The 122353-nt window shown below is 46.2% G+C and overlaps 1 protein-coding gene across 1 annotated transcript; it reads right to left on the reverse strand.

The window, feature by feature from the left end:
• Positions 1-3458: 3458 nt before the first annotated feature.
• On the reverse strand, positions 3459-99754 carry LOC144692132 (mitochondrial adenyl nucleotide antiporter SLC25A24-A-like). The gene is made up of 10 exons (XM_078560630.1): positions 99173-99754; positions 93149-93275; positions 91682-91769; positions 52499-52610; positions 50507-50665; positions 48246-48398; positions 47721-47828; positions 36845-37012; positions 6070-6220; positions 3459-4816 (listed from the first exon to the last, which is right to left on the reverse strand). Exons 1-10 carry the CDS (start codon positions 99380-99382, stop codon positions 4632-4634), a joined length of 1461 nt encoding a protein of 486 aa, XP_078416756.1. The 5' UTR covers positions 99383-99754; the 3' UTR covers positions 3459-4631.
• Between the last annotated feature and the right edge of the window lie 22599 nt (positions 99755-122353).

The following is a 122353-nucleotide window of genomic DNA, read 5'->3' on the forward strand; positions in this document are numbered from 1 at the left end:
TCCGGGTGGTCTGGGTGACCATGTGCGCAGGAGGTGCCTCTGACTGAAGCAACTCGAGCTCCAGGGTTTGGAGTTGAGCGACAGTTGGGGGCACCACGGTGCATTCACGAGGCTGAGAGGTTTGCGGATAGCACGTTTCAGGATGTGGTCACCCCGCAGCTTAAGGAAGTGAAAGCAGAGAGGGAATGGGTGACCGCCAGACAGGAGAAGGGGACCAGGCAGGTAGTGAGGGAATCCCCTGAGTGCATCTCACTCGCAAACCATTCTTTGGCCTTGGAAAACAGTGAGTGTGACGGTTCCTCTGTGGAGGCCAATCAGAGCCAAGGCCATGGCACTGTGGGTGGTCCAGCTGCTCAGTGGGGAGGAAGAAGTGTGGAAGGGCAATAGTGGTAGGGGAATTAGTGAGGGGAATAGACAGGTGCTTCTGTGCTGCAGACGCGACTCCTGGATGGTTTGTTGCCTCCTGGGTGCCAGGGTCAAGGGTGTCACAGAACGGCTGCAGGACATTCTGAAGGGGGAGGGTGAACAGTCAGAGGTTGTGGTCCACATTGGGACCAATGACATAGGGAGAGAGAGAAATGAGGTCCTGCAAGCAGACTTTACAGAGTTAGACAGGAAATTGAAAAGCAGGGCTTCAAAGGTAGTAATCTCCGGATTACTCACGGTGCCAAGCAGTAGTGAGTATAGGAACAGAAGGATAGAGCAGATGAATGAGTGGCTGGAGAGATGGTGCAGGAGGGAGGGCTTTAGATTCCTGGGGCATTGGGACCATTTCTGGGGAGGTGGAACCTGTACAAGTTGGACGGGTTAGATCTGAACAGGAACAGGACCAATATCCTTGCGGGGAGGTTTGCTAATGCTGTTGGGGTGGATTTAAACTAAATTGGCAGGTGGATAGGATCCTGTAAAGTAGTTCAGAGGGGAGAGAAGCTGAGATGGAATTAGAAGTTAAAATGCTAGTGAGTGAGTCTGGAAGGCAGAGGAAACATCGGCTAGATAGGAAAGTGAAAAAGGCAAAAAACTGCGGATGCTGGAAATCCAAAACAAAAACAAAAATACCTGGAAAAACTCAGCAGGTCTGACAGTATCTGCAGAGAGGAACACAGTTAACATTTCGAGTCCTTCTGACTCTTCAACAGAACTGTTGAAGAGTCGTACGGACTCGCAACTTTAGCTGTGTTCCTCTCCGCAGATACTGTCAGACCTGCTGAGTTTTTCCAGGTATTTTTGTTTCTGTTTAAGAAAGAAATGAGTTTAGCAAGGCTAAATGGAACATTTTTTAATGCAAGGAGCCTGATGAATAAGACAGACGAGCTGATAGATAGATAGATAGACAGTGGGTGTATGATAGTGTAGCTAAGACTGAGACTTAGCTAAAAGGGCAGGATTGGCAGCTCAACATTGCTGGTTATAGGGTATTGAGACGAGGTAGAGAGGGAGATAGAAGATGAGGGGGGGTCTCAATATTGATCAAGAAATCAATTATAGCAGTGAGGAGGGATGATATCTTAGAAGGATCATCAAATGAGGACATGTGGGTAGATGTAAAAATCACAAAAAGGAGAGAACACGCTGTTGGGTGTGTGCTATAGGCCCCCAAACAGTCAGGGAGAGATAGAGAGTCAAATATATAATCAAATTTCAGAGTGTAAGAATAATAAGGCAGTAATTGTTGGGGATTTTAACTACCCAAAAATTAACTGGGATAGTTTTAGTGTGCAAGGCAGGGAGGGAGAAAAATTCTTAAGTTGCATCCAGGAGAATATTTTAGCCAGTACGTAGAAACTGTGTCAGAGCAGTGGGAGGCAGACATGATGTGGTCTACATAGACTTTTGCAAGGCTTTTGCTCAGGTCCCTCATGGCAGACTGGTCAAGAAAGTAAGAGCACATGGGATCTAAGGCAAAGTGACATGTTGGATCCAAAATTGGCTGAGAGGCAGGAAGCAGAGGGTGATGGTAGAGGGATGTTTCTGTGACTGGAAGTCTGTTTCCAGTGGGGTTCCACAGGGCTCGGTGCTGGGGCCCTTGCTGTTTGTGGTGTACATAAATGATTTGGATTTAAATGTAGGGGGTATGATCAAGAAGTTCACAGATGACATGAAAATTGTTAGGGTGGTAAATAGTGAGGAGGATAGCTGTAAACTGCAGGAGGATATCAATGGACTGGTCAGGTGGGCAGAGCAGTGGCAAATGGAATTCAACCCGGAAAAGTGTGAGGTAATGCACTTGGGGAGGGCTAACAAGGCAAGAGATTACACTATGAATGGTAGGACCCTGGAAAGTATTGAGGATCAGAGGGACCTTGGTGTGCATATCCACAGATCCCTGAGGGTAGCAGGGCAGGTAGATAAGGCGGTTAAGAAGGCATATGGGATACTTGCCTTTATTAACCGAGGCATAGAATACAAGAGCAGGGAGGTTATGCTGGAACTATATAAAATGCTGGTTAGGCCACAACTGGAGTACTGTGTGCAGTTCTGGTCACAACATTATAGGAAGGATGTGATTGCACTGGAGAGGGTGCAGAGGAGATTTACCAGGATGCTGCCTGGGCTGGAGGGTCTGAGCTATGAGGAAAGATTGGATAGGCTGGGGTTGATTTCCTTGGAGCAGCGAAGGTTGAGAGGGGACCTGATGGGGGTGTATAAGATTATGAGGGGCATAGATAGGGTGGATAGGAAGGCACTTTTTCCATTAGTAGAGGGGTCAAAACCAGGGGGCATAAATTTGAGGTAAGAGGTAGAAGGCTAAGAGGGGAGTTGAGAAATTTTTTCACCCAGAGGGTGGTGGGAGTCTGGAACTCACTGCCTGAAAGGGTGGTTGAGTCAGAAACTCTCGTAACATTTAAGAAGTATTTAGATATTCACTTGCGTTGCCGTAGCCTCCAGGGCTATTGGCCAAGTGCTGGAAAATAGGATTAGTGTAGTCAGATCTTGGTTGACCGGTGTAGACACGATGGGCCGAATGGCCTCCTGTGCTGTTGTGGTGGCCTAGGCAACTGTAGGGAACCCATTTAGTGCTAAAAGGGTTAATGGGGAAATTGAATTGTATGCCTAGGCCTGAGAGAAAAATACTGCAACCTTGAGAACAATACCATCTTGTCTGACCACAGTTGTAGGATGAGCCCTGAGACATTCCATTTTGTTCTTTCTCAGGCCGAATGTAATCAGGGTTGTGATAACATCTGTTGTGCTGGGAACGAAAATTTATTACTATACGGATTGGTCAGTTAACTTATGCAAATAAGTGGATAGGTTTGCGCAAAATTTACTGATTAGCTGTAAAAAAGATTTTCACAGGTCTGCGTGTATTCTACTACGAGACTGTACAATAGCTCTTGTTGTGTTATCTCCCTTGTGCACAAGTAATAAATGGGGTTTCTAAATGATGCCTTGGTGTGATTTATCTCCGACACTGTAAACGTCTATGAGACATATTAAGACATTTCCACAAAATGTTACAAATGAATCAATTTATTGATGAAAAATAATCCATGCAACACGTAAAATAAAAGTACAAAAGTACAGGAAGGGAAACCAACTCAATTCAAAGCTGCTCACTACACATGATCACTTAAAAATAATCAGACTCAAAACTTTCCTCAAATTAGACCCATTATTTTTTTAAGACACACTATAGTAGGAGTCATGTTCAAAGCACAACAGAGTGTGGAAAATGATCTCAGGGATACTTCTGTTCAATGTCACTGGTTCAAATTACTTCAAGTAATTTGACCCATTGGAGAGGCACAGGACATTGAGAGGTAGTACAGCCAATGTGAACGATTAGGATTTGGAGTTTGTTTGCCAGAAGAAAAGGACAATTCTAACTTGCAGAACAAAGCAAAGCTGAAAAGTAATGCACTTTATTCACTGAGACTGAATGATTTGGTAACTATTCCATCAGATTGCATGAACATTTGTACTGCTCAAGGAAGGTAAAAAATGTGCAGAGTTCTCAAAATGTTGGTTCTTTATCCAACACCTGATTAGATGATTCTACTCTTGAGGCAGACCCAAAAGCACAGCCAAATTAATTGTGAGCTTGTGCGCAAATTGGAGCAATTCAGCAGAGTCCTATCTTAGAATGCACATTTAAACAGCACTGAGGTCATGCCCAAGGTCACTTTGAGGTCAAGGCCCTAAGTCTGGCTCATTGTGAGGCAGTGGCCGAATCTGAGGGTCACTGAGACTGAAGTGGAAGTTCTGCTCTAAACTTTGGGATTCAGGGATTTGTGTAACCAGTTTCAAGAATCGGGTCCTGCAATCCCCAACCTTTTAGTTAGCCTTGGAATCAAGAATACAGGGACTGGAGACCATTCAAGCTTTCTCGAACAATCAATGAGATCATGGCTAATTTATATTCTAACTCCATTTATCTGCTTAGGCTCCAAATCCCTTGGTTATCAAAAATTTATTAATCACAGATTTAAAATCATTAATTCAGCCCTGCCTCTATTTCTTTTTGTGGGAGAGAGTTTCAAACTTCTAACATCCTTTTGTGTGAAGAAATGTTTCCTAACTTCTCTCCTCAATGGGGTCTGAGCCTGTGGCCTGGGTCTGAAGCTGTGGATGGAATTTGCTGTTGACGTGAAATCTGGTTCCCTGAGTGGATTGGCCTGTGGCCAATTTTAGCTGGACTGGATCCCCAGAGCCGTCTTCATGTGTTCATACACCACGTAGCTGATGCTTACAGCAGGGATAACCTTCATGAAGTTGGGGGCCAGACCCCTGTAGAGGCCAAACAGCCCCTCTTTAGCCACAATCTTTCGGAACAGACCCATCATGTTGAGCTGTTGCGACTGCTCTAGCGAAGCTGCAAGGAAATCAGTTTCTCTGTTAATGTTGCAATTAAATGAAGCAAACAGTCAACCTCAGGTTCTGAAATTATATATGCCAGGCCTGTGATGTGTACACAATTGCCCATCCCTAGTTGCCCTGAGAAGGTGCTGGTGAAGCTGCTGCTTTCTTAACCGCTGGTAGTGGCTTTGGGTTTTGCTAAAGCATGTCAGAGAGCAGTTATTCCCCTATTGACCATTGGTGTGGGACTGGAGTCACATATAGACCCAACCTGGGTAAGGATGACACGATCCATTCCCTAAAGCATACCAGTGAGTTTTTACGACAATCCGATTGTTTCTTTTACCGATACAAGATTTTTATTTTCAGTGTATTTTTTAATTTCATGCTGTCTCGCTTAGTAAGCCAGTAACATGTACACCATCAAATTTCAGTTTTAAAAATTCATTCATGGGATGTGGGCATCGCTGGCTAGACCGGCATTTATTGCCCATCTCTAATCAGAGGGTGTCGAAGGGTGAGCCACGTTGCTGGTGCCGCACATACCTTGCTGTGGGTCTGGAGTCACATGTAGGCCAGGCCAGACCCAGCAGATTTCCTTCCCTAAAAGACATTAGTGAACCAGATGGGTTTTTACGACAATCGGCAATGGTTTCACGGTCGTCATCATCAGACTTTGAATTACAGATTTTTATGGAATTCAAATTCCACCATCTGCCAGGGTGGGGTTCAAATCCAGGTCTCCAGAGCATTACCTGAACTCTGGAATAGTTAGTGACAATACCACTATGCCACTGCCTCCCCCATATAGTGTCGTATATGGTGAGTAATTGTCCTGAGAGTGATATTCAGGCTAACTGAAGCAGGAACAGGTACAGACAGCAGTAATGTTTAGGAGTCTTGGCTGGACAAGGGGCAGTGTTAATTCAACAGAAAAATAGTCCTCCTGTCTCATGTTGGACTGGGATATAGTGACTGGTAGCTGGTACTGAGTGAAATAAATTAAACACCAGTCTAAATTCTGTAAAAGCAAAATACTGTGGATGCTGGAAATCTGAAACAAAAACAGCAAATGCTGGAAAAGCTCAGCAGGTCTAACAGGGTCTGAAGAAGAGTCATACGGACTCGAAACGTTAACTCTGTCTTTCTCTCCACAGAAGCTGTCAGAGCTGCTGAGTTTTTCCAGCATTTTTTGTTTTTGCTACATTCTGTAAGCTTTAATTGAAGGCAAAGACAGGAATAAGAGAGACTTGACAATCAGCACCTTACCCTGCGCTTGCATCCGTGTCCTGACTAGAGCTAGTGGGTAGCTGGCTAGCTGTCCACAGGTACTAGATATGGTGCCACAGGCTAACAGGACCAACACTCCTGGGTCAGCAGATTCCTTGGCATATTTAGTTAACCAGGTTTTCTTCAATGTCTGAAAGGGAAGGAGAAATGTCAGGGTAGTGAGCACAGATGACAAACTCCAGGCAAGAAAGCACTCCTTTACACAATGCCCAGCACAGAAACAGGCCATTCAGCCCAACTAGTCCATGCTGATGTTCCTGCTCCACACATGCCTCCTTCCATCCCTCTTCACCTCACCCTATCAACATGTCCAATTTTCTCCCTCGTGCTCATCCCAGCTTCCTCTATCCCCCCATTGACCTCAACCATTCCCAGTTGTAGCAAGTTCCTCATTCTTAACATTTTCTGTCCCAGATTATCATTTCTAAAAGCTTTCTCATCACTGAAGTTAAACAGATCTAGCAACTCAAAACTGGGCAGCCACAAGGTGGTGTGGGCCATCAGCAGCAGAATTGTATTCAACCACAATCTGTATGGCCCAGCATATCCCCCACTCTACCATTACCGCCAAGCCAGGGGATCAACTCTGAGTCAATGAAGAGTGCAGGGGGGCATGCCAGGAGCAACACTAGGCATACCTAAAAATGAGGTATCAACCTGGTGAAGCTACAACACAGGACTACTTGTGTGTCAAACAGCATAAGCAGCAAGTGATAGACAGAGCTAAACGATTCCACAACCAATGGATTGGATCTAAGCTCTGCAGTTTTTCCACATCCAGTTGTGAATGGTGGTGGACAAAAAAACAACTCACTGGAGGAGGAGGCTCCACAAATATCCCCATCCTCAACGACGGGGGAGACCAGCAGATCAGTACAAAAGATAAGACTGAAGCACTTGCAATCACCTTCAGTCAGAAGTGCCGGGTGGATGATCCATCTTGGCCTTTCTCGGAGGTCCCCAGCATCACAGATGCCAGTCTTCAGCCAATTCAATTCATTCCACGTGATATCAAGAAATGGCTGAAGGCACTGGATACTGCAAAGGCTATGGGCCCTGACAATATTTTGGCAATAGTACTGAAGACTTGTGCTCCAGAACTTGCTGCGCCCCTAGCCAAGCTGTTCCAGTACAGCTACAACACTGGCATCTACCCGGCTATATGGAAAATTGCCCAGGTATGTCCTGTACACAAAAAGCAGGACAAATCCAACCCAGCCAATTACTGCCCCATCAGTCTACTCTCCATCATCAGTAAAGTAATGGAAGGTGACACTGACAGTGTTATCAAGCGGCACTTGCTTAGCAATAACCTGCTCACTGACGCCCAGTTTGGATTCCACCAGGGCCACTCAGCTCCTGACCTCATTACAGCCTTGGTTCAAACGTGGAAAAAGAGCTGAACTCCTGAGGTGAGGTGAGAGTGACTGTCCTTAACATCAAGGCAGCATTTGACCGAGTGTGGCATCAAGGAGCCCTAGCAAAACTGGAGTCAATGGGAATTAGAGGGAAACCTCTCTGCTGGCTGGAGTCATATCTAGCACAAAGGAAGATGGTTGTGGTTGTTGGAGGTCAGTCATCTCAGCTCCAGGATATCAATGCAGGAGTTCCTCAGGGTAGTATCTTAGGCCCAACCATCTTCAGCTGCTTCACCAATGACCTTCCTTCCATCATAAGGTTAGAAGTGGGGATGTTCGCTGATGATTGCACAATATTCAGCACCATTCGCAACTCCTCAGATACTGAAGCAGTTCATGACCAAATGCAGCAAGACCTGGACAATATCCAGGCTTGGGCTGACAAGTAGCAAGTAACATTCGTGCCACACAAGTGCCAGGCAACAACCATCTCCAACAAGAGAGAATCCAACCATCACCCCTTGATGTTCAATGGCATTACCATCACTGAATCCCCCACTATCAACATCCTGGGGGGGTTACCATTGATCAGAAACTGAACTGGACTAGCCACATAAATACTGTGGCTACAAGAACAGGTCAGAGGCTGGGTATCCTGCGGTGAGTAACTCACCTCCTGACTCCCCAAAGCCTGTCCATCATCTACAGGGAAGAAGTCAGGAGTGTGATGGAATACTGTCCACTTGCCTGGATGAGTGCAGCTCCCACAACACTCAAGGAGCTTGACACCATTCAGGACAAAGCAGCCCACTTGATTGGCACCACATCCTCAAACATTCACTCACTCCACCACTGACGCACAGTAGCAGCAGCGTGTACCATCTACAAGATGCACTGCAGGAACTCACCAAGGCTCCTTCGACAGCACCTCCCAAACCCACGACCACTACCATCTAGAAGGACAAGGACAGCAGATGGATGGGAACACCATCACCTGGAAGTTCCCCTCCAAGTCACTCACCATCCTGACTTGGAAATATATCGCCGTTCCTTCACTGTCGCTGGGTCAAAATCCTGGAACTCCCTCCCTAACAGCACTGTGGCTGTACGTACAGCGGTTGGACTGCAGCGGTTCAAGAAGGCAGCTCACCACCACCTTCTCAAGGGCAACTAGGGATGGGCAATAAATGCTGGCCCAGCCAGCGAAGCCCACATCCTATCAATCAATAAAAAAAAATTCAAAGCTATTTTTGAGTTCCAACCCATGTAATTTGCTTTACAGCAAATCCTGTTCCTACGCCCAGTCCCCCCACGGACCTGCTTCATTAAGGCTTCACGGATCCCACCGAAATTCAAGAATCTTTGATCCCCCAAGAGACCCCACATTATTACGAGCCCTGACAAGCCCCCAGATTGTTAGGATCTCAGCTGTTGTCAGATCAAGTCAAATCCTAGAATGAATCATGGCTAGATAGATCCTAACTTTTATTTTTTTAGAAAGCATGGAAGCCGTTACTGAACACATTCACATGAGTCTACTCGTGTTCTTTTAACACAAAGAATAAAATGTTTATTAAACAAGAAAAATGAATCTATTATACTAGACAAAAAGGGTTGGAGAGAGTTCAATACAAACACCAGAAAACGAATCAAATCACACTACTCCTGCACCCCAACTATACCTTTACAGATTCATACAAATTTGCAGGCAACACAATTTACGATATCTACCTTATATTCTAATATTCAGGGTAAGTATGTGGTACATGTGAACTAATAGGCGAACTGTGGTCAGACACATCACACCCCAAAATGATTGACAGATGCCACCAAAGCAGATTCCATGGATTTCTCATCAACCCACCCAAATGCTTGTTACACTGTGAACCAACTGGTCTCATTGAAACTCTGTCTTTCTTATGAGGGTCTCCACTCTGCATTCTCAAAGAACTCGTCTTGGAATTGTATCCCAAAAGTTACTTCCATTCGACATCTTCAACAAGGATCCACCTCCAGGGTTTTAATTTCTCCTTCCGATGCTCCTTTCCCCTGGATCTCCATGTACACTCAAGCTTCACTATCCAAGCACGCCTTCAGATCTTTGACCATGCCAAGCAGAATACCATTGTTCCAAAGGGCCACTGTAAGGAGTCACTTTGGCTGCCTCCTCAGATCTTCTGGCTTCTCCCACGCCCTTCTTTGCTTCAAATATGTTCACCGTAGCTCTGTCTTTAATTTGGAGCCTATTTCTCTGCTCCTTACTTTTAACCTTACTTAACAGGACCTGTTTCCTGGGGATTTGTCACAAAGTAAAGTAAAAGTAAAGTAAGTTCCTTCCAGCCTAGGCAGGGATAAACAAGATCTACTGGAGAGCAGCTGATAAGTTAATTAGTTAACTAGTCCAATCTAGTTCACAGAATTTTAATGGCACAGGAGGCCATTCGGCCCATCATGTCTGCAATGGACCTCTAAATGAGCATTGTGACTTAGTGCCATTGCCCTGCCTTTTCCCTGTACCCCTGCAAATAGTCATCTGATGTCCTCTTGAATGCCTCGATTGAACCTGCCTCCACCACACTTCCAGGCCGTGCATTCCAGACCTGAACCACTTGCTGTGTGAAAAAGTTTTTTCTTATGTCACATTTGCTTCTTTTGCAAATCACTTTAAATCTGTGCCCTCTCGTTCTTGATCCTTTTACAAGTGGGAACAGCTTCTCCCTATCTACTCTGTCCAGCCCCCTCATGATTTTGAACATCTCTATCAAATCTCCTCTTAGCCTTCTTCTCCCCAAGGAGAGCAATCCCAACTTCTCCAATTTATCTTAGTAACTCTTCCCTGGAACCATTCTTTTAAACCTCTTCTGCACTCTCTCCAATGTGTACACAGTCTTCCTATAATGTGGCACCCAGAACAGTACACAATATTCCAGCTGAGGTGTACAAGTGTCTTATATAAATTCATGCTCTTGTACTCTATGCCCCTAGTAATAAAGTCCAGGATACTATATGCTTTACTAACTGCTCTCTCCACCTGTCCTGCCACCTTCAATGATGTACATATTCACCCAGGTCTTTCTGCTCCTTCAAAATTTTACTTTCTGTCCATGTTCTTCCTACCAAAATCCATCACCTCCACACTTCTCCGCATTGAACTTCATCTGCTGCCTATCTGCCCACTCCACCAATGCGTCAATGTCCTTTTGAAGTTCTACACTGTCCTCCTCTCTGTTTACAACTCTCCCAAGCATCGTATCATCCACAAACTTTGAAATTGTCCCCTGCACACCAGTATCTAGATCATTAATATATATCAGGAATAGCAAGGGTCCCAATACCAACCCCTTGGGAACTTTGCTAGAGGCTGGGAATCGTGCAACGAGTAACATACTTCCTGAATCCCCAAAGCCTGTCCACCATCTATAAGGCACAAGTCAGGAGTATGATGGAATACTCCCCACTTGCCTGGATGAGTGCAGCTCCCACAACACTCAAGAAGCTTGACACGGTCCAGGACAAAACAGCCCATTTGATTGGCACAAACATTCACTCCCTCCACCTCCGACGCACAGTAGCAGCAGTGTGTGTACCATCTACAAGATACGCTGCAGGAATTCATCAAGGCTCCAGAGACAGCACCTTCCAAACCCACGACCACTACCATCTAGAAGGACAAGGGCAGCAGATGGAGGGGAACTTCAGCTGATGGTGTTCCCATCTAAGTCACTCACCATCCTGACTTGGAAATATATCACTGTTCTTTCACTGTCACTGGGTCAAAATCCTGGAACAGCACTGTGGGTGTACCTACACCACATGGACTGCAGCGGTTCAAGAAGGCAGCTCACCACCACCTTCTCAAGGGCAATTAGGGATGGGCAATAAATGTTGGCCCAGCCAGAGAAGCCCACATCCCGTGAATGAATAAAAAAACCTTCCTCCAGCCCGAAAAATATCCATTGACCATTACCCTGTACTTCTTGTTTTCCAGCCAATTTTGTATCTTTTGTAACTTTTCTCGCAAGTCTGTTGTGTGGTACTGAGTCAAATACCTTTCCAAAGTCCATGTACACTACATCAACAGCATTACCCTCATCAACCTTTTCTGTTACCTCTTCAAAAAAACTCCAGCAAGTTAGTTAAACACGATTTCCCCTTTAGAAATCCATTTGGCTCTTCCTTATCACCCCATATTTTTCCATGTGATAACTAATTCTATCCTGAATAATTGTTTCTAGAATCTTGCCCACCAATGAAGTTAAACTGACTGGTCTGTAATTGCTGGGTTTATCCTTACAACCTTTTTTGAACAAGGGTGTAATGTTTGCAATTCTCCAGTCCTCTGACACCACCCCTGAGTCTAGGGAAGACTGAAAAATTATGGCCAGTGCCCCTGCAATTTCTACTGTCACTTCCTTCAATATCCTTGGATTCATTTTGTCCTGTCCCCTTGCCTTGTCAACATTAATTACTGATAGTCTATTTAACATGTCTATTCAAGGCAAGTTTCCTTGTCTGTCACCATGGCTTGGGTAGCATCTACGTCAAAAGCAGGACCTCAAAATCAGAAAACTCAGGGTTGCTCCCAGTCCCATGTGATAGCGAGTATAGGAATAGGAGGATTGAGCGATTGAACATGTGGCTGGAGAACTGTTGTAGGAGGGAGAGCACCAGATCTCTGAGGCCCTGGGACCGGTTCTGGGGCAGGTGGGATCTGTACAAGATGGATGGGTTACACCTTAGCAGGACCGAGACTAACATCCTTGCAGGGAGATTCGCTAGTGCTGTTGGGGAGGGTTTAAACTAGATTGGCAGGGTGGGAACCTGAGAGGGAGCTCAGGTTCAAGAGAAGCAAAACTGGTAACAGGAAGTAGAAAAGTAGTAAACAAAATTAGAAGACAGGTGAAGCAGAGGGACACTTCGAATAGGATCAGAATGCAGAATAATGTTGAAAAGGCAGAATTAAAGGCACTATCTGCACACAGCACATACACACAGCATTCGCAACTAGGTTGATAACTTGAAAGCATAAATTGAGGTAAATGGGTATGATTTAATTGCCATTGCAGAGACGTGGCTACAGGTGACCAAGACTGGGAACTGAATATCCAAGGATATTCATCATTTAGATAGGGTAGCCAAAAAGGAAAAGTGGGGTAGCACTGTTAAGGGATAAGATCAGTACATTAGGAAGAGAGGATCTTAAACTGAATGATCAAGATGTAGAATCAGTTTGGGTGGAGCTAAGAAACATCAAGGGGCAGCAAACATTGGTGGGCATTGTTAATAGGCCACCATACAGTAGCGGTAATGTTGGGTATGGTATAAATCAGGGAATTAGAGATGTATGTTACGTGAGCAACCCAGTAATAATGGGCAACTTCAGTTCACATATACGGTAGGATTTTCTGCACCCGCCCACAACCGCGATCTTCTGGTCCCGCTGCAAGTCAATGGACTTCTGGCTGGGGTGCTGCCTGGCCCACGGCGGGTCCCACCCATGACGGGGCCGGAAAGTCCCGGCCCTAGACTGGGTAAACCAAATCAGCACTAATGCTGTGGAGGATGATTTCTTGGAGTGTGTCCCAGATGGGTTTCTGGCACAGCATGTTGAAGAACCAACCAGGGATTGGGCTATTTTAGGTTTAGATTTATGCAATCAGAAAGGGCTAATTAATAACCTTATTGTGAAGGAGCCTTTGGGTAATAATGACCATAATATAGAATTTCACATTAAGTTTGAATATGATATAGTTCATTCTGAAACTAGGGTCTTAAATCTGATCAAGGGAAACTATGAAGGTCTGAAGAGCAAGTTGGCTATGGTGGATTGGGAAAATGCACTAAAGGATTTGATGGTGGACCAGGCAAAGGCTTGTATTTAAAGAAGTATTACATGGTCTACAACAGATATACATTTCTCTAAGACATGAATACCCAATGGGAAAGATGAATCAATTGTGGCTAACAAATGAAGTTAAAGATTGTATTAGATCAAAAGAAGTGGCTTATAAGGATGTTAGAAAAAGTGGTGAGCCTGAGCAATTTAGAAGCCAGCAAAAGACGATGAAGAAACTGATAATGAAAGGGAAAAGAGAGAATGAATGCAAGGTAGCAACAAACATAAATGTGGACTGTAAAAGCTTTTTTAAGTATGTGAAAAGAAAAATATTGTCTAGGACAAATGTGGGCCCATTACAGATGGAAACAGGAGAATTTATAGCAGAGAACAGGGAAATGGCGGAGGAACTAAACAATTACATTGTGTCTGTCTTCACGGAGGAAGATACAGAAAATCTCAGAGAAATACTAGGCAACCAAAGGACTGTGAAGCTGAAGCACTGAAAAAAATTATTAGTAATGAGGCAGTACTTGAAAAGTTAACTGGATCGAAGGTTGATAAATCCCCTGGACCTGATGAGGTACATTCCAGAGTGTTGAAGGTGGCTGCTATAGAAATAGTGGATACATTGGTGGTTATCTTTCAAAACTCTATGGGAAGAATCTTGCCCTTGGACGGCGGGCGGGCCCCACCAGCTTGGCGGTGGATGGGCAGCTGACCCCCGCCACTGAAACGGGCCTGCCGCCATTTTAAGTGGGCGGGCCTTAATTGGCCCGCCCAGTGGCATCTCCGACGAGAGCGCTATGTGCTTCCTGTGCGGGGGTGGGGGAGGGGGAGAGGGATTCCCCATCTGTCAAATTGCGCACTGCTCCCTGAGGCAAAGTGCTGCCTCAGGGAGAATACTGACAGTGGTAAAAACTTTAAAAATAGAAACATTAAAAAATTATTAACATATCCCCCTCATGTGACAATGTTACATGAGATGGGACATGTTAATAAAGAACACATAAACTTTATTATTTTTGTACAAAACGGACATGAAACTTCATCCTGCCGGTGGATGAAGTTTCATGAATAATCAGAAGCCCGCTGGGGCTCCTGGCCTGTCCGCCAGCCTTAAGGTTGGCCGGGCAGGTCTTTAAGTACTTTAACTAGCCTGTCAATGGCCTCAGTTGGCCATTGACAGGTCGGCGGGCGCACAGCTGATTTTGCTGTCCGCCCGCCTTCCTAAAAAGTCAAAGGGACCAGGATGACGTCGGGGATTCCTCCCGACATCATTTTCCCCTCAGCGACCGGACCCTGCCCCCAAATCGCCGAGGGGAAAATCCTGGCCTATAGATTCTGGAAAGGTTCATGCGGACTGGAAAGTAACAAATGTAGCCCCATTATTTAAGAAGGGTGGGAGAGAAAGAATGGAGAATTACAGACCTGTTAGTTTGACGTCAGTAGCAGGGAAAATGTTAGGATCTATTCTAAAGGATGTGATAACTGGCACTTAGAAAGTAATGGTAAGACTGGGCACAGTCAACAGGGATTCATGAAAGAGAAATCAAGTTTGACAAACCTGTTGGAGTTTTTTGAGGATGTTACTTGTCGCATAGATAAAGAAGAACCAGTGGATATGGTGTGTGAATTTTCAGAAGGCTTTTGATGAGATCCCACACAGGTTAGTAAACAAAATTAGAGATTGGGGTAATATACTAGTATAGACTGAGATCTGGTAAATAGACAGAAAGCAGAGATTAGGAATAAATGGGCCAGGAAACTGAATGCAGACTTCACGTTTGGCGAGTAGGGGAGTTTAGAGCGTTAATTTTGTTCTTAAATTTCGCTCTTAAAATCAGCGTTTGTTTCCTTTTTCTATCTGTCTCACCCTGTAGGAATTGGTTCTTGCTCTACCACAGGGAAAGCAGCTAGTTGTTTGGTGAGTATCTGGTAAGTGGGTAAATTCTATTCTATCCCTAAGGTTTAAAATAATACCCAAATTGGTGGTAACATTAATAAAATATAGAAAAGTGCAACATAAATAAGTGATTAATATAATTAAGTTATTATGTAAAACACATTAACGTTGGCAGGGTAGGTGGTGTGTCAAGGCTGCAGCATGTGGGTGATTGAGGAGCTTCGGCTCAGAGTCATCGAGCTGGAGGCTGAGCTGCAGACACTGTGACACATCAGGGAGGGGGCAAGTTACCTGGATGCTTTATACCAGGAGGCAGTCACACCACTTAGGATAGGGTCGTCTGATTTGGTCAGTGGCCAGGGACAGGAGGGTGTGACTGCGAGTGAGGCAGGTAAGAGGACCCAGAGGGCAGGAGTGCAGGAGTGTGAGCCTCTGCAATTGTCCAACAGGTTTGAGGCTCTTTCACCTTGTCTGGATGAGAGTGGGGGCTGCAGGGTGGATGAGCAAACTGACCATGGCCCCGTGGTACAGGAAAACATTCAAGTGGGGGGAGCAAAAAGGAATGTAGAGGACAGTATAGTGAGGGAGACCGACACTGTTCTCTGCAGCAAAGAGTGAGAGTCCAGATGGCTGTGTTGCCTGCCTGGTGCCAGGGTTCGCTACATTTGCTCAGGACTAGACAGGAACTTACAGTGGGACGGGGAGGATCTGGCTGCCTTGGTCCATGGAAGGTACCAATGAGATAGGTATAACTAGGAAAGAGGTTCTGCATAGAGAATGTGAGGAACTAGGCACTAAATTGAAAAGCAGAATCTCAAAGGTTATACTCTCTGGATCATTACCTGATCCGTGTGAAAATTGGCATAGGGTACATAAAACGAAAGAGATGAATGTGTGGCTCAAAGACAAGGGATCAAATGTGGAAAGTGTGGTATATCAAAGAGTAGAGACAAGGTAAGAGAGGAAAATAGTAACATGGGAAATGATGGTCAGAAAGGCAGGAAGGGACAGATAGAAAAAACCTAAAAATGTACAAAGAATCAAGACTTGTCACAAAGACAACAAAAGTACTAAATTAAGGGCTCTGTATCTCAATGCACGTAGCATTCATAACAAAGTAAATAAATTGATAGCGCATGTTGAAGTAAATAAATATGGGGCTGAATTTTCTGTTTGTCGGGTGGGCGGGGCTGACCCAATCGCGGGCGGGTGCAGAGCTGATCGCCGCTAGCAATCGGGGCCGCACCGCCATTTTACGTGGACGGGCCAATTAAGCCCCGCCCAGCGTGAAATCTGCCGGGAAGCGCTATGCGCTCCCTGTGCGGGCGGGGGGAGAGATCCCTAAAATTGAGAGTGCGCTCTTTCGCACATGCGCACGAAAGAGCACATTCATCTCCCTGAGGCTAAGTGCAGCCTCAGGGAGATCACCTCGACTTTTAAAATAAAGAAAAGAAAAATCCCTTACATGTCCCCTCATGTGACAATATCACATGAGATGGGACATGTTCATAATTTCCATAACAACTTTATTACAATTTTTAAAACCCTACATGAAACCTCATCCCGCCGCTGGATGAGGTTTCATGTTTTCTCTACTTGCTGCCAGAACTCCTGGCCGACCCACCAACTTTAAGGTTGGGTGGGCAGGTCCTTTAATTGGTTAATTGATCCTGTCAATGGCCTCAGGTGGCCATTGACAGGTCGGCGGGCCCGCAGCTGATTTTGCTGTGCCCCTGCCTTCCTGAAAATTTTAATGGGGCGGGGTGACGCCGGGGGTTCCGCCCGACATCATCCCGCATCATTTTACGTCTCGGCGAGCAGGCCCCGCCCCCCCGCTCGCCGACGGTAAAATTATGCCCATGATCTGATAGACATTATGGAGATGTGGCTACAGGATGACAAAGATTGGGTTCTGAATATCAAGGGGTGTATGATATTCAGGTAAAGGTAGAGGAGTAGCACTGTTAATCAAGGGTGGCATTGGTTAGAGATGACCTTTGTTACAAAAGTATAATAATCTTCATAATGTTTTGCTGGTTTGTTGTAAAGTCGGTTTATGCGTGTGAATGTAGATGGTTTTGTGTGATTTAACTACATTTTAGAGTCAGGTAGGATTCAAACTTGAAATTATCAAAAGAAGCTAGGTGTAGAAATGTACTTGGAATACTAATGAGTAAACATGGGTACTGTCTTAGCATGTAAGGTGTGGAGGGAATTTGCATTTTTAGATAAGTGAAGGGATTATTTCGATTTCAAAGGGATGTTGGTCTGTTTACAACTAGCCAGATAAGCAAGGCTAAGGAGTGCATTTATTTTTCCCAATTACTGACAATATTTGCACCATGAAAGTTTTTATATTATGGAAAAGATACAGTTCCGAAAATATGAAACAATGGAATTTACATATTAAAGAAAGAGAAACATATATAAAGGAGAGTGAAAGGCTATGTTGGGAGCCATGTAAGATCTAACAGTATGAGTGTGTGAAACAGCCTTAAAGGAGCCTCCAGCCATTTGTGCACAAGTCTGCTGTGTCCAGTAGCTAAAGTTGGAAAAAAAACATTTGGAATTCCACTGTCAAGTGGGTATTGTGTTAACTTGCTGCATTTAAAAAAAAAAATCTAATATCTATTTTGGAGTTTGCCTTAAAGTGGGAGTGTAACTGGGAGTCAGGTTAATTAGGAATTTGAGGAGTTGTAATAGTAATAAGTAATTGTAGTCTTATGTATGTGTTTGAAATCTTTTATTTTGTTAATAAATATTTTAATTTAATTTTTAAAATCTCTAAAGGTCTTAGTGGACTCATTACTTCTCAATTCAGTACACATACCATCTCATAATAAATACAAATTGCAAAACTGTTGTGATAGCATGGCCAAGTTTCCTTTGTGGATTTGGTCTGCCTGGCACACATCATCAGCCACATCATAATGCCTTGGTTCAGGAGATCAAGATGTAGAATCGGTTTGGGTGGAGATGAGGAATAGTAGTGAGAAGAAGTCACTAGTGGGAGTAGGCTACAGATCCCCTAACAATGTAGGACATAGTTTACAAGAAGAAATATTGGGTGCTTGTGATAAAGGGATGGCAATAATCATGGGTGACTTTAATCTACATATAAAACTGGAAAAAACAAATTGGCAGTGGTAGCCCGGATGAGGAGTTCATAGAATGCTTTCGAGATAGTTTCTTAGAGCAGCATGTTCTGGAACCAACCAGAGGGCAGGTTATATTAGGCTTTGTATGGTGTAATGTGACAGGATTAATTAATTACCTCAGAGTAAAGGCACCCCGAGGTACCAGCGACCAGAATATGATTGAATTTTCCATCCAGTTTGAAAGGGAGGAGAGTGGGTCTAAGACTAGTATGTTAAACTTAAATAAAGGCAACTATGTGGGCATGAAAACTGAGCTAGCTGAAGTTAACTGGGAAACTAGGCTAGGGGATAGACAAATAGAGAAGCAGTGGCAGACATTTAAGGGGATATTTCAGAGTATTCAGAATAACTATATTCCTACTACAAAGAAAAATTCTAAGGGGAATTCAATCATCCGTGGTTAACTAAAGAATTTAAGGTAAGCATCAAACTTAAGGAAAGAGCATATAACTGTGTAAAGATGAGTGGCAGGACAGATGATTGGTCAGAATATAAAGAATGGCAGAGAATGATTAAAAGGTGAATGAGGGGAAAGAAATTAGAGTATGAGAGGAAGCTAGCTAGAAATGTAAAAATGGATAGCAAGAGTTTCTACAGGTATTTAAACAGGAAAAGAGTAAGTGAAGTGAGTGTTGGTCCTCTGGAGAGTGAGAATGGGGAGTTAATAATTGATAATAAGGAAATGGCGGATGAAATGAACAAATATTTTGTTTCTGTCTTCACTATAGAGGATACGAAAACATACCAGTAATAGCTGTAAACCAGGGAGAGGAAGAGAGAGGGGAACTTGGCAAAATTATAATCATTAGGAAGCGGTACTGAGCAAACTGATGGAGCTGCGGGCTGACAGGTCTCTGGGTCCAAATAGGCTTCAGCCTAGGGTCTTACAAGAGGTAGCTAATGAGGTAGAAGATGTGCTTGTGATAATTTTCCAAATTTCCCTAGATTCTGGAAAGGTTCCATCAGACTGGAAAGTAGCAAATAAAGTCCCTCTATTCAAGAAGGGAGGGAAGCAGAAAACAGGAAACTACAGGCCAGTTAGGCTGATGTCTGTTGTGGGGAAGATGTCAGAGTCGATTATTAAAGAGGTTATAGCTGGGCACTTAGAAAAGCTCAAAGCAATCGGGAAGTGTCCGCATGGTTTTATGAAAGGGAAATCACGTTTAACGTATTTATTAGAGTTCTTTGAAGGAGTAACATGCGCTGTAGATAGAGGAGAACCTGTAGATGTACTGTACTTGGATTTCCAGAAGGCATTTGATAAGGTGCCACATCAAAGGTTATTACGGAAAATAAAAGCTCATGGTGTAGGAGGTAACATATTAGCCTAGACAGAAGATTAGCTGGCTGGCAGAAAGCAGAGAGTATGCATAAAATGGGTCTTTGATTGGCAGGGAGTCCCACAGAGGTCTGTTCTGGGCCTTCAACTTGTCACAATTTTTATCAATGACTTAGATGAGGGGAACAAAAGCGTGGCGGAGCTGAGTGTACTGTTTCGCTGTTTCAGCTGCTGTGTGGCTACAGTCCGGGAAAAAGCAAAAAAGCAACTGTGTCACAGGAAGCTAGTAAGTTGATTGGCCGGTAAGTGTTCAGTCTATGGGACAGTGTGTGAGAAATCAGCTTAGGACAGGTGAATTAAGGTAGATCTATAAATAAAAAGAACTAAAATTTTAAAATAATAAAACAAAATTCAAAAACTTTATAAAATTAAAATCAAACAATAAAGATAAAAAACAAAAATAAAGTGATTTAAACAAACATCTAAAACACATAGCTTGTAGTTAAGAAGCATATAACCTGTAGTTGCCAGTGGTACTAGCATTCAATAAACACAGTAAATTATATCATACATAGGAAGAAAGTAATTAAAGCAAATTAACTAAATAACATAAGTTAGAATGGTGGGACAGGTGTAATGTTGCAGCTGTGAAATGTGGGAGCTTTTGGATGCCAAGGTGATCCATGACAAACACGTCTGCAGGAAGTGGAAGCAGCTTGAGGAATTCTGGATCAGGATTATTGATCTGGAAACCAAAATGCCGACACTGAGTAACATAGTGGAGGGGGAGAAATACCTGGATACTTTGTTCCAGAAGACAGTCACACCTTTTAGAATAGGGTCATCTGTTTTGGTCAGCAGTGAGGGACACTGTGACTGTCAGTGAGGCAGGTAATGGGACTGAGCAGACAGTAGGGAAGAAGCCTCAGGCTTTGCAATTGTCAAACAGGGTTGAGGTGCTCATAACCTGTGTGGATGAAAGAGAGGTCTGAAGGGTGGATGAGCTGGCTGGACATGGCACTGTGGTACAGAAAGACATTCAAGTGGGGGAAGCAAAAAGGAATGTAGTGGTAGTAGAGGATAGTATAGTGAGGGGGATTGACACTGTTCTCTGCAGCAAAGAGCGAGAGTCCAGGTGGCTGTTTTGCCTGCCCGGTGCCAGGGTTCGGGACGTCTGCTCAGGGCTGGAGAGGAAATTGCAGTGGGAGGGGGAGGATCCAGTTGTCATGGTCCATGTAGGTACCAATGACATAGGTAGAACTAGGAAAGTGGTTCTGCAAAATCAGTGTGAGGAGCTAGGTACCAAATTAAGAAGCAGAACCTCAAAGGTAATAATCTCTGGATTATTACCTAAACCACGTGCAAATTTGCAAAGGGCAAATAAGATTAAAGAGACAAATGCGTGGCTCAAAGACTGGTGTGAGAGAAGTGGGTTCCAGTTTGTGGGGCATTGACATCAGTACTGGGGAAAGTGGGAGCTGTACCGATGGGACGGTTTATACCTGAACCATGCTGGGACGAGTGTCCTTGCAAATCGCATAACTAGGGAAGAGAGGGCTTTAAACTGAACAAGAGGGCTGAGGAATCAAGCTTGGGTAGAGGTAGCAATTCAAGGTGTAGAGTCAAGACAGGAGAGCAAAATAGTAATATGAGAAATGAGGATCAGAGAATGGCAGGAAGGGACAGAGAAAAAAAACTTAATACATCAACAGTCAAGACTAGATGTTACATAGGTAACAGAAAGGCAAAACTGAAGGCTCTCTATTTGAATACATGTAGCATTCATAACAAAGTAAATGAATTGATGGCCCACATTGAAGTAAATAAATATGATCTGATCACAATTACAGAGACGTGGCTGCAGGATGACAAAGATTGGTTCCTGAATATTGAGGGGTACATGACATTCAAGAAGAATAGGAAGCTAGGTAAAGGTGAAGGGGTAGAACCACTAATCAAAGAGGGCATTGGTACAATAGTTAGATATGACCTTGGTTCAGGAGATCAGGATGTAGAATCGTTTTGGGTGGTGATGAGGAATAGTAGGGGGAAATAAGTCATTGGTGGGAGCGGTCTACAGGCCCCTTAACAGTAGCCAGTGTAGGACAAAGTATTCAAGAGAAAATATCGTGTGCTTGTGATAAAGGGACGGCAATAATCACGGGTGATCTTAATTTACACATAAACCGAAAATCAGGTTGGCAGCAGTAGCCTGGATGAGGAGTTCTTGGAATGCTTTGGAGATAGTTTCTTGCAGCAGCATGTTCTGGAACCAACCAGAGAGCAGGTTGTATTAAATTTGGTATTGTGTAACGTGACAGGATTAATTAATGACCTCAGAGTAAAGGCACCCCTAGTTAGCAGCAACCACAATATGATTGAATTTTCCATCCAGTTTGAAAGGGAGAAGAGTGAGTCTAAGACTAGTATCTTAAACTTAAATAAGGGCAACTATATGGAGGTGAAAGCTGAACAAGCTGAATTGAACTGGGAAACTAGGAAACTAGGCTCCAGGATAAATCAATGGAGAAGCAGAGACAGACACTTAGTGGGTATTTCAGTGTATTCTGAATATGTATATGCCTACGATAAAGAAAAATTCTAAGGGGAGGACCCACCATCTGTGGTTAACCAGAGATGTTAAGGAAAGCATCAAACTTAAGGAAAAAGCATTTTTAAAAATTCATTCCTGGGATGTAGGCATCGCTGGCTAGGCCACCATTTATTGCCCATCCATAATTGCCCTTGTCCAGAGGGCATTTAAGTCAACCACATTATTGTAGGTCTGGAGTCACATGTAGCCCAGCAGATTCCCTTCCCTAAAGGACATTAGTGAACCAGATGGTTTTTTATAACTATCGGCAATGGTTTCATGGTTGTCATTCGGCTTTTAATTTTTAAAAAATTGAATTCAAATTCCACCATCTGCTATGGCAGGATTCAAACCCGGGTCCCCAGAGACCTTGGGTCTCTGGATTACCAGTCCAGTAACAATACCACTACGCCATCACCTCCCCTAGAGAGGTTAAGGAAAGCATCAAACTTAAGGAAAAAGCATACAATTCCACTAAGGTGAGCGTCAGGACAGGTGATTGGGCAGAATATAAAGAACAACAGAGAATAGCTAAAAGGTTAATCAGGAGAAAGAAATTAAAGTTCATTTGCTTCATCTTACACTTTATCTCTTTCATTCAGGAAGCTATGGGTTTTTCTTCCTACCTTTCTCCCTTGTGGAAATGTACCTCGGCTTGACCTGAACCCTCCTTTTTAAAGGCAGCCCCAATTGTTCCCTTACTGTCTTGCCTGTCAATCTTTGATTCCAATTTACTGAGGACAGATCTGTTCTCACGCCATTTAAATTTGCCCTCCTCCAATTAATTATTTTTACTCTAGATTGTACCTTGTCCTTTTCCATAGCTATCCTAGACATTGAGAGACAATGATCACTGTTCCTTAAAAGTTCCATCACACTTGACCCACCTCATTCCCCAGAAGCAAATCAAGCAATGCATCCTTCCTCGTTAGGCCAGAAACATGCTGATGTAGAAAATTCTCCTGAACACATTTCAGAAACATACGAACATACAAATTAGACCACTTGGCCCCTTGAGCCTGCTCCGCTATTTAATAAGGTCATGGTTTATTAATCATGACGTGGTCATGATCTGATTGCAACCTTAACCCCACATTCCTGCCCACCCCCGATAACCTTTCACTCCCTTGCTTACCAAGAATCTATCTAACTCCGCCATAAAAACATTCAAAGACTCTGCTTCCACCACCTTTTGAGGAAGAGAGTTCCAAAGACTCACAACCCTCTGAGAGAAAAAAATTCTCCTCATCTGTCTTAAAATGGACGACTCCTTATTTTTAAACTGTGACCCCTTGTTCTAGATTCTCCCACAATAGGAAACATCCTCTCCACATCCACCCTGTCAAGACCCCTCAGGGGCTTATATGTTTCAATCTAATTTCCTCTTACTCTTCTAAACTCCAGTGGATACAAGCCTAACCTGTCCAACCCTTCTTCATAAGACAACCTGTCCATTCCTGCTATTCGTCTAGTGAACCTTCTCTGAACTGCTTCTAACGTCTTTACATCCTTCCTTAAATAAGGAGACCAATGCTGTACACAATACTCCAGATGTGGTCTCATCAGTGTCCTGTACAACTGAAGCATAACTTCCCTACTTTTACATTCAATTCACCTCACATTCTATTAACTTTCCTAATTACCTGCTGTACCTGCAAACTAACCTTGTGATTCATGCACTAGGACACCCAGATCCCTCTGAATTTCAGAGGTCTGCAATCTCTCCCCATTTAGATAACAAGCTCCTTTTTATTCTTCCTGCCAAAATGGACAATTTCACATTTGCCCACATTATACTCCGTTTGCCAGATCTTTTCCCACTCACTGAACCTATCTATGTCACTTTGTAGCCTTACTTTAATACCTATTTTTGTTGTCAGCAACTTTAGCAATCTGTCCCTTCATCCAAGTCATTGATATAAAGTGTAGAAAGTTGAGGCCCCAGCACTGATCCCTGTCCTGCCAACCATAAACATACTTATTTATGGCTAGAATCTGCTTCCTGTTAGCCAGCCAATCTTCTATCCATGCCAATATGTTACCCCCTACACCAGGAGCTTTTATTTTCCTCAGTAACCTTTGATGTGGCACTTTATCAAATGCCTTCTGAAAATCTAAGCACAGTACATGCACTGGTTTCCCCTTATCCACAGCACATGTGACTCCTTCAAAGGACTCCAATAAATTGGTTAAATATGATTTATTTTACTAACTAATGTTATTTCTACATATAAATAAGGAGACAGAAAGTCGTTGGTAGGAAAGATGATGGAATTCTGACTCAAAGATGTAACGGAAAAGCATGTGGAATCTGAAAATATAAGAGCATGGATTCTTGATTAACGAACCATATTGAATTATTTGAAGGAACAGAAAAGGTAGATAAGGGTTTTGCAGTACGTGTAATATATTTGGATTTTGAAAAGGCCTTTGATAAAGTACCACATAATAACCTCAATACTGAGGTCATAACATGTGGTGCTGGGGAATGAAGAACTGCAAGTTTCATATTTTAAACAGCAGTTGGATCGAGCATTTATAGCTGTGGTCACCTTGTATCTTAAGGGTGCACAGGCAGGGAGGGAATGGGTGACTGCCAGGAAGTCGAGAAGGACCAGGCAGATAGTGCAGAAGTCCCCTGAGTGAATCTCGCTCTGCACCTGAGATTCAGTTCTGTATAATGAAGAGAGTGTGGTTCATCTGGGGAGAGTAAGAGACCTGATCCAAACCTTTAAGATCCTGAGGGGTTCTTGACAGGGTGGATGTGAAGAGGATGTTTCCTCTTGTGGGAGAACTTAGAACCAGGGGTCACTGTTTAAAAGTAAGGAGTCTCTCATTTAAGACAGATGAGGGGAAATTTTTTTCTCAGTGTTGAGAGTTTTTAGAACTCTTCCTCAAAAGGCGGTGGAAGCAGAGTCTATGAATATTTTTAAGGCAGAGCTCGATAGATTCTCGATTAACAAGGGGGTGAAAGGTTACAATCAGATCAGCCATGATCTTATTGAATGGTGGAGCAGGCTTGAAGGGCCAAGTGACCACTCCTGCTCCTAATGGATAAAAGAGCGCGAGGAGAGCGGCGGAGACACAGGATAAAAGAGTGCGAGGAGAGCGGAGACACAGGATAAAAGAGTGCGAGGAGAGCGGAGACACAGGATAAAAGAGCGCGAGGAGAGCGGAGACACAGGATAAAAGAGCGCGAGAAGAGCGGCGGAGACACAGGATAAAAGAGCGCGAGGAGAGCGAAGACACAGGATAAAAGAGCGCGAGGAGAGCGGCAGAGACACAGGATAAAAGAGCGCGAGGAGAGCGGCGGAGACACAGGATAAAAGAGCGCGAGGAGAGCGGCGGAGACACAGGATAAAAGAGCGCGAGGAGAGCAAGAGCGCGAGGAGAGCGGCGGAGACACAGGATAAAAGAGCGCGAGGAGAGCGGAGGAGACACAGGATAAAAGAGCGCGAGGAGAGCGGCAGAGACACAGGATTAAAGAGCGCAAGGAGAGCGGCGGAGACACAGGATAAAAGAGCGCGAGGAGAGCGGCAGAGACACTAGAATGGGAATAGAGGGACACGGACCCCCGGGCAATATGATCGGCGCAGGCTTGGAGGGCCGAAGGGCCTGTTCCTGTGCTGTACTTTTCTTTGTATGTTTGCATGTGCCAGAGGACTGGGGGACAATGTCCTTTTCTAATGCGTTGCTATATAGGCAATAGTGCCTTTTTTTATTCACGCATAGGATGTCGGTGTCACAGGATAGGCCAGCATTTATTGTGCACCTGTAATTGACCTTGAGAAGGTGGTAGTGAACTGCCTTTTTGAACTGCTGCAGTCTCTGTGGTGCAGGATTTTGACCCAGCAACAGTGAAGGAACAGCAATATATTTCCACTCACCATGAGTGGCTTGGAGGGGACTTCCGGGTGGTGGTGTTCCCATGTGTCTGTTACCCTTTTCCTTCTAGATGGTAGAGATTGTGGTTTCGGAAGGTGCTGTCCAAGGAGTCAGGAGGCGACTTACCCATCGCAGGATTCCTAGCCTTTGACCTGTTTCTGTATCCACAGTATTTATATGGCTAGTCCAGTTCAGTTTATGGTCGATGGTAACCCCCAGGATGTTGATAGTGGGGGATTCAGTGATGGTAATACCATTGAATGTCAAGGGGCGATGGTTAGATTCTCTCTTGTTGTAGCTGGTCATTGCCTGGCACTTGTGTGGCGCAAATGTTACTTTCCACATGTCTGCCCAAGCCTGAATGATGTCCAGGTCTTTCTGCATATGGACACAGACTACTTCAGTATCTGAGCAGTCGCGAATTGTGTGCAATGTTCAGCACCGTCAGCGAACATCTCAACTTCTGATCTTATGATAGAGGGAAGGACGTTGATGAAGTAGCTGAAGGTGATTGGGCCTAGGACACAACCCTGAGGAACTCCTGGGGCAGTAGCATAACATGGATAAGTGTGAAGTTATCTACTTTGGTAGGAAAAAGAGAATGACAGAGTATTACTTAAATGGTGATAGATTGGGAAATGTTAATGTACAAAGAGACCTGGCTTGTTAAGAGGTTGTGGTGGAAGAATTAATCCAGGCTGGTGTTTTGGTTCAAACTGGTTTATTTAAGACAACTCCCCAGTGCTACTGACTTCCAAGTAGCTTCCACACAAAGTCTTCCAGCTGTATCTTTTTAATCTGTTTAGATGGGATAATCAATGCCCATCACCTGTTTAACTAGCAATTGGCTTTAACAAGGTGATTACCATGCAGTGTGATTATTTATACATTGACAGATCCCCTCTTTTCTTTTTAAATTAAAACCTTGGAAAAAACCTTAAAATAACTTTTTTTTTTTAAACAATCAGAAGGAAATAATGCCACATATTTCACATCTACAGTTCCCATATTTCCTTAACAAAAAAAGTTTTTTCATTGCATCATTATAACATAAGACACCCCACTTCCAATACATTTCATCATTTCTTAGAGCAGGCACTTCTTTTCGTAAAACAGTCTGATAGTTGGTGACTTGTGTTAACCCATTGTATCTGAGAGATCTCTCTCCTCTCTAACATTTATTTTATGCTGGCTCGGTCTATTTGTAGCCTTTTTTCAGCGACACTTTTCATGGAATGAACGTTGTACCAAAGAGACCGGTTATCAACATAACAATCCGTTGGCAAACTTTTCTCCCATTGCCCCTTATATAATATTTCTGTTAGTATATTGGATAGGTAAACCCCCATATCTAATGCTTCTACTAAGGCCAGTGCTTCAGCAGCTAAGGAGCTTTTCACAACATTTTTTATTTTCTCAGCCTCCCAAGCCAGCGGACAACATTTATCATTCTTTCCCACCAAGAATACGAGGAACCCGGCTGCGCTGGAGAATACGAGGAACCCGGCTGCGCTGGAGAATACGAGGAACCCGGCTGCGCTGGAGAATACGAGGAACCCGGCTGCGCTGGAGAATACGAGGAACCCGGCTGCGCTGGAGAATACGAGGAACCCGGCTGCGCTGGAGAATACGAGGAACCCGGCTGCGCTGGAGAATACGAGGAACCCGGCTGCGCTGGAGAATACGAGGAACCCGGCTGCGCTGGAGAATACGAGGAACCCGGCTGTGCTGGAGAATACGAGGAACCCGGCTGTGCTGGAGAATACGAGGAACCCGGCTGTGCTAGAGAATACGATGATCCCGGCTGCGCTGAAGAATATGATGAACCCGGCTGCGCTAGAGACCCCGTCTGGAAGATTGGCATGTGAAGAATCAATAAAAATGACTAACCTCATCTTCTGGATCACCCAAGACTGGAAACTGGAGCACACATCTCTCAGAATTTAATTTTTTAAGTGTTTTATTTGCTCTCAGCCCTCACTTGCCCAACTGTAGCATGTTTCATCATGGTACTCCGTTCCAACACATTAGAACTAGTGTCAGGCCTAGTCTGATTATACAACCAGTTCAACTGCCCAATCAAACTTCTCAACTGTTCCATTCCTTCCTTGGTAGCAGGATTCTCTTTATGTGAGGATCTAACCCGAGTTATTGGGATATGATTAACATTTCCTAGATAAGATTGTTGATTCAATGTCACTCCTAACTTGCTCTGTTAATGTCTAAACCTATGTATTTAAAGGCCCCTGAAGTCTGACTTCCCGACCTGGGATTCTTTCTTTATCTTCTCGCTTACCCGTTGTTCCAATTCTACAGAGCCTCCCCACAGAAAATCATCAACATGCATGATAGTTTCTCCTTATGGTACCAGTAGAACATTGCATTGTCTGCCTTTAACTGAATGCAACCAGTTTTCAACAGGAAAGACTCACAGAAAATTACCAAACTCTCGATGCATCATTCAACCCATAAACACATTTGTTCAATTTCCACAGCTTTCCTTCCACATCCCCGGCTTCTTTGGGTGGTTAATCGATTTGCACTCCCAGGAATAGGATGCCAAAATAGCTAAAACAAATCTTCAAACTCACTTTCCCCATAGTAGACGAGTCAACTCTGACATCCTGATTGCCTCTTCAAAGCCTCGGGCTACTAATCTCGCTTTGGCCTTATATGTGCCGTTTGGGAGCACCTTTTCTGTACAGATCCATCAGTGAGATAAAGCTGGCTGTCCTCTATCAGGTATTTAGAATATACCCCAAATTCCTCCCAACTTTCTAACTCTTTCCATTAGGCTTTGTTTATCAGTTTATTTTCCAATTTATTAGCAGCTACTAGAATCTCTCGGTCATAAGGCTTCTACTTCTATTGAGATTGCTAGCTTACTCTCTAGTCCTTGTTCTTGTTAAGCTACTCACATTCTCTCCCTTTCTGGAATGCTATGATATGATCTTTCTCCCATTCGAGCAGAACCACGTTCGCAAGTCTGTGATTTTTTTCTAGGGTCACAACCATTTTCTGGTCCACGGTCAGAACTCATACTGTGCTTTCTGGGTTTCCACATCTTTACCTTGGTTTGCTAATCGATAGGTCTTTTCTCCTGTCCTTCATCCTGCACATTTAGCCAATGTTTGTATTTACCAGTGGCCTTTCCTGCTCTCCCTGTGATACTGGCATCCCTCCACACACTGGTGTCTTCTGGCACATATGTTATCTTTGTTCCTACTTTAGGTAGTTGCCCTTCTGGACGAATAGCGTTGTTCTGTACCTCAGTATTACTTTGTTCATAGTCAGTCAACCCTGTATCTGCCGTCGTCTGCCCCTCATAACAACCCAGTGCATGTGTATGTGAAGTGCATGGTGCATCCTCACGTTCTATGTCCTGTTCAGAACCTGTAAGGGTATAGTCAGTTCTAATTAACCTCGAAGAATGCACCCTAACAGTTTGATTGCTGTGTTGCACAATTACTGATTTCCCATCACTCCCTATTACCTTGCCAGGTCCTTTCCACTCTTTCCGGCTTCCCTTTAATAATATACCATGTCTCCTTGTCTAAACTGTATTCCTGATGGTCTTATGCGGTGCTGTAGGGCCTGCCGAATTTTCTCCATGACCTTATCGACAAAGCTCCTTTTGTCTTTACTATGCATCAGTGGATAGGCTAAATCTGGTTGTCATATCTATGAAGTGTAATAAAAAAATCCCCTATCCTTATCCCAAACTTTCAAGTCCATTGCCACTGCATCATTAAACTCCCTGGCTCCTGACAAGCTCACAACAGGCGGTGTCTTGCAATATTTAAAGGCAAATTTCACACTGAGCAGTGATTTGTTCAATAAAGTCATCGTATCCTTTATCAACCACTCCCACATCTCGAAGTAGAGTCTTCAGTTTCTAAAGCACCGGATGTGCAAACTGTCCAGTTGCAATTTCCAAATGATCTATTTTTGGCCACTAAATTCTTATTCTCAGCAGTTAACAAAACTTCATGAACTTTTTGATGAGAAATCTCTGGCTTCCGTAGTGGCAACTGGTAATAGCCCGACCGAGTAAAATGTAGATTCACAATTTTTCCAAACACAACTGCTCTATCATTCCTCATATCTAGCATCATCTGAGCCTTCTTCATCGCAGAATGGCTTAACAGTAGTATCTCGTTAGAAACCACATCAGTTCTGATAAACAGATTGATCCCTGCTATCTTACAAGGGAGGACCACCTGTTTGGAGGATGTTAATGTATTGTCGTCTCTGAACCTGAAGCGGGTAGGGCTTTCTTACTCCTTGACCTTCCGCCAGTCTGCCTCATCGAAAGACTCCAGATAGCAGTCAAGCCAGTCCATGCCACACACTGTAGAAGTGCAACCACTGTCCAGTTGAAGGAATCTACCATCAAGATACTCATCACCGGATTCAAACTCTCAGTGATCAATACAATTCCATCATGGCAGTCACCATCATCATTTTCATATGAATCCACCTCGTGGGTCACTTCAAAAAGACAATCCTTTCGCTGTGGGCAGTTAATCACGTAATGATAATGGAATCACATTGAAAACACCGATTAACCATTCCCTGTGCATTTTTTGGGTTTAAACACCTGTGGTCATTGTCCCAGACATGCTTTTTGTCCTGACTCTCAAATTGGCTAGGGTCATGGCAATTTTCAGACCGCTTGTCATTAACTCCACCTTTATATTGGAATCTTCATCGAATATTTGGTCGACCTCGCAATTCAGCCACCATTGAATCCTCTTATCCTTTGTTTTACAGCAGAGTTGTTCACATTTGCTAAGAAAAGGGCAGGGACCGACTGTTTCCCCAGAAATATTTTTAGGGCAGCAGCCATTTGATCTAGGGGAGGATCTTTGCTCCGGAATTGAACCCCTGTTAGTACTAAAAGACTATCAACATGGGAAATGTGAGCACAGTCCAGTAATTTAAATGCAAATACTGATTCTGGAATTTCAAGTTCAAATCTCTGTAGTCCCCTGTACCATTTATCAAAATCCATGATATATTCTTCCATGGGCTGATCATCTGATTTCGTAAACTTATCAAAGATCGTCCAAATTTCATCCGCTTCCAACAACTCATCCTTTTCATAAAACTTCTCCTAAAATTGTAACAGACGGTTTAATCCCTCTTCATGATCCAAATCATCCACTTTCCACTCTGAAAATACCTTACTCCTTATCTTATTACCAGCCAAAAGTAACACCAAAGCCATACCTTGCTTCTTCCGGGGTATTTAAGTGACCCAGGTCCACATCTCAACTTCAGCTTTCCATTGCTGATAAGGTTCAGAGTCAGAAAAGAATTGGTGGACAGTCGAAGCCTGCGATTTTGCACTGTCCTTCCACCATTCCATAACGTAAATTGTTAGCAACAGTACACTTCTTTTCCCTCAGAAGATTGAGACAAAAACCTTTATATACAGCAATCAATCAGCAAAGCTTAAAATTCATCCTCTGCTACTCACAATAAGAGGTTGTAACTCTTTCGAGTTATCAACAGATCGCATGTAACTCTTTCGAGTACATTCACAGTTCTTGGTTTTCCGGGAGTGGGACATGAACCCACAACCTTCTGACTCAAAGGTGAGGGTGCTATGAACTGAGCCACAGCTGACACCTCAATAAGAGGTTGTAGTGGAAGTATTAGTTGAAGCTGGTTTATTTTTAAGACAACTCCTCAGTGCTACTGACTTCCAAGCAGCTTCCACACAAAGTGTTCCAGCTGTACCTTTTTATTCTGTTTAGATGGGATGATCAATACCCATCGCCTGTTTAACTAGCAATTGTCTTTAACAAGGTGATTACCATGCAGTGTGATTATTTATACATTGACATGGGTATCCTTGTGGAACAATCACTGAAAGCAAGCATGCAGGTGCAGCAAGCAGTTAAGAAGGCAAATGGTATGTTGGCCTTCATTGCGAGAGGACTTGAGTACAGGAGCAGGGATGTCTTACTGCAGCTGTACAGGGCCTTGGTAAGACCACATCTAGAGTATTGTGTGCAATTTTGGTCTCTTTACCTAAGAAGGGATACACTTGCCATAGAGGGAGTGCAGTGAAGGTTCACTAGACTAATTCCTGGGATGGAAGGAGTGTAGAATGAGGAGAGATTGGGCCGACTAGGCCTGTACTCACTGGAGTTTAGAAGATTGAGAGAGATCTCATTGAAACGTATAAAGTTCTGACAGGGATGGACAGACTGGATACAGGGATGATATTTCCTCTGGCTGGGGGTCTAGAACAAGTGGTCACAGTCTCAGGATACGGGGTAGACATTTAGGACTGAGATGAGGAGAAACTTCTTCACTCAGAGGATGGTGAACCTGTGGAATTCTCTATCACAGAGGCTGTGGAGACCAAGTCACTGAATATATTTGAGAAGGAATTGGATAGATTTCTGGACTCTAAAGGCATCAAGGGATGTGGGGAGAGAACCTGAGTACGACGTCGAGATAGAGGATCAGTCATGATCATATTGAATGGTGGGGCAGGTTTGAAGGGCTGAATGACCTACTCCTGCTCCTATTTTCTATGTTTCTGTGATTGACCTCCAACAACCACAACCATCTTCCTTTCTGCTAGGTATGACTCCAATTAGCGGAGATTTTTCCCCTAATTCCCACTGACTACAGTTTTGCTCGGGCTCCTTGATGCCACACTTGGTCAAATGCTGCCTTGATGTCAAGGGCAGTCACTGTCATTCAATTCTTGAGTTCAGTTCTTCTGTCCATGTTTGGACCAAGGCTGTAATGAGGTCAGGAGCTGAGTGGCCCTATTGGAACCCAAACTGGGTGTCAGTCAGCAGGTTTTTGCTGAGTAAATGCTGCTTGATAGCACTGTTGATGACCCCTTCCATCACTTTACCGGTAATGGAGAGTAGACTGATGGGGGGGTAATTGGCCGGGTTGGATTTGTCCTGCTTTTTGTCGACATTGCATACCTGGGCAATTTTTCATATTGCCACGTAGATGCCAGTGTTGTAGCTGTAATGGAACAGCTTGGCTAGGGGCGCGGCAAGGTCTGGAGCATAAATCTTCAGTACTATTGTTAGAATGTTGTCAAGGCCCATAGCCTATCCAGTATCCAGTGCCTTCAGCTGTTTTCTTGAGATGAAGTTGAGTGAATCGAATTGGCGAAGACTGGCATCTGGCATGCTGGGGAACTCAGGAGGAGGCCGAGATGGATCATCCACTTGGCACTTCTGGATGAAGATTATAGCAAATGCTTCAGCCCTGTCTTTTGCACTAATGTGCTGGGCTCACCCAACATTGAGGATGGGAATATTTGTGGAGCCTCCTGCTCCAGTGAGTTGTTTAATTATCCACCACTGTTCAAAAACAGAAGAAATAGAAGCAGGAGTAGACCACATCGAGCCTGCTTCACCATTCAGTACGATCATGGCTGATCTTGGGCTTCAACTCCATTTTCCTACCTTCTCCCCAAATCCCTTAATTCCTTGAGAGACCAAAAATCTGTCCATCTCGGCCTTAAATGTGTTCAATGATAGAATATCCACAACCCTCTGGGGTAGAGAATTCCAAAGATTCACAACCCTTTGAGTGAATAAATTTCTTCTCATCTTAGTCCTAAATGATCGACCTCTTATTCCTGAGACTATGCCCCTCGGTTTTATATTCCCCGACCAGCGGAAACAATCTCTCAGCGTCCATCCCGTCAAACCCCTTCAGAGTCTTGTATGTTTCAATGAGATCACCTCTTATTCTTCTAAACTCCAGAGAATATAAACCCAATTTACTCAGTCTCTCGTCATAGGACATCCCCCTCATCCCAGGGACCAATCCAGTGAACCTTCGCTGTACTGTCTCCAATGTGAGTATATCCTTTCTTAAATGTGGAGGCCCAAACTGAACACAGTATTCCAGATGCGGTCTCACCAAAACCCTGTGCAACTGTAGCAAGACTTCTTTATTCTTGTACTCCAATAAAAATATATCCTCATTGCTATTTCTTAATTTTAAACTGGACCTTTTGGAAGAACAAGGACCATTAAGATGGCTGACACTCTGTGTGAGTTATTGTCTATGAGTCACTAGAACAAAAGAAGCCACTTTGCCGTTTCGAAAATGTCACACCTCGTTATTTCTGAGGAGCTACTACAGGTGACCTGGGGAATGCACAGCCCAACTTTTTTTTAAATCCGTTCACAGGATATGGGCATCTCTGGCTGGGCCAGCATTTATTGCCCATCCTTAGTTGCCCTTGAGAAGGTGGTGGTGAGCTGCCTTCTTGAACCGCTGCAGTCCATGTGGTGTAGGTACACCCACAGCGCTATTAGGGAGGGAGTTCCAGGATTTTGACCCAGTGACAGTGAAGGTACGGCGATATATTTCCAAGTCAGGATGATGAGTGACTTGGAGGGGAACTTCCAGGTGATGGTGTTCTCGTCTATCTGCTGCCCTTGTCCTTCTAGATGGTAGTGGTCACGGGTTTGGAAGGTGCTGTTTAAGGAGCCTTGGTGAATTCCTGCAATGCATTTTGTAGATGGTACACACTGCTACTACTGTGTGTCGGTGGTGGAGGGAGTGAATGTTTGTGAGTATGGTGCCAATCAAGCAGGCTGCTTTGTCCTGGATGGTGTTGAGCTTCTTGAGTGTTGTGGGAGCTGCACTCATCCAGGCAAGTTGAGAGTATTCCATCACACTCCTGACTTGTGCCTTGTAGATAGTGGACAGGCTTTGGGGAGACTGGGGGTGAGTTACCCGTCGCAGGATTCCTACAGCAGCATTTTCTGCACCCGCCCACTGCCATGATCTTCCAGTCCTGCCGCAAGTCAATGGGCTTCTGGCTGGGGCGCCGCCTCACCCCCAGCGGGTCCCACCTGTGAGGGGGCTGGAAAATCCCAGCCCTAGTCTCTGACCTGCTCTTGTAGCCACAGTATTTATATGGCTTGTCCAGTTCAGTTTCTGGTCGATGGTAACTCCTAGGATCTTGATAGTGGGGGATTCAGTGATGGTAATGCCATTGAACATCAAGGGGCAATGGTTAAATTGTCACTTGTTGGAGATGGTCATTGCCTTGCATTTGTGTGGCACTTAACTATAGTGCTGTCCCCCCCGATCTACCACCCCAACCCCCATGGACTCCTCTGGCCAAACTCACGCCCCCCCCAACAGGACCCCCCAACACCTCCCCACCACCGCAAACCATCCGAATTCCCGAACACCCAAAATCCCCCGATCACCCAGTCCCCACTGACCACTCCCTCCAATGACCACCTGTCCACCACCCCCCCGACCTTAACCACTAACCCCCAGCCCCCAATCCTACCCACAAATCTTCCAAACCTACCTTTTCACCTGGCTTCTAAAAGTGACTGGACCTTTAAATTTGCTTTATGGCAGCTAGTGACATAAAAAAGGGGGTTTAGCTTCCTTACCTCCGAATCTCCAGCCCTCAATATAAGGCCTCAGGAATGTGCTGAACTAAACAATTCTTGCCCAGCTGGAGCCGGAAGGTCAGGTGAGAAAGGAGCAGCTGGATTTCCAGGTTAAAAGACCAGGAGCGGAGTTGCAACCCGACTCCGATTGCCACCCCACAGAAGTTCAAGCTCCTTAATTTCCTCAATCCTTTTAGCCCCTAATCTGATATGGAAGTTTTTTTTTATTCATTCACGGGATGTGGGCATTTCTGGCTAGGCCTGAAATTTATTGCCCATCCCTAATTGCCCTTGTTCAAATGCTATTTTTTTAAGAGTCAACCACATTGCTGTGGCTCTGGAGTCACATGTAGGCCAGACCAGGTCAGGACAGCAGATTTCCTTCCCTAAAGGACATTAGTGAACCAGATGGGTTTTTACAACAATCAACAATGGTTTCGTGCTCATCATTAGGCTGTCATGGTGGTATTTGAACCCAGGACCCCAGAGCATTAGGCTGGGTCTCTCGAATGCTGGTCTAGTGACATTACCACTATGCCCCCACCTCTCCCTTCAAATGTGAAGATAGACGCAAAATATTTGTTTAATGCCTCAGTGACATTCACGACTGACTGTGGCAGGACTGCAGGGCTTAGATCTGATCCATTGGTTGTGGGATTGCTTAGCTCTGTCTATTGCACACGACTTCCATTGTTTGGCATGCAAGTAGTCCTGTGTTGTAGCTTCACTAGGTTGACACCTCATTTATCAGTATGCCTGGTGCTGCTCCTGGCATACCCTCCTGCACTCTTCATTGACCCAGGACTAGTTGCCCAGCTTGATGGTAATGGTAGAGTGGGGGATATGCCAGGCCATGTGGTTGAATACAATTCGGCCCACAGCATCTCAAGGGTGCCCGGTTTTGAGTAGCTAGATTTGTTCTGCACCTATCTCATTTAGCATGGTGATAGTGCCACACAACATGGTGCAGCGTATCCTCATTGTGAAGATAGGATTTTGTCTCCACAAGGACTGTGTGGTGGTCACAAGTACTAATACTGTCATGGACAGATGCATGTGCAACAGGTAGATTGGTGAAGGCAAGGTCAAGTAGATTTTTCCCTCTTGTTGGTTCCCTCACCATCTGCTGCAGGCCCAGTCTGGCAGATATGTCCTTCAGGACTTGGCCAGCTCGCTCAGTGGTGCTGCTACCCAGCAATCTTGAACATTTATCCAGATTTGAGTGTATGGAACAGTGACGGGCATATGAGAGTGATTACTGGCCCATCTTCCCTCAAACAATAAATTAAAAGGAAATATTCAAGGTTTTCTCTTTGAACCTACCTCATAGATAGCAAGATCAATGCCGGCATATGGAATAATACCCAGAATGTTTGGAATGTAGCCTTTGTAAAATGCAATCAATCCTTCCTTCTTCATAATCTGCTTGATGCAATCCCCTATCCCCGAGTATTGTCCTGTCTTTCGCAGAGCCATTCTGGTCTTCAGCACCTTGCAACCATCAGCAAAACAGAAGAAGAATAGTTAGCACTTAGACTGAAGCAGAGCTCAAGACCTCCACTATTAAATGATGAACTCCTGTGTACTTTCCCCACAGCAGTGCTTCACAGCTAAGCACAGTGGCCAAGATTTAATCATGTTCTTCAGACAAGCTGGCGATCAGACTCTCTATTGATGACAGGAAACTGGGAATGTGAGCAATGGGGAGGGTGTTAAGAGGCTTCAAAGTGATTTAGACAGGTTGAGTGAGTGGGAAAATACATGGCAGATGCAGTACAACGTGGATAAGTGTGAGCCATGGTGGTGTCATTGAATGTCAAGGGGAAGTGGTTAGATTCTTACTCATAGGAGATGGTCATCACCTGGCATTTGTGGCACGGATGTTGCCACTTATCAACCCAAGCCTGAATGTTGTCCAGGATTTGCTGTATTGAGGAGTCGCATATAGTGCTGAACATCTACACTGCCGACCTTAAGATGGAAGGGAGGATATTGATGAAACAGCTGGAGGAGGACACTACTCTGAGGAACTACTGCAGTGATATCCTCGAATTGCTGGACGGTGGCTGCTGCCGATATAGGGATGGTGATGGTGGTGTCTGGGACATTATCTGTAAGGTATGGTTCTGTGAGTATGACTATGTCAGGTTGTTGCTTGGCTAGTCTGTGGGACAGCTCTCCCAATTTTGTCCGAAGCTGCCACATGTTAGTAAGGAGAATTGACAGGCTGGATGTGACATCGTTTCTGGTGACTAAGTCGATGTCAGATAGTTCGTTCTATCTCATTCCTTATTGTCTCTTCTGTAGAGGTTTGGTACAACTGGAAGTCTTGCTAGGCCACTTCAGAGGGTAGTTATGAGTCAACCAAATTGCCATGAGTCTGCAGTCACGTGTAGGTCAGACCAGGTAAGGGTGGCAGATTTCCTTCCCTAAAGGCATTAGTGAACCAGATAGTTTTTACAACAATCTGATAATTTCATGGTCACCATTTCTGAGCCTAGCTTTGAATTCTAGAGCTATTAATTGATTGAATTAAAATTCCACCAGCTGCAGTGGGATTTGAACCCATGTCCCCAGAATATTAGCCTGGGCCATTAGACTACTAGTCCAGTAACGTTATCACTACTCTACTGTCCCCACACGTTTTCCAGCCCATGAAAGTTGCTGGCTTTGTAAGAAATCTCAGGCAAGTCGGACTCCAATCCTACAAACTCCAAGCTGATTCGGAACTGGCCAAAAGAAATAAATAATCCAATGTCACTTGGTCAATATCCTGGAATTCTCCCCTGACAGAATTCCAGGAGCCAGATTGCGGCATGGAGGGCGAAGGACACTGTCCACTTTCACCACACGGTCACAATAGGTCAAGCCCACTGTCCACTTTCACCACACACAGTAGGTCAAGGACACTGTCCATTTCTACCACGTGGACACAGAGGATCGAGGACAATGTCCATCTCCACCACGTGGACACAGAGGATCGAGGACAATGCCCATCTCCATCAAGTGGACACAGAGGATCGAGGACAATGTCCATCTCCACCTCATGGCCACAGTGGGTCAAGAGCATGATCCAGCTCCACCACATAGACACAGAGGGGAAACATCCTCATTCTCAGGGCAATGAGGGAATGTCACCCAATGTGGCCTTGCCAAAGGGATCCACATCCACAGAACAACAAACTGGAAGCCTGGTCTATAGACCAATTAGCTTAATGTCAGTGGTAGGAAAGATAAGGGAATCCTTATTCAAAGATAGAACTATACAAAAGTTATGGCCCAGAAAGAGGCTATTCAGCCCCTTGTGTCTGTGCCAGCCATAAAAGATGAAAGAAGAAACTAGCCGCTCATTTTTAGCCCCACTTTCCAGCACCCGGTCTGTAGCCTTGCAGGTTACAGCACTTCAGATGCAGATCCAGGTACCTTTTAAATGAGTTGAGCGTTTCAGCCTCAACCATCAATTTAGGCAGTGAATGCCAGACACCCACCACCCGCTGGGTGAATAAGTTTTTCCTTTTGTCCATTCTAATCCTTCTACCAATCACCTTAAATCTGTGGCCCTGGAATTGACCCCTCAGCTAGGGGAAACAGATCGTTCCTGTCTAGGCCCCTCATAAATTTGTACACCTCAGTTAGGTCATCCCTCAGCCTCCCCTGTTCTAAGGAAAATAACCCCAGCCTATCCAATCTTTCCTCATAGCTGTGTTTTTCAAGCCCTGGCAACCTTCTTGTAAATCTCCTCTGTACTTTCTCCAGAGCAATTATGTCCTTCCCGTAATGTGGTGACCAGAACTGCACACAAAATTCCAGCTATGGCCTAATCAGCGTTTTATACAATTCCAGCATTACATCCTTGCTCGTCCAATAAAGGAAAGCATTCCATATGGTTTCTTTGCCACCTTATCCACCTGTCCTGCCACCTTCAGGGACCTGTGAACATGCACTCCAAGGTCTCTCACTTGCTCAACCTCTCTCTTAATATCCTCCCGTTTATTGCCTTGCTTTGTTTGCCCTCCCCAAATGCATTACTTCACACTTCTCCGGATTGAATTCCATTTGTCACTTTTCCACCCACACAACCAAACCATTGATATCATTCTGGAGACAACAGTTAACCTCTTCACCAATAACTACACGGTCAATTTTTGTGTCATCTGCAAATTTCCCTATCATGCCTCCCACATTTATTCCAAATCATTAATATATAAGACAAACAGCAAGGGCCCCAACAATGAGCCCTGTGAAATGCCACTGGGAAACCGCTTTCCATTTGCAAAAACATCCATCGACCATTACCCTTTGTTTCCTGTCATTGAGCTAATTTTGGATCCAACTCGTCACCTTCCCCTGTATCCCATGGGATCTCACTTTCCTGACCAATCTGCCATGTGAGACCTTGTCAAATGCCTTACTGAAATCCATGTAGGAAACATCTGTCAGGAAGCTATTAATGTATACAATATTTTGGGAAATATTTTTCTTTTAAAATAGAGGCTTAGTTTGCAGGTATGTCTTAACTGGATTAAAGCCAGCTAGTCTGGATGAACTAGTTTGAGATGTAAACAGAGAGATAACGTACATTTGCATATTTGAATACAGCATTCAAGAAGTGGGGTGAAAACTTGATGCCTTTCTAGCAGTTACCAAGCCATATGTTTATATTATTCATAAAATTGGTATTATGAAAGGGGACTGGTGAGACAATGAGAATTTGAATTCAATCAGTGCTGGTAGGTATAACTTCAGTAGTTTTCGGGTGTACGGGGCAGAGGCAATGTGAGATCAAAAGGCAGCTGTAAGCCTCCAACTGGCTCCACAGTGAAAAGAACCTCATTTTGAATTTGTAAGGTGAAAATGCCTTGCCTGGTGTTTTGTCTGATTCCTGAGTTTAGAGTCGCATCTCAAACATAACACTTAAATTATTTGTTATGACAGTTGTTTAAAGTTTGCCTCTGGGGTTTTTAAATAACTCCGCTTTACCAACTGCATGAGTCATAACAACATCCACTGCACTACCCTCATCAATCCTCCTTGTTACTTCCTCCAAAAAAATCAATTAAGTTAGTCAGTCACAACCTTCCCCTAACAAAACCATGCTGACTATCTCTGGTCAATCCCTGCCTTTCTAAGTGGCATTTTATCTAGTCTCTCAGAATTGATTCCAATAATTTGCCCACCACCAAAGTCAGACTGACCTACCTATAATTTTCTGGCCTATCCCTCACACCCTTTTTAAATAGAGGTACAACTTTCACAGATCTCCAAACCTACGTACGGTATCTTGCTTATATCTAGTGAGGGTACAGTCCTCAATGAATACTTTGCGTCGGTCTTCACAATGGAAAAGGACGACACAGATATAGACATCAGGGTGGAGGACTGTGAAATATTAGAGGAAATTAACAGACAGAGAGAGGAAGTACTCTCAGGTTTAGCGGTCTTAAAGGTGGACAAATCCACAGGCCCAGATGAGGTGTATCCCAGGCTGTTGACAGAGGTAAGGGAAGAGATATCAGGGGCCCTGGAAGTAATTTTCAAACCCTCTCTGGCCACAGGTGAGGTGCCAGAGGACTGGAGGACCGCTAACATTGTCCCATTATTAAAAAAGGGAGGAAGGGATAGACCAGGAAATTACAGGCCAGTCAGTCTAACCTCGGTGGTGGGGAAGTTCTAGAAAGAATTCTGAGGGACAGAATATATCTGCACTTGGACAGACACCGATTAATCAGAGATAAGTCAGTATGGATTTGTTAAAGGAAGGTCGTGTTTGTCAAATTTGATCAAATATTTTGAGGAGGTAACCAGGAGTGTTGATGAGGGTAATGCATTTGATGTGGTCTACATGGACCTTAGCAAGGCTTTTGATAAGGTCCCTCATGGCAGACTGGTCAAGAAAGTTAGAGCCCATTGGATCCAAGGCAAAGTGGCACGTTGGATCCAAAATTGGCTGAGAGGCAGGAAGCAGAGGGTGATGGTAGAGGGATGTTTCTGTGACTGAAAGTCTGTTTCCAGTGGGGTTCCACGGGGCTCGGTGCTGGGGCCCTTGCTGTTTGTGGTGTACATAAATGATTTGGACTTAAATGTAGGGGGTATGATCAAGAAGTTCACGGATGACACGAAAATTGGGAGGGTGGTAAATAGTGAGGAGGATAGCTGTAAACTGCAGGAGGATATCAATGGACTGGTCAGGTGGGCAGAGCAGTGACAAATGGAATTCAACCGGAAAAGTGTGCTTCATCTAGTATATCATCTATCCTCACAGCTGTAATTGTTTCTTTAACCAATAATGCTACATCCTCAACATTTTTTATCCCCCCTCTCTATCCTGCCTGAAAACTCTATATCCAGGGACGTTGAGCTGCCATTTTTACCCCACCTTAAGCCAAGTTTCTATTATAGTGATGATATCATGCTGCCATGCATCTATCTGTGCCCTCATCTCATCGGCTTTATTTGTTATACTCCTTGCATTTACATATATACCTTTTAACATTGCTAAATTCCTGTGCTGTATACTTTTTAACCTCTGCTTCTTCTTTCAGATGGGCCCCGTATCTCAGGAAGGATGTGCTGGCCCTGGAGAGGGTCCAGAGGAGGTTCACGAGAACGATCCCAGGAATGAAAGGCTTAACATATGAGGAACGTTTGAGGACTCTGGGTCTATACTCAATGGAGTTTAGAAGGATGAGGGGGGATCTGATTGAAACTTACAGAATATTGAAAGGTCCGGATAGAGTGGACGTGAGGAAGATGTTTCCATTAGTAGGAGAGACTAGGACCCGAGGGCACAGCCTCAGAGTAAAGGGAAGACTTTTTAGAACAGAGATGAGGAGAAACTTCTTTAGGCAGAGACTGGTGAATCTATGGAATTCATTGCCACAGAAGGCTGTGGAGGCCAGGTCATTGAGTGTATTTAAGACCGAGATAGATAGGTTCTTGATTGGTAAGGGGATCGAAGGTGGGAGAATGGGGTTGAGAAACTTATCAGCCATGATTGAATGGCGGAGCAGACTTGATGGGCCGAATGGCCTAATTTCTGCTCCTATGTCTTACAGTCTTATGGTCTTAAAAGACTGAGAAACCAAAACTACAATAAAGACTAGTCAGCATGGATTTCCAAAGGAAAAGCCATGCTTGACCAAGCTTATTAAATTATTTGAAGCAAAAGAAATGGCAGATAAGGGCAATGTAGTAGATGTAATATAGCTGATAAAAGAGACATGCTGTCAAAGCTTTTCGTCTTGCAATTGTCAGGACAGATGCAAGAATCCCAAATTTCAAAGGGAACAACAGTTTATACTTCATGAGAAAAGAATGTTGATTGGTTGGCAAGTGGACTAGGATTTGTTAAGGTATTCTCATGGAGAATGCACCAGGAAGCTATTGTCCCCCATGTTTTTGTTTATTCAGAAAAGGTGCAATGTCTTGATATATTTCTTTTTCCTGCAGCAGATAGGTCCCTGCATATGAGCAAGTGTAAGTGAGCCATATTGCAAGCTGGTTGTTAGTGTTAACACACTTGAGGTTGTTCAGCAAGTGCTGTCCAATCGTGGAATGACATCTAACATTACACATTAGTAAGAGGAGGTAGATGTTTGAAATATCGGTGAGTTGAGGGCTATGAGGAGCTGGCATGAAAGAGGAGTTGAGGCCTGGGGCAGATCAGCCATGATCTTATTGAATGGCGGGGCAGGCTTGAGGGGCCGAATGGCCTACTTCTGTTCCCATTTCATATGTTCTTATTACTGAGTTTAACAGGCACTGGCTGGTTGAGAATGGTCAGTATTCTGTCTATTGCGAACAGCCAAAAAGGTGGCTGTTTGATACGATCTCCCAGTTGTTGGGACGTACAGCCAATGTATCTGGCATCACATTGAATGAGAAAACCTGAAAAGTGCCCAGTCTACCTCAAATTACCCTGGAAGAGTAAGGTAGCAATGAGTGGTATTTTCCACTAACAAGATGCTGCCATCAAGCAGAAAAGATGTTCTGCCAACCACACAAATTAGTAACGTGCTATATGAATTTCTGTGTCGGTGCAGTGGGGACCGTATGTCCCAATGACAGGCAGATTGTATCAAACAGCATGTCCCTTTGGCTGTTTGCAATAGATAGAGCACTTACTCTACTCAACCAGCCTGTGCCTGCTAAACTTAGAACATGGTGTCTAACGTTAGATGTGATTCCACGATTGAACAGCACTTGCTGAACAATCCAGAGTGTGCTAAGAATTACACTAACAATCAAGTTAAGATTCAGTGGGCTCACAATGTGACTCATTTACAGTTGTTAGGAGTTACATATATTCATATGCAGGGACCTTCCCTTTGCAGCAAAAGGAACATGTCCAGGCCTTGCACGTTTTTTTGAAGGAAACAGGTAGGTATTTCTGTACTGCAAACATGAAATTCAGGATGGTATGTTGCCTCCCTGGTGCCAGGGTCAAGGATGTCACTGAATGACCATGAAACATTGAGCGGGGAGGGAGGACATCCAGCGGTTGTGGTCCATATTGTACCAACAACACAGGTAGAAGGGATGAGGTCCTGCAAACAGATTTTAGAGATCTAGGAAAGAGATTACGAAGCAGGACCTCAAAAGTAGTCATCTCTGGATTACTCCCGGTGCCATGCGCTAGTGAGTATTGAAATAGGAGGATGAAAACATGGCTGGAGGGATAGTGCAGGAGGGAGGGCTTTCGATTTCTAGGAAATCTGGATTGGTTCTGGGCGAGATGGGATCTGTACATGTTGAATGGGTTGCACCTCAGCAGGGGCAGGATCAATGTCCTCAGGGGGTGGTTTGTTAATGCTAGGGGAGGGTTTGAACTAACTTGGCATGAGGATGGGAATCAGGGTGTAGCATCAGAAAGGAGCAACAAGGTGCACAAAGATTTGTGCCATCCCCCCATCCTTTCTTTGTTTCCCTATCTTTCCTGAACACCTTGTCTCCAGGAATATTTAGTATCTAGCCCTGCCTCTTGTTTAGCTAGGTCTCCTTTATTGTCACAACATTATATTTCCATGAAGTTCCCTGTGCCTGCAGCTCACCAACCTTATTTACCACACTCCGTGCATTTATGCACATGCACAGTAACCTTGAATTAGATCTAATTGTATTGCCTCTTAGTCTGGTCCTACCAAATACCTTGTTATTTCTTACTCTAGTGCTGCCTGTCTCTCCCAAATTGCCCTTGAGAAGGTGGTGGTGAGCTGCCTCCTTGAACCGCTGCAGTCCACATGGTATAGGTACACCTACAGTGGTGTTAGGGATGGAGTTCCAGGATTTTGACCCAGCGACAGTGAAGGAACGGTGATATATTCCCAAGTCAGGATGGTGAGTGACTTGGAGGGGAACTTCCAGGTGGTGTTCCCATCTATCTGCTGCCCTTGTCCTTCTAGATGGTAGTGGTTGTGGGTTTGGAAGGTGCTGTCTAAGGAGCCTTGGTGAGTTGCTGATCAAAGAGACAGAGAGTAAGATGAAGGAAAAAGGGTGCAAATGAAGATGTGAGGTTGATAATACAAGGCTGAATATAGAAGGTTCAGAGTATGAAAGGAGACCGGCTGTTAACATAAAAGGGAATCCAAATGTCTTCTGAAAGCATATAAATAGTAAAAGAGCAGTAAGAGGTGCACTGGGGTCGCTTAGGGACCAAAAAAGAGATCTCTGCAGAGAGGCGGTGAGCATGGCTGAGGTATTAAATGAGTACTTCACACCTGTCTTTACCAAGGAAAAGATGCTGCCCAAGTCATAGTGAAAGAGGAGGTTGTTGAGACACTGGATGGGCTAAACATTGTAAAAGAGTAGTTATTAGAAAGATTGGCTGTACTTCAAGTTGATAAGCCACCAGGAACAGATGAGATGCATAACAACATTCTGATGGAAGTGCGAGTGGAAATTGTGGAGACACTGGCCATGATCTTCCAGTCCTCCTTAGACTCAGGTGTAGTGCCAGAGGACTAGAGAAATGTTACACCCTTGTTCAAAAAGGGGATGTAAGCTAAGTTGAGCAACTACAGACCAGTCAGTTTAACCTTGTTGGTGAGAAAGCTTTTAGAAACCATAATCCGGGACAAAATTAGCAAATCACTTGGACAAGGGTGGATTAATTTAGGAAAGCCAGAACGGATTTCTTAATCAAGTTATTTTAGCAAAATTTTGCCTTTGAGTTTGTTGATGAGGTAAAAGAGAGGGTTGAAGGGGCTAATATGGTTGATGTGGTGTACATGGACTTCCAGAAAGCAACTGATAAAGTTCCAGGTTTGTGCCAGCCAGATGGAAGTCCATGGACTAAAACGAACAGTAGCAACATGGATACGAAACTGGCTGAGTGTCAGGAAACAGAGTGGTGGCAAACGGTTATTTTTTGGATTGGAGGAAGGTTTATAGTGGAGTTTCCCAGGGGTTGGAACTAGCCATTCTTGATCTTTATTAATAACCTAGACTTGGGTGTACAAGGCACAATTTCAAAATTTATAAGTAACACAAAACTTGGAATATTCTGAACAGTGAAGAGGATAGCGATAAACTTCAGCAAAACATAAGACAGGAGGCTGGTGGAATCGGCAGACACATGGCAGATGAAATCTAATGCAGACTAATAGAAGTGATATGTTTTAGAAAAAAGAACAAGGAGAGGCAATATAAAATAAAGGATGTAATACTAAAGCCTGGGTACATATGTGCACAAGGCACCAAAGGTGGCAGGGTAGGTTAGGAAGGGATTAATAAACCATACTTGGCTTTATACTTGATGGGAACACCATCACCTGGAAGCTCCCCTCTAAGCCCCTCACCATCCTGACTTAGAAATATATCGCCGTTCCTTTACTGTCGCTGGGTCAAAATCCTCGAACTCCCTCTCTAACAGCACTGTGAGGGTACCTACACCACATGGACTGCAGCAATTCAAGAAGGCAGCTCACCACCACCTTCTCAAGGGCAATTAGGGACGGGCAATAAATGCTGGCCTAGCTAGCGATGCCCACATCCCATGAATGGATAATTTAAAAAAGTAGAGGCATAGGGTACAAAACCCTTTCTAAAACAATGGTGCGGCCTTAGTGGGAGTATTATGTCCAATTCTGGGTACCACACTTTAGGAAGGATGTGCAGGCTTTACAGAAGGTACAGAAAAGATTGATGAGAATGGCTCAAGGGATGTGGAACTTCAGTTACGTGGACAGATTGGCAAAGCATGGATTTGTGAAAGGGAAATTCTGTCTGACTAATTTATTAGAGTTCTTTGAGGAAGTGACAAACATCGTGGATAAAAGGAAACCTGAGGATGTGCTGTAATTAAGATTTCCAGAAGGCTTTTAACAAGGTGCCACATCAAAGGTTACGACACAAAACAAGAGCTCAAGGTGTAGGAGTAAAAAATTAGCATGAATAGAGGATTGGTTGGCTAACAGGAAACTAACAGTAGACATAAATGGGTCTTTCTCGGCTTGGCAAGATGTGACGGGTGGTGTGCCACAGGGATCAGTGCTGGGGCCTCAACTGTTTACAATTTATATCAATGACTTGGATAAAGGGACCGAATGTATGGTGGCTAAATTTGCTGATGACACAAAGATAGGTAGGAAAGTAAGTTGTGAAGAGGACATAGGGAGTCTGCAAAGGGACATTGATAAGTTGTGAGTGGGAAAAAATTTGGCCGATAGAGTATAATGTGGAAAAATGAGAACTTCTCCATTTCGCAGGGCGAATAAAAAAGCAGCAAATTATTTAAGTGGAGAGAGACTGCAGAACTCTGTGGTATAGAGGAGACATAGTTCAAAAATAAGGGGGATCCCATTTAAGACGGAGATGAGGAGAAAAATATTTTCGGTGGAGGTGGGGTCACTAAATATTTTTCAGGCTGAGTTAGATAGATTTTTGATTGACAAGGGAGTCAAAGGGCATAAGGAGTCGGAAGGAAAGTGGGAGTTGAGGCCACAATCAGATCAGCCACGATCTTACTGAATGGCGGAAGGGGCTCGAGGGGACGAATGGCCTACTCCTGCTCCTAATGCGTATGTTCACACGTATGTATTTTAATTCATTCATGGGATATGGGCATCGCTGGCTAGGCCAGCATTTATTGCCCATCCTTAATTACACACTGAAAGGTCTGTTTCTGTGCTGTAAATACTTAGTAATTGATTTACGATTACCTCATGAATATCAGTGCTGCTTTTCACTGATCCAGACCTACCTCCATTGGATAAATACTGGTTTGTGCTGTCGCCCCAGCCAGTGATCCTGCGAGGAATCTCTCAGCAGTAGTGATGTTTTGCTTGTCCCTCGCGAACAACCTCTTATACTGCAGAAAATAGAAGAAAGGTCAAGTGCTAGAAATTCAGAAGCAAGGAAAGCCCATCCCCCATCATCGTGTGGGAACCAATCCAGCTCCTAGAATCAACACTAATCCGGCTCCCGGAGCCTGGGCCAATCCGGCTGACAGAGCTGACATCAATCGCAATATTCCTTGGATCCCGGAACTGGCCTCGATCCCGACACTGATCCAGCCCCAAATGGCAGCTCAAATTTGCAGAAATTTATGAATCCATCTCTCTCGCGATCCAGAGTTCATGTCACTGTAATGATGACACTTTGTATAGTGACAATCCCCACAGACACAAATCGCTGTGATATTATTCACAGCTCAACATTTACACTCTCAGCAGAATCTGATGCTTTTATGCAAAGTTCAAAAGATTTCTTCCAAAGACCCCAGTACCTGCTCGTAGGCCATGAATTTAATGGCTGTTTCTGGTGCTATTTTCACTACGTTCATCCCATTTCCTCGCCACAGAGACACCACTCCTCCCTCTTTCAGCATCTGCTTGAATCCGTGGTACATGCTCATTTGGTTTGTTTTGGAAGAATGGACCTGGTTTTAAAACAGTATAAACTTTGTTAAAATATCAAGTACATAGCCTAGTGTACAGAAACAAGTGTCTTTTTTTCCTTTATTCATTGATAAGATGTGGGTGTCGCTGGCAATACCATCATTTGTTGCCCATCCCGAATTGAAGGAACGGCGATATATTTCCAAGTCAGGATGGTGAGTGACTTGGAGGGGAGCTTCCAGGTGGTGGTGTTCCCATCTATCTGCTGCCCTTGTCCTTCTAGGTGGTAGTGGGATTGGAAGGTGCTGTCTAAGGGGCCTTGGTGAGTTCCTGCAGTGCATCTTGTAGATGGTACACACTGATGCTATTGTGCATCGGTGGTGGAGAGAGTGTATGTTTGTGGATGGGGTGCCAGTTAACTGGGCTGCTTTGTCCTGCATGGTGTCGAGCTTCCTGAGTGTTGTTGGAACTGCACTCATCCAGGCAAGTGGGGAGTATTCCATCACATTCCTGACTTGTGCCTTGTAGATGGTGGACAGGCTTTGGGGAGTCAGGAGGTGAGTTACTCGCCGCAGGATTCCTAGCCTCTGACCTGCTCTTGTAGCCACAGTATTTATATGGCTGGTCCAGTTCAGTTTCTGGTCAATGGTAACCCTCAGGATGTTGATAGTGGGGGATTCAGCAATTGTAATACCATTGAATGCAAAGGGGCGATTGTTAGATTCTCTCTTGTTGGAGATGGTTATTGCCTGACACTTGTGTGATGTGAATGTTACTTGCCACTTGTCAGCCCAAGCCCGGATATTGTCCAGGTCTTGCTGCATTTGGACATGGACTGCTTCAGTATCTGAGGAGTCGCGAATGGTGCTGAACATTGTGCAATGATCAGCGAACATCTCCACTTCTGACCTTATAATGGAAGGAAGGTCATTGATAAAATAGGTGAAGATGGTTGGGCCAAAGACACTACCCTGAGGAACTCCTGCAGTCCTGGAACTGTAGGCCAGACCGGGTAAGGATATTAGTGGACCAGATGAATTTTGACAACAATTGGCCACATCACTGATAATTTAACTTTCAATTCTAGATTTAGTGATTGAGTTTATTTGTTTTTATTCATTTATAGAATGTGGGCATTGCTGGCTAGGCCAGTATTTATTGCCCATCCCTAATTGCCCTTGAGAAGGTGGTGGTGAGCTGCCTTCTTGAACCGCTGTAGTCCATGTGGTGTAGGTACACCCACAGTGCTGTTAGGGAGGGTATTCCAGGATTTTGACCCAGCGACAGTGAAGGAACGGCGATATATTTCCAAGTCAGGATAGTGAGTGACTTGGAGGGGAGCTTCCAAGTGGTGGTGTTCCCATCTATCTGCTGCCCTTGTCCTTATAGATGGTAGTGGTCGTGGGTTTGGAAGGTGCTGTCGAAGGAGCCTTGGTGAATTCCTGCAGTGCATCTTGTAGATGGTACACACTGCTGCTACTGTGCATCGGGGGTGGAGGGAGTGAATGTTTGTAGATGGTAGCGGTGTTGGGTTTGGAATTTCATCAGCTGCCCTGGTGGGATTTGAACCTATGTCCCTAGAGAATTAGCCTGGGCCTCTGGATTACTCATCCAGTGATGTTACCACTACACCACCATCTTTCTTGCTGCTAGTATCTTTCAAGAATGTGGGATTTTTTCAGATGGAAGGTAACGCCATTTTGCAGCAATCTAAACACCACACAGTAGCAGTGTGATAACAACTGAGATGTAGATAGGTGACTAGACAAGCCCTTCAATGCCTCTTAAATGGTATTTACCTTACCCCTCAGTGACTGAGTTTCCCTCCAACAGGATCCTAACCATCTTAACTTAAACCGTGCATTAACCTCTATCACACACAACATATTCTCATTATGCAAGGGTACTAATCCTTCCTTGTGTTGTGAAGCTAAATTATCTGTTAAACTGTCTGCTATCTAACAAAGTACAGTCACTTAGTTTACAGATTGATCTACAAAAACTATTAAGTTATGACAGTACAAAAGGTCTAGAGATAGATTTCATAAAGTGAGAGTTTTAGTATCTTTTGTTCGCAATGTAGGCTTTGTTTAGTTATTATCGGGTGCAGACAGCAACAGACAAGATGCTGATTTCTTTCAGGAAATACCTGCATGAGGACTTTGAGTCGATCTAGAGGGGCCGTGCCAGTACGGGACACAGCGCCAGCCACTGCCCCAGAGAGCAGCTGCCTCCACCACATGCCCGACTTCTTCTCCTCTTCAGTGAATTCATCAGGAATTGTCAAACTGTCACCAATGTCCAAAACCTGGAGATGGAAAGTGCAGCATTTTTATAAAGGATTGTAGCATAGCTACTGAGGATAACGTGAGCATGTCTAACTGGTAGGTATTTCACAGAGACCTCATACTGTTTCCCTGGTGCTGAACCCACTCATATCCACTGACCCCGATCGGACATACTGATCCCACTCTAACCTGCTGACCCTGCTCTGACCCCAGTCTGACCCACTGTTTCCACTCTGACCCTGCTTGTGCCATTACCCAGTGTTGAGCGCCCTGACCCTCAATCCACCAATAAGATTGTCAGGGCCTCAGCATCACTGGACTTGCTAAACTTGCCAACATCCTCCCAAGGCTCATCTTTTGTTCCACCCACTTCCTCCCTCCATCCACATCCTCTCCTCCCTGTACCTGAGTCACCTCCCACATCCTCACCTGCCCTAATCCTTTCCAGCACCCAGCCCTACACCCACTGGTTGGGGTCTGCGCCTGGGGCAGGCCGTCTGGGACCTGGGCCTGGGGCAGGCCGTCTGGGACCTGGGCCTGGGGCAGGCCGTCTGGGACCTGGGCCTGGGGCAGGCCGTCTGGGACCTGGGCCTGGGGCAGGCCGTCTGGGACCTGGGCCTGGGGCAGGCCGTCTGGGACCTGGGCCTGGGGCAGGCCGTCTGGGACCTGGGCCTGGGGCAGGCCGTCTGGGACCTGGGCCTGGGGCAGGCCGTCTGGGACCTGGGCCTGGGGCAGGCCGTCTGGGACCTGGGCCTGGGGCAGGCCGTCTGGGACCTGGGCCTGGGGCAGGCCGTCTGGGACCTGGGCCTGGGGCAGGCCGTCTGGGACCTGGGCCTGGGGCAGGCCGTCTGGGACCTGGGCCTGGGGCAGGCCGTCTGGGACCTGGGCCTGGGGCAGGCCGTCTGGGACCTGGGCCTGGGGCAGGCCGTCTGGGACCTGGGCCTGGGGCAGGCCGTCTGGGACCTGGGCCTGGGGCAGGCCGTCTGGGACCTGGGCCTGGGGCAGGCCGTCTGGGACCTGGGCCTGGGGCAGGCCGTCTGGGACCTGGGCCTGGGGCAGGCCGTCTGGGACCTGGGCCTGGGGCAGGCCGTCTGGGACCTGGGCCTGGGGCAGGCCGTCTGGGACCTGGGCCTGGGGCAGGCCGTCTGGGACCTGGGCCTGGGGCAGGCCGTCTGGGACCTGGGCCTGGGGCAGGCCGTCTGGGACCTGGGCCTGGGGCAGGCCGTCTGGGACCTGGGCCTGGGGCAGGCCGTCTGGGACCTGGGCCTGGGGCAGGCCGTCTGGGACCTGGGCCTGGGGCAGGCCGTCTGGGACCTGGGCCTGGGGCAGGCCGTCTGGGACCTGGGCCTGGGGCAGGCCGTCTGGGACCTGGGCCTGGGGCAGGCCGTCTGGGACCTGGGCCTGGGGCAGGCCGTCTGGGACCTGGGCCTGGGGCAGGCCGTCTGGGACCTGGGCCTGGGGCAGGCCGTCTGGGAACTGTGTCTGAGATTTATCTTTGCGTCAGATCTAATGCAGCCTGAAGCTTTAATTCAAGTGAATGTTTAATGTTTGCAGTGATAGGAAGTTGCTGTTAAATTATGTGCCTGAATGAGAAGATTTCTACCTGTAATTACTTTACAGGATAGACACACTGATTCTTTCTATAGTGGAAAAAGGACAAATTAGTATCAGCTCTCCATTATGTACCCGCACCCCTCCCTGGTGATATCTAGTTAGGGTTAAAAGAGATGTACACAGGGTGTTTGAATCAATTTTGCTACCCACAATGATTTGATGGTGATTCCTGATATGTTGCACTCTGGAGCAGTGACAACTCACTGTATAAATATAAAATACAATCTCCCACTGCTCACCGTCGAATGTTTCCAGAAGTGGATGATTTCTTGGATGTTTGTTGCTGGATTGAACAGAAAGTGATCCCGCCATTCATTCCAGTCCACCGTCATCGTCTTGTCTTCATCCATACTGTACCAGAGAGAGCAAACAATATGGGTTAGAAGTGAAACTGTCCTCTACATTCTCCATCCTCTGTATCCTTAGCAACAACGTGCTACCTAAACCCAGTTATATTAACCTCTAGAAATATTTTTTAACTTATTCATTGATGGGATGTGACCATCGCTGGCAAGGCCAACATTTATTACCATCCCTAGTTGCCCTTGAGAAGGTGGTGATGAGCTGCCTTCTTGAACCGCTGCAGTCCCTGTGGTGTAGGTACACCCACAGTGCTGTTAGGGAGGGAGTTCCAGGATTTTGACCCAGCGACAGTGAAGGAACAGCGATACATTTCCAAATTGGGGTGCAGTGTTGCTTGGATTGTAACTTGCATTTGGTAGCATTCTGATGTATCTGCTGTTCTTGTCCTTCGACATGGTGGAGGTCACAGCTTTGGAAGGTGTGTCGAAGGAACCTTAGTGAGATACTGTACCATCTACAGATGCACTGCTCACTGCTGCTACTGAGTGTCGGTGGTGGAGGGAGTGAATGTTTAAGGTGGTGGATAGGATGTCAATCAAGCAGGATGCTTTACCTTGAATGGTGCTGAGTTTCCTGAGAGCTGTTAGAGCTGCACTTATCCAGGCAAGTGGGGAGTATTCCATCACACTCCTGGCTTGTATCTTGTAGATGGTGGACAGGCTTTGGGGAGTCAGGAGGTGAGTTACTCACCACAGGATTCCCAGTCTCTGACCTGCTCTTGTAGCCACAGTATTTATGTGGCTAGTCCAGTTTAGTTTCTGGTAAATGGTAACCCCGGGATGTTGATAGTGGGGATTTCAGAGATGGTAATGCCATTGAACATCAAGGGAAACTGGTTAGATTTTCTCTTGCTGGAGGTGGACATTGCCTGGCACTTGTGTGGCGTGATGTTACTTGTCACTTATCAGACTTAAGGATGTCTTAACACTGCACTTGGAAAATCATTGTATGATCAGAGAAATTCAACAGGGTTTTACAGAAGGGAAATCGTGTTTGACAAATTTATTGGAGTTTTTTGAGGATCTAACTAGATGGATAGATAAAGGGGAACCAGTAGACGTAATGTACCTTGATTCCCAAAAGGCATTTGAAAAGGTGCTACACATGAGGTTAATGAGCAAGATAAGGACTCATGGAGTTGAAATAATATATTAGATTGGATAGATGCTTGGTTAATGGACAGGAAGCAAAGAATAGACATAAATGGGCATTCTCAAGTTGCTAGGCTGTGACTAGTTGAGAGCCTCAAGGATCAGGCTGGGGGGGGTTCCAGCTATTTACAATCCATATTAATGACTTAGACAAAGAGACATTGGGTGATGTATCTAAGTTTGCTGACGATGTGGAAAGGTAAGTTGTAAGGAGGACACAGGCTATAAAGAGTATAGACAGGGGTTAGGTAAGTGGGCAACAAGATGAAGGATGAAGTATAATGAGGAAAGTGTGAAATTACTCACTTTGGTTGTTGCTCCAAATGATGGATGAAATGGCTTTGCTCTCAAGGATGAGAGGTCACATGACTAGGGCAAGTCACTTTTTTTTATTCGTTCATTGGATGTGGGCATCACTGGTTAGGCCAGCATTTATTACCCAATGCTAATTGCCCTTGAGAAGGTGCTGAGCTGCCTTCCAGAACCGCTGCAGTCCATGTGGTGTAGGTACACCCACAGTGCTGTTAGGAAGGGAGTTCCAGGATTTTGACCCAATGACAGTGAGGGAACGGCGATATATTTCCAAATCAGGATGGGGAGGGAAGGCGGGAGGGGAACTTCCAGGTGGCAGTGTTCCCATCTATCTGCTGCCTTTGTTGTTCTAGATGTTAAGGTTGTGGGTTTGGAAGGTGCTGTCTAAGGAGCCTTGGTGAGTTGCTACAGTGCATCTTGTAGATGGTACACACTGCTGCTACTGTGCGTCAGTGGTGGAGGGATTGAATGTTTGTGGATGTGGTGCCAATCAAGCGGGGCTGCTTTGTCCTGGACAGTGTCCAGCTTCTGGAGTGTTGTGGGAGCTGCACTTATCCAGGCAAGTGGAGGGTATTCCATCACACTCCTGACTTGTGCCTTGTAGATAGTGGACAGGTTTTGGGGAGTCAGGAGATGAGTTACTCGCCACAGGATTCCTAGCCTCTGCCCTGCTCTTGTAGCCACAGTATTTATGTGGTTAGTCCAGTTCAGTTTCTGGTCAATGGTAACCCCGAGGAAGTTGATATTTGGGGATTTAATGATGGTAATGCCATTGAACATCAAGGGGAATGGTTGGATTCTAGTTGTTGGAGCTGGGTCATTGACTGACACTTGTGTGGTGCAAATGTTACTTGCCACTTGTCAGCCTAAGACTTGATATTATCCAGGTCTTGCTGCATTTGAACATGGACTGCTTCAGTATCTGAGGAGTTGCGAATGGTGCTGAACATTGTACAATCATCAGCGAACATCCCCACTTCTGACCTTAAGATGGAAAGAAGGTCATTGATGAAGCAGCTGAAGATGGTTGGGCTGGGGACACTATCCTGAGGAACTCCTGCAGTGATGTCCTGGAGCTGAGTTGACTGACCTCCAACAACCACAACCATTTTCCTTTGTGCTAGGTATGACTCCAACCAGCGGAGAGTTTTCCCCCAATTCCCTTTGACCCTAGTTTTGCCAGGGCTCCTTGATACCACAGTTGGTGAAATGGTACCTTGATGTCAAGGGCAGTCACTCTCACCTCACCTCTAGAGTTCAGCTCTTTTGTCCATGTTTGAACCAAGGCTGAAATAAGGTCAAGAGCTGAGTGGCCTTGGTGGAACCCAAACTGGGCATCAGTGAGCAGGTTATTGCTGAGCAGTACCACTTGACAGCACTGTTAATGGTCCCTTCCATCACTTTACTGATGATGGAGAGTAGACTGATGGGGCGGTAACTGGCTGGGTTGGATTTGTCCTGCTTTTTGTGTACAGGACATACCTGGGCAATTTTCCACATAGCCGGGCCGAAGCCAATGTTGTAGCTGTACTGGAACAGCTTGGTTAGATGTTGGCAAGTTCTGGAACACAAGTCTTCAGTACCGTTGCCGGAATATTGTCAGGGCCTATAGTCTTTCCAGTATCCAGTACCTTCAGACATTTCTTGATATATGGAGTGAATCGAATTGGCTGAAGATTGGCACCTGTGATGCTGGGGACCTCCGGAGGAGGCCGAGATGGACCATCCACTTTGCACTTCTGGCTGAAGATTGTTGCGAATGCTTCAGCCTTATCTTTTGCACTGATGTGCTGGGCTCCCCGATCATTGAGGGTGGGGATATTTGTGAAGCCTCCTCCTCCAGTGAGTTGTTTAACTGTCACCACATTGCACTAAGGCATTTCTCCAAACTTCCCCCTTTTCATAAGCGAACAGGAAGGCATAAATGCGTCATTTTCGGGTTGGCAAGATGTGCTAAGCAGAAGTGCCAGAGGGATCAGTGCTGGGGCCTCAACTATGTACAAATTTATATCAATGAATTGGATAAGGGGACCAAGTATTTGGTTGCTAAATTTTGTGAAGACACAAAGTTAAGTAGGAAAGTAAGTTGTGAAGAGGACATAAGGAGTCTGCAAAGGGATATAAACAGGCTAAGTGAGTGGGCAAAAATTTAGCAGATGGAGTATAATTTGGGAAAATGTGAACTTGTCCACTTTGGCAGGAAGAATAGAAAAGCAGCAAATTATTTAAATGGAGAGAGATTGCAGAACTCTGAGGTACACAGGGACCTGGGTGTTCTGGTACATAAATCACAAAAAGTCAGTACGCAGGTACAGCAAATGGTTATAAGGGCAGCGTTTGACCGAGTGCGGCATCAAGGAGATCTAGTAAAACTGGAGTCAATGGGAATCGGGGAAAACTTCACATTCAATGGCATTACCATCACTGAATCCCCACTATCAACATCCTGGGGGTTACCATTGACCAGAAACTGAACTGGACCAGCCATATAAATACTGTGGCTACAAGAGCAGATCAGAGGCTCAGAATCCTGTGGAGAGTAACTCACCTCCTGACTTCCCAAAGCCTGTCCACCATCTACAAGGCACAAGTCAGGAGTGTGATGGAATACTCCCCACTTGCCTGGATGAGTGCAGCTCCCACAACACTCATTGACACCATCCAGGACAAAGCAGCCCCGCTTGATTGGCACCACATCCACAAACATTCACTACCTACACCACCGCCGCACAGTAGCAGCAGTGTGTACCATCTACAAGATGCACTGCAGGAATTCACCAAGGCTCCTTCGACAGCACCTTCCAAACCCACAATCACTACCATCTCGAAGGACAAGTGCAGCAGATAGATGGGAACACCACCACCTGGATTATGCCCTCCAAGTCACTCATTATCCTGACTTGGAAATATATCGCTGTTCTTTCACTGTCGCTGGGTCAAAATCCTGGAACTCTCTCCCTAACAGCACTGTGGGTGTACCTACACCACATGGACTGCAGCGGTTCAAGAAGGCAGCTCACCACCACCTTCTCAAGGGCAACTAGGGATGGGCAATAAATGCCAGCGAAAACCACATCCCATGAATGAATTTTTTAAAAATGGAATATTGCTGTTTATTGGAATATAATTGTCGGGATGTTCTGCTACAGTTGTACAGGACATTGTTTAGACCACATCTGGAGTGCTGTGTACAGTTTTTGTCTCCTTATTTAAGAACGGGTATAGATCCCTTCCAGGAGCGGAGACAGCGGATCTGTGAGGGAGACCTCTACTCGGGCAGCGGATAAATGGAGGGTGAGGCTCAGAGCCTTCACTCACCTTCTGGGAGTGAAGACAGCCAGATCTGCGAGGGGCACCTCTACTCGGGCAGCGGGCAGAGTTCAAAAAAGGAATTCAGGAGTGACATCACAGGAAAACTGTAAGTTTATTGGTTGGTGAGAAGCTGCTGTTAGGGAGTGCGTTTAAATAGCTTAAAACTAGAAAAATGTATCATTTATAAAGAAGTAGCCACTTGGATTTCAGTAAGGAACACTAACAATAGAGAAGTAAAGTTAAATTAAGTCAAAGTGAAATTAAGTAATAAAGTAAACCAAAGTAAGATAAACTTAGCGTAAGTGTTGTAAAGTTAAGTTAGTAGTAATTTATTCAACTCATTCTACTTACTCTTAGTGTAATAAATAGTTTTTAGAGTTAGGGGATGTCAGGTCAGCTTGGCCAAGTGGAATGTACATCCTGCGGTATGTGTGAAGTCGTGGACGCACCATGTGTCCCTGACAAATACGTCTGTAGGAAGTGTCATCAGCTGCACAAGGTTGAGCTCCGGGTTTCGGAACTTGAGCGGCGGCTGGAGTCACTGTGGCGCATCTGCGAGGCAGAGGATTATGTGGATAGCACGATTAGGGAGGTGGTCACACAGCAGGTGAGATGCGTACAGCCAGAGAGGGAATGGGTGACCACCAGGCAGTCTAAGAGAACCAGGCAGGTAGTGCAGGAGTCTCCTGACTCTCTCCTGCTTGCTAATCGGTTTTCCATTTTGGATGCTCATGAGGCCGATGGTTCCTCAGGGGAGTGCAGCCAGAGCCAAGCCTGTGGCACCACCTCAGCTGTACGGTGAGGGGAGGAAGAAGAATGAAAGGGACCAGACAAGCGTTTCTGCGGCAGTAAACGTGACTCCAGGATGGTGTGTTGCCTCCATGGTGCCAGAGTCAAGGATGTCATGGAGAGGCTGCAGGACATTCTTCTGGGGAAGGGGGATCAGCCAGAAGTCATGGTCCACATTGGTACCAACGACATAGGTAGGAAGAGGGATGAAGTCCTGAAAGCAGATTTCAGGGAGTTAGGAAGAAAATTAAAAGCAGGACCTCAACAGCAATAATCTCAGGATTACTCCCAGTACCACATGCTAGTGAGCATAGGAATAGGAGAATAGATCGATTAAATACGTGGCTGTAGAACTGGTGTAGGAGGGAGGACATCAGATTTCTGAGGCATTGGGACCGGTTCTGGGGCAGGTGGGACCTGTACAAGCTGGATGGGTTACACCTTAGCAAGACTGGGACTGATTTACTCATAGGGAGATTTGCCAGTGCTGTTGGGGTGGGTTTAAATTAGCTTGTCAGGGGGCTGGGAACCCAAGGGGTGGGCCAAATTGGAAGTAAATAAATTGGTAACAGGAAGTAGTAGTGAGACTAGAAGGCAGGAGAAACAAAGCAGAGCATTGAGTATGCTTCAAATGCGGAATGATGTCAAAAAGACAAAATTAAGGACACTCGACCTGAATGCGTGCAGCATTCGCAATGAGGTAGATGATCTAAAGGCATAAATAGAGGTAAATGGGTATGATATTATTGCCATTACGGAAACATGGCTGCACGGTGACCAAGACTGAGAACTGAATATTCAAGGATATTCGACGTTTAGGATGGACAGACTAGAAGGGAAAGGAGGTAGGATTGCATTGATAATAAGGGATGGGATCAGTGCATTAGTAAAGGAGGATCTCAGATCGGAAGAACAATGTGTGGAATCTGTTTGGGTGGAGCTAAGGGCAGCAGACATTGGTTGGAGTTGTTTATAGGCCACCAAATAGTAATGGTAATGTGGGGGATGGTGTTAATCAGGAGATGAGAGAAGCATGTAGCACAGGTAATACAGCAATCATGTGTGACTTCAATCTGCATATAGACTGGGTAAACCAACTGAGCACTAATGCTGTGGAAGACGAGTTTCTGGGGTGTGATAGGGATGGTTTTCTAGAGCAGTGTGTTGAGGAACTGACTAGAGGACAGGCTATTTTAGATCTAGTATTCTGTAATGAAAAAGGGCTAATTAATAATCTTGTTGTAAAAGAACCTTTAGGGATGCGTGACCACACAATATGATAGAATTTTACATGATGTTTGAAAGTGAGGTAGCTCACTCTGAAGCAAGGATGTTAAAGTTGAATAAAGGAAATTATGAAGGCATGAGGGACAAATTGGCTGAGGTGGATTGGGAAAATACATTAAAAGGTATGACTGTACATAGGCAATGGATAGTCTTCAAAGAATTATTACATAGTTTACAGCAACTATACATTCCTTCAAGGTGCAAAAGCCCAAAATAAGTCAGTCAACCTGACAAAGGAAGTTGAGGATTGTTTAAGATTAAAAGAAAAGACTTATAAAGTTGCCGGAAGTAGTCGTAAACCTGAGGATTGGGAGGTTTTTAGAATACAGCAAAGGAAGACCAAGAAACTGGTAAAGAAAGGGAGAATAGAATATGAATGCAATCTAACAAAAAGCATAAAAATGGACTGTAAAAGCTTCCATAGGTATGCAAAAAGGAAGTGTTTGACAAAGACAAACGTGGGTCCATTACAGGCAGAGTCAGGAGAATTTATAATGGGGAACAGAGAAATGACAGAGAAGCTAAATGATTACTTTGTGTCTGTTTTCACTGAGGAAGAAACAGGAATTCTCCCAGATTTAGAGATCCACTGGACTAGGGAGAATGAGGAGTTGAAGGAAATTAGTATAAGTAAGAAGGTTGTATTGGAGAAATTAATGGGACTGAAAGTTGATCAGTCCCTGGGACCTGATATTCTGCATCCCAGAGTGTTGAAAAAGGTTTCTATAGAGATAGTGGATGCATTGGTGATCATTTTCCAAAATTCTATAGATTCTGGAATGGTTCCTGAAGATTGGAAGGTAGAAAATGTCAGCCCACTATTTAAGAAGGGAGGGAGAGAGAAAACAGGGAACTACAATTAGGCTAACATCAGTAGTAGGGAAAATGCTAGAATCTGTTATAAAGGATGTGATTAATAGATACTGGGATAATCATGATCTGATTGGGCACAGTCAGCAAGGACTTGCAAATAGGAATATACTACAAGAACAGGGAGGTTATGATGGATTTATTTAAGAGACTGGTGAGACCTCAGCTGGAGTATTGTGTAGAGTTCTGGGTGCCACACTATAGGAAGGATGTAAATGTATTGGAGAGAGCGCAGAAGAGGTTTACGACAATGATTCCAGAGATGAGACACTTCAGTTACGAGGAAAGATTGGAGAAGTTGGGACTGTTTTTTCCTTGGAGAGGAGAAGTCTAAGAGGAGACTTAACAGAAGTTTTCAAAATCATGAGGGGTCTGGACAGAGTAGATAAGGAGAAACTGTTCCAGCTCGTAAACGGATCAAGAACCAGAGGGCACAGTTTTAAAGTTTTGTAAAGGAAGCAAATGTGAGGTCACAGATCACACAATTACAGTGCAGAAGAGGCCCTTCGGCCCATCGAGTCTGCACCGACACGTGAGAAACACCTGACCTACCTACCTAATCCAATTTACCAGCACTTGGCCCATAGCCTTGAATGTTATGACGTGTCAAGTGCTCATCCAGGTACTTTTTAAAGGATGTGAGGCAACCCGCCTCCACCACTCTCCCAGGCAGCGCATTCCAGACCGTCACCACCTTCTGGGTAAAAAAGTTTTTCCTCACATCCCCCCTAAACCTCCTGCCCCTCACCTTGAACTTATGGCCCCTTGTGACTGGCCCTTCAAGTAAGGGGAACAGCTGCTCCCTATCCACCCTGTCCATGCCCCTCATAATCTTGTACACCTCAATCAGGTCGCCCCTCAGTCTTCTCTGCTCCAACGAAAACAACCCAAGCCTATCCAACCTCTCTTCATAACTTAAATGTTTCATCCCAGGCAACATCCTGGTGAATCTCCTCTGCACCCCCTCCAGTACAATCACATCTTTCCTATAATGTGGCGACTAGAACTGCACACAGTACTTCAGCTGTGGCCTCACTAAGGTTCTATGCAACTCCAACATGACCTCCCTACTTTTGTAATGTATGCCTCGATTGATAAAGGCAAGTGTCCCATATGCCTTTTTCACCACCCCACTAACATGCCCCTCCACCTTCAGAGATCTATGGAAACAAACGCCAAGGTCCCTTTGTTCCTCAGAACTTCCTAGTGCCATGTCGTTCATTGAATACTTCCTTGTCAAATTACTCCTTCCAAAGTGTATCACCTCACACTTTTCAGGGTTAAATTCCATCTGCCACTTATCTTCCCATTTGACCATCCTGTCTATATCTTCCTGTAGCCCAAGACACTCAACCTCACTGTTAACCACCCGGCCAATCTTTGTGTCATCCGCAAACTTAGTAATCCTACCCCCCACATTGTCATCTATGTCGTTTATATAAATGACGAATAATAGGGGACCCAGCACAGATCCCTGTGGTACGCCACTGGACACTGGCTTCCAGTCACTAAAGCATCCTTTTGTCATCACCCTCTGCTTTCTACAACTAAGCCAATTTTGAATCCACCTTATCAAATTACCCTGTATCCCATGTGCCTTTGCCTTCTTTATAAGTCTCCCTGTGGGACCTTGTCAAAGGCTTTGCTGAAATCCATATAAACTACATCAACTGCACTACCCTCATCTACACACCTGGTCACCTCCTCAAAAAATTCAATCAAAATTGTTAGGCATAACCTCCCTCTGACAAAGCAATGCTGACTATTCCTGATCAAACCTTGCCTTTCCAAGTGGAGATAGATACTCTTCTTCAGAAATTTCTCCAATTGTTTCCCTACCACTGACGTGAGACTCACTGGCCTGTAGTTCCCTGGCTTATCTCTACAACCCTTCTTAAATAGCGGAACCACATTAGCTGTTCTCCAGTCCTCTGGCACCTCCCCCGTGGCCAGAGAGGAATTAAAAATTTGGGTCAGAGCCCGTGCGATCTCCTCCCTTGCCTCCCTCAGCAGTCTGGGACACAAATCATCCAGACCTGGAGATTTGTCCACTTTTAAGCCTGCTAACACCTCCAATACCTTGTCACTCCCTCTATCAATTTGCTTAAGAACCTCGCTGTCTCTCTCCCCAAGTTCGACACCTTCATCCTCATTCTCTTGGGTGAAGACGGATGTGAAGTATTCATTCAACAATCTCGCGATGTCCTCTGGCTCCATCCATAGATTGCCCCCTTGGTCCCTTATGGGCCCTACTCTTTCCCTGGTTATCCTCTTCCCATTGATATACTTATAGAATATCTTGGGATTTTCCCTGCTTTTACCAGCCAGAGCATTCGCATATCCCCTCTTTGCTCTCCTAATTGCTTTCTTAAGCTCCACCCTGCACTGTCTGTATTCCACTAATGTCTCCGCTGATTTGCTTCTCTTGTACCTGCTAAAAGCCTCTCTTTTCCTTCTCATCGTAACCTGAATATCTCTGGTCGTTCATGGTTCTCTGGGCTTGTTACTCCTTCCTATCACCCTAGAGGGAACATGTTGAGCCTGTACCCTCCCCGTTGCCTTTTTGAACACCCCCCACTGCTCTTTTGTAGATTTCCCCATAAGTAACTGTTCCCAGTCTACCTTGGCCAGATCCTGCCTTATTTTACTAAATTCCGCTCTCCCCAATCCAAAACATTTTTTTGCAACTTATCAATTTCTTTGTCCATAACAAACTTAAACTGTACCATGTTGTGGTCGCTATCACTAAAATGCTCACCCACCACCACCTCAGCCACCCGTCCGGCTTCATTCCCCAAAATTAAGTCCAGCAATGCGCCGTCCCTTGTTGGACCCTCTACATATTGACCTAAAAAGTTCTCCTGTACACATTTCAAGAAATCCACTCCATCCAAGCCCTTAACACTATGTCTGTCCCAATTAATGTTGGGAAAGTTGAAATTACCTGATATAATTACCCTATTGTTATTGTTTTTACACACCTCCGCAAATCGTGCACATATTTGCTCCTCAATTTCCCGCTGACTATCTGGGGGTCTATAATAAACACCTAATAATGTGGTTGCCACTTTTTTATTCCTAAACTCTACCCACAAAGCTTCATTCGATGCCCCCTTCAAGATATCATCTCTCCTTAATGCAGTAACTGACTCCTTAACTAATAATGCAACGCCTCCTCCTCTTTTACCCTCTCCCCTGTCTCGCCTGAAGATTCTATATCCCGGAATGTTGAGCTGCCAATCCTGCCCCTCCATCAACCATGTCTCAGTGATGGCTACTATATCACAATTCCACATGTCAATCTTCACCCTTAACTCATCTGTTTTACCTGTAATATTCCTGGCATTAAAGTAGAGGCCATCCAGCCTTGCCTTACTCCCTTGAAGCTTATTGCAGCTGTGAGAAAGAACATTTCCACACAGCAAGTAGTTAGGGTTTGGAATGCATTGCGTGGAAGTGTGGTGTAGGCAGGTTCAATTGAGACATTTCAGTGGCCATTGGATGATGATTTAAATAGAAACAATGTGTGGGGTTTTGGGGAAAAGGCAGGAGATTGGCACTAAGTTAAAATGCTCAGAGAGCCGGTGCAGACACAATGGGTTAAATGGCCTCCTTCTCACCATAACAATTCTGTGATTCTATGATTCTGGGAAATCATGTCTGATGAACTTGTTGGAGTTTTTTGAGGATGTTACTAACAACATTGATAAAGGAGAGTCGATGGATGTAGTATACTTGGATTTTCAGAAACTTTTGATAAGGTCCCCCACAGGAGGCTGATTAGCAAAATAAAAGTGCATGGGATAGGAGGCAATATACTGACATGGGGTAAGGATTGGCTAACAGGCAGAAAACAGAGAGTTTGAATAAATGGGTCATTCTCGCGTTGACAGGCAGTGACTAGTGGGGTACCACAAGGATCAGTACTTGGGCCCCCAGCTGTTCACAATATATATCAATGGTTTGGGTGTGGGGACCAAATGTAATATTTCCAAGTTTGCGGATGATACAAAGCCAGGTGGGAATGTGTGTAATGAGGAAGATGTATAGCGGCTACAGGAGGGTTTGGACAGACTTAGTGAGTGGGCAAGAACATGGCAGATGGAATCTAATGTGGAAAAATGTGAGGTTATCCACTTTGGTAGAAGGAACAGATATACAGAGTATTTCCTAAATGGTGAGAGATTAGAAAGTGTAGATGTACAAAGGGACCTAGGTGTCCTTATCCATAAGTCACTGAAAGCTAACGTGCCGGTGCAGCAGGTAATTAGGAAGCTAATGGAATATTAGTCTTTATCATAAGAGGATTTGAGTACAGGAGTAGTGAAGTCTTGCTTCAATTGTATAGACGCTTGGTTAGACCGCACCTGGAATAGTGTGTGCAGTTTTGGTCCCCTTACCTCAGAAAGGATATTAATGCCATAGAGGGAGTGCAATGAAGATTCACCAGACTTGTTCCGGGGATGGCGGGATTGTCTTATGAAGAGAGATTGGGGAAACTGAGCCTGTATTCTCTAGAGTTTCGAAGAATGGGGTGATCTCATTGAAACCTACAAAATATTAAAGTAATAGACAGGGCAGATGCAGGTAAGATGTTTCCCCTGGTTGGGGAGTCTAGAACCAGGGGTCACAATTTCAAAATAAGGGGGAAGCCACTTAGGACCAAGATGAGGAGAAATTTCTTCACTCAGAGGGTTGTGAATCTTTGGAATTCTCTACATAAGAATTAGGAGCAGAAATAGGCAATTCAGCCCCTCGAGCCTGCCCCGCCATTCAATACGATCATGGCTGATCTCATTTCGGCCTCAACTCCAATTTCCTGCCCTCTCCCCATAACCTTTCATCCCGTAACTAATTAAAAATCTGTCTATCTCCTCCTTAAATTTATTCAGCGTCCCGGCATCCACTGCACTCTGAGGTAGTGAATTCCACAGATTCACGGCCCTTTGAGAAAAGTAATTCCTCCTCATCTCTGATTTAAATCTACCACCCCTTAGCCTAAAACTATGGCCTCTCGTTCTAGAATGCCCCACAAGGGAAAACATCCACTCTACGTCTACTTTGTCTATCCCCTTTAGCATCTTATATACCTCAATTAGATCTCCTCTCATCCTTCTAAACTCTAGCGAGTTTAGGCCTAAACTGCTCAATCTTTCATCATAAGACAAGCCCCGCATCTCTGGAATCAATCTAGTGAACCTCCTCTGAACCGCCTCCAATGCAACTACATCCTTCCTCAAGTAAGGGGACCAAAACTGTGCACAGTACTCCAGGTGCGGTCTCACCAATACCTTGTACAGTTACCCCAGAGGTCCGTGGAAGCTCAGTCATTGAGTATGTTTAAAGTAGAGATTGGTAGATTTCTGATTAACCACAACATAAAGGGTTATGGGGATATTTTGGGTAAAAGGCATTGAAGTGTTCAATCAGCCATGATCGTATTGAATGGCAGAGAAGGCTCAACAGGCTGAATGGCCTTTCCTGTTCCTATTTCCTAACTCTCTGAACTCAGCCTGCAGGAACTCATCCCTTTGTCTACCAATATCGTTGGTACCAATGTGAACCACGACCTCTGGCTGTGCACCCTCACCCTCCAGCGTGCTCTGAAGCCGCTCGGTGTTATCCATGACCCTTGCGCCAGGGAGGCAACACACCATTCTGGAATCACGTCTGTGACCACAGAAGTGCCTGTCTGTTCCCCTAACTATAGAATCCCCTCCCACTCTTGTTCTCCTCTCTTCTCTCCTCCTTCCCTGCACAACTGAGCCACCCATGGTGCTCTGGTCATGACTCTCGCTGCTCTCTCCAGAGCAACCCTCTCCTCCATTGGTAATCAGAACTGAGTACCTGTTAGAAAGTGGGGTGTCCTCAGGGGTCTGCTGCACTATCTGCCTTACCTTTCTTGTCTGTCTGATGGCCACCCTGTCCCCCTCTGCCTGCTCTTTCATAAGCTGCGGGATGACCACCTTCTGAAATGTGCTATCCATGTAGCTCTCATCCTTGCGAATGCTCCTCAGTGACACCAGCTGCTCCTCAAGTTCCAAGATATGGTGCTTGAGTTTTTCCGTTAAGTGGCACTTTCTGCAAATCTGGTTGCCCAGGACATGGATAGCATCCTGGAATTCCCACACGGTGCAGGATGTACACTCGACGGGTATGAGCAGCCCTGCCATCTCTCGAATTATTTACTTACTGCACCGAATTTGGAATTTAAGTAAACACAATAAAATGTTAATTAACTCTCGCTCTGTCCTCGTGCCGGTTTTTTTAGAAACCCCGACTCTCGCTAGAACTCCTGCTCTGTCGTCAGTCCAGTTTTTTTCAAATCTGCAACAGTAAAATCCAATTTGCTATCCATAGCCAATTTTTTCTTGTATTTACTGCTTTAATGCGTAGCTGCTTTAGGGCAGTAACCTTTTATACTCAGGCTCAGGCTGCAGTTGCTCGGGCTCTGTTGACTTCCCTCTTTTTTTCTGAGTTCTTGTTGCTGGGCAGTTCTTTGAAAAAACTGTGCAGGTGCTGTATTTTGCAGCAAGTGTATCAGTGCCATTAAAGTGTTTTTTGTACTGACCCGCACCTGCTGTGGGCTTGGAAACTTAGTTATGCGTCTGTTTTAGTTTGGGAGAAAAACTGCTCTTCTTATTTAAAATGAGTGTTTGAAGCTATTTCCCTTTGAGTTTAGAGTGCTTAAAAAAACTCAGATTTCAGCATTCAAAAATGCTTAGAAGGGTTGTACTCACAGCCTGCGCTGCATTTCATTGGTATTGCTGTTTATTATCCTCTGGCTCTTAAGTTTCCTTTCTTTAAAAACCTTAAAAACTGCAGCAATTTCTTCACTAGCATTGCAATGGACTTCCGCTCACTCTGGTGGATTCCTCAACTCCCAAGTCTGCACTGAAGATTCTTCAACTCGACTAATACCTGGGGTGGGGGTGGGGGGGCGCCCGGTGGTGGGGGTTATCGCATGAGGAAAGGTTGCACAGGCTGGGCCTGTATCCAGTGGAGTTTAGAAGAATGACAGGTGATCTCATTGAAACATATAAGATCCTGAAGGAACTTGTCTGGGTGAATGCTGAAAGGATGTTTCCCCTTGTGGGAGAGATGAGAACGAGAGGGCACAGTTTCAAAACACAGGGCTCCCATTTCAGACAGAAACAAGGAGAAATTCTCTCTTTCAGAGGTTGTGAGTCCTTGGAACTCTCTTTCCCAAACAGCAGTGGTCGGGGTCATTGAAGGCAGAGGTAGATAGATTCTTGACTAACAAGAGAGTCAAAGGTTATCAGGAGTAGAGGAAACGTGGAGTTGAGGCCACAATCAGGTCAGTCATGATCTTACTGAATAGCAGAGCAGGTTCGAGGGGCCAAATGGTTTACCTCTGCACTTAATTTACATGTTTGTTTATAAAAAGAAAAAAAAAACCTGTATACACCATCATTTGTAGTTGCAAATCAGGCACATTTAAAGTCTACAATGAAAATCATCACACATGTTCAAGGAAGTGGTCATTCTAGACTGGCCTAATTTCATCTGTCTAAACATGCATTGGAAACACAATCTTTAAAGTGTTCGGGTCTTCTCATAGTACATATATGGGTTGTTATTTGCTGTTCATCTGGCATCTTCTGGTTCCTGGGGTAATGTTGCCTCACCAAGAAATTTCACTGAGGTGGCAAGTGTTGCTGCTCTGGTAATTGTTGCTGCTGATCCGTTGCCTTTGTTGAGTTGACCTCTGGGACTGATGGTTGTGCAGTTTCTTGTGCAGTTGGTAAACTCACATCTTCCTCATCAGTTGTCTGCTGTGAAGGAGCAACTTCTCCACTTCCACATATGTATCTGTGGTTACAACGATATATCTGGTTGTTCATTTTCACTACATGCAATTGAGGAGACAACTTCTCTACGCAGGCCCCAAATCGCCAAGTCAGCTGACTTTTGTTGTGAGCGTTGAATGTTTGCACTCTGACTGGCTCTCTAATTCTCAGCTCCGACAGTTTTATCAAAGTGAAATTTGGCTTTCTGTCATTTCACTTGAATTTTGTCACTCACTCCTGTCACTGCTTCTGGCTTCAGTAGTGTTTTAGCTTTTGGAAGAGTAGTTTGGGTTCAGCGTGATATTAGTCACAGAATCACAGATAGTCGTTGAACTGGTCTGCTTTGCATGCCTTCAGTAGGCGTGTTTCTCCACTCTAGGATTGCCTTTTACACACTACTCGATATTTTGATGATCCTTTGCAATTTCCAGTGCTGCCTCAGCCTTTCTGTTTGACTGTGGATAGTGTGGAGATGATGTGTACTGCTGAATTTCCCAATCATTTACAAAGTGCCTGAATTCGTCACTCATGAACTGAGGCCATTGTCGCTTAGCGCAATGTCAGGAATGCCAGAATCAGGCATTTTATGATCTCATTGACATCGCTTGTCTAACTCCCAATAGTCCGAACAGTAGTCAATGGTGATGAGATAGTCAGTTTTTTTTTAATTATTCGTTCAGTGACAGAAGCATTTAAAAGTCAGCTACATTGCTGTGCGTCTGGAGTCACATGTAGGCCAGACCAGGTAAGGACAGCAGATTTCCCTCTCTAAAGGATATTAGTGAGCCAGGTGGGCAATCGGCAATGGTTTCATGGTCATCAAATTTCACCATCTGCCGTGCTGGGATTTGAACCCGGGTCCCCAGAACATTACCCTGGTTCTTTGAAATACTAGTCCAGTGACAATACCACTATGCCACGGCTACCCTCAGTCCAAAGAAAATGAACGTTCAGGCTTCATCCATGATCTGTCTGGGATGTTATGAGTCATGAGCATCTCTTCAGCTTGCTTAGCTTGATGTACTTCAGCACCTCTTTTCTCATCTCTGTAGCAATGATAACTTTAGTTGCTTCGTATGAGATGCCATCGGGCAATCACTTCATCCCTGTACATCCAATACTCTCTTATAACAATAGACGTGGCCTTGATGGTTTCCGGCCGGGAGTTACATTTCATTGTGTAGTTTGCTTGATCTGAACAAGCCACATCTATTTCAGATTCAATGTCTCTGCTGGGTTGATGACTTCCAGGGCATGTCGTGCTGTTGCTTCTCATTGAATCCAGAAGATTTCACACTCTGTATGGACATCAATTTTCTTCCATGGGAATTCAGCTTTTGACAGCATGTTGGCGATGTACATCTGCTTCCCCTGCTTGTATTTCACTTCCAAACAATATCTCTACAAACAAAGTAATATCCTTTTCGGACACTTTGGAACAGATGGAACAAAACAAAAATACCTGGAAAAACTCAGCAGGTCTGGCAACATCTGCGGAGAGGAACACAGTTAACATTGAGTCCAAATGACCCTTCAACAGAACTAAGGAAAAATAGAAAAGAGGTGAAATATAAGCTGGTTTAAGAGGGGGCGGGGGGGACAAGTAGAGCTGGATAGAGGGCCAGTGATAGGTGGAGATAACCAAAAGATGTCACAGACAAAAGGAAAAAGAGGTGTTGAAGGTGGTGATATTATCTAAGGAATGTGCTAATGGGGACATTAAGAGTGGAAAGCAGGACAAGCAAGGTACAGATAGCCCTAGTGGGGGTGGGTGAAGGAATTGAAATAGGCTAAAAGGTAGAGATAAAACAATGGATGGAAATACATTTAAAAATAATGGAAATAGGTGGGAAAAGAAAAATATGTATAAATTATTGGAAAAAAGGGGATCGGAAAGCGGGTGGGGATGGAGGAGAGCGTTCATGATCTAAAATTGTTGAACTCAATATTCAGTCCGGAAGGCTGTAAAGTGCTTAGTCTGAAGATGAGGTGCTGTTCCTCCAGTTTGCGCTGAGCTTCACTGGAACAATGCAGCAGACCAAGGACAGACATGTGGACATGAGAGCAGCGTGGTGTGTTGAAATGGCAAGCGACAGGGAGGTCTGGGTCATGCTTGTGGACAGACCGAAGGTGTTCTGCAAAGCGGTCACCCAGTCTGCGTTTGGTCTCTCCAATGTAGAGGAGACCGCATTGGGAGCAGCGAATGCAGTAGACTAAATTGAGGGAAGTGCAAGTGAAATGCTTGAAAGGAGTGTTTGGGTTCTTGGACGGTGAGGAGGGGGGAAGTAAAGGGGCAGGTGTTGCATCTTCTGCGGTTGCATGCGAAGGTGCCGTGGGAGGGGGTTGAGGTATAGGGGGTGATGGAGGAGTGGACCAGGGTATCTGGGAGGGAACGAGCCCTGCGGAATGCCGCCGGGGGGAAGGGAAGATGTGTTTGGTGGTGGCATCATGCTGGAGTTGGTGGAAATGGCGGAGGATGATCCTGTGAATGCGGAGGTTGGTGGGGTGATAAGTGAGGACAAGGGGGACCCTATCATGGTTCTGAGAGGGAGAGGAAGGTGTGAGGGCGGATGCGCGGGAGATGGGCCAGACACGGTTGAAGGCCCTGTCAACCACGGTGGGTGGAAAACCTCGGTTAAGGAAGAAGGAAGACATGTCAGAGGAACTCCTTTTGAAAGTGACATCATCAGAACAGATGCGACGGAGGCGAAGGAACTGAGAGAATGGGATGGAGTCCTTACAGGAAGCGGGGTGTGAGGAGCTGTAGTTAAGGTAGATATGGGAGTTGGTAAGCTTGTAATGAACATTGGTGGACAGTCTATCACCAGAAATTGAGACTGAGTGGTCAAGAGAGGGAAGGGAAGTGTCAGTGATGGACCACGTGAAAATGATGGAAGGGTGGAAATTGGAAGCAAAATTAATAAATTTTTCCAGGTCCAGACGAGAGCATGAAGCAGCACCAAAGTAATCATCGATGTACCAGAGAAAGAGTTGTGGGAGGGGCCTGAGTAGGACTGGAACAAGGAATGTTCCACATACCCCATAAAGAGACAGGCATAACTGGGGCCCATGCGGGTACCCGTAGCCACATCTTTTATTTGGAGGAAGTGAGATGAGTTTAAGGAGAAATTGATCAGAGAGAGAACAAGTTCAGCCAGACCGAGGAGAGTAGTGGTGGATGGGGATTGTTCGGGCCTCTGTTCAAGGAAGAAGCGGAGAGCCCTCAGACCATCCTGGTGGGGGATGGAGGTGTAGAGGGATTGGACATCCACGGTGAAGAGGAGGCGATTGGGGCCAGGGAACTGGAAATTGTTGATATGATGTAGGGCGTGAGAGGAATCGCAGATGTAGGTGGGAAGAGTCTGGACAAGGGGAGAGAGAATGGAGTCAAGATAGCAAGAAATGAGTTCCGTGGGGCAGGAACAGGCTGACATGATTGGTCTGCCGGGACAGTCCTGTTTGTGGATTTTGGGTAGGAGGTAGAAGCAGGCCGTCCAAGGTTGGGATACTATGAGGTTGGAAGCTGTGGACTGAAGATCTCCAGAGGAGATGAGGTCAGTTACAGTCCTGGAAACAATGGCTTGATGTTCAGTGGTGGGGTCATGGTCCAGGGGGAGGTGGGAGGTAGGAGGAAGTGTCTGCGAGTTGATGCTCATCCTCCGCGAGGTAGAGGTCAGTGCGCCAGACAACAACAGCACCACCCTTGTCAGCGGGTTTGATGACAATGTCAGGGTTGGACCTGAGAGGACGGAGTGCAGCAAGTTCAGAGAGAGACAGGTTAGAGTGGGTGAGAGGAGCAGAGAAATTGAGACGACTGATGTCACGCCGACAATTCTCAATGAAAAGATTAAGAGTGGGTAAAAATCCAGAGGGAGGGGTCCAGGTGGAGGGAGAATATTGTTAGCGGGTAAAAAGATCCATTGAACAGGGAGAGGACTCCTGCCCAAAGAAGTGAGCATGGAGGTGAAGGCGGCGGAAGCAGAGTTCAGCATCGTACCGAGCATCGCACCTCATCTTCCGACTCCGTACTTTACAGCCTTCCAGACTGAATATTGAGTTCAACAACTTTAGATCATGAAGTCTCTCCTCCTTCCCCACCCCCTTTCCGATGCCCCCCTTTTCCAATAATTTATATATATTTTTTCTTTTCCCAGCTATTTCCATTATTTTTAAATGTATTTCCACCCATTGTTTTATCTCTACCTTTTAGCCTATTTCGATTCCCCCCCACCCCACCCCCACTAGGGCTATCTGTACCTTGCTTGTCCTGCTTTCCACCCTTAATGACCCCATTAGCACATTTCTTAGATAATATCACCACCGTCAACACCTCTTTGTCCTTTCGTCTGTGACATCTTTTGGTTATCTCCACCTATCACTGGCCCTCTATCCAGCTCTACCTGTCCCACCCCCCCCCCCCCCCCCCCCCCCCCACCTTTAAACCAGCTTATATTTCACCTCTTTTCTAATTTTCCTTAGTTCTGTTGAAGGGTCATTTGGACTCGAAATGTTAACTGTGTTCCTCTCCGCAGATGCTGCCAGACCTGTTGAGTTTTCCCAGGTGTTTTTGTTCTAGATTTCCAGTATCTGCAGTTTTTTGCTTTTATCTTGGAACAGATGGAAGTGGTTTGAGAAAGATGCTTTGAAGTGGCTTGTGGTCAGACTCGACCATCACTTTGTCTCTCCCATAGCTGAGCACGTGGAAAACAGTGGCAGAATCGGACAGAGTCAGCATGGATTTATGAAAGGGAAATCATGCTTGACAAATCTACTGGAATTTTTCGAGGATGTAACTAGTAGAGTTGATGAGGGGGAGCCAGTGGATGTGGTTTATTTGGACTTTCAGAAGGCTTTCGACAAAGTCCCACATAAGAGATTAGCGCGTAAAATTAAAGTGCATGGGATTGGGGGTAGTGTATTGAAATGGATAGAAAACTGGTTGGCAGACAGGAAACAAAGAGTAGGAATAAACGAGTCTTTTTCCGAATGGCAGGCAGTGACTAGTGGGGTACCGCAGGGATCGGTGCTGGGACCCCAGTTATTCACAATATATATTAATGATTTAGATGAGGGAGCTAAATGTAATATCTTCAAATTTGCAGATGACACAAAGCTGGGTGGGAGGGTGAGCTGTGAGGAGGATGCAGAGATGCTTCAGTGTGATTTGGACAAGCTGAGTGAGTGGGCAAATGCATGGCAGATGCAGTGTAATGTGGATAAATGTGAGGTTATCCATTTTGGTAGCAAAAACAGGAAGGCAGATTATTATCTGAATGGCTATAAATTGAGAGAGGGGAATGTGCAACGAGACCTGGGTGTCCTTGTACACCAGTCGCTGAAGGTAAGCATGCAGGTGCAGCAGGCGGTAAAGAAGGCAAATGGTATGTTGGCCTTCATAGCCAGAGGATTCAAGTACAGGAACAGGGATGTCTTGCTGCAATTGTACAGGGCCTTGGTGAGACCTGGAATATTATGTGCAGTTTTGGTCTCCTTATCTGAGGAAGGATGTACTTGCTACAGAGGGAGTGCAGTGAAGGTTTACCCAACTGATTCCTGGGATGGTGGGACTGACATATGAGGAGAGATTGAGTCGGTTAGGATTATGTTCGCTGGAGTTCAAAAGGATGAGGGGGGATCTCATAGAAACCTATAAAATTCTAACAGGACTAGACAGGGTAGATGCAGGAGGGATGTTCCCGATGGTTGGGGAGTCCAGAACCAGGGGTCACAGTCTGAGGATACAGGGTAGATCATCTAGGACTGAGATGAGGAGAAATTTCTTCACCCAGAGAGTGGTGAGCCTGTGGAATTCGCTACCACAGAAAGTAGTTGAGGCCAAAACATTGTATGTTTTCAAGAAGGAATTCGATATAGCTCTTGGGGTGAAAGAGATCAAAGGATATGGGGAGAAAGCGGGAGCAGGCTATTGAGTTGGGTGATCAGCCATGATCATGATGAATGGTGAAGCAGGCTCAAAGGGACGAATGGCCTACTCCTGCTCCTATTTTCTCTATCTATATCTCTACAGATACTGATTAAAATGCTCACAAGCATAGACAATAGCCAGGCACTCTTTCTCAATCTGTGCATGGCATTGTCCAGCTTGCATTGACGCTCTGGATATAAATTCAAGCGGTTGATCTTGCTGCATGAGGGTCACTCCAAGTCCTGTCTCACTGGCATCACACTTCAGGGTGACCTCATCGTTAACAACGCAGTACCTCAGCACTGGGGTTGTCGTCACTAGTTGTTTGATGCGAGTGAAAGCTGCTTCTTGTTCTGTGCCCCAATACCACTGAACATCCTTTGTAGTGAGCTTGTGTGGAGGATCACACTCTGATGACAAATTGGGCAAGAACTTTGATAGCTAGTTCACAAACCCAACAAATTGTTGCACCGTTCTCACCTTAGCAGGATCAGGGTGAAATCCTTTCGCTGTCAGTGCGTGACCATTGGCTAGCTTTCTTCAGCAGTCTCACTGGATTCTGATCATGGTCCACATTCATAGATTAGCAGATCATCCACGATCACTTCCACTCCTAGAAGATCACTGACTATCTCTCTTGCTGTTGGTGTTGAGAGCAGTTGAAATGACAAACAGCATTGTCAAACATCTGTACCTCCCAGATGGCATCCAGAATGTACTGAGCAAACTGTTGCTTTTATCCAGCCTCACTTGCCACTATCCATCCTTCGCATCTAGATTAGTAAAGACCTTGCCCTTGGCAAATTGCAGCAAAATTTCTCCAATGGTTGGCATGAGGTAATGAGGTCTCTTCAAAGCTTCATTGAGCTCCTTTGGATCTATACATGCTCTTAGCTTTCCATGGTTTTTTCTCTGCTACATGTTGCTATTCCTGTCTGTAGGAGTTGTCACTTTCTTGATTACTGCCATCTTTTCAAGATCCTCTAGCTTGTTTTTCAGGCTGGACTTGGGGGCAGCTGGAACTGTCCTGGGAAAATGCTGAGTTGGTCTCACACTCTCATCTACTTCAAGAGGATATTCACCAAGAAGACATCCAAGACCTGGGAAAGCATCTTTCTAATTTTTGAGGATTTGTTCAGCACTTAATGGCTTTGTGCCATGCAAAACATTACAAATCTTTTCTGCTACATGGAGGGTTCAAAGAGAGGGCATGAAAAAAGATTAGCAAGTAAAGTTAAAGATAACCCAAAGATGTTTTACCAATACACTAATGCTAAGAGGTTAGTTAAAGAAAAAGTGGGACCTAACAGAGATGAAGATGGAAACTTGTGTGTAGATGCAGAGGTTGTGGGAAGGGTTTTGAATGAATATTTTGTCTCCGTGTTTACAAAGGAAAGGGAGGATGTAGAAATAGTAGTCCAGGAGGAACACTGCGAGATATTGGATGGGATAGTCATAAAGGGAGAGGAAGTACTCGAAGGGTTGAAATCCTTGAAAGTTGATAAGTCGCCAGGGCCAGATGGATTGTTCTCGAGGCTGCTGAAGGAAGTCAGGGAGGAGATAGCAGATGCTCTGAGGATGATTTTCTAATCTTCACTAGATGCAGGGGAGGTACCGGAGGACTGGAGAAATGCAAACGCAGTTCCATTGTTTAAAAAGGGATCAAAGGAAATGCCAAACAATTATAGGCCAGTTAGTCTTACATCGGTGGTGAGCAAATTAGTAGAATCAACCCTGAGAGATAGGATTAACTGTCATGTGGAAAGGCGTGGACTAGTCAGGGATGGTCAGCATGGATTTGTTAAAGGAAGGTCTTGCCTCACAAATTTGATTGAATTCTTTGAGGAAGTGACGAGAAGGGTTGATGAAGGTAGTGCAGTGGATGTTGTGTACATGGATTTTAGCAAGGCATTTGACAAGGTCCCACATGGCAGATTGGTCAGGAAAGTAAAAGCCCATGGGATTCAGGGTAATGTGGCAAACTGGATAAAAGGTTGGCTTTGTAACAGGAAACAAAGGGTAATGGTCGATGAATGCCCTTGCGAATGGAAAGTTGTCTCAAGTGGTGTTCCACAGGGCTCGGTGTTAGGACCCTTGCTGTTTGTGTTATATATTAACGATGTGAACATGGGGGGCACGATTGGGAAATTTGCAGATGACACAAAGATTGGCCGAGTAGTGGATAGTGTAGAGGATAGCCATAATCTCCAAAACGATATAGATGGGTTGGTGGAGTGGGCGGTAAAGTGGCAGATGGATTTTAACATAGAGAAGTGTGAGGTCATACATTTAGGGAGGTCAAACAGTTACACAATAAATAGGAATATACTAAGAGGGGTAGATGAAGTGAAAGATCTTGATGTACAAGTACACAGGTCCCTGAAGGCAGCAATTCAAGTAGACAAGGTTGTAAAGAAGGCATATGGAATGCTCTCCTTCATTGGCAGAGGTATAGAATATAAAAGTAAGGATATAATGTTGGAATTGTATAAAACACTGGTGAGGCCACAACTGGAGTACTGTGTAGAGTTCTGGTCACCACATTACAGGAAGGACGTAATAGCTCTGGAGAGAGTGCAGAGGAGGTTTACAAGGATGTTGCCAGGGTTAGAAAAATGTAGCTACGAGGAGAGATTGGATAGGTTGGGGTTATTTTCCTTAGAACTAAGAAGGCTGAGAGGTGACTTGATTGAGGTGTACAAAATTATGAGGGGAATAGATAGAGTGGACAGGATAAAATTGTTTCCCTTGGTGGAGAATTCTAGAACCAGGGGACAAAGATTCAAGCTAAGTGGCAAAAGGTGTAGGGGGGACATGAGGAAGAACTTTTTTACGCAGAGGGTAGTGGGTGTCTGGAATTCGCTGCCCAAGTTGGTGATCGAGGCAGAAACTCTAAACTCTTTTAAAAAGTGCCTGGATCTGCACCTTAAGTGCTGTAAGCTGCAGGGCTATGGGCCGGGGGCAGGAAGGTGGGATTAGAAAGGGCACCTGGGTGTCCCTGGGCTGGCATGGACAAGATAGGCTGAATGGTCTCCTTTTGTGCTGTAACTTTTCCATGATTCTATGGTTCTATGGTTACCAGTCCAAGCTTTGAATTTGTTTCAGCTGAGATGAGTAGATTTTGTTTATTCTACTATCTTGAACCTCAAATATTCTTTCTTCCCATTGCATTGGGCTCTCAGCTTAGTATGTTCCCTTGGGGTGAACATTGTTCCATTATCTAGCCTCAATTTTCCCTTTGATAGCTTCATTTTCGGGTCACCATCTTGAGAAACTTCATACGGGTCTGTGTAGCTCACAATGTTGCACATAGCGCCAGTGTCTACCTGACACTTCATATTAACTTGATGCTCTTCATCTGCAGTCATCATTCCAATAGTAACAAACCAGTTTTTTCCTCAAGGCTTGACAGTGTTCTAGAATGTAGAGTGATTCGTCAGAATCATCATCTGACATCTCTCCAGCAACCACTTTTATAGGCTTGCTTTTCTTCTTTAAAGCGAAACATTTGCGTACAGTGATTCAGCTTCTTGTAGTTCGAGCAGTGCTTTCCCATGCCAGACATGTTTCCTTTTCTTTCTGGTGTCCTCCAGAATATTTACATCCTGTACCCTGGCCTTGATTTTTCTGCGTGCCCTTCTGTAACTATTTCTTCCTTTTATCCATTATCTTGCACTTGTATGACCTGGACTGCCCCTCAGCCTGGGAAACTGATCAGGCTTTGCACTATCAATACTCTCCAGCTGATGATTAACACCAGAGCTTCTGCACATGTCAATAGCTTTCTTGAGAGTAAGGTTCTCTTCTGTCAGCAGATGTGCTCTCACAGCAGGATTTCTTGTTCCAAAGACAATCCTATCTCTGATCAGATCATCCTTCAGTTGCTCAAGCTCACAAGATACAGCTTGACGTCTCAGTGTAATCTGTTCCCCCCATCTTCCTCAGCTCTGGGGTTGAACATGTAGCATTCATAAACAACATTAGAAGATGATTCAAAGTGAGTTTTCAAGGCCCCCAAAATCTCACAAGAATGGCATTTCTGTCCTTCAGTGAGGTCTAGGGCGCTATAAAGCTTCGCTGATAACAGAGTTGCTACTCTTATTTGTTCAGATTTCTCGTTTAACTCTGTGACAAATTCATAGTTCTGTCATTGAGACTGGAAGAATTTCCAATTTATTTTCAAATCTGCCTATCTGCATAGAAGCAGATATTCAAAGCCATACTGACTCACCCAGTGACCAGTGTCCTGTACGAAGCTGCAGACTGAAATTTTAATTATCCTCTACAATAAAAGCAAATTACTGTGGATGCTGTAAATCTGAAATGAAAACAGAAATTGCTGTAAAAATTCAGCAGGTCTGGCACCATCTGTGAAGAGAGAAACAGAGTTAACATTTCAAGTCCATATGACTCTTCTACAGAGCTCTGAAGAAGAGTCGAACAGAATTGAAATGTTAACTCTGTTTCTCCACAGGTGCTGCCAGGCTTGCTGAGTTTTTCCAGCACTTTCTATTTTAAATTATTCTCTGCTGTTTCTTACAGCTGCTGGCTCTCTTACATCTATCAAAATCTATTCAATGTCAGTTGCACTCTCCTGATGCCATGTTCCAAGAGCTGGATGAGATGGCTTCTGCTCTCAAGCCTTTACACAACAAGGATGACACCAGAAGTCATATAACTACGGTAGCCAATGCAAGCAACAATGCACAAAGGCACTTTGCCAAACAGTCAAAAGAATAGAAAAGCATCATTTTTTTTTTAAAAGGCATGAAACTTGTAAATGTTGGTGTTCAAAGAGACTTGGGCGTGCTCATGCATTGATCACATGCAGATGCAGCAAACAATTAGGAAGGCAAATGGCTTGTTGGCCTTTATTGGAAGGTGATTGGAGTACAAGAATAAAGAAGACTTGCTATAATTGGACAGGATTATTTCTTATGCTCTTCAACCAGATGGAATGCATCTGGGTATGCTCAGGGAAGTAAGGCTGGAATTTATGGAGGCATTGGTCATAATTTCCCAATCCACCTTAGATACAGGGTAATGCCAGGGGACTGGAAAACTTTGAAACACTTGTTCAAAAAAGGGTTGAAGGATAAATCCACCAACGAGAGGCATTCAGTTTAACCTAGAAGATGCAAAAGGTTTTGGAAACAATAATCTGGGACAAAGTTATCAAATCGCTTGGACATGTATAGATTAATTAAGAAATTAATCCAGCCCTGGTGCAACACTCTTCAATACTATCCTTCTGACTGCAGCATTCCCTCAGTACTAAACCTCCAGTAGCACAGTACTGCCTCCCTGCCAGTGCAGCACTCCCTCAGTACTGCTCCTCTGACAGTGCAGCACTCCCTCAGTACTGCTCCTCTGGCAGTGCAGCACTCCCTCAGTACTGCCTCCCTGCCAGTGCAGCACTCCCTCAGTACTGCCTCCCTGCCAGTGCAGCACTCCCTCAGTACTGCCTCCCTGCCAGTGCAGCACTCCCTCAGTGCTGCCTCCCTGCCAGTGCAGCACTCCCTCAGTACTGCTCCTCTGGCAGTGCAGCATTCCCTCAGTACTGACTCTCTGGCAGTGCAGCACTCCTCAGTACTGCCCCTGTCAGTGCAGAGATCCATCAATACTGACTCTCCAGCAGTGCAACACTCCCTTAGGAATAGCCCTCTGATGTGCACCAATTCCTCAATACTGCCCCTCCGACAATGCAGCACTCCCTCAGTACTGACTCTCTGACAGTGTAGCACTCCCCAGTATTGACCTTCTAACAGTGCAGCGCTCCCTCAGTAATGCCCTCCGACAGTGCGGCGCTCCCTCAATACTGACTCTCCAACAGTTCTGCACTCCCTCAGTACTGACCCTCCGACACTGCAATGCTCCCTCAGTACTGACCCTCCAACCGTGCAGCATTCCCTCAATACCGACCCTGCGATAGTGCAGCACTCCCTCAGTACTGACCCTCTGACGGTGCAGCGCTCCCTCAGTACTGACCCTCCAACAGTGCAGCGCTCCTTCAGTACTGACTCTCCGACAGTGCAGCGCACCCTCAGTACTGACCCTCTGACAGTGCGACACTCCCTCAGTACCGACCCTGCGACAGTGCAGCGCTCCCTCAGTACTGACCCTCTGACAGTGCGGCACTCCCTCAGTACCGACCCTGCGACAGTGCAGCGCTCCCTCAGTACTGACCCTCTGACAGTGCGGCACTCCCTCAGTACCGACCCTGCGACAGTGCAGCGCACCCTCAGTACTGACCCTCTGACAGTGCGGCACTCCCTCAGTACTGACCCTCTGACAGTGCAGCACTCCCTCAGTCACAGGACATGTCAGTCAAAGTTGTAAAGTGGGATTAAATCCACGAGCCTCTGACTGAGGCGAGTGCCTTACCATTGAAATAAGATTTGCACTGCATTAGCCACATCCTTAGCCAAGCTGTTCCAGTACAGATATAACACTGGCATTTACCGACAATGTGGAAAATTGCCCAGATATGTCCTACCCACAAAAAGCAGGACAAATCCAATCTGGCCAATTGCTGCCCCATCAGTCTACTCTCAATCATGAGCAAAGTGATGGAAGGGGTCATCAACACTGTTATCAAGTGACACTTACACAGCAATAATCTGCTCACCAATGTTCAGACTGGGCTCTGCCAGGGCCACTCGGTTCTAGGCCTCATTACAATCTTGATCGAAGCATGGACAAAATTGTTGATATCCTGAGGTGAGAGTGACTGCCTTTAGGAACAGGAAGAGGCCATTCGGCCCCTCGAGCCTGTTCCTCAATTGATGAGATCATGGCTGATCTGAATCTTAACTCCAACCTCCTGCTTCAAATCCTTCTTTATCCTTGCCCAGAAAAAAATCGATGAATCTCAGATTTAAATTATTAATTGAACAAGCATTTCTTGCTTGTACCTGAGAGTGTTTGCTATTTCTACCACCCTTTGTGTAAGGAAGCGTTTTCTAATTTCTCTCCTGAATGTCCTGGCTCTGCTTTTCTGGGTCTGTCCCCTTGTCCTAGTCCCCCCGACCAATGGAAAAGTTCAAAATCCTAAAACACCCAATCAGGTCACCCCACAACATTCGATATTCCAGGGAATACACTCCTACTTTATGTAATCTCCCCACACAATCTAACCCTTGGAGTCCTGGTATCGTTCTAGTGAACCTGCAATGTAATCCTTCCTAGGCCAGTATATCCCCTCAAAGAGGTTCAGTGCCCAGAACTGTACAAAGTGCTCCAAATGTGGTCGAACCAGGGCTTTGTGTAACTATAGCAAAACTTCCTTCCCTTTATAACTTAGCTCTCTAATTGTAAAGGTTAGCATCCATTAGCCTTTTAGATTATTTTTGTACGTACTTTATTTTAGTGAGCTCTGTACATGGACCCCAAAGTCTCTCCAGACCTCCATTATTCTGACCTCCACTATTCCTAGCTTTTCACCATTTAAATATGCTGTGATATATTCTTATTGATCCAAAATGGATGACCTCATAGTTAGCTACGTTTAAAGTCATCTGCCACAGTTGCTCCTGCTCATTTATTCAATGTTTCTGTAATTTTAATGTTCCTGTCAACACTACTTATTATGTCAGGAATCTTTGAGTCACTGGCACACTTGGATTTGTGGCTCTATATTGAGCTATCAAGGTCATTCATAAATGTTGGCCCCAGCCAAGATCCTAGGCATCAAGGCAGCATTTGACCATGTGCGGCACCAAGAGTCATAGGCAAGTAAAACTGAAATTATTGGGAATCAGGCGGGAAACTATCTGCTGGTTGGAGTCATACCTAGCACAAAGGAAGATGGCTGTGGTTGTTGGCAGCCAAACATCTGAGCCCCAGTACATTGCTGCAGGGGTTCCTCAGGGCAGTGTCTTAGGCTCAACCATGTTCAGCGGCTTCATCAATGACCTTCCCTCATCAAAGGGTCGGAAATGGGGAAGTTTGCTGATGGTTGCACGATGTTCAGCACCAATCTGAGGAATTCCTCAAATAATGAAATAGTCCGCGTGTATATGCAGCAAGACCTGATCAACATTCAGGCATAGCTCATAAGAACACGGCACAAGATACAAGAGATAGGAGCAGGAATAGACTACACAGCCTTTCGAGCCTGCTCCACTGTTCAATACGATCATGGTTTCAACTCCACTTTCCTGCCTAGTCCCCATATCCCTTGAATGCCTGAGACACCAAAAATCTGTCTCTTTCAGTCTTGAATATACTGAACGATGGACCATCCGCAGTTCTCTGGGGTAGAGAATCCAAAAGGTTCATAAACATTTCAGCTAACTGATTCCCCATTATCCTGAAATTATGCTCCTGTGTTCAAGATTCACCAATCAGGGTAAATAGCATATGTCTATGCCCCTTCAGAATCTTGTATATTTCAATGTGATCACCTCTCATTCTTCTAAACTACAAATAACATCAGCCCAATTTACTCAGCCTCTCATCATAGGACAACCCCCTTCATCCCAGGAACCACTTGATCCACTTGACCGACCTCACTCCTCATAAGCAGATCAAGCAATGCCTCCTTCCTCATTGATCAAGAAAATTATTCTGAACATATAGGAGCATAGAAAATAGGAGCAGGAGTGGGTCATTCGGTCCTTCAAGCCTGCTCCGCCATTCAATCTGATCATGGCTGATCCTGTATCTCAATACCGTCCTCCTGCTTTCTCCCTATACCCCTTAACACCTGTAAAGTCCAGAAATCTGTCTATTTCCTTCTTAGATATACTCAGTGACTTGGCCTCCACAGCCTTCAGTGGTATAGAATTCCACAGGTTCACCACCCTCTGAGTAAACAGGTTTCTACTCATCTCAGTCCTAAATGGCCTAATCCGTATACTGAGACTGTGACCCCCTTGTTCTAGACCCCACCAGCCAGAGGAAATATCATCCCAGCATCCAGTCTGTCCATCCCTGTCAGAATTTCAAATGTTTCAATGAGATCCCCTCTCATTCTTCTAAACTCCAGTGAATACAGGCCTCATCGGCCCAATCACTCCTCATACAACAATCCTGCCATCCCACTTCAAAAACTCTTCCCTCTCTCTTCCCTTTAAACTACTCCTATCCTATTTCTTGGCTGAAACATATTTGAGCAGAGTACAACTTGTCACTGGCATGAACAAGAATATCGGAAATCTTTTTTAAAATTCATTCGCGGGATGTGGGCTTCGCTGGCTGGGCCAGTATTTACTGCCCATCCCTAGTTGCCCTTGAGAAGGTGGTGGTGAGCTGCCTTCTTGAACCGCTGCAGTCCATGTGGTGTAGGTACACCCACAGTGCTGTTAGGGAGGGAGTTCCAGGATTTTGACCCAGCGACAGTGAAGCAACGGTGATATATTTGCAAGTCAGGACAGTGAGTGACTTGGAGGGGAACTTCCAGGTGGTAGTGTTCCCATCTATCTGCTGCCTTTGTCCTTCTAGGTGGTAGTGGTCCTGGGTTTGAAAGGTGCTGTCTAAGGAGCCTTGGTGAATTCCTGCAGTGCATCTTGTAGATGGTACACACGGCTGCACCTGTGCATCGGTGGTGGAAGGGAGTAAATGTTTGTGGATGGGGTGCCAATCAAGCGGGACTGCTTTGTCCTTGACGGTGTCCAGCTTCTTCAGTGCTGTAGGCGCTGCACTCATCCAGGCAAGTGGGGAGTATTCCATCACACTCCTGACTTGTGCCTTGTAGATGGTGGACAGGCTTTGGGGAGTCAGGAGGTGAGTTACTCATCAAACGATTCCCAGCCTCTGAGCTGCTCTTGAAGCCACAGTATTTATATGGCTAGTCCAGTTCAGTTTCTGGTCAATGGTAACTCCCAGGATGTTGATAGTGGGGGATTCAGCAATGGTAATGCCACTGAACATCAAGGGGTGATGGTTGGATTTTCCCTTGTTGGAGATGGTCATTGCCTGGCAATTGTGTGGTGCGAATGTTACTTGCCATTTGTCAGCCCAAGCCTGGATATTGTCCAGGCCTTGCTGCATTTGGACATGGACTGCTTCAGTATCTGAGGAGTCGTGAATGACGATGGACATTGTGAAATCATCAGCGAACATCCCCACTTCTGACCTTATGCTGGAAGGAAGGTCACTGATGAAGCAGCTGAAGATGGTTGGGCCTAAGACACTACCCTGAGGAACTCTTGCAGTGATGTCCTGGAGCTGAGATGACTGACCTCCAACAACCACAACCATCTTCCTTTGTGCTAGGTGTGACTCCAACCAGCAGAGTTTTCCCCCTGATTCCTATTGACTCCAGTTTTGCTAAGGGCTCCTTGATGCCACACTCGGTCAAATGCTGCCTTGATGTCAAGGGCAGTCACTCTCACCTCACCTCGGGAGTTCAGCTCTTTTGTCCATGTTTGAACCAAGGCTGTAATGAGGTCAGGAGCTGAATGGCCCTGGCAGAACCCAAACTGGGTATCAGTGAGCAGTTTATTGCTAAGCAAGTGCCGCATGATAGCACTGTTGGTGACCCCTTCCATTATTTTACTGAGGATCGAGTGTAGACTGATGAAGTGGTAATTGGCCAGGTTGGATTTGTCCTGCTTTTTGTGTACAGGACATACCTGGGCAATTTTCCACATAGCCAGGTAGATTCCAGTGTTGTAGCTGTACTGGAACAGCTTGGCTAGGGGCGCGGCAAGTTCTGGAGCACAAGTCTTCAGTACTATTGCCAGAATATTGTCAGGGCCTATAGCCTTTGCAGTATCCAGTGCCTTCAGCTGTTTCTTGGTATCACGTGGAGTGAATCAAATTGGCTGAAGACTGGCATCTGTGATGCTGGGGACCTCAGGAGGAGGCCGAGATGGACCATCCACTCGGCACTTCTGGCTGAAGATCGTTGCGAATGCTGTGATGGGCTCCTCCATCACTGTGGGTCCTGATATTTGTGGAGCCTCCTCCTCCAATCAGTTGTTTAATTGTCCACTACCGTTCACGACTGAATGTGGCAGGACTGCAGAGCTTAGATCTGATCAGTTGGTTGTAGGATCGCTTAGCTCTGTCTATCACTTGCTGCTTATGCTGTTTGGCACGCAAGTCGCCCTGTATTATAGCTTCACCAGGTTGACACCTCATTTTTTGATGTGCCTGGTGCTGCTCCTGGCATGCCCTCCTGCACTCTTCATTGAACCAGGGTTGATCCCCTGGCTTGATGGTAATGGTAGAGTGGGGGTTATGCCGGGTTTGTGTTTGAGTTCAATTCTGCTGCTGCTGATGGCCCACAGCACTTCATGGATGCCCAATGTTGAGTTGCTAGATCTGTTCAAAATCTATCCCATTTAGCATGGTGGTACTGCCACACAACACAATGGAGGGTATCCTCAATGTGACGGTGGCACAGCGTCTCCACAATGACTGTGCGGTGGTCACTCCTACTGATACTGTCATGGACAGATACACCTTCGGCAGGCAGGTTGGTGAGGATGAGCTCAAGTATATTTTTCCCTCTTGTTGGCTCCCTCACCACCTCCCGCAGACCCAGTCTAGCAGCTGTGTCCTTTAGGACTCGGCCAGCTCGGTCAGTAGTGGTGCTACCGAGCCACTCTTGGTGATGGACATTGAAGTCCCCCACCCAGAGTACATTCTGCGCCTTTGCCACCCTCAGTGCTTCCTCCAAGTGATGTTCAACATGGAGGAGCACTGATTCATCAGCTGAGGGAGGGCGGTACGTGGTAATCAGCAGGAGGTTTCCTTGTCCATGTTTGACCTGATGCCATGAGACCTGGAGTAGATGTTCCGGACTCCCAGGGCAACTCCCTCCCAACTGTATACCACTGTGCCGCCACCTCTGCTGGGTCTGTCCTGCCGGTGGGACAGGACATACCCAGGGATGGTGATGGTGGTGAGGATGACTATGTCAGGCTGTTGTTTGACTAGCCTGTGAAACTAGCCCCCAGATGTTAGTAAGGAGGACTTTGTGGGGTCGATAGGGCTGCGATTGCCATTTCTTGAAATGTGTACAGGTGAACTTTTTAGGTCAATATGTAGAGGGTCCAACAAGGGACGGTGCATTGCTGGACCTAATTCTGGGGAATGAAGCCGGACAGGTGGCTGAGGTGGTGGTGGGCGAGCATTTTAGTGATAGCGACCACAACATGGTACAGTTTAAGTTTGTTATGGACAAAGAAATCGACAAGTTGCAAAAAAATGTTTTGGATTGGGGGGAGAGTGGATTTTAGTAAAATAAGGCAGGATCTGGCCAAGGTAGACTGGGAACAGCTACTTGTGGGGAAACCTACAGAGGAGCAGTGGGGAGTGTTCAGAAATGAAATGGGGAGGGTACAGGCTCAACATGTTCCCTCTAGGGTGATAGGAAGGAGTAACAAGCCCAGAGAACCATGGATGACCAGAGATATTCAGGATACGATGAGAAGGAAAAGAGAGGCTTTTAGCAGGTACAAGGGAAGCAAATCAGCGGAGGCATTAGTGGAGTACAGAAAGTGCAGGGTGGAGCTTAAGAAAGCAATTAGGAGAGGAAAGAGGGGATATGAGAAAGCTCTGGCTGGTAAAAGTAGGGAAAATCCCAAGATATTCTATAAGCATATCAATGGGAAGAGGATAACCAGGGAAAGAGTAGGGCCCATAAGGGACCAAGGGGGCAATCTATGGGTGGAGCCAGAGGACATCGCTAGAGTGTTGAATGAATACTTCACATCTGTCTTCACCCAAGAGAATGAGGATGATGGTATCGAACTCGGGGAAAGAGACTGCAAGGTTCTTAAACAAAATGATATAGGGAGTGACAAGGTCTTGGAGGTGTTGACAGGCTTAAAAATGGACAAATCTCCAGGTCTGGATGATTTGTGTCCCAGACTGCTGAGGGAGGCAAGGGAGGAGATCGCAGGGGCTCTGACCCAAATTTTTAATTCCTCTCTGGCCACGGGGGAGGTGCCAGAGGACTGGAGATCAGCTAATGTGGTTCCGCTATTTAAGAAGGATTGTAGAGATAAGCCAGGGAACTACAGGCCAGTGAGTCTCACGTCAGTGGTAGGGAAACAATTGGAGAAATTTCTGAAGGAGAGTATCTATCTCCACTTGGAGAGGCAAGGTTTGATCAGGGATAGTCAGCATTGCTTTGTCAGAGGGAGGTCATGCCTAACATATTTGAATTTTTTGAGGAGGTGACCAGGTGTGTAGATGAGGGTAGTGCAATTAATGTAGTTTATATGGATTTCAGCAAAGCCTTTGACAAGGTCCCACATGGGAGACTTATAAAGAAGGCAAAGGCCCATGGGATACAGGGTAATTTGATAAGGTGGATTCAAAATTTGCTTAGTTGTAGGAGGCAGAGGGTGATGACAGAAGGATGCTTTAGTGACTGGAAGCCAGTGTCCAGTAGTGTACCACAGGGATCTGTGCTGGGTCCCATATTATTTGTCATTTATATAAACGACATAGATGACGATGTGGGTGGAAGGATTAGTAAGTTTGTGGATGACTCAAAGATTGGCCGGGTGGTTAACAGTGAGCTTGAGTGTCTTGGGCTACAGGGAGATATAGACGGGATGGTCAAATGGGAAGATAAGTGGCAGATGGAATTTAACCCTGAAAAGTGTGAGGTGATACACTTTGGAAGGAGTAATTTGACAAGGAAGTATTCAATGAACGGCATGACACTAGGAAGTTCTGAGGAACAAAGGGACCTTGGCGTGCGTGTCCATAGATCTCTGAAGGTGGAGGGGCATGTTAGTGGGGTGGTGAAAACGACATATGGGACACTTGCCTTTATCAATCGAGGCATTGATTACAAAAGTAGGGAGATCATGTTGGATAAAAGCAAAAAACTGTGGATGCTGGAAATCAAAAACAAAATACCTGGAAAACCTCAGCAGGTCTGACAGCATCTGCAGAGAGGAGCACAGTTAACGTTTCGAGTCCGTATGACTCTTCAACAGAACTAGGGAAAAATAGAAAAGGGGTGAAATATAAGCTGGTTTAAGGAGGGGTGGGACAAGTAGAGCTGGATAGAGGGCCAGTGATAGGTGGAGATAACCAAAAGATGTCATAGACAAAAGGACAAAGAGGTGTTGAAGCTGGTGATATTATCTAAAGAATGTGATAATAAAGATACAGATAGCCCTCGTGGAGGTGGGGTAGAGTGGGGGGAAGGGATCGAAATAGGCTAAAAGGCAAAGATAAAACAATGGATGGAAATACATTTAAAAATAATGGAAATAGGTGGGAAAAGAAAAATCTATATAAATTAATGGAAAAAAGGGGAATCGGAAAGGGGGTGGAGATGGAGGAGAGAGTTCATGATCTCAAATTGTTGAACTCAATATTCAGCCCGGAAGGCTGTAAAGTGCCTAGTTGGAAGATGAGGTGCTGTTCCTCCAGTTTGCATTGAGCTTCACTGGAACAATGCAGCAAGCCAAGGACGGAGATGTGGGCATGAGAGCAGGGTGGAGTGTTAAAATGGCAAGCGACAGGGAGGTCTGGGTCATGCTTGCAGACAGACCGAAGGTGTTCCGCAAAGTGGTCACCCAGTCTCCATTTGGTCTCTCCAATGTAGAGGAAACCGCATTGGGAGCAGCGAATGCAGTAGACTAAATTGAGGGAAGTGCAAGTGAAATGCTGCTTCACTTGAAAGGAGTGTTTGGGCCCTTGGACGGTGAGGAGAGGGGAACTAAAGGGGCAGGTGTTGCACCTTCTGCGGTTGCATGGGAAGGTGCCGTGGGAGGGGGTTGAGGTGTAGGGGGTGATGGAAGAGTGGACCAGGGTGTCCCGGAGGGAACGATCCCTGCGAAATGCCGCCGGGGGAGTGAAGGGAACGATCCCTGCGGAATGCCACCGGGGTGGTGGCATCATGCTGGAGTTGGCGGAAATGGCGGAGGATGATTCTTTGAATGTGGAGGCTGGTGGAGTGATAAGTGAGGACAAGGGGGACCCTATCATGGTTCTGGGAGGGAGAGGAAGGTGTGAGGGCGGATGCGCGGGAGATGGGCCAGACACGGTTGAGGGCCCTGTCAACCACCGTGGGTGGAAAACCTCGGTTAAGGAAGAAGGAAGACATGCCAGAGGAACTGTTTTTGAAAGTGGCATCATCAGAACAGATGCGACGGAGGCGAAGGAACTGAGAGAATGGGATGGAGTCCTTACAGGAAGCGGGATGTGAGGAGCTGTAGTCGAGGTAGCTGTGGGAGTCGGTAGGCTTGTAATGAATATTGGTGGACAGTCTATCATCAGAAATTGAGACAGAGAGGTCAAGGAAGGGAAGGGAAGTGTTCGGGAACAATCCCCATCCACCACTACTCTCCTCCGTCTGGCTGAACTTGTTCTCACACTGAACAATTTCTCCTTAAACTCCTCTCACTTCCTCCAAATAAAAGGTGTGGCTATGGGTACCTGCATGGGCCCCAGTTTTGCCTGTCTCTTTATGGGGTATGTGGAACATTCCTTGTTCTAGTTGTACTCCGGCCCCCTCCCACAACTCTTACTCCGGTACATCGATGATTACTTCGGGGCTGCTTCATGCTCTCGTCGGGACCTCAGAAAACTAGGCACTTTACAGCCTTCCGGGCTGAATATTGAATTTAACAACTTTAGATCTTAAACTCCCCCTCCCCCCATCCCCACCCCGTTTCTTCCCCCTCCCGTTTAAAAAAAAATTTATATAGATTCTTCTTTTCCCACCTATTTCCATTATTTTTAAATCTACAACTAATACTTTGTTAGTCTTTCCCCCCAACCCCACTAGAGCTGTACCTTGAGTGTCCTGCCATCCATTCTTAATTAGCACTTTTCTTAGATAATATCACCACCTTCAACACCTCTTTGATCCTTTTGTCTGTGACATCTTTTGATTATTTGCTCCTATCACTGCTTGCTTGTCCCCACAACCACCCCACCCTCAACTTCTCTCTCCCCCCACCCCCCACCTTAGACCAGCTTATATTTCACCTCTCTCCTAACTATACTTCAGTTCTGCCGAAGGGTCATGAGGACTCGAAACGCCAACTGTTTTCTTCTCCACCGATGCTGCCAGACCTGCTGAGTTTTTCCAGGTAAGACTGAGGGGTGACCTGATCGAGGTGTACAAGATTATGAGGGGCATGGACAGGGTGGATAGGGAGCAGCTGTTCCCCTTAGTTGAAGGGTCAGTCACAAGGGGGCATAAGTTCAAGGTGAGGGGCAGGAGGTTTAGGGGGGGATGTGAGGAAAAACTTTTTTACCCAGAGGGTGGTGACGGTCTGGAATGCGCTGCCTGGGAGGGTGGTGGAGGTGAGTTGCCTCACATCCTTTAAAAAGTACCCAGATGAGCACTTGGCACGTCATAACATTCGAGGCTATGGGTCAAGTGCTGGTAAATGGGATTAGGTAGGGAGGTCAGGTGTTTCTCACGTGTCAGTGCAGACTCGATGGGCCGAAGGGCCTCTTCTGCACTGTGATTCTGTGATTGTCATTTCCCCTACCTAGGTTGATGCTGGGTGGTCTGTCCGGTTTCATTCCTTTTCTGAGGCATTGTTGCGGTTTGATAGGCAATTTCAGAGAAACATTGCTGTGGGTCTGGAGTCACATGTAGGGCAGGCCATATAAGGATGGCAGATTTGCTTCCCTTTACAGCATTAGTGAACCAGGTGGGTTTTTATAACAATCGACAGTGGTTTATGGTCATTATTAGACTTTTAATTGCACCCTCTGCCACGGCAGGATTCTCCAGAGCATTACCCTAGTTCTCTGGATTACTAATCCCACGACAATACCACTACACCATTGCCTTCACCTGGAAATCTAAGGGCAATAATGAGAAATACAGGCAGAAAGCTGAAATGATATAAAGGAATGCACAGTGAGTGCTGAGCAGAGCAAGAATTACAGTTACAGTCAGTACCAGAACCAATGCAGGTAACACAAATCAATAAGGAGTTGAAAACTGAGATCGACATCAATTTGCATTTATAATGCGCTTTATCAGAGGGAAAGAGAATTTATTTTAAGCAGTGGGTTGTGTGATCTGGAAGGCAGTGCCTGAAGGGGTGGTGGAAGCAGATTCAATAATAACTTTTGAAAAGGAATTGGATAAATATTTGAAGGGGAAAATATTGCGGGACTATGGGGAAACAGCAGGGGAGTGGGACTAAATTGAATGGTTCCTGCAGGGAGATGGCACAGGTACAAGGGCCAAATGGCCTTCTTCTGTGCTTTGTGACTCTGTGCTTCTATGACCACACAGTTCAAAAGCCACTCACCACACCCAATCAGGGAAACTCGGCACCGGCAACAAATGGCGGCATTGCTAATTTGGCCCAGAACCTTGGAATGAATAATAAAAATTTACATAAAAGCAAAATACTACGGATGCTGGAAATCTAGAACAAAAACAAAAATGCCTGGAAAAACTCAGCAGGTCTGACAACATCTGCGGAGAGGAAAACAGTTGACATTTCAAGTCCGTATGACCCTTCATCAGAACTCAATAAAAATTTACAACCTTTCAACATATGAAGATAAATTTTAACAATGATTTAAATAAGGGTGTGTTCCTGACTCACTGGGGACCGCGCAAACAGGACTTAGTCATGAGGGAAATGTAACACCCACATCACATGAATGAACAAAAAAGGGAGAAGCTTTACCACAACTGCTCACCTCTGAAGAATCTTTTCTGCTGTCTTAAGGTTGATGTGCATTCCCAGTGATTTAAGAGACTCGACAATCTCAGCAGCATCAATCCTGCCTAAAAGAATAAAACAACATTTTACTGAAATGCTCAAACAACAAGTCTTGAATCATATTGTGCAGGACTGAAGGACAGTGTATGACACGCTGTGCTGGACAGGGTATACGGTGTGACACGCTGCGCTGGACAGGGGTACAGGGTGTGACACGCTGCGCTGGACAGGGGAACAGGGTGTGACACGCTGCGCTGGACAGGGGTACAGGGTATTGCACGCTGCGCAGGACTGGGGTACAGGGTATGAGACACTGCGCTGGACAGGGGTACAGGGTGTGACACGCTGCGCTGGACAGGGGTACAGGGTATTGCACGCTGCGCAGGACTGGGGTACAGGGTATGAGACACTGCGCTGGACAGGGGTACAGGGTGTGACACGCTGCGCTGGACAGGGTATACGGTGTGACACACTGTGCAGGAGTTGGGTATACGGTGTGACACACTGTGCAGGAGTTGGGTACAGGGTGTGACACACTGTGCAGGAGTTGGGTACAGGGTGTGACACACTGTGCAGGAGTTGGGTATACGGTGTGACACACTGTGCAGGAGTTGGGTATACGGTGTGACACACTGTGCAGGAGTTGGGTATACGGTGTGACACACTGTGCAGGAGTTGGGTATACGGTGTGACACACTGTGCAGGAGTTGGGTACAGGGTGTGACACACTGTGCAGGAGTTGGGTACAGGGTGTGACAGACTGTGCAGGAGTTGGGTACAGGGTCTGACAGACTGTGCAGGAGTTGGGTACAGGGTGTGACACACTGTGCAGGAGTTGGGTACAGGGTGTGACAGACTGTGCAGGAGTTGGGTACAGGGTCTGACAGACTGTGCAGCAGTTGGGTACAGGGTGTGACACACTGTGCAGGAGTTGGGTACAGGGTGTGACAGACTGTGCAGGAGTTGGGTACAGGGTCTGACAGACTGTGCAGCAGTTGGGTACAGGGTGTGACAGACTGTGCAGGAGTTGGGTACAGGGTGTGACACACTGTGCAGGAGTTGGGTACAGGGTGTGACAGACTGTGCAGGAGTTGGGTACAGGGTGTGACACACTGTGCAGGAGTTGGGTACAGGGTGTGACACACTGTGCAGGAGTTGGGTACAGGGTGTGACACACTGTGCAGGAGTTGGGTACAGGGTGTGATACACTGTGCAGGAGTTGGGTACAGGGTGTGACACACTGTGCAGGAGTTGGGTACAGGGTGTGACACACTGTGCAGGAGTTGGGTACAGGGTGTGACACACTGTGCAGGAGTTGGGTACAGGGTGTGACACACTGTGCAGGAGTTGGGTACATTCCCTGGACCCAGTCCCTGCACATGAACAGCAAAATTAACTGCAGTGATTTTTCTTTAGATTTATGGTGAGGTTCAGTAATACTGACCGTCGTTATTTTTATCCAAACTCTTGAAGGCCAGTTTCAGTTTCTTCTCATGGTTTTGGAGGTATTTGCTAAACTCTCCAAAGTCCAGCTGCTCATTCTTGTCACTGTCCGCAGAACGAAATATTTTCTGTTTTAAAAGCAAAAATTCAGCAAACTGGTAAATGAGAACTGGGAAATAGCAAGTCTGACAGACAATACAATATAGGAATGGTCATCTTTCCATTGGTGTTCATACAGATTGGTGCAGCGCCAGGAATAAACAAAGCAGGAGGCCTTTTGGCCCCTCGTGTCTGTGCTGGCACATTGAAAGAGCTATCCAATTAGTCCCACTCCCCCTGCTCTTTCCCTAAAGGCCTGGTAATGAGGCAGGGGGAGGGCGGAAACAGGCTCCAGGTGATGGAGGGCTGGGGAAGGAGAGGGATGGGTAGTGGGAGGATGAGGGGATGTTAGAAGGCTAGAGGGGAAAGGAGGGTTTTGGAAGAGCGGTGTAGGGGTGGGGGTTGGTGGAGAGGGATTGAGGGGAAAGTAAGGGGGATGATTTTGAGTAAGAATCCTCTCCCTTTCTGAATCTACCAGGTTATAAGGTGAGCTCGGAACCAGCCACTGGGGAATATCAGCCCCTGCCCATTCTGCCCATTGCTGGTTGTTACCCCTGCTCATTGCCAGGTGCTGCTTCAATCCCACTCGTTGCCAGTCATTTCCCCTACCCTGTCGATAAGAAGAGTCACACCAGCTCAAAAGGTTAACTCTGTTTCTCTCTCCACAGATGCTGCCAGACCTGCTGAGTTTTTCCAGCAATTTCTGTTTTTATTTCCCCTGCCCCACTTGTTATCAGGAACTGACCCCGACGCAACCTGTTTCGTTTTATTTATTCACGGGATGTGGGTTTCACTGGCTGGGCCAGTATTTATTGCCCCTCACTAATTGCCCTTGAGAAGGTGGGGGTGAGCTGCCTTCTTGAACCGCTGCAGTCCATGTGGTGTAGGTACACCCACAGTGCTGTTAGGGAGGGAGTTCCAGGATTTTAACCCAGTGACAGTGAAGGGACGGCCGATATATTTCCAAGTCAGGATGGTGAGTGACTTGGAGGGGAACTTCCAGGTGGTGGTGTTCCCATGTGTCTGCTGTCCTTGTCCTTCTAGATGGTAGTGGTCGTGGGTTTGGAAGGTGCTGTCTAAGGAGCCTTGGTGAGTTCCTGCAGTGCATCTTGTAGATGGTACACACACTGCTGCTACTGTGCGTCGGTGATGGAGGGAGTGAATGTTTGTGGTTGGGGGGCAAATCAAGTGGGCTGCTTTGTCCTGGACAGTGTCAAGCTTCTTGAGTGTTGTAGGAGCTGCACTCACCCAGGAAAGTGGGGAGAATTCCATCAAACTCCTGACTTGTGACTTGTAGATGGTGAACAGGCTTTGGGGATTCAGGTGAGTTACTCGTTGCACGATTTTAAAAAAATTCTTCACGGGATGTGGGCTTCACTGGCTGGACCAGCATTTATTGCCCATCCCTAGTTGCCCTTAAGAAGGGCAATAAATGCTGGCCCAGCCAGTGAAGCCCACATTCCGCGAATGAACAAAACAAAAATCACGCAACAAGTAACTCACCTCCCGACTCCCCAAAGCCTCTGATCTGCTCTTGTAACCACAGTATTTATATGGCTCAACAAAAACAGAATTACCTGGAAAAACTCAGCAGGTCTGGCAGCATCGGCGGAGAAGAAAAGAGTTGACGTTTCGAGTCCTCATGACCCTTCAACAGAACTGAGTGAAGTTAGGAGGGGTGAAATATAAGCCGGTTTAATATTGGGGGGGGAGAGAAGTTGGGGGGGGTGTGGTTGTAGGGACAAGCAAGCAGTGATAGGAGTAGATAATCAAAAGATGTCACAGACAAAGGAACAAAGACGTGTAAAAGGTGGTGATATTATCTAAGAGAATGTGCTAATTAAGAATGGATGGCAGGACACTCAAGGTACAGCTCTAGTGGGGTAGGGTGGAAAGACTGACAGGGCATTACAGTTATAGATTTAAAAATAATGGAAATAGGTGGGAAAAGAAAAATCTATATAAGTAATTGGAAAAAACAAAAGGGAGGGGGAAGAAATGGAAAGGGGCTGGGGATGGGGGAGGAAGTTCAAGATCTAAAGTTGTTGAACTCAATATTCAGCCCGGAAGGCTGTAAAGTGCCTAGTCGGAAGATGAGCTGCTGTTCCTCCAGTTTGCGTTGGGCTTCACTGGAACAATGCAGCAAGCCAAGGACAGACATGTGGGCAAGAGAGCAGGGTGGAGTGTTAAAATGGCAAGCGACAGGGAGGTTTGGGTCTTTCTTGCGGACAGACCGCAGGTGTTCTGCAAAGCGGTCGCCCAGTTTACGTTTGGTCTCTCCAATGTAGAGGAGACCGCATTGGGAGCAGCGAATGTAGTAGACTAAGTTAGGGGAAATGCAAGTGAAATGTTGCTTCACTTGAAAGGAGTGTTTAGGCCCTTGGACGGTGAGGAGAGAGGAAGAGAAGGGGCAGGTGTTGCATCTTCTGCGTGGGCATGGGGAGGTGCCATAGGTGGGGGTTGAGGAATAGGGGGTGATGGAGGAGAGGACCAGGGTGTCCCGGAGGGAACGATCCCTACAGAATGCCGCCGGGGGGGTGAAGGCAAGATGTGTTTGGTGGTGGCATCATGCTGGAGTTGGCGGAAATGGCAGAGGATGATCCTTTGAATGCGGACGCTGGTGAGGTGATAAGTGAGGACAAGGACCCTATCATGTTTCTGGGAGGGAGGATAAGGCGTGAGGGCAGATGCGCGGGAGATGGGCCGGACACGGTTGAGGGCCCTGTCAAAGACCGTGGGTGGAAAACCTCGGTTAAGGAAGAAGGAGGACATGTCAGAGGAACTATTTTTGATGGTAGCATCATCAGAACAGATGCGACGGAGGCGAAGGAACTGAGAGAATGGGATGGAGTCCTTACAGGAAGCGGGGTGTGAGGAGCTGTAGTCGAGGTAGCTGTGGGAGTCGGTAGGATTGTAATGGATATTGGTGGACAGGCTATCACCAGAAATTGAGACAGAGAGGTCAAGGAAGGGAAGGAAAGTGTCAGAGATGAACCATGTGAAAATGATGGAGGGGTGGAGATTGGAAGCAAAATTAATAAATTTTTCCAGGTCCCGACGAGAGCATGAAGCAGCACCAAAGTAATCATCGATGTACCGGAGTAAGAGTTGTGGGAGGGGGTCGGAGTAGGACTGGTACAAGGAATGTTCCACATACCCCATAAAGAGACAGGCATAGCTGGGGCCCATGTGGGCACCCATAGCCACACCTTTTATTTGTTGGAAGTGAGAGGAGTTAAAGGAGAAATTGTTCAGTGTGAGAACAAGTTCAGCCAGACGGAGGAGAGTAGTGGTGGATGGGGATTGTTCGGGCCTCTGTTCAAGGAAGAAGCTAAGGGCCCTCAGGCCATCCTGGTGGGGGATGGAGGTGTAGAGGGATTGGACGTCCATGGTGAAGAGGAAGCGGTTGGGGCCAGGGAACTGGAAATTGTTGATGTGACGTAAGGTGTCAGAGAAATCACGGATGTAGGTGGGAAGGGACTGGACAAGGGGAGAGAGAAGGGAGTCAAGATAGCGAGAAATGAGTTCCGTGGGGCAGGAACAGGCCGACACGATCGGTCTGCCGGGACAGTTCTGTTTTTGCATTTGGGGTAGGAGGTAGAAGCGGGCCGTCCGAGGTTGGGCGACTATCAGGTTGGAAGCTGCGGGAGGAAGATCTCCAGAGGAGATGAGGTCAGTGACAGTCCTGGAAACAATGGCTTGATGTTCAGTGGTGGGGTCATGGTCCAGGGAGAGGTAGAAGGAAGTGTCTACTCCTTTCAAGTGAAGCAGCATTTCACTTGCATTTCCCCTAACTTAGTCTACTGCATTCGTTGCTCCCAATGCGGTCTCCTCTACATTGGAGAGACCAAACGTAAACTGGGCGACTGCTTTGCAGAACACCTGCGGTCTGTCCGCAAGAAAGACCCAAACCTCCCTGTCGCTTGCCATTTTAACACTCCACCCTGCGCTCTTGCCCAAATGTCTGTCCTTGGCTTGCTGCATTGTTCCAGTGAAGCCCAACGCAAACTGGAGGAACAGCACCTCATCTTCCGACTAGGCACTTTACAGCCTTCCGGACTGAATATTGAATTCAACAACTTTAGATCTTGAACTTCCTCCCCCATCCCCACCCCGTTTCCGTTTCTTCCCCCTCCCTTTTCTTTTTTCCAATAATTTATATAGATTTTTCTTTTCCCACCTATTTCCATTATTTTTAAATCTATTACTGTAATGCCCTGTCAGTCTTTCCACCCCACCCCCACTACAGCTGTACCTTGAGTGTCCTGCCATCCATTCTTAATTAGCACTTTTCTTAGATAATATCACCACCTTCAACACCTCTTTGATCCTTTGTCTGTGACATCTTTTGATTATCTGCTCCTATCACTGCTTGCTTATCCCCACAATCACCCCACCCTCAACTTCTCTCCCCCCACCCCACCCCCCACCTTAAACCAGCTTATATTTCACCCCTCTCCTAACTTTACTCAGTTCTGTTGAAGGGTCATGAGGACTCGAAACGTCAACTCTTTTCTTCTCCGCCGATGCTGCCAGACCTGCTGAGTTTTTCCAGGTAAATCTGTTTTTGTTCTGGATTTCCAGCATCCGCAGTAGTTTTTTGGTTGATAGTGGGAGATTCAGTGATGGTAATGCCATTGAATGTTAAGGGGTGATAGTTAGATTCTCTCCTGTTGGAGATGGTCATTGCCTGGTACTTGTGTGGTGTGAATGTTACTTGCCACTTATCAGCCCAAGCCTGGATATTGTCCAGGTCTTGCTGCATTTGGACATGAACTGCTTCAGTATCTGAGGAGTCACAAATGATGCTGAACATTGTGCAATCATCAGCGAACATCCCCACTTCTGACCTTATGATGGAAGGAAGGTCACTGATGAAGCAGCTGAAGATGGTTGGGCCGAGGACACTATCCTGAGGAACTGAATACCGAACACTGACCCCACCCAGCTCGTTGCCGGGCACTGACCCCGCCCAGCTCGTTGCCGGGCACTGAACCCGCCCAGCTCGTTGCCGGGCACTGAACCCGCCCAGCTCGTTGCCGGGCACTGACCCCGCCCAGCTCGTTGCCGGGCACTGACCCCGCCCAGCTCGTTGCCGGGCACTGACCCCGCCCAGCTCGTTGCCGGGCACTGAACCCGCCCAGCTCGTTGCCGGGCACTGACCCCGCCCAGCTCGTTGCCGGGCACTGACCCCGCCCAGCTCGTTGCCGGGCACTGACCCCGCCCAGGCCGTTGCCGGGCAATGACCCCGCCCAGCCCGTTGCCGGGCACTGACCCCGCCCAGCACGTTGCCGGGCAATGACCCCGCCCAGCCCGTTGCCGGGCACTGACCCCGTCCAGCCCGTTGCCGGGCGCTGACCCCGTCCAGCCCGTTGCCGGGCGCTGACCCCACCCTAGCCTGTCACTGCCTTTTCTGATTTGCCAATTATTCCGACCAATCAGCATCAACTCAACGGGAACTGGCCCCGAACTGTCAACCCGTTTAAAAATGGGGAGTTCAAACCTGCCTGTTTCCAGGCCCCCCTTACCACACCCACTGTTTCCAGGCCCCCCACCTTCACCACACCCACTGTTTCCAGGCCCCCCTCACCACACCCACTGTTTCCAGGCCCCCCCTTCACCACGCCCACTGTTTCCAGGCCCCCTCCTCACCACACCCACTGTTTCCAGGCCCCGCCCCTCACCACGCCCAGTTTCCAGGCCCCCCCTTCACCACGCCCACTGTTTCCAGGCCCTCCTCACCTTTGACCTGCTGAGTTTTTCCAGGTATTTTTATTTTGGATTTCCAGCATCCTCAGTTTCTTTTGCTTTTACCCTCCTCACCTTTCCCCCTCTGCACCCGGTTTCCAGGCTCCCCGGTTTCCAGGCTCCCCTCTCCGCCCGGTTTCCAGGCTCCCCTCTCCGCCCGGTTTCCAGGCTCCCCTACCTTTGCGGCCTCGGGCTGTAGGCTGAGGCCTCGGGTTTGAAGCGCTGCCCGGAGCTCGGACACATCCACCCGGCCGTCCCGGTTCACATCGAGCTGGGCGAAGAGCTGGGAATAGCGGCGCTCGGCCTGGGCCCCGGACTCGGGCCCGGACCCGGACTCGGACTCGGACCCCCGGCAGCGGGCAAAGCAGAGCGGCATCGGCGGCAGCATCGCGGAGCGGGAGCGGGAGGCGAGTGCGGTCCCGGTTCCGGCGGGCGGGGCGGGGCGGGAATGCGGGTGTGGGTGTGGGGATGGGGGCCGGGTGGGGATGGGGGCCGGGCCGGGACAGGGCGGGATCAGCAACCGTCACATTGACAACAACAGGAGCGGCCATTCCGCCCCTCGAGCCCGTACCGCCCCCGGGGGCCGGTCCCCGATTCCCGGTCCCCCCCCCCCCACCCCCCGGGGCTGTGAGGTTGGAAATGCCGCCGCCACTGGTCACAATCCGGGAGTTTCACTGAGACAGAGAAACAGGAGCTTTGTCCCCCTCCCCCTCCCGGTGCCGCTCCCCCTCCCCATCCCGGTGCCGCTCCCCCTCCCCCTCCCGGTGCCGCTCCCCCTCCCCATCCCGGTGCCGCTCCCCCTCCCCATCCCGGTGCCGCTCCCCCTCCCCCTCCCGGTGCCGCTCCCCCTCCCCCTCCCGGTGCCGCTCCCCCTCCCCCCCCCTCCCCCCCCCTCCCCCCCCCTCCCCCTCCCTCCCCCTCCCCCTCCCCCTCCCGGTGCCGCTCCCCCTCCCGGTGCCGCTCCCCCTCCCCCTCCCGGTGCCGCTCCCCCTCCCGGTGCCGCTCCCCCTCCCCCTCCCGGTGCCGCTCCCCCTCCCCCTCCCGGTGCCGCTCCCCCTCCCCCTCCCGGTGCTCCCCCTCCCCCTCCCGCTCCCCCTCCCCCTCCCGCTCCCCCTCCCCCTCCCGCTCCCCCTCCCCCTCCCGGTGCCGCTCCCCCTCCCCCTCCCGGTGCCGCTCCCCCTCCCCCTCCCGGTGCCGCTCCCCCTCCCCCTCCCGGTGCCGCTCCCCCTCCCCCTCCCGGTGCCCCTCCCCCTCCCGGTGCCGCTCCCCCTCCCCCTCCCTCCCCCTCCCCCTCCCCCTCCCTCCCCCTCCCCCTCCCTCCCCCTCCCTCCCCCCCCCTCCCCCTCCCCCTCCCGGTGCCGCTCCCCCTCCCTCCCCCTCCCGGTGCCGCTCCCCCTCCCTCCCCCTCCCCCTCCCGGTGCCGCTCCCCCTCCCTCCCCCTCCCCCTCCCGGTGCCGCTCCCCCTCCCTCCCCCTCCCCCTCCCGGTGCCGCTCCCCCTCCCTCCCCCTCCCCCTCCCGGTGCCGCTCCCCCTCCCTCCCCCTCCCCCTCCCGGTGCCGCTCCCCCTCCCTCCCCCTCCCCCTCCCTCCCCTCCCCCTCCCGGTGCCGCTCCCCCTCCCCCTCCCGGTGCCGCTCCCCCTCCCCCTCCCCCTCCCGGTGCCGCTCCCCCTCCCCCTCCCGGTGCCGCTCCCCCTCCCCCTCCCGGTGCCGCTCCCCCTCCCCCTCCCGGTGCCGCTCCCCCTCCCCCTCCCCCTCCCGCTCCCCCTCCCGGTGCCGCTCCCCCTCCCCCTCCCGGTGCCGCTCCCCCTCCCCCTCCCGGTGCCGCTCCCCCTCCCCCTCCCGGTGCCGCTCCCCCTCCCCCTCCCCCTCCCGGTGCCGCTCCCCCTCCCGGTGCCGCTCCCCCTCCCGGTGCCCATCCCCCTCCCCCTCCCGGTGCCGCTCCCCCTCCCCCTCCCCCTCCCGGTGCCGCTCCCCCTCCCCCTCCCGGTGCCGCTCCCCCTCCCCCTCCCGGTGCCGCTCCCCCTCCCCCTCCCGGTGCCGCTCCCCCTCCCCCTCCCCCTCCCGCTCCCCCTCCCGGTGCCGCTCCCCCTCCCGGTGCCGCTCCCCCTCCCCCTCCCCCTCCCGGTGCCGCTCCCCCTCCCCCTCCCGGTGCCGCTCCCCCTCCCCCTCCCCCTCCCGGTGCCGCTCCCCCTCCCGGTGCCGCTCCCCCTCCCGGTGCCCATCCCCCTCCCCCTCCCGGTGCCGCTCCCCCTCCCCCTCCCGGTGCCGCTCCCCCTCCCCCTCCCGGTGCCGCTCCCCCTCCCGCTCCCGGTGCCGCTCCCCCTCCCCCTCCCGGTGCCGCTCCCAGTGCCCCTCCCGCTCCCCCTCCCCCTCCCGGTGCCCCTCCCCCTCCCGGTGCCCATCCCCCTCCCCCTCCCGGTGCCCATCCCCCTCCCCCTCCCGGTGCCCATCCCCCTCCCCCTCCCGGTGCCCCTCCCCCTCCCGGTGCCCCTCCCCCTCCCGGTCCCCCTCCCCCTCCCGGTCCCCCTCCCCCTCCCGGTGCCCCTCCCGGTGCCCCTCCCCCTTCCGGTGCCGCTCCCCCTCCCGGTGCCACTCCCCCTCCCGGTGCCCCTCCCCCTCCCGTTGCCGCTCCCGGTGCCCCTCCCGGTGTCACCCCTCCCAGTGCCCCTCCCCCTCCCGGTGTCGCCCCTCCCGGTGCTGCTCCTGGTGCTGCTCCTGGCATGCCCTCCTGCACTCTTCATTGAACCAGGGTTGATCCCCTGGCTTGATGGTAATGGTAGAGTGGGGGATATTCCGGGCCATGAGGTTACAGATTGTGTTCGAGTACAATTCTGCTTCTGCTGATGGTCCACAGCACCTCATGGTTGCCCAGTCTTGAGTTGCTAGATCTGTGTGAAATCTATCCCATTTAGCAGGGTGGTAGTGCCACACAACACGGAGGGTATCCTCAACGTGAAGGCGGGACTTCATCTCCACAATGACTGTGCGGTGGTCACTCCTACTGATACTGTCATGGACAAATACATCTGTGGCAGGCAGGTTGGTGAGGATGAGGCCAAGTATGTTTTTCCCTCTTGTTGGTTCCCTCACCACCTGCCGCAGACCCAGTCTAGCAGCTATGTCCTTTAGGACTCGGACAGCTCTGTCAATAGTGGTGCTGCCAAGTCAGTCTTGGTGATGGATTTGGATATCCCCCACCCAGAGAACATTCTGCCCCCTTGCCACCCTCAGTGCTTCGTCCAAGTGATGTTCAACATGGAGGGGCACTGATTCATCAGGTGAGGGAGGGCGGTATATGGTAATCAGCAGGCCGTTTCCTTGCCCATGTTTGACCTGATGCTATGAGACTTTATGGGGTCCAGAGTCAATGTGGAAGACCCCCAGGGCAACACCCTCCCAGCTGGACGCCACTGTGCCGCCACCTCTGCTGAGTCTGTCCTGCCAGTGGGACAAGATGTACTCATTGATGGTGATGGTGGTTTCAGGGACATCATCTGTAATGCTTCCATGAGGATGGCTATGTCAGGCTGTTGCTTGACTAGTCTGTGAGACAGCTCTCCCAATTTTGGCACTAGCCCCCAGATGTTAGTAAGGAGGACTTTGCAGGGTCGACAGGGCTGAGATTGCCATTGTCGTTTCCAGTGCCCCGGTCAATGCTGGCTGGTCCATCTGGTTTCATTCCTTTTTTGAGACTTTGTAGTGGTTTGATACAACTGAGTGGCTTGCTAGGCCATTTGAGAGTCAACCACATTGTAGTGGCTCTGGAGCCACATGTAGGCCAGACTAGGTAAGGACGATGGATTTTCCTTTCCTAAAGGACATTACTGAACCAGATGGACAAACATTTCATGGTCATTATTATACTTTTATTACCAGATTTTTATTGAATTCAAATTCCAACCCAGGTCGGCAGAGTCTCTGGATTACTAGTCCAGCGACAATACCACTACGCCATCACCTCCCCACTGGAGGAGGAGGCTCCACAAATATCCTCACCCTCAGTGAGGTGAGAGTGACTGCCCTTGACAGCATTTAACTGAGGGTGGCGTCAAGGAGCTGTCGCAAAACTGGAGTCAATGGGAGTTGGGGAAAACGCTCCACTGGTTGGAGTCATACCTAGCACAGTGGAAGATGGTTGGGGTTGTTGGACGTCAGTCATTTGAGTTCCAGGACGTCACTGCAGAAGTTTCTCAGGCCTAACCACCTTCAGCTGCTTCATCAATGACCTTCCATCATAAGGTCAGAAGTGGGGATGTTTACTGATGATTGCACAATGTTCAGCACCATTCGCGACTCCTCAGATACTGAAGCAGTCCATGTCCAAATACAGCAAGACCTGGACAAAATCCAGGCTTGAGCTGACAAGTGGCAAGTAATATTCACGCCACACAAGTGTCAGGCAATGACCACCTCTAATAAGAGAATATAACCTGGAGAAGCGAGGTAAAGGTGGAGGGGGTAGCACTGTTAATCAAAGAGGGCATTGGTGCAATCGTTAGAGATGGCTTTGGTTCAGGAGGTCAGGATGTAGAATCGGTTTGGGTGCAGATGAGGAGTAGTAGGGGGAAAAAGCCATTAGTCAGAGTGGCCTACAGACCCCGTAAAAGTAGCCACAGCGTAGGACAAAGTATTCAAGAGAAAATATTGTGTGCTTGTGATAAAGGGACAGCAATAATTCTTGGTGATTTTACTCTACACACAAACTGGAAAAATCAGATTGGTAGTAGTAGCCTGGATGAGGAGTTCATAGAATGCTTTTGAGAGAATTCCTTAGAGCAGCAAGTTCTGCAACCAACCAGAGAGCAGGTTATATTAGACTTGGTATTGTGTAATGTGACAGGATTAATTAATGACCTCAGAGAAAAGGCACCCCTGGGTAGCAACGACCACAATATGATTGAATTTTCCATCCAGTTTGAAAGCGGGTCTAAGACTAGCATCTTAAACTTAAATAAGGGCAACTATGTGGGGATGAAAGCTGAGCTAGCTGAAGTGAACTGGGAAACGAGGCTAGAGGATAGATCAATAGAGAAGCAGTGGCAGACGTTCAAGGGGATATTTCAGATTATTCAGAATAAGTACATTCCTACTATAAAGAAAAATTCTAAGGGGAGGACCCACTATCTGTGGTTAATTAGAGATGTTAAGGGAAGCATCAAACTTAAGGAATAAGCATACAACTCTGCAAAGGTGAGTGGCAGGACAGATGATTGGACAGAATATAAAGAACTACAGAGAACGACTAAAAGATTAATCAGGAGAAAGAAATTAGAGTATGGGAGGAAGCTAGCTAGAAATGTACAAATGGATAGCAAGAGTTTCTACAGGTATTTAAACAGGAAAAGAGTAAGTAAAGTGAGTGCTGGTCCTCAGAGAGTGAGATTGGGGAGTTAATGGTAGATAATAAGGAAATGATGGAAGAAATGAACAAACATTTTGCTTCTGTGTTCACTATAGAGGATACAAAATACATTCCAGTAATACCTGCAAATCAGGAGGTGAACGGGAAAAAGGAACTTGGTGAAATTGAAATCACTAGGGAAATGGTACTGAGCAAATTGATGGAGCTGTGGGCTGGCAAGTCTCCGGGTCCCGATGGACCACATCCTAGGGTCTTAAAAGAGGTGGCTAATGAGGTAGTCAATGCGCTGGTGTTAATTTTCCAAAATTTGCTAGATCCTGGAAAGGTTCTATCAGATTGGAAAGTAGCAAATTTAACCCCTCTATTCAATAAGGGAGGGAGGCAGAAAACAGGAAACTATAGGCCAGTTAGCTTGACGTCTGTCGTTGGGAAGTTATTAGAATCGATCATTAAGGAGGTTGTGGCTGGGCATTTAGAAGAGCTGAAGGTAATCGGGAAGAATCAGTATGGTTTTGTGAAAGGGAAGTCATGTTTAACCAATTTATTGGAGTTTTTTGAAGGAGTACCATACAGTGGATAAATGGGAGCCTGTAGACGTGCTGTACTTGGATTTCCAAAAGGCATTTGATAAGATGCCATATCAAAAGTTGTTATGGAAAATAAAAGCGCATGGTGTAGTGGGTAACATATTAGCATGGATAGAAGATTGGCTGGCTGGGAGAAAGCAGAGAGTTGGCATAAATGGGTCTTTATCTGATTGGCAGAATGTGACAAGTGGTGTCCCACAGGGGTCTGTGCTGGGACCTCAACTTTTTACGATTTATATCGATAACTTGTTTGAGGGGAGTGAAACATGGCAGTTAAATATACAGATGACACAAAGATAGGTAGGAAAGTATGTTGGGAAGTGGACATGAGGTTACAAATGGATAAAGATGGGTTGAGTGAGTGGGCAAAGATCTGGCAAATGGAGTTTAATGTGGTAAAATGTGAAGTTCACTTTGGCAGGAAGAACAAAAAAGCAGAGTATTACTTAATTGGAGAACAGCTGCAGAATTGTGAGGTGCAGAGGGATCTAGGTGTTCTAGTACATGAGTCACAAAAAGTTAGTATGCAGGTACAGCAAGTAATTAAGAAGGCTAATGGAATGCTATCCTTTTATTACGAGAGGGATCAAACATAAAAGTAAGGATGTTATGCTTCAGTTATACAGGGCATTGGTGAGACTGTACCTCGAATACTGTGTGCAGTTTTGGTCTCCTTATTTAAGGAAGGATGTAAATGCATTGGAGGCGGTTCAGAGGAAGTTTACTAGATTGATACCTGGAATGAGTGGGTTGTCTTATGAGGAAAGGTTGGACAGACTGGGCTTGTTTCCACTGGAGTTTAGAAGAGTGAAGGGTGGATTTGATTGAACTATATAAGATCCTGAACAGCCTTGACAAGGTGGACGTGGAAAGGATGTTTCCTCTTGTGGGTGAGTCCAGAACTATGGGACACTGTTTTAAAAGTAAGGGTCACCCTTTTAGGACAGAGATGAGGAGAATTTTTTTTTTCTCACAGGGTTGTCCGGCTTTGGAACTCTCTGTCTCAGAAGGTGTGGAGGCGGAGTCATTGAATATTTTTAAGGCAGAGGTGGTTAGCTTCTTGTTAGGCAAGGGAATCAAAGGATATCGGAATGATGGCAATGTGGAAATCGGAATACAAGATCATCAGCCATGACCTTATTGAATGGCGGAGCAGGCTCAAGGGGCCGTAATATCTACTCCAGTTCCTATTTCTTATGTCCTTATGCCCCTTGACGTTCATTACCATCACTGAATCCCCCACTATCAACATCCTGGGGTTACCATTGACCAGAAACTGAACTCGACTAACCAGATAAATACTGTGGCTACAAGAGCAGGTCAGAGGCTAAGAATTGTGTGATGAGTAACCCACCTCCTGACTCCACAAAGCCTGTCCACCATCTACAAGACACAAGTCAAGAGTGTGATGGAATACTCTCCACTTTCCTGGATGAGTGCAGCTCCCACAACACTCAAGAAGTTTGACACCATCCAGAACAAAGCAAACTGATTGATTGGCACCACATCCTTAAACATTCTCTCCCTCCACCACTGACGCACAGTAGCAGCAGTATGTGCCATCTACAAGATGCACTGCAGGAACTCACCAAGTCTCCTTTGACAGCACCTTCCAAACCTACAACCACTACCGTCTAGAAGGACAAGGGCAGCAGATAGATGGGAACACCACCACCTGGAAGTTCCCCTCCAAGCCACTCACCATCCTGACTTGGAAATACATCGCCGTTCCTTCACTGTCGCTGGGGCAAAATCCTGGAACTCGCTCCCTAACAGCACTGTGGGTACACCACATGGACTGCAGTGGTTGAAGAAGGTAGCTCACCATCACCTTCTCAAGGGCAGTTAGGGATTGGCAATAAATGCTGGCCCAGCCAGTGACACCCGTGTCCCGTAAATGAATATTAAAAAGTCTGATATCACTAACATAAGAACTAGGAGCAGGAATAGGCAATTCAGCCCCTCTAACCTGCCCCACCATTCAATACGATCATGGCTGATCTCATTTCGGCCTCAACTGCAAATTCCCGCCCTCTCCCCATAACCTTTCATCCCGTAACTAATTAAAAATCTGTCTATCTCCTCCTAAAATTTATTCAGCGTCCCGGCATCCACTGCACTCTGAGGTAGTGAATTCCACAGATTCACGGCCCTTTGAGAAAAGTAATTCCTCCTCATCTCTGATTTAAATCTACCACCCCTTAGCCTAAAACTATGCCTCTCGTTCTAGAATGCCCCACAAGGGAAAACATCCGCTGCATGTCTACTTTGTCTATCCCCTTTAGCATCTTATATACCTCAATAAGATCTCCTCTCATCCTTCTAAACTCTAGCGAGTATAGGCCTAAACTGCTCAATCTCTCCTCATAAGACAAGCCCTGCATCTCTGGAATCAATCTAGTGAACCTCCTCTGAACCACCTCCAATGCAACTACATCCTTCCTCAAGTAAGGGGACCAAAACTATGCACAGTACTCCAGGTGCGGTCTCACCAATGCCTTGTACAGTTGCAACAACACTTCCCTATTTTTATACTCTATTCCTTTAGCAATAAATGCCAAAATTCCATTTGCCTTCCTTATTACCTGCTGTACTTGCATACTAGCTTTCAGTGATTCATGCACGAGGACACCCAGATCCCTCTGCACTGAAACATTCTGAAGTTTCTCTCCATTTAAATAATAAGTTGCCTTTTTATTCTTCTGACCAAAATGGATAACCTCACACTTATCCACGTTAAACTCCATCTGCCAAATTTTGGCCCATTCACCTGACCTGTCCATATCCATTTGTAAATTTCTGATTTCTTCATTGCAACTTACTTTCCCACCTATTTTGGTGTCAACTGCAAATTTAGCTATAGTACCTTCTATTCCTGAATCCAAGTCATTAATATAGATTGTAAATAGTTGGGGCCCAAGGACTGAACCCTGTGGCACCCAATTAGTTACAGCTTGCCATCCAGAAAAAGACCCATTTATCCCGACTCTCTGCTTTCTGTTGGTTAGCCAATTCTCTATCCAAGCTAATATATAATATATATATACCTAACTCTGTGTGATCTTATCTTGTGTATTAATCTTTTGTGCGGCACCTTATCAAAGGCCTTCTGGAAGTCCAGATATACTACACCTACAGGATCCCCATTATCCACTTTGCTTGTCACATCTTCAAAAAGCTCTAGCAAATTAGTCAAACACAATTTACTCTTCATAAAACCATGCTGACTGATGGATTGCATTTTGACTTTCCAAATGCCCCATTACTACTTCCTTAACAATTTCCCAACGACAGACGTTAAACTAACTGGTCTATAGTTTCCTACTTTCTGCCTCCCCCCCACTTTTTGAATAAGGATGATATATTAGCATTTTTCCAATCCACTGGAATCTTTCCAGAATCCAGGGAATTTTGGAATGTTATCACCAATGTATCCACTATCTCCGCTGTCACTTCCTTTAAGACCCTGGGATGTAGGCCATCAGGTCCTGGGGACTTGTCACCCATTAATACCCTGCACAAATGTCGCCTACTTCTATATTCCATTTCCCTTGCTATAGATGTCAATATTCCACCTGTTAAGAATCTCAAACACTTACCTTCTTTGGTTCTTAGTTAGGAACGAACTTCAGGCACATGTGCCTACTGGGAATTGGCCGCACATGCGCAGTTCAGTTGTTTTGCATTCCTCAAGTCGGGAACCAGCCCTAAGCAGAAGAATCACAACGATGTGAAAACGCAGGTCAAATGACCTGTTACTGAGTGCCATCGTATTGTGTATGGCCCATGTAGCAGGGCATGGGAGGGGGACAGGGAGAGATAGCAAACCAAGAAGGAGGGCACAAAGATCAGTAGGAAATTAAGTTATCGAGAGGACATAGAGTCTACAAAGGGAGATCTTTAAAGTTTGAGATTGGAAACCCTTATGAGAAAGACAGTTTCAGTGAGATAGGTTGCTTCATAATGTGACAAACGTTTGCCTGGGTTGTACAAGAAGGATGTGTTGCACCTTATAGGACTGGGACGAATGTCCTCATGGGGAGGTTTGCTGGTGCTGTTGGGTAGAGCTTAAACTAGATTGGCAGGGGAATGGGAACTTGAGGTAAAATTCAGAGTGAGAGGAGAAAAACTGGTATTGGGAAGTAGAGAATTATTAACTGATAAGGAGGTTACATCAGAGAGTCACATCAGACAGTTACATCAGAGAGTTACATCAAGGAAATGGAATACATGGAGAGTTTGATAGAATTCGAGTGGGCAATAGTAAGTCATTAGAAGGGGGTCAGAGTAAGGGGGAAAGTAAAAATGTCTAAGTCAGGGTTAATGTGCATGTGTGTGAATACATGGAGTGTGGTTAATAAGATTGGTGAACTACAGGCACAGGTTGACAAATGGAATTATGGTATTATTGCAATAACAGACCTGGCTGGAAGAAGCGCAGAGCTGGGTGTTAAATGTTGCTGGGTACAAGGTGTTTAGGAGAGACAGGAGAGGAAGAAGGGGGAACGGGAGTGGCAGTATTGATTAAAGATGGCATTGCAGAACTGGAGAGGGAGGATGTTCCAGTGGGGTCAACGATGGAATCTCTCTCGCTAGAGGTAAGGAATGCAAAAGGTGCAGTAACACTGATTGGTGTAGACCACCAACTTGTGGAAGGGATGTAGAGAAACAAATTTGCCAAGAAATTACAGAGAAGTGCAAGAATTATAATTATAATGGAGAGCTTCAATTATCCAAATATAGACTGGGATAAGAATAGTGCAAAGGGACAAGAGGGGTGAGAGTTCCTGGAATGTGTTCAAGATAATTTTCTGCAGCAGTGTTTCCAGTCCAACGAGAGGGCAGGCACTGATGGATCTGGTTCTGGGGAATGAGTTGGCCCAAGTGGGTCAAATATCAGTGGGAGAGCATTTATGGGACAGTGACCATTGCATCATAAGGTTTAGGTTGGTCATGGAGAAGGTCAAGGAACAACCCACAGCAGGGATAATTAATTGGGAGAAAGTCATCTTTGGGATGAGAATGCATCTGAGTCAAGTAAGTTGAAATCAAATGTTGGCTGACAAGATGGTGGCTGAACAATGGGCTGCCTTCAAAGAAAAGGTATTGCAGGCAATGTCAAGATATATTCCCTTGAAAGGGAAGGGTAGGACAAATAAATCCAGAGCGGTCTATGCCAACGTATCAGAAATTACATTGCATAGCAATTACATTGTTAAAGACAATTCCTGGTTAAGACGGGAGAATGGGCATTGGTTCTCCCATCAAAACAGTATCGATAGATACAGCTGGAACGCTCTGGTGTGGGAGGTACAAGGAAGACTGTTACACTACAGAGCTGTCTGAAGAATAAACCAACTTGTGAAAAAAGACTAGCTTTGGACTTATTCTTCCACCACAAGCATTTATTGTGAGTAACATGCTGGATGACGCGAGAGATAGAGGTGAAGATGTGCACATAGGACAGAGATATCTGCTAGAAAATACAATGTAGAACCACGTTGAATATAGAAGGACCAGAGGGGAAGTGAAAAAAACTAATAACAAAAGCAATGCGAGGGCATGAAAAGAGACTGGCAGCTCACATAAAAGGGAATTCCAAGGTCAGATGGGCAAAGGTAGCCTAGATAAGGAGTTCGTAGAATGTTTCCGGGATATTTTCTTAGAACAGTATGTTCTGGAGCCAAGCAGAGAGCAGGCTATACTCGACCTGGGCCAGGATTTTACGGCCCCTCCCACCCGGTGGGATATTATGGAGATTTAAATGCCTTGCCGCATCCACCAGGGATAGAAACATCGCGGCGGGACCGTAAAATCCCGGCCCTGGTATTGTGTAAGGAGATGGGATTAATTAATGATCTCATAGTGAAGGCGGCCCTGAGGTAGCAGCGACCATAATATGCTTGAAGTTTACATTCAGTTTTATGGAGAGAGGAATGGGTCTGAGACTGTTTTTAAACATAAATAAGGGCAATTATAAGGGCATGAAAGCAGAGCTGGCTAAAGTAAATTGGCACTTTAGGTTAAGGGATAGGTCAATAGAGATGCAGTATCCAACATTTAAGGGGATATTTCAGAATACACAGTATAGATACATTCCAATGAGTAAGAAAAAGACCTAGGGACGGACACACCATCCGTGGTTAACTAGAAAGGTTAAAGATCAAGTTAAAAGAAAAAGTATATAATTGTGCAAAGATAGGTGGAAGGCTGGAAGATTGGACAGAATATAAGGAACAGCAAAGGATGACTAAAAGATCAACAAGGAGGGAAAAATTAGCATACAAGAGAAAGCTAGCCAGAAATATAAAAACAGATGGTAAGAATTTCTATAAATATTTAAAAAAGAAATGAGTTAACGAAGTGAGGGTTGGTCCTATAGAAAGTGAGTCTGGCGAATTGGTGATGGAAAACAAGGAATGGCAGATGAATTGAACAGGTATTTTGCATCAGCCTTCACCATAGAGGATACAAGTAACACCTCAGAAGCAGCTATCAATCAGGAAATGGAAAGGAGGGAGGAACTTGGGAAAATTACAATCACCAGAGAAGTGGTATCACAGAATTTTAACGGCACAGAAAGAGGCCATTTGGCCCATCGTGTCTGCACCGGCTCTCCAAATGAGCATTATGACCTAGTGCTATTGCCCTGCCTTTTCCCCATATCCTCACACATTGGATGATTATTTGAATAGAACCAATGCCCTCTTGAATGCTTCGGTTGAACCTGCCTCCATCACACTTCCAGACAGTGCATTCCAGACATGAACCATTCGCTGTGTGAATAAGTACTGAGTAAATTGTTGGAACTGCGGGCTGACAAGTGCCCGGGTCCAGATGGACTTCATCCCAGGGCCTTAAAAGAAGCGGCTAGTGAGATAGTTGATGCATTGGTTTGATTTTTCCAAAACTCTCTAGATTCGGAGAAGGTCCCATTAGATTGGAAGATAGCAAATGTAACTCCATTATTCAAAAAGGGAGCAATACAGAAAGCGGGAAACTACAGGCCAGCTAGCTCAACGTCTGTCATAGGGAAAATATTGGAAGCTATTATTAAGGAAGCTATAGCAGGGAACTTGGATAAGTTCAAAGTAATCAGGCCGAGTCACCATGGTTTTGTGTAAGGGAAATCATGTTTAACCAACTTATTGAAGTTAATTGAGGAAGTAACATGTGCTATGGATAAAGGGGAACCGGTGGATGTTATAAAGTTCTACAGTTCACCACATCTACGGATTTCCCTTTATCCACCTTCTATATCATTTCCTCAGAGAATTCTAAGAAATTTTCCTGGTGTAAAAAAAATTAACTGCAATAAAGTATAAAGAGTGGGGGATTCTTCAAGTTTAAAGAGCAGGGATACTACAGTAATTATTAATAAATTAAATAAAATACAATTATGATGGCAGGATGGGTGCTGCGGCATGTGGAAGCTGCTGGACGCCAAGGTGATCCAGAGCAAACACATCTGCAATAAGTGTTTGCAGCTTGAGGAACTTCGGATCTGAGTTGAGGAGCTGGAGTCCGAGTATTGCACCACATCAGGGAGGGGGAAAGTTACCTGGACACTTTGCTCCAGGTGGTAGTCACACCTCTCAGATTAGGTAATTCAAATTTGGTCTGTGATCAGGGACAGGAGGGTGTGATTGCAGGTGAGGCAGGTATGGGGACAGGGTCATTCGAGCAGCCACGGCCCCTGCAATTATCCAACAGTTACGAGGTTCTTGCAGGCTGTATGGATGAGAGCGGGGATGGCAGTGAGGATGAGTGAACTGACCACGGCACCGTGGTACATGGAGCCATTTAAGTTGGGGGAGCAAATAGGAACGTAGTAGTGATAGGGGACAGTATAATTAGGGGGATAGATACTGTTCTCTGCAGTCGAGAGCGTGAGTCCCGAAGGCTGTGTTGCCTGCCCAGTGCCAGGGTTAAAGACATCTCAGGGCTGGAGAGGAACTTGGGAGTGGGAGGAGAGGGATCCAGTTGTCGTCGTCCATGTTGGTACCAACGACATTGATAGGCCTGGAAAGGAGGTTCTGCTCAGAGAATTTGAACAGTTGGGAGCTAAATTAAAAAGCAGAACCTCCAAGGTAATAATCTCAGGATTATTACCTGAGCCACGGGCAAACTGGCTTAGGGTAAATAAAGTCAAGGAGTTAAATGTGTGGCTCAGAAATTAGTGTGGGGGGATAGGGTTTCAGTTCACGGGGCACTGGCACCAGTACTGGGGTAGAAGGGAGCTGTTCTGATGGGGCGGGCTTCACTTGGAACGTGCTGGGACCAATGTCCTGGTTAGTTGAATAACTAGGGCTGTAGTGAGGGCTTTAAACTAAATAGAGGCAGGGAGGGTTCTGGAGAGGGGATATGTAGGCTACAAAACAGAAGGATATGGCAGCATTGCAGGGCAGCTACTTAGGTAATGACACCCAGAGTGTGACAGGAAGTCACAAAGTGTACAAACACAAAAATACAGCAGCAAGGTCAAAGGGGAAAAAATGGCAAGAAGACAAAATTAATTGCTCTTTACTTAAACGCATGTAGTATTTGGAACAAAATTAATTAATTAACAGCATAAATCGAGGTTAATGGGTATGATCTTATAGCCATTATGGAGACATGGTTACTAGGAGATCAAAGCTGGGAACTAAATATTCAGGGGTATGTGACTTTTCGAAAGGACAGGCAGGAAGGAAAGTGTGGCGGGGTAGCTTTGTTGGTACAAGATGGAATATTGGAATTGGATCCAAGAAATGACGTTCGATCGGAAGATGTAGAATCTATATGGGTGGAGGTAAAAAATAACAAGGGGAAGAAGACACTGGTGGGAGTAGTCTATAGGCCCTCTAACAGTAGCTGTACTGTAGAACAAAGAAATCAGGAGATAATGAGGGCATGTAAAAAGGCAGTACATTAATCATGGGTGACTTTAATCTTCTTGTAAATTGGGAAAATCAAATTGTCAGAGGTAGCCACGAGCAAGAATTCATAGAGTGTATTCAGGACAGTTTCCTAGGACAATATGTTGTGGATCCAACCAGGGATCAGGCTATTTTGGATCTGGTAATGTGTAATGAGGCAGGTTTAATAAATGATCTCAGAGTAAAAGATCCCCTAGGGAACAGTGACCATAATATGGTAGAATTTAGCATTCAGTTCGAGAGTGAGAAACTTGGGTCGGAAACAACTGTGTTAAACTTAAATAAATAAGGGTAATTACAAAGGAATGAGGACAGGGTTGGCTGGAGTGGACTAGGAAAGGAGTTTAGCAGAAAAGACAGATGATGAACAATGGCAGACGTTTAAGAAAATAGTTAATGACTCACAACAAAGATATATCCCAGTGAGGAAGAAGGATTCAAGGAAGGGGATAAACCAACCATAGTTAACAAAGGGAGTTAAGAACAGTATCAAATTGAAAGAAAAAACATACAATGTGGCAAAGATTAGTGGTAAGCCAGAGGAAATGGCCGAATGGCCTAATTTCTGCTCCTATGTCTTATGGTCTATTTAAAAAAAAACAACAAAAGATGACCAGAAAAATAATAGGGGGAGAAAATAAACTTTGAGGGTGAACTATTAAGTAATATAAAAATGGACAATAACAGCTTCTTTAAATATATGAAAAGGAAGAGAGAGGCCAAGGTGAACATAGACCCTTAGAGAATGAGGCTGGGGAAATAATAATGGGGAACCAGGAAATGGCAGCAGAGTTGAATAAATACTTTGCTTCAGTCTTCACAGTCAAAGACACTAATAGCATTCCAAAAATACTAAGTAATCAAGGGGCCAAAAATGGGGTGGAGGAAATAAATACAATAACTATCACTAGAGAAAATGTACTGGGGAAACTAATGGGGCTAAAGGCCGATAAGTCCCCTGGACCTTATGGATTGCATCTTAGGATATTAAATGTAGGGATCAGTGCTAGGGCCAAAATTATTTACCATATATATTAATGACTTGGATAAGGGAAGTGAATGTACTATTGCCAAGTTTGTGGATGACACAAAATTAATGGGAAGGCAAGTGGTGGGGATGACACAAAGAGTCTGCAGAAGGACATAGACAAGTTAAGTGAGTGGGCAAAAACTTGGGAGTTGGAATATGTGGGAAAATGTGAGGTTATGCACTTTGACAGGAAGAATAAAGGAGCTGAATATTATTTAAATGGAGAAAGACTGCAGAAAGCTGCAGCACAGAGGGATTTGGGTGTCCTCATGCATCAATCACAAAAAGCTAGCACAAGTTCAATGGTTAATAGGGAAGGCAAATGGAATGTTGGCCCTTATTTCAAAGGGAATGGAGTATAAAAATAGGGAAGTCTTGCTAAAATGAAACATGGCACTAGTTAGACAACACCTAGAATACTGTGAACAGTTTTGGTCCCCTTATCTAAGGAAAGATATACTGACATTGGAGGCAGTCCAGAGAAGGTTCACTCGGTTGACCCTGGGTATGGAAGGATTTTTTTATGAGGAGAGTTTGAGTAGGTTGGGCCTGTACTCATTGGAGTTTAGAAGAATGAGAGCCGACCTTATTGAAACGTATAAGATTCTTAGGGGACTTGGCCAGGTAGAGGTTGAGAGGTTGTTTCCCCTTGTGGGAGAGTCCAGGACCAGAGGGCATAATCTCAGAGTTAGTGGTTGCCCATTTAAGATCCAAAGAGGAAACATATAAAATTTCCAGAAAAAGCAGCAAGCCTGAGGATTGGGAGCAGTTTAGAATTCAGCAAAAGTGGACAAAAAGATTGATCAAGAGGGGGAAAATGGAATATGAGAGTAAACTTGCAGGGAACATAAAAACTGATTGTAAAAGTTTCTATAAATATGTGAAGGGAAAAAGATTAGCAAAGACAAATGGAGGTCCTCTACTGTCAGAAACAGGGGAAATTATAATGGGGAACAAAGAAATGGCAGAAGAATTGAACACATATTTTGGTTCTGTCTTCACAAAAGAGGACACAAAAAATTTCCCAGAAATGTTAGGGAACCAAGGTCTAGAGGGAATAATTGAAGAAAATCAGTATTAGTAAAATAATGATTCTAGAGAAATTAATGGGGCTAAAGGCTGAAAAATCCCCAGGGCCTGATGATCTACATCCCAGAGTACGAAAGGAAGTGGCCCTGGAAATATTGGATGCATTGGTGGTCATCTTCCAAAATTCTATAGACTCTGGAGCAGTTCCTACAGATTGGAGGGTGGCAAATGTAACCCCACTATTTAAAAAAGGAGGGAGAGAGAAAACAGAATTACAGACCAGTTGGCCTAACACCAGTAGTGGGGAAAATGCTAGTCTATTATAAAAGACGTGATAACAGAACACTTGGAAAGCATTAACGGGATAAGACAAAGTCAGCGTGGGTTCATGAAAGGGAAATCATGCTTAACTAATCAACTGGAGTTTTTTGAAGGTAGAATAATAGAATAGATAAAGGAGAACCAGCGGATATGGTGTATTTGGATTTCAAGGCAGCTTTTGATAAGGTCCCACATAAGACACTAGTGGGCAAAATTAAAGCACATGGGATTGGGGGTAATAAACTGGCATGGATTGAGAATTGGTTGACAGACCGGAAACAGAGTGTGGGAATAAATGGGTCTTTTTCCGGGTGGCAGGCGGTGACTAGTGGTGTACCCACAGGGATCAGTGCTTGGGCCCCAGCTATTCACAATATATATAAATGACTTGGATGAGGAAACCAAATGCAATATTTCCAAGTTTGCTGACGACATAAAACTGGGCGGGGTTGTGAGGAGGATGGAAGGAGGCTTCAGGGCGATTTAGACAAGTTGTGTGTGGGGGCAAACACATAGCAGATGCAGTATAACGTAGATAAATGCGAAGTTATATGCTTCAATGTGAAATACAGAAAGGCAGAGTATTATTTAAATGGTGATATATTGGGAAATGTGGATGTACAAAGGGATCTGGGTGCACCAGTTAATGAAAGTAAACAGGCAGATGTAGCAAGCAATTAGGAAGGCAAATGGTATGTTGGCCTTCGTTGCAAGAGGATTTGAGTTCAGAAGTAGGGATGTCTCACTGCAGTTATACAGGGCCTTGGTGAGACCACACCTGGAGTATTGTGTGCTGTTTTGGTCTCCCTACCTAAAAAAAATATATACCTGCCATAGAGGGAGTGCAGCGAAGGTTCACTAGGCTGATGCCAGGGATGGCAGGACTGTCGTATGAGGAGAGATTGGTTCGACTGGGTCTGTATTCGCTAGAGTTTAGAAGAATGAGAGGGGATCTGATTGAAACGTATAAAATTCTAACAGGGCTAGACAGACTGGGTGCAGGAAGGATCTTCCCCTTGTTGGGGAGTCTGGAACCAGAGCCACAGTCTCAGGATATGGGGCAGGCCATTTAGGACTGAGATGAGGAAAGATTTCTTCCCTCAGAGGGTGGTCAACCTGTGGAATTCTCTACCACAGAGGCTGTGGAGGCCAGATCACTGAGTATATTCAAGAAATAAATTGATAAATATTTGGATATGAGGGGAATCAAGGGGTATGGAGAGAAATCGGGAATATGACGTTGAGATAGAGGATCAGCCATGATCATATTGAATGGTAGAGCAGGCTCGAAGGGCTGAATGGCCTATTTCTGATCCTAATTTCTATGTTTCTATGAATTTCTTCTCTAAGGGTAGTGAGTCTGTGGAATTCTTCATCACAGAGGACTGTAGAGGCTGGTTCATTAAGTATATTCAAGGCTGAGATAGATTTTTAATCAGTAAAGGACTCGAGGGTTATGGGTGAAAGGCAGGAAAGTGGAGATGAGGATTATCAGATCAGCCATGATCTCATTCAATGGTGGAGCAGACTCGATAGGCCAAATGGCCTACTTCTGCTCCTACATCTTATGGTCTTATTATGATCCTATTGTCTTCTACAGTGAAGACCGACACAAAATGCCTTCAATGCTTCCACCATTTCCTTATTTTCCATTATTAATTCCCCAGACCCGCTAGCTAAAGGACCAGCAGTCACCTTAGTTACTCTTTCCTTTTTAAATATTTGTAGAAATTATTACTTTCATGTTTTTATATTCTAGCTAGCTTTCTCCCTTTTTTAAATCATTCTTTGTTGATTTTTAAAATCGGTCAAATCTTCTGACCTACCACTAACCTTTGCAGAATTATACACTTTTCTTTCAATTTGACAGTAACTTGGACTTCCTCAGTTAGTCACGGATGGTGCATCCTTCTGCTAAAGTCTTTCTCACTGGAATTTATCTTTGCTGAATTTTATGAAATATCTCTTTAAATGTCTACCACTGCTCCTCTACTGCCCTACCTTTAAACCTAACTGCCCAGTTCACTTCAGCCAACTCTCTCTTCATATGCTTGTAATTGCCTTTATTTATGTTTGGAACACTAACATTAGACCTACACTTCTCACCCTGAAACTGAATGTGAAATTCTATCATGTTATCATCAATGTTGCTCGAGATTCCTTCACTTGGAGGTCATTAGTTGGTCCTGCCTCATTGCACGTTACAAGGTCTAGAATAGCTAGACATGCAAACGGGAGAGACCTCATCCTGAGTGAGACACAGCCAGAGTGAGTGTGGGTATTGGCAACTTGGTGCACAGTGGGAATTCGGTGCATAGGGGAAGAGGTGCTCTTTGCATTTTTTATTTGCTATCCAACTTCTTAAATCTTCAGAGAGTGGTCTTGCCCTGCTGCAGCAGTAGAAGCTACAAGGGAAAGGAATGACTGGTAAGTAGTGGGTAAGGTCGGGTAAGTATTTACTACTTTTATCGCTTATAGTTTATGGTCTTTTTGTGGTTTATAGTTTGTATATTTTGTAGTAACGAGGATCAGGAAAGAACAAGAGTAATTGATTTAAAAGGTTTAATTTAAAGGGATAAGTCATGGCAGGAGAGCTCAAAGCCATAGCGTGCTCCATGTGGGAAGCCGGGACCAGCATGTGTGCAGGAAGTGTGTCCAGCTGCAGCTCCTGGAAGCTCGGGTTTCAGAGCTGGAACAGTGGCTGGGGACACTATGGAGCATCCACGAGTCTCAGAGCATCGTGGATAGCACGTTTAGAGAGGTGGTCACACCGCAGCTAAAGGGACTTGACGAAGGAAGGGAATGGGTGACCACCAGGCAGCCCAAGAGAAACAGGCAGGTAGTACAGGGGTCCCACTCGCAAATCGGTATTCCACTTTGGAGGCTGATGAGGGCGCTGGTTCCTCCAGGGAGTGCAGACAGAGCCAAGCTTCTGGCACCACAAGCAGCCTATCTGCGCAGAAGGGGAGGAAGAGAGGAGGAGCAATAGTTATAGGGGATTCTACAGTCGGGAACAGATAGGCGCTACTGTGGCCATCAACATGACTCCAGGATGGGGTGTTGCCTCCCTGGTGCCAGGGTCCAGGATGTCACTGAACGGCTGCAGGGCATCCTGAAGGGGGAGGGTGATAAGGCAGAGGTCATGGTACATGTTGGTACCAATGACATAGGTAGAAAGAGGGATGAGGTCTTGCATCAAGAATTCAGGGAGTTAGGCAGTAGACTGAAAAGCAAGACCTCTCGGGTTGTAATCTCTGGATTACTCCCAGTGCCATGTGCTAGCGAGCACAGAAATAGGAGAATAGTACAGCTGAATACATGGCTTAAGAGTTGGTGCAGGAGGGAGGGTTTTAGATTCCTGGATCACTGGGACCGTTTCTGGGGAAGGTGGGACCTGTACAAGCGGGACAGTCTACATCTGAACCAGAGCGGGACTAACATCCTTGCGGGTGGGTTTGCTAGTGCTGTTGGGAGGAGTTTAAACTAATTCGGCAGGGGGAGGGGACACAGAATGTTAGCAGAATATGGACACATCATAATACAGTAAAACAATCAAGTCAGAGGGAGTACATCTGCATTAAGTTTCAAGGGAGTAAGGCAAGGCTGGATGGCCTCTACTTTAATGCCAGGATTATTACAGGTAAAACAGATGAGTTAAGGGTGAGGATTAACACGTGGAATTGTGATATAGTAGCCATCACTGAGACGTGGTTGAGGGAGGGGCAGGATTTGCAGCTCAGCATTCTGGGATATAGAATCTTCAGGCGAGACAGGGGAGGGGGTAAAAGAGGAGGAGGTGTTGCATTATTAGTTAAGGAGTCAGTTACTGCATTAAGGAGAGATGATATCTTGGAGGGGGCATCAAATGAAGCTTTGTGGGTAGAGTTTAGGAATAAAAAAGGGGCAACCACATTATTAGGTGTTTATTATAGACCCCCAGGTAGTCAGCGGGAAATTGAGGAGCAAATATGTGCACAACTTGCGGAGGTGTGTAAAAACAATAACAATAGGGTAATTATATTTGGTGATTTCAACTTTCCCAACATTAATTGGGATAGACATACTGTTAAGGGCTTGGATGAAGTGGATTTCTTGAAATGTGTACAGGAGAACTTTTTAGGTCTATATGTAGAGGGTCCAACAAGGGACGGCGCAGTGCTGGACCTAATTCTGGGGAATGAATGGGTGGCTGAGGTGGAGGTGGGGGAGCATTTTAGTGATAGTGACCACAACATGGTACAGTTTAAGTTTGTTATGGACAAAGAAATAGACAAGTTGCAAAAAAATGTTTTGGATTGGGGGAGAGCGGATTTTAGTAAAATAAGGCAGGATCTGGACAAGGTAGACTGGGAACAGTTACTTGTGGGGAAATATACAGAGTAACAATGGGGGGCGTCCAAAGAGGAAATGGGGAGGGTACAGGCTCAACATGTTCCCTCTAGGGTGTTAGGAAGAAGTAACAAGCCCAGAGAACCATGAATGACCAGAAATAGTTAGGATACGATGAGAAGGAAAAGAGAGGCTTTTAGCAGGTACAAGGGAAGCAAATCAGCAGAGGCATTAGTGGAGTACAAAAAGTGCAGGGTGGAGCTTAAGAAAGCAATTAGGAGAGCAAAGAGGGGATATGAGAAAGCTCTGGCTGGTAAAAGTAGGGAAAATCCCAAGATATTCTATAAGTATATCAATGGGAAGAGGATAACCAGGGAAAGAGTAGGGCCCATAAGGGACCAAGGGGGCAATCTATGGGTGGAGCCAGAGGACATCGCGAGAGTGTTGAACGAATACTTCACATCCGTCTTCACCCAAGAGAATGAGGATGATGATATTGAACTCAGGGCGAGAGACTGCGAGGTTCTTGAGCAAATTGATATAGGGAGTGACAAGGTATTGGAGGTGTTGGCAGGCTTAAAAGTGGACAAATCTCCAGGTCCAGATGATTTGTGTCCCAGACTTCTGAGGGAGGCAAGGGAGGAGATCGCAGGGGCTCTAACCCAAATTTTTAATTCCTCTCTGGCCACGGGGGAGGTGCCAGAGGACTGGAGAACAGCTAATGTGGTTCCGCTATTTAAGAAGGGTTGTAGAGATAAGCCACGGAACTACAGGCCAATGAGTCTCACATCAGTGGTAGGGAAACTATTGGAGAAAATTCTGAAGGAGAGAATTTATCTCCACTTGGAGAGGCAAGGTTGGATCAGGGATAGTCAACATGGCTTTGTCAGAGGGAGGTTATGCCTAACAAATTTGATTGAATTTTTTGAGGAGGTGACCAGGTGTGTAGATGAGGGTAGTGCAGTTGATGTAGTTTATATGGATTTCAGCAAAGCCTTTGACAAGGTCCCACATGGGAGAATTATAAAGAAGGCAAATGCACATGGGATACAGGGTAATTTGCTTAGGTGGATTCAAAATTGGCTTAGTTGTAGGAGACAGAGGGTGATGACAGAAGGATGCTTTAGTGACTGGAAGCCAGTGTCCAGTGGCGTACCACAGGGATCTGTGCTGGGTCCCCTATTGTTCATCATTTATATAAACGACATAGATGACTGTGTGGGGGGTAGGATTAGTAAGTTTGCGGATGACACAAAGATTGGCTGGGTGGTTAACAGTGAGGTTGAGTGTCTTGGGCTACAGGAAGATATAGACGGGATGGTCAAATGGGCAGATAAGTGGCAGATGGAATTTGACCCTGAAAAGTGTGTGGTGATACACTTTAGAAGGAGTAATTTGACAAGGAAGTATTCAATGAATGGCATGACACTAGGAAGTTCTGAGGAACAAAGGGACCTTGGCATGTGTGTCCATAGATCTCTGAATGCGGAGGGGCATGTTAATGGGGTGGTGAAAAAGGCATATGGGACACTTGCCTTTATCAATCGAGGCATAGATTACAAAAGTAGGGAGATCATGTTGGAGTTGTATAGAACCTTGGTGAGGCCACAGCTGGAGTACTGTGTGCAGTTCTGGTCGCCGCATTATAGGAAGGATGTGATTGCACTAGATGGGGTGCAGAGGAGATTCACCAGGATGTTGCCTGGGATGAAACATTTAAGTTATGAAGTAAGGTTGGATAGACTTGGGTTGTTTTCACTGGAGCAGAGAAGACTGAGGGGCG

The sequence above is a fragment of the Cetorhinus maximus genome, chromosome 17 (assembly GCF_964194155.1).
Source record: "Cetorhinus maximus chromosome 17, sCetMax3.hap1.1, whole genome shotgun sequence".
Taxonomy (NCBI): Eukaryota; Metazoa; Chordata; class Chondrichthyes; order Lamniformes; family Cetorhinidae; genus Cetorhinus; species Cetorhinus maximus.

Bases quoted from the DNA above. Each gene is read 5' to 3' on its own strand.
- LOC144692132 (XM_078560630.1), bottom strand. From the start codon at position 99,382: ATGCTGCCGCCGATGCCGCTCTGCTTTGCCCGCTGCCGGGGGTCCGAG. The intron at 50,666-52,498 runs GTGAGCAGTGGG...TTCCATCTCCAG, and splicing joins ACTTCTGGAAACATTCGACG to GTTTTGGACATTGGTGACAG. The intron at 37,013-47,720 runs GTAGGTCTGGAT...GATGGTTGCAAG, and splicing joins CCAGTATTTATCCAATGGAG to GTGCTGAAGACCAGAATGGC.